The following is a 122324-nucleotide window of genomic DNA, read 5'->3' on the forward strand; positions in this document are numbered from 1 at the left end:
TATTATTAGTCAGTTGATTTTTATGTTGAGTCGAGCTCTCTATATGGCAAATTAACTTTCACTAAGTATTTCTCCAAGAATATACGATAATAAATGTATAGTGTATAGTAACTGACAGACTAATTATTGCTCCTTTTTAAACGGAACATAAATAATTCCTTAGTGATTTCAGGTGAAATTCTGACATTTATGTTGGTCAAGTGTCAAGTGACCAATTATTGATAGATTTAAGAGAGTTTGTAACTTCCTTGTTGCCCACAACGTTGATGAATACTTTTTGAGGTACCTGAAAAGAAAAATGGACTAGTGGTGGTCTTAGTGAGCAAGGTTCATAACCAAAGGACAACTGTTTGATTCTTGTACACACAACATTCATGTGAAAAGTATTTAATGTATCAGCACTAAAATTCTGAATGTATTAACTCCACAGATGGAAATCTGTGAAGTTAATATGGGGTATGATATTATCAAGGCCAACTTATTCTGATCCTTTCATTCCATTGTAATAAGGCAGCATTGTTGCAGATGCTGGCCTTTTCAAAAAAGCATATCAATTCTATCACATTTCAATATAGTCAGCAGCAGAAATGTGACCTCACACCATGAGTTTTCTGCTTTTAGTCTTACCGTTCTCCAACCAAATCAGTAGAAACGGTTGAACCTAAAGAAATAAATGCTTCGACTTATTCATTTTAACTTGGTCGTCAAGGTAACTAGGGCCGACTACAAGCACTGTCTCCGTATCGATCACACAGTATTTAATAGGCTACCTACCTTATAATTTGTCCCAATAGAAAGATAAAGATTTCCCTAATTCATTATTATTAAGAGAGTGAATGAACTGGCTAAATTTCAACAAGCAATAATATAGTATGAGTCATTTTTATTTATTAAATAATCATGATGTGTTTGTTATGGACGTTTTGTGTTTCACTAATTTAATGATTAACTTTGAGATAAATATATTGTACAATAAATTATCATAGAGTAACCACTCCTATACATTCTACTATCTATCTATATATAATTACTAGTAGTGAAAAAGGAAACAAAAATCAGTCAAGGTTATTTACTTATACCTGCAACCAATTAGTCATGTAATCTTAGATAATCATTGATACGAATGAAGTTAAGATTTTCCGCCCATTGTGGTATTATTTTATGCGTAACATACAAATTCTGATATGGATCTTATTATTCATAATAATAATAATAAAAAATTCGCAAATACTTGAAAGTATTTCAGGAATAATGAAGTTAATAAAGTATCCTATTACAATCGGGTCTCTTTTTATATCTTATTCGTTATGTAGTCAATTACTTGTATATATTTGTAAGTAATCCTTTCTTATTCTGAGTAATTGAAGTGATTTATTTCTAAACATTTGGATGCATTTTGAAGAGAATACACTGCATGGCAAAAGAACTCTAGGTGACATCTCCAATATTCTCATTTTTCAAATGGCTCATCAACTTTTATTAGCTAAGAATATAAGCCTAATTAGAGATGAAACAGAATATATCAGTTTACGTTTAAGATAGATCACAAACTGACTAGAGAAGACTTAGAGTTAGTTATCATATCTTATATCAGGATTATTACTAGTTTAGTTTTTGTATCCGGTTATTTGTGGACTTTTGAATAATGATGAAATATTCCTCTTTAGCTTAGGAAAATTCCCCAGCAAGTGTTAGTACAAAACTAAGGTAGTTCTGATCGATATACTTAAATATATATATACATATATATATATATATATATATATATATATATATAACTATTTCTAGGTATTGTTTTCTTAATCCACTTAAATAAGTAATAATCTGAAAAGGTAACAAAGATCTAAACGAACCTTTAATATCGTGTCAATTAGAATGTGTTTTATCTTTTTGTTCACCTTCAAGAGATACTGTTTAATAAAAACATTTTATCAAATAGATTAATTTTTTTTTCAATTAACTGTTTCTATGACAATACGCTACAATACTGTTTAGTTACTTAGATAGTTATTTACCAATTAAAGACGTTTAAGAATTATTTAGAGAAACAATAGAAAACAATTCACATAAGTTTTCATCGGAATTTAAGCGAATTAATTACAGAATACTTCCTTGAATTTGTTCATAAGGCAAATATTTTTTAAAAAAGTTGGAATTAATTGATTTAAATAGTCTTGGTTTTAACTAATAGAATTAAGATGTTGGGTTTTGTAAATATTTATTTGATTTGTGGGTGGTATTTATTATGGATTAATCTCAGTTGGGGTACAGGTGAAAACCAGGAAACACTTGAGAGCTGTTCAATTTCAGTATAGAACTCATGAACAGTACATAACTCAAAACAGCTAAAATCTAGAACATTGTGATTTCGCATACGGTACACTAACTTTAGACCAGTGAGTTCAGAGTCCACTGGTTTACATTTCCAATTTCAATCAATTAAGGATGTAGAACTAAGTTAATTACACCAGTTGCCTAAAGAATTTTGATACACCTTAATGATGAATGGAAACTAGTACAATGCCTAGGTCAAGAACTTCCTACCGATTATTTTTGACCATTTGAAACTGTCACTTTTCATTTTTGAATAAACATAATTATGTAAAAGTTGAACAAAATCACTCCTTTTTTTTCTATATTGTTTATTAATAAGACTGGTTGATTTGGACTATGTAAATACAACAAATGTTTCAAGTGAATTTTAAAGTATTCACAATTACTTAATTCATATTGATAAGAAAATGTATTAGTAAAAGTAGGTCAGACTAATGACTACATGGTTCTATTGTTGATTACTTTTCAATATGATCGATAGTTATTGATCGGAATCTCTTTATTAACTGATCTAACAGTTAATTTAGAATAATATTTATGTTATGCAATGTTGAAAGTGAAGTTCTTAGGAAGGTTAAATGGTTAAACTCTTTAATTCATTAGACTTAAGTACATGTAGATTCCTTTAGTATGTATATAATTTGTGTACAAATTTCTGATCCTTGGTTCATTTGAAAATAGAGTGAAGAAACTATTTTACTATTTACACCAAATGGAAAATCAAGGATTGACCTTTCTTTCTTGTTTTTTTTGTTATTATTATTATTAGCTTTATTCAATATCATATTTTAAGTACAATATAGAATTCTCAGCAGAAGGTATTTCAAAAAGTTTCCATTTCTTATTTCTTGATCGATCCTGGCAATAGGTATTGATTGCTCGCCAGTTAGATGTTAGTAGTTCAGGAATCGAAATCTGATTAATGTATATTCTTTTCGATTTATATTGTCAGCAACCATAATGTCTCTGATTGTGTTCTTTCCTAACTTGTTCAGCGAAAGGTCGTGAACTTTTCACAAACACACCTGTGCAATTAATTGACATAATGATCTGTTGAAACAAAACAAAAGATAGATAACTTGTTGAAATATCTAGATGGCAGGAACTGGTAGCCCAGATATTCAAGCAGTCCTTGCCTTTGATTCTATTGAGTAATAATTTCGTTTTAATCAAGTTTATTTTTTGAAACAATTTGTCTCTTATATAGATTTCGTCAGTACAATGAAGAAAACGCAGTTCACCTGTAAAATGTGATGTATTTAGACTATATATTTCACATAATCTGATCAAATATATACTTGTCAAGGCATACAGTATTCAAACTAATGAGTAAAGAAATCAATTTTCAGTGAACAGTCACGTTAATCAGGTTAATAGAAATTTATACCTCTAGTCTGTTGTGTTTCTTTCTTCCGGATAAAATATTCTATATGTTATATAGAATTTTTTTGATGACTGATTGATAACCAATATTATGCGTCAATTCTGATCTATTACTGAATCGTCTGTTATTCACGTATGAGCTGTTAGGTTTCCATTCAAAAGGTACATTTTCGATCACCCGATATTGTCAAACAAACTCTTGATCTGTTAGGAATACAACATTCACAACACATACCTTTTAATAGATTATATTCTAGCTATTCGAAATAGACGTACGAGATAAGATGACTAGGATTAATCATTTACTACCAAATTATGGATGAGTATCTTTTTGAAGGTTACCCTTACTAGTGTAAACTGAACTGATGTGGGGTGTGAAATGATATCACAAATGAACTTCAACTAGACTACAACTAAAAATCTGGGATACCTGGTCAGGTGTTTTATTTTAATATTAGTCTGAAGATAGCCCATTTTCCATGAAGTCTGAAGGTTACAGATCCTAACCGTGAACTATTAGTGGGTTCATAGTGAAAATGTGTCCAAAATAAAAACAGGCGAGACTCTAATTTAGCGACGACCTTTGAACGAATCTCAAATGACCTTGACAATTATTAGCCAATCAGAAGACAGTTAGTATAAAGTGAGAATATATTGTAAGTAATGAATTACAGTGGATATTCTTCTTTTACATGATTTAAAAACTTGTTGAGGTTTGATAAAGGTTCAGAGGCTCTGAATTCATAATGCATATGGTATAGAAACTCGTCCATAGGGTTAGTGGTTAGGGTTGTAGCCTGTCAATAAACACCTCTTCTCTAAAATCCGATGTAAACCGATCGCATGTTAGCACCCTAACCTCAACCTAACCCTAAACCCTAATCTAACCCTAACCTTAACCTAACTCTAAACCCTAATCTAACACTAACCTTAACCCCTAACCCTAACCCTATGGACGAGTTTCTATACCATATGCATTATGAATTCAGAACTTCTGAGTCTTTATCAAACCTCAACAAGTTTTTAAATCATGTAAAAGAAGAATATCCACTGTAATCCATTACTTTCTTGTAATATATTTTTACTTTACACTGTCTTCTGATTGGCTAATAATTGAAATAGCTCAAACGCTTCTCATTGGCTCGTCCCTAAATTAGAGTTTCGCCGTCCCATCTGTTTTAACCTCTCATTAATCACCTCTTCTCTAAAATCCGCTGTGAACCGACTGTATGTTAGCATCGCGTGTTGAACTTGGCTCCGTGACCTTGAAATTGCTCAAACGCTTCTGATTGGCTCGTCGCTAAATTAGAGTTTAGCCTAAAAACACTTTCATGCTAATTACTTTTCAACAGTCTTCAAGATAAATTCATAAAATATGAACTATCTTCCCAGTGGATAATTCTCACAATCCTTTCATCCTACGAATTGAGGGTAATTAATAAAGTAATTTAATTAGTGTTTTTGAATTCTGAAAGGGTCAGATTAAACGTTGAAACGTAGATTATATGGTATATGAAGTGACGTTAATTAGGTATTAGCTAATGAAAATAGAGTGACTGTTAATTTTATAGAAAAAACAGTTAAATCAGATCAATCTATACAAGGAAAATAAAAAAAATTGAGTATAAAATCTAAATGGATTGGACCGTTATGTAATGGGAATAATTTATGACTAACTAAACGTGAGTCCCATCTACGTGATAACACACACTGAGTTTGATTCCACTAGATTTAAAACCTGTTGGGGACGTTAGATCCCCAGAACTCACTTGGGAAAGGACCTAATTTTATAATTTATTTAGAAAATTTGAATTTCTTTGTTTTCGCGCCTTTGTCACCTTCATGTCGTATTTCCCAGTGGGAAATATCTTAAATGCTATTGGTCCGTTGAGTCTTTTAGTATGCTATTTGGTAACTCTCCCCAAAGACGGTTTTGCACTGTATATATACGTTTTGAATTGTGTTTGTTGTTATCGCTCATTTCTGGCTGGTTTGCAGAATATACTTCCCATTCCAAGCTTGGACTTCTCCCGGTAGTTAGCGGGGCTGGGGCGCATCAATAGCTAGCTTACTGGTCTTTGGTCACCGAGTCTTGTTCTCGTTTGCCGATTAAGTGAACTCGTGATAGCTTCAAACCTAGCAAAACCTCGTTGTTCTTATTTCAGACCTAAGTTGTTCTAGCATATTGCCCTTGAAATAATAGGTTGATAAAAAGGAGTTTAGCATATGACATACAACTCCTTTGAAGCTAGATGGACTTCAGATAACCACTGATAGCTTAAGCAATATCTACGCAAAATAGTGTTTTCGTGCACGGTAAAGATAAATCCTAGAATATCGGCTAAATTGTTCTAAATTACTTGATCCATGAATTTTAGAATACAGAAAGAGTTAGTTATCTCAAGTGATTTAACTTTCCATCTCAAAATCATTACCGAAAGCATTTAAAACATTAATTTTCTAGTCCCAAGAAATATCGAGAGCGTAACTCAACTACGACCTTTATTTCTTAATTGTAAGAGGAAGTGTATCAGTTCCTTATTTTCGGCTAGATTATGTTTGATTATGATTTTTGTGACAGTTTTTCCCCAGTTCAGCGTATGATCCTATTTCAATATTGACTATCATCCTCAATCAGTAATTTAAGTTGATAACAAGAGATCGTAGTAAGTATTTATGAAGAGAAATATTTTCTGCTTTAAAAATAGTAAGTTATTTTGTCATGGATTTCGTAAACAGTATAATGTTTTGATCTAATGATCAATGTATATTTGTAGATAAGCCTACTGTCTAAATACTTAGATTTCAATTATATATATCATTCTAAATATATTTTCATGATTCTTTCAATTAGATATACAGATTGGTTTCATGTTATTTCGTATTATATCAGTTCATTATGATATTGACTAGAAAACTATTCATGACAGATGATCATAAATTGGAGAAATAATAATAGCTAGGGAAAATATTAGGATAACATTTCATATGTTTACTGTTTACTTGATAGAATGAATGCTGACACATATTATGTAGATAAATTCTATACATTTTTTGAAGATTCAAACTTATATCACTTGAAAATTTTATTGAGGCTGTTATCTTCGTTATTATGTAACATTTAAGAAAAAAATATGAAGAAGGTCAATGGTGAGATAACTTAATCAATTCAGTTGATGACACCGGTGGTATTTAGAAGATATCTCATACCGTAATATGTCATGAGAGTGACTTGTTTGTTATATTCAGTTTTCATTTATTAGATAACAAGGTATCCAAAAATAGTTGACTACTGTACAGAAAGTTACTAAGAAAGATTTGTTTTCTTTACAAATATACTTGAGAAGAGAATGAATAATTAATCTGCGTGTTTCCATTGTCTTTAGCTCTGATAGAAGGAAATTATCATTGACTCGATGCTGTTATAATTAAATATTAGGATATGAGGAAAAATTTCATTCTGTTTAATTTTAAAATTGTCTATCACTATTTTTGGTTTGAAAGTATGTGCGATAATAACAAAGCCATCAATAATTATCATAAAAGGGTTTTGTGGAGATTGTAGTGATTTTATAGTCGAATTCATGAGTCGATTAAAGCTAGACCATCATGTAAAACCTGTAGGAGTCTCATACTAAGACGAAATGGCCGTCTAGTGCTTCCAGGTTTTCCATGATGGTCTAGTTTTAATCAACTCATGAATTCAAATATTAATAATTATGACCGAAATTCAGTTTGTACTTTGTATATAATTAGATGGAGAAATGTTTAGCGGACTTAAAAATGTGAATTAATAATTAAAGCATTTAACTTTTAACCGTTGAGCTTCAACTGTGTCCTATTCAATTCAATTCTGATAGGAAAGCAGATAGTATCATTTGTCCGCAGACTTAAACACATGAACGTGTACTTGATAAAAAAATTCAGCTTAACTTGAATCGCAGCTGAACGTTTCAAAGTTCTTCAGATATCATTCTAACTCAAAGTAGTATGTATCAAAATAAATATATTACCGAATACAATATAGAAAAGATAATGAATGAGTAGATTAGAAAATCAATGAACTCACATGGTTAAGTCCTAGTTGGTAGTGAGTAAAGATTCTGTTGTCAATCTCATATGCTGTTTAATAAAATATTGACGTCATGCAAACATGTATCTGGTTGAATTGGTGCTTAAATCAAGTGAGTAACTGAACAAATATACAGAGTTAAAACATAAAAAAATATACTTTTTCAAATGTATTCAGCATTGTATAGCACAGACGTATAGTACGCATTTAAAAATGTCATAATTGACTGCTTTTTCTTTCGTGTAATACTTTCTGCTTAGATCATATGACTTCATACCAACTTTCGACTTAACTGGCATACAGTAGTTTTTTTTTACAGAGAATGTTGCATTTAAGTAGTAAGAGCATATTTTACAAAAAAATATGGTTTGGAATTAACTGCTGGGTCAGACAATGAAAGTAATAAAATGTTAAAGGTAATGTTAAAATATCAAAGCTGTGTGGTGAGTGTTTAATAATTACAATATACTTTTCAAATAAGTAGTGTAGAAAAAAATGTTATGTTCCTTTCTATTAAAAAAATTATCGTGACCTATGTGCTACTGGTAACTTTCTCTAATCTGCATTAAACTAGGTGCACTATGAAAGTAACCGAAATAAATAAGACTAAATTTTCATTAAAATATAGTGAATCAAGAAATTTCTAGTTCTGTTCTAAGGTAATAGACATTCAGACAGAAAGAAATCACTGGAAGTCAAGTAGTATGATAAATTTCAATCTTAGGCATTCTATGAGTAACTGGAATTTAATGATATGTTCATTCCATTAATCAGAAAGCATGAAACTCACTACGAGAGATTTTCATTTATATGACGATAAATTTACAAAATATAGTTATTTTTTTGGACTTCATAACCATATGTTTACTCGGAATCATTTGATAAACCGATGATAAAGTGTATTTGAAATTCCAAGTGTATGAAAGACTGTTAAAAACACCACCGAAAATTCATTCACGTAAAGAAGAATGTAATCATTTCATCATTATTTAATGTATTTCAAGACCTTTGAAATGAATCGTACAATATTTGATTCTCTGAGCTGGATGATTTAACTGAAGAGATTTCATTGTCGTTTTGAGTGAAATTATCAGGGTCTACTTCACACCAAAGTGATCTTATAAACAATTATTTCACAAGTGCTTAATGAGTTCATTTTGATGACAGTTTCTTATGGTTGATTATTTTTCACTTGAAATTACATTAATCAAAATGACAGTGAAAGCTTCATGACCAAAGGTCTTCCACCTAAGGTACGAATTTTCGGCATCATTTCAAAAAGATACCATTGAATTTGATTGACTTTGTTTTGTTTCATTACTGAATATATTTTCTCTCAGCAAATCTCACTGCAAGACTCTGTACATTCCATGTATTTTGTTTTTTTCCAATACATTGAATTATTCTTTACTGTTATAATCAAAACATTCTGTTAATTTATGACAAAAAATTATCGAAGTTGTATCTAGACACGCTTACAATGAAAAGTGTATAATATTATTTTTTGCAAATGTTCGCGCAATTATCAGTATAGGGTTGTGGAAATAGTTAAGTTTTTTGATTGAGATCGTAAATCGATCGATGTTAAACCACCGTTAAAAACCTGGAAGCAGTTACTCACTAAAGATAATGGTGGAGGGTCGCGCAATATCGTGGATTGGTTGAAGTTAGAAATTAACGCCGTTAGTTAGATGCCGACTCAGTGGTCTAGATATTAAATGTTCACGTGCGAGAACGAAGTTCCTGGTTTTGAATCCGTCGTGCGAGATCATGGATTCGCACTGCTGAGTAGTCCCATACTAGGACGGTCTAGCTTTAATCGGCTCATAAATTCAACCATTAAATAAATATTTTTCAGTCACTTATTATGTGTGTATAGATTCATAAACTGTAAACCTGTACCATGGAAAAATAGAAGTAGTTTTGCACAAACTAAAATAAAATGTTATATAATAAAAATTAGAGATGGAAATACAATGTTCAGACTTGTTATGCCATCAAATATCTACTGGAGTCGACCAGTTATGCTCTGAGAGTTTGGACTACTACTGTATTTGATTTAAGCATTTTAGAGCATTATAGTCATCAGAATGACCATGATTATAAGTACTAAAGTTTGGATCAGATTGCCAGGCGAAAAGATTTTACAATTACATTCTTCCTCTTTAATGAATCATTTACACTGGTTAATATTTTTGGATGATATTTTTCAATAAAATTCCTGAAAGCATTTTAACTATATTTTTTTCTCCTTTTAAATAATGAATCTTCTAAATGAAAGCAGACGTAGCGGTAACTGCAAGGATACTACACATTCTCTTCAATAAGATTTGGGATGAGGAACAAGTACCAACAGACTGGAAAGAAGGACTTCTGATCAAAATACCAAAGAAAGGCGATCTCAGCAACTGTGATAACTACAGGAGCATCACTCTTCTCTCAATACCGGGTAAAGTCTTCAACAGGGTATTGTTAAACAGGATGAAGAACTGCGTAGACGCCCAACTTCGTGACCAACAGGCAGGATTCCGTAAGGATAGATCGTGTACGGACCAAATCGCAACTCTACGGATCATTGTGGAACAACTAATTGAATGGAATTCATCACTCTACATGAACTTCAACAACACCAAGGTCAGGATTTTCAATACAAATGTCAAGACAATTCTACTGTATGGGGCGGAAATATGGACAACTACAAAAGCCATCATCCAGAAAATACAGGTGTTTATTAACAATTGTCTACACAAAATACTTCAGATCCATTGGCCGGACACTATTAGCAACAACGAACTGTGGGAGAGAACAAACCAGATCCCAGTGGAGGAAGAAATCACGAAGAAGCGCTGGAAGTGGATAGGACACACATTGAGGAAAGCACCCAACTGCGTCACAAGACAAGCCCTCACATGGAATCCTGAAGGTCAAAGGAAAAGAGGAAGATCAAAGAACACATTACGCCGAGAAATGGAAATAGACATGAGAAAAATGAACAAGAATTGGATGGACGTAGAAAAGAAGGCCCAGGACAGAGTGGGTTGGAGAATGCTGGTCGGCGGCCTATGTTCCATTGGGAGTAACAGGCGTAAGTAAGTAAGTAAGTAAATAATGAATCTATCAATCAACATCATTTATTAATGAGTTGAATAAGACTTTTAACTTGAAATTTGTCTTTTCTCCTTTGATAATTATAGTTATAGGAAGATAAGTAGAATCTATATTTCTGTTATATTGATATGATCAGTTTCTACAGTTTTCTGAAACTAAGTAGATATTTATGCATTCTGTATGAAAAAAAAACGAAGTAAGCCGCATTATGCTATTAATGACAATTTTTCTAAGCTTAGGTAAGAATGATGATCAATGACAGGAAAAAACAACAATTCATACCTAGTTCATAATGTACTTAAAATAGTAACGGCAATTGTTTTTGGAGAAAAATATCTAAATAATTGTTATTTAGGTAAAATTAAACTAAACGGGAGGCATTGAGCTTTTTTAAGAATAACTTTGAAACTGTCCAATAAAATGTTACCAAATTATAATGCATATGTAAATGAATTGTATATTACAAAAAGAAAATAGGATAAAATTACAAAGAATATGAAGTTTTAGAATGTTAGGGCCTAATCTTAACATTCTAACATGAAATCCTAACACCTGGACCATTACACTTATACCGTCACAGTCATAATGCAAGTTGTGTAAATGATTGTAACAGTAGTTACCAATGTTCCAGTAATCTGTTCAATTACCATAACCGTTAGCTGTTATAATTTCAGCTTCGATGTTGCTACGAAGTGTTATTTTAAATAGAGATTTTTGTCCGACATATAGTGGATTTCCACAGATTGAAATCATGAGTCAGTTGAAGCTAGACCACCGTTGAAGACCTGGAAGCACTGGACGGCCGTTTCGTCCTAGTATGGGACTCCTCAGCAGTGCGCATTCACGAACCCGCACCACGCGGGGCTCGAACCCAGAACCTACTGGCTCCGCGCGCGAGCACTTAACCATTAGACCACTGAGGCGGCATCCAACGGTGTTAATGCGCACTGCTGAGGAGTCCCATACTAGGACGAAACGGCCGTCCAGTGCTTCCAGGTTTTCAATGGTGGTCTAGCTTCAACTGACTCATGATTTCAATCTGTGAAAATTTCTAAAAATCTCCACAAACCCCTTCTGATATAGTGGATTGTTAAAACCTTCTTTTTTGAACTGCACACAATCTTTGTACGTCATCTGGTACCAAAAATTATTTTGGATTAGTTCATAGTTCTGTAATTGATCAAGAATAATATCATAATCCATATTAGTTAAAATACGAAGTTTAATCAAAAATAAGTTTTTCAGTTTTTAGGCTTTCCCTAATTATTTGTCAAAAACCCAGGTTCAATTTATCAATCACTGTCTTTATGTTGATTGATTGTTCCAACTCGTTTCAAGATTGTCAGTATAATTTGATTCTAACGTTGTTTATGACTTACATTTTTAAAATTAAGGTATTAATGAAGCCAACAACTACTACAGAAGCAAAACCAAGAAGGAAAGCTATCTTTTTTGGAATTTAATTCAATATTTCTCGGAAACCGATTTTTTATTGTGAAATATGTTTATTATAGGTCTTGATATCCTTGTCGATCAATGGATCCTTTAAATTTTCAGAAATCTGTTGTCTTAAATCATAATTCCGTGGAATTAACACTTTTAAGCGCCTGGCACGAAACTGATAGGTCATGGGTTCGAATCCCGCGAGGCGGGGTCGTGGGCGCGCACTGCTGAGGAGTCCCACAATAGGACGAAACGGCCATCCGGTGCTTCCAGGTTTTCCATGGTGGTCTAGCTTCAACTGACTCATGATCTCAACTGTTGAAATTACTACAATCTCCACTAAATCCCTTCTGATGCTAATAAACATATGCTCACTAGTGACTGGCGTCAAGAGATATATCCTGGAGTTCTAGCGAGAAGCAGTGACCAGTGAAGTTCAACCGGGTCAGTTGTGAGGTAGTAACTCACTGACGACAATGGTGGATGTGTCGCTCAATTTCGTGGATTAGTTGAAGTTAGACAATAACACCATTGGATGTTGGCCGACTCAGTGGTCTAGTTGGTTAAGCGCCTGGCGCGATACTGATAGGTCATGGGTTCGAATCCCGCGAGGCGGGGTCGTCGATGAGCACTGTTAAGGAGTCCCACAATAGGACGAAACGGCTGTCCGGTGCTCCCAGGTTTTCCATGGTGGTCCAGCTTCAACTGACTCATGATCTCAACTGTTGAAAAATATATTAGTCAGATACTTTATCTAAATTGATTACTTTCACAAATTTCAACTAAGCATGAACCACAATGTTCACACGAAAACATTTTTTGTAACAAAATAAGAGTGTAGATTAACATATGAGTGTTTAAACATAAGACGACAATTATTGTATCGAAGAAATTTGAAAATTATTGCATATCAGGTCATAAACACTTGGAACATTAAGTAGATACATTTCCCTTTATTAGAATATGAAACTATACAATTTTTATGTATTATCAACTATAATTCTATAAGAATCACATGTAAACATACTCTGAAGATTGAAGGCAGTATGAATAAAAAGTTACGATATTTTAGGATAGGTGAGACAATATTGAACCAACTATTATCTCTATATGTTCCAGAAAGCTTAACGATTAAGCAATATATATATAGTTTTGAATCAGTAACTGTATATCTTCTAACACATACGGATTATTTTCCACAGAAATATGATAAATCCACACATTTCAATGAACATACGTAACTCCAACATTTCACACTTATATGAAGTTTATTAAGGATTTTAATGTAATATATGTAGGTTGATGATGTAATACAAAGTTGAAATGATTTTATGGTCGTTTTGTTAAATTCATTAAACTGATTTGAATTTCTTTATGAAAAAAACAGGTTTGTTACTTAAATTTATTATTAGGTAACAAATATTTTATAATGGTTAATAACTAGTTTCATCTTAATAAGTACTTTTATCAAATGCTTATAAAAGTAACAATATTCAAGTGCTCATAACATCGATTGGATAACTTCAAATAACTGGTGAGAACTGGATGGCTAGTTTGCTCTAATATGGCAGTACTTAGCTATTTCGTTACTTTATGAGACCGTCTGATTCAAATACAAATATAAAATCTCCCTATATGTTCACCCAACATACAACACTAGTAATAAGAATCAAAAAAATAGAAGGTTGCGATTGGCGAACCGGCTGAAGTGAACATAAGACGTTGGTATTTATGTACATGTATCCTCCAGATACATGGGCCATGACCTTAGTAAAGTTCATAGTTCCCTATTTATTGTCACTCACCTAGGGCTTGGTCATGAGATATCGTGTGAGCATAGCAGGTGAAATGTCTAGTTCCACATAGATTATCATGTTTTCTTACACCCACGGCCCCATCAGGCGTACCGATTACCAGTGTTGGGGATGGTTGAAGAAAGTTAGGGGCGGCCAAACCAAAACGTGTCATCAATGCTTGAAGTCACTAACCTCTGGTCTGAGCCATGTTGGGAGATGCAGACTACTTGGTTGGGGTCCGTGTGACTATCGTAACAAATGGTTAGAGACTCTTGGTGACATGGCTCAGAATCGATCACAATGGCGTCGGTGTATACACTCTCTATCTTCCTTTAAACTAAGAGATTAAAATCGCTTCATATCGTTCTTTCTACGTATTTAATCTTTCTTTCTGTACTATGTCCTTATATGCTATCTTTCTTTCATATATTACCACCACTGAATTAACTAGTCCTATGAATCCGGTGCTCATCTTGTTGTGCTAATGCGATATGGCAACTTGGACCGATGCATATATATGTCTGATCCTACGTTGCAGTTGACTGAATGACTGCATACATATTTTACCAACAAATGTTTTAAAGAAAAATCAAGTTAAGTAACTTTCTTTCTATCAGCCTTATATGTAGGACATCGAAACCCAGGTTCAGTCAACTCACTTATTGTAGCTTGATAAACAACTTTAACTATCACTACATCAGGTTGAAAGATTTACGGACTTCAGATCTCATTTACTAATCATTTTAAAAAAACTTGAGTAAAACCTTGCTTGCTTAATAAAACTTAGAAATCTGCAGTCATCAACTGTTGTGTTGTCCGTCTTATGGTTTTATTTTTAATTATCATTTCATCCTAGAGAATACATGGATAATATGCAACTCGTAGTATATTTCTATGATATACTGCATAAGAAGTGACTAAGCTATCAATCACAAATGTTCATCGTAACTGGCCAGCTTATAACTGATAATATCAAGATGAATATTTTATGTTACGAAAAGTTTCACTGATGATTTTCAATGACAATTAGCTAATCGACAAAGTAGTTTTTTGTGATACACTAAAGTTACAGACGTTATTTTCTGATTACCGCAAAAATAGAGCTAAATTTAACAAAGTGGTCGGTTTATTCATTTAGCATTATGGTATAAACTATCTTTCAGTTGATCGGAATGGTGATTAAAGTCACTTAATTATTGATCTTGTTAAGTTTTCCTCGTCAAGGAACACAGCTTTATTTTACTTTAAGAAAAAAACCGTTGAAAACCAAAGAATTCACAGACATCTTTTCATTTAACAACTTAAAATGAACAAGAATAAAATTTTAAAGACAATAACAAACAAGGAAATTATCTTATAATTAATGTACAAGTATTTAGTTTAATTACCCGACCGTGGGGAATTCAGATAGGTAGTCTATGCTCCTCCATGAGGGATAACAAAAGTAAGTAAGTACCCATCCGTTTAAGCATCACAATCGTCAGTAATGATTCCACTAGAGTTGAATAATTCTCATTGATAAAACTTCTAAAAGAAACAGACTGCAACTAACAGTGGAATAAAGAAATCTGTTGGGTTTCTTTTATTAAATATGCAAATGAGTGAATGAGTGAAAACTTATGTTAGTAGCAATTGATAAGAATAAGGTGATAATTGAAAAAAATACAACATTTTGTATACCATCAACAGACAAATTATTCAATGTTTGTAAAATTCTCAGCTTCCTAATGTTTAATATAACCAGAACTGTAAATAACCCAGTGTGAATAATAAATCGATTACATTGATGTAAAGAATAGTTCTTATCATTTGATAACTAACTTTATTTAAAGTCTAACAGAAAAAAAAACTTGTTTATCTCGACCGTTGTGTCAATTATACTTTGACAACTTAGAAAATCAGAAAATCCATTACCCCCCCCTTTAGTACTTCAGCAATGAATACACGTGAATTTAATGATTTTACATCGACTTTGTGGAAGTGTCGGTTTGAAGTTGTATGTTTCTAAACTGTATACATAAATAACATTGATGGCAACAATTACAATAATATCTAACATATCGAGAAATGAATTATTTCCGACAAAAAGATTGTTTAAGTAATATTCATTCTCAATTTTTAAACCGCATTTGTCATAAAATCAGAGATTATTAAAATAGGAATTTTGAATGGCTAATTCTCAAGTGCTATTTGAAAATTGCATAAATGCACACGTTATTTGCTTTTATTGTCGTCGACTGGGACGAAAATAAACTTTTTGGATAGTTGAAGTTCGGTCAAAAAAGCATTAGAGGTTACAGGACAAGTATGATTAAATAGTATTTACTTTACGCTCATTCTTTCCGTCAATCCTTTCGTTCAATCTACCTAGCTGGAGCCCATTTCAAAACAAAAAAACCACGGATCGATTAAAGTTAGACATTAACACCGGCTCATTGGTCTAAGGGTTAGGCGTTCGCTCACGAAACCGAATGTCCTGGTTTCGAGTCCTTTTGGTGAGGGATCGTGGATGCACACTGCTGGGTAGGCCCATACTAGGAAGAAACGGCTGTCCAATGCCTTCAGGTTTTCAACGGTGGTCTAGCTTATATAGACTCATGAATTCAACTATTGAAATTACTGTAATATTACTATAATACCATAATTAAATATTTGTAATCAAATATAAAGAGTAAGAGGATAAGGTTAGATGACATCCCACAAACTGACCGGAGTTAAATGTGCTGACCAAAGGATTCAAAACCACTGGTTTTAATGTATCATATACACTGCTGGAGTTTATCTCAGTGCTGTTTGGCTATAATCTCACTTTTTAAAGTCACAGTTGATACTGATAATGAATTTAAAACTAAAGCGAAATAGATTTTCAGTCTAAACTATATATTTTTTGATTCTTAAAGTGATATTAGTTTTACAATAGTTGAGATCATGAGTCAGTTAAAGCTAGACCACCATATGACACCTAAAAGCACTGGATAGCCGTTCCGTCTTGCTGTGGGACTCCTCAGCAGTGAGAATCCACGAGCTTGTCTCACGAGAAGTCCCACAATAGCAAGAAAAACGGCCGTTTAGTGCTTCTAGGTTTTCCATGGTGATCTAGCTTTAATTGACTCACGATCTCAACTATTGAAATTACTATAATATCTACAAAAACCTCTCCTGATATTAGTTTGTTGAGAAACATCCATTCAAGTGATAATATTATTACAGAATCTTTATTTATTCGATAGTTTGACTGATAGTTAATTCTCACGTAAACAATTTCAACAAATCATCTGATTTTCTTAGTAAACAACATTCATTTACATTGATATTTATCAGATAAAATTTTATCTCAAGCAAAAGTCTTGGAAATCAAATATGTAATCTGATAAATATACGATTGTACAGCTTGATAACAAATCTGTTGAAAAGAGATCCCTTCGCTGAACTTCGTGTTTTTAATCTGATATACGGCACAATATTTCAGTGATTAATAATGTTTTTGAATGACATTATAGAATGTCAATGGTGATAACATTCTAGTGAATAACTAACTTCCAGTTGGTTTAAATTCAAATTATTGCATTTTCACTTTGTAATGATTACCTCATTCATTGTAAGCGGTGGGTATGATTAAGTCAATTTATTCTGTTATCTACAGGATTTACAAAATGAAATTTGTTTAATTGAGGATTTTTTAAAAACCCGATTCCAGCTTTTTATGCTCTTTTATTTATAATCATAAATAAATAAGATTGATTCATTCATACATAACTTGTTCTTATATATGCAACCCTGTTAATTAGTGCATAACAGATTTAGTAATGAGTTTCCCTGATAGTTTACAACTAAATGACTTGCTACCTGGATAGTTGTCACCATTTATAAACTACTAACAAGTACAGCATGTTTTTGTCGCAAAACGTACGACTTCTATAACTTAGTTTTTTTCCATAGGTGAACAGCTTAAATATTTTGAGGTCAGGTTATGTCAACTTTCATGCTGAGTAAAAAGCTTACTTACTTACACTTGTCACCCCTCGTGGAGTAGCTCAGACTGCCCATCAGCACTCTCCATTCAACCCTATCTTGGGCAAACCTTTCCAGTTGTTTCCAATTGCTATCCATACTTCTTATGTTTCCTTCCGATTCCCGACGGAGTGTGTTCTTTGCTCTTCCGCTTTTTCGTTTCTCTTCAGGATTCTAACTTAGCACTTGCCTCATGTTGCATCTTGGTGATTTTCGAAATGTATTTCCTGTCTACTTCTAACGTCTTTTCCTAGTTTTCTTTTCACCTCGAAGCTGGTTTATTCTCTCCCACAGTAAGCTGTTGCTCATGGCATACAGTCAACAACGGACATTCAGTATCTTACGTAAACAATTGTTTACAAATACTTGTACCTTCCCGATGATGGTTGTAGTGGTTCTCCAAGTTACAGCTCCGTACAGTAGAACTATCTTGAGGTTCATATTGAAGATTCTGACTTTGATAATGGTTGAAAGTTGTCTTGAGTTCCATATGTTCTTCAATTGTAGGAATGCGGCCCTTGCTTTGTCCATCCATGAATTTATGTCTGCATCCGATTCTCCTTTTTCATCGATGATGCTGTCCAGGTATGTGAAAGATTCCACATCTTCCAGAGTTCCTCCATCAAGTGTGATTGGGTTGATGTTGTCTGTGTTGTATTTGATGATCCTGCTTTTTTCTTTGTGTATGTTGGGACCTACTGATGCAGAGGCTGTTGCTACACTAGTTGTCTTGACTTACATTTGTTCGTGTGCATGGGATAGAAGGACTAGGTCATTCACAAAGTCCAAATCTTATAATTTATTCTGAGCTGTCCATTGTATTTCTCATTTTCCCTCAGATGTCGAGGTCTTCATAACTCAGTCGACCTGGGGAAGTGAAAGTGGGAGAATAAGCAACCTTATCTGACCAGTAAAAATGCATCTACAGAATATTTTAAGTATTAATTATTAACAAAATAACATTTTATTTGGAAGAAAAATCAGATGTCTACTTGACAGACTTTAAAATATTACAAATATTTAATATAGAATATTAGTGTGTATACTTTTTTGGAATCTAAATCATATAAATTGACAAAACAATTCCACTGTATATGATTGACGATCCTTCATTATTTCATACTTATATTTTATGGATAATTATTCATAACTTACTTACTTACTTACGCCTGCTACTCTCAAAGAAGCATAGGCCGCCGACCAGAATTCTCCAACCCACTCTGTCCTGGGCCTTCCTTTCTAGTTCTATCCAACTTTTGTTCATTTTTCTCATGTCTGCTTCCATTTCTTGACGTAATGTGTTCTTTGATCTTCCTCTTTTTCTTTGGCCTTGAGGATTCCATGTGAGGGCTTGTTAATTATCCATAAGGTTTATATGAATTACAATGAACATCATCAACTCATACTGTATATCGATGTGAATACTCAAGATTAAATTAAAAGTTGGAATATTCAAAATTGTTGAAAATGAAATATAGAAATGAAAAATTATCAAATGAAAACAAAGTGATTAACACATTCATTCACATGTGAGTTTGTCCTGAATTAATTGGTCTCTTTTTTACTTTGATTTATTGAGTTAATATCTGTAGTAGTTTGTTGAATACAACACTAAATTGCTTCAAGAAGATATCATTAAAATTTGAAATAAGTTTTATTTTAACCCTTAATCTGATTCCAGTTAGATCGTGTAAATGATTGTTATTAAAATATTCATGTCGCCAATCCTTGTATATAATTATCGACTTAATCCGCGTTAGTGAATAATGGAATTAAAATAAATCAAATACGAGAATTGAGTTTTGATTATGTATATTTCATACAATCGTTGATTAAGACAAACGAGCGGAGAAACGAAGCAAAGTGACGCTTAGTGGAGGCGTGTGAGCCGACTCGATTTAATCAAGCGTGTATCGATATTTATAATCAGATAAAAATAAGCTACAGACATGTGATTAGTGAGATAAGCAATCAACACATATACGATCATATAACAAACAGTCAAGGTTGATAAGCGAATAATTAACAAAGTCAAATATGTGACTCAAGTAGAATGAATAAATTGACCTGCCCAGAAGCCAGAATATGTTATGTGGACTTAACATAGTAACCGACATTACAAACTGATATGCTTGAATGTTGTTACAAGTTCACCTTACTCGTTAACGGAACGAAGGTTAAAGATACAGCTACACGATAGGCTAATCTAATCCATTGTCCCCGGCCCTGATAACTATATAAAGAAGTCTTGATGAGGCCTGAAGAGTGTATTCTACAAGCACTCAGAAAATACGAGGTCACTAAGCTCACAAATCAAGCTTATTTATACAATTATAGAAACCCCCTTGGGAGAGCCAAAAAATAGCGTACTAAAAAATGTACGTCAACCAACGACAGTCAAGTATTTCCGAGTAGAAAATGTAAGATGTAGGTTAACTAAGCGTCTTTTGGCGCGAAAACACAAAAACCACATTTTCAGAATAAAATTACAAAATTAGGACATTGTCCAAGTGAGTTCTGGGGATCTGAAGTCCTCAACACAAACTAGATGTTTGTTTCATACATCTATATATTAATTTCTGTAAGTATTGATATAAACATATCAATCTTAATTAAATTAAATGAATATAATTATACTTAGACGTTAACACAGTTGGATGCCGGCTCATTGGTCTATAGCTTAAGCGCTCGCGCGCGAAACCAGTAGGTCCTGGGTTCGAATCTCGCAGGGGGTGAGGTCGTGGACGCTCAAAATCGTTTGCAATGGCGCAGGTGCATACACTCTTTGTGTTTTCCCAAATTCTAATCTCCTGATTCCTCCTTGTCTCTTTTTTTCTCTTCTCAAATTTATTTCACTGGATTATACTCTTCAAATAACATCTCCAAACCCTAATCTTCCCGACTACTGCTTATACTCTTACTACCTCTACCACTATGGGATTTGAATGGGCAACTGCATCTCTTTGCTAATTTGGTATGGTAACTCGAACTGATGTACGTACGTACGAAGTTCTACGTTGTTACTGACTGACTGACTGCTGAAGAGTCCCACAATAAGACGAAACGGCCGCCCAGTGCTTCCAGGTTTCCTACGGTGATCTAGCTTCAACTGATTCATGATCTTAACCATTGAAGTTACTATAATATCTACAAAACCCATCTGATATTAATAAAATATGAACATTTATTCTTTTCACTTATTTCTAGTAATTTACAATGAATTGACATTGAGAAAGGTATCATGTATTGAAAGGGATAAGAATGATTATATCATATCAGAATACTAATTACCATCATTAATAAAGTAAAATTGATTTACTCTGTGTAATTTATTCAAAATATTAAACTAAAACTAATTGTTTTCCATGTTTCATTATACATTTACAAGGACAAGTACTCATATATAAATGGTTGAATACAATATAGTCACATGAGGTAATCATATGATATAATGTATACAATTAATAGTATAATAGATGTATCCTTTGAAACATACCGCACTATGTGTATATATCAATAAAGAGTTGTAATGAATTAAAATTAAGAGTGAACATTGTATAGTTGACATAAAGACTGTTTATGTTACAAGAAAATAGTTTCATTTGAATAACTGTACACTTATTTATGTTTTTATAAAAGTATGTGTTTTGTTTTGGAGTTTTCTTCAATCTCTGTTTGGATATGGCTTGGATAATGGTTGATTTTAAATAGTTGATTGTTTTCGGTGGAAAAAAACACTTTTCTACTTTTCTAGCTTGGTTAATTGTATGCACTTGAGTGAATTCAGTTGCATACCGAGAAAGTAAAACTCTCACAAATAAAAGAAGAAATATCATATTGAAATCAATGTTTGTTATGATTTTGATGGATGAATTTCTGTTACCAGAAACATTTGAATTTCAGCGAAGACATCATTTGTAGGATATAGATACGATTAACTGAAATAACTAATTCTGATATCAGATTACGATTGTAAATATCATTGATGTATTCCTTACTCAGTTATCTGTTATCTTTTTGTTTATACCACACACCATGAATCTAATAATTCTGTTGTTCTATTTTACCATATGATTAGCAGGTCACGTGAAATACTCATATATTTAAAACCCCCGTCTTATGAATAGTTACGAGTATCTTCACCGCTTAGACCTGTAAATTATATGATTATATAACTAAAAGGCATGACGGTAATTCAACATTTATGATAACTTTAAATAGGCACATAATGAGGTCATTTCTTATATTATTTACCTACATACTTACGCCTGATACTCTCGATGGAGCATAGGACGCCAACCAGAATTCTCCAACCCACTCTGTCCTCCGCCTTGCTTCCTAATTTTATTCAATTGTTCTTCATTCTTCTCATTTCTGTTTCCATTTTTCGACGTAATGTGTCCTTTGATCTTCCTCTTTTCCTTTGATCTTGAGGAGTTCAAGTCAGAGTTTGTCTCGTGATGCACTTGGGTGCTTTCCTTAATGTGTATTCTACCCAATTCCAGTGTTTCTTCCTGATTTCTTTTTCCGTTGAGATCTGGTTTGTTCTCTCTCACAGAAGGTTGTTGCTGATAGTGTCTGGCCAACGGATCTGAAGTATTTTGTGTAAACAAGTGTTAATAAACATTTGTATCTACTGGATGATGGCTCACTGAAGATATATGAGATAATACTAAAAGAAATAACAACACGAGTTTTGTATTTTCTCCCTTTTCTATATTATTAGACATGAAAATTGTTTCGTTACTGTAGTATTAGTAGTAGTGATGTGACCAATATAATAATAGAAGTTCTAGTCGAATGTTCAACATAAAACGTAATTTAAACTGGGATAATTAGACTTCAAAATGAAAAAGAAAACAAATTCATATCTGGTCAAGGGGACGACAGACGTATCACAAATTTCTTCCGAACATACAAAGTAGGATTATTTTCTCGGATTTCTATAGCTTTGCCTATGTGCAGGAAACGGGATATAATCCCATTGGCAAACGTCGAAGGTATATGTCAGATCAATAGAAGGAGTTTGGTTTTATCTACCACATAAACGTTATCAGTTAGTAGTGTCAATATAAAGCTATTTATCGTCTACGTTCGGTTCTTTCTAAACCACAGAAATGACCACTCATTCGTTAGTTAAGTTGTCTGATAGTATACTCTACATAGCTATCTCCGCAGGAGCAGCTGAATTTGTAGATGCACATCGAAGAGCCAGACTCAGATAAATTATCCTTCGTTCAAGTAGATATAATTTATCTGTAAAACGTCAATGCAATATTAGCTGCTTAGAATGTCTTATTAACTGCTGTTACCAATCTATCATGTAGAACATCCCTAGTTATTCCCCCCTTGAATTGCAGTCTTAGGAATAGGAGTTTCTTACGAGTAGTCAATATCTCCAACTTACTTTTCCCCGAATACACATACTACTTTAATAATTGCTCGGGTAGCCTATCTCCGTCAGTTTGTTATAAAAATTCCAATTCCTTCCTTGTGATATTGTCTGAGCAGATCTTTTCACTCTGCTTGCGAAACATTGAACTAGATTTATAATGTAGCGGATGGGTATAAAACTACATAAGTGTGTGTATTGGCAAGCAGAGGAGCCCTTTCCACACACACACACACACACTTCTGTTTAACAAGTCTTCACCCTGTATACATGGTGAGATATCAATGTTAATTTTCAAACACTTCACGTATTGAACTATTGTCTGGAGCTTTTGTACTGTATTAGTCTCATCACTACTGGTGCACTTGTCTTCTTACCGTCAATTTATGCTGCTTACCTATTATAAGTAAATATTACCGAAACGTGAATGTGTTGTGACGTCCCATGTCTGAGACTGTGAGTGTTCCATGTTTTAAACAGGTTTATATTATTTTATGAAAAATTCCCAAAAATCGCATCAAGATTTCATATGCATGACTGAAAACCACTTATATTTTTTGGTACGAAATCGAGCCTTGAATACGGTTATGAACGATTTTAGATCATTTAAATTGTATTCCTATGCAGTCTTCCTTGAAAAGTGAATGCAACGGCAATAATGCTAGTACATAAATAAAATTACTGGAACTTGTAAGCCAATCGAACGACACAAAAATCCACATCATTTAATGAATCATTATTAAAATAATTTGGTTAAAGTATTACTTTGAACAAAAAAAAATAATGAATTCTCAATAGAGTATATTTCAGAGAGAATGGACATTGTGTGGTAGGGCTTTCTGTAATTTCACCATTATAAAATATTATTTTCACTATATCACAGCGTAATTTACTTTTTCTCATCAATCGTGAACTTGATAAGCATTAAGTACCCACACATTCTAAAAAGCTCTTTATGTGGAGACTATTAACAAATAATGTTTTGATTTTCTGGTAGTAAGTTGGTTAGTGATAATCACCATTTCATGCAACTTCAGGAGTAGAATATTAGTCACGAATTATATTGGATGAACGCAAAATTATTGAAAGCTGTTATTGCACTATACTTGACTGACCAAGTGATTTTAATGATTGAGCTTTGTCTCAAAACCTGAAGACCCTAGATGTAGTGCCTAACAAAGTAATTTGTAAGTTCTGTTGAAGAGTTCCATACCCTCATTGAAATTAACCGGTGACTAGTACATCTTACACACCAACCTAATCTTCACAACACACTTATAGCTAAATTATTCAACCATTTATTGTTTTGAATAAAAGTCATTTTAAGTTAACTTTGAGCCATTCGTTTCTAACTGAAAATCAGCTATAAACTCATGAAAACTATTCCTGTACTGAGATGATAAGTAATGAAATAATTATAGTTTTGTTTTTTTCTTTACAGAATGGGTTACTACTACAGTTACATAGAAATCCAATTAAGTCATGATAAAAGTTAGATTTTTTCTAAAAAAAAAAGTGAATTATCATAGAGATGTTGACATGTGACAAATTTGTAGTTAGTCAATGTAAATACTAAGTTATAATCATTATAGGTATATTCAGTTAATTGAATTACGCCTGTTACTCCTCGTGGAGAAGCATAGGCAGCCAACCAGCACTCACCATCCAACCCTGTCCTGGGCAATCCTTTTCAGCTCTTTCAAGTTCTTATTCATTCTTTTCATATTTGCTTCTATTTCCCGACGTAATGTGCTCTTTGGCCTTCTTTTTTTCCGTTTCCCTTCACGATTACAAGTTAGCGCTTGCCTTGTGATGCAGTTTGGTGATTACTGTAATGTATGTCCTATTCACTTCCAACGTCTTTTCCTAATTTTCTCTTCAACTAGAAGCTGGATTGTTCTTTTCCACAGAAGGCTGTTGCTGATCATATGTGTTCAACGGGTATTCAATATCTTATGTAAACAATTGTTTATAGGTACTTGTACCTTTTCAACATTCCTTAAATTATCAATAATTCTAAACCTGTCTTCAAATAAATACGAACTTGAAATCCAAATTATTTATAAAATTTGTCGTACGGATGTATTTTGAAAAGATTTTAAGAGAAAAAGCTCAAACTTACATTTAAGAAGATTAATTATTCACTTACTTACGCCTGTCAAATATCGTGGAGGAGCATAGGCTGCTCACAAGCAGTTTCCTTTGAACTCTGTCCTGGACAATTCTTTCCAGTTGTTTCCACTTGCTGTTCATCCTTCTCATTTCTGCTTCCCATTCCCGGTGAAGTGTGTTCTTCGTCATTCCTCTTTTTCGTTTCCCTTCAGGATTGCAAGTTAGGGCTTGCCTCGTGATGCCGTTTGATGATTTCCTCAATGTGTCCTATCCACCTTCAGTGATTTTTCCTAGTCTCTTCTTCATTTGGAATCTGATTTGTTCTCTCTCACAGAAGGCTGTTACTGATGATATCCGTCCAATGGATGTTGAATATCTTTCCTAGACGACTGTTTATAAATACTTGTACTTTCTTGATGATAGTTGTAACTCGCTAAAAAACGCTAACCAGAAAAAATATATTCAGTTAGATTGAATATAAATATTAAAGTATTGTTTCTTTTTTCCTTAATTAAACTAACTTTTAAGAATAAAACAAATAAAGTAAGTGGCTATCAGCATTCAGTAGCTGAGTGGATAACGCGATGGCGTTTGAAGCGAATGGTGCTGGGTTCGAGTCCCAGAGTGAACATCAACTCGGAGATGCATGTACATCCGGCTGACGAGTCCCAAATAGGACGAAACGCGCGTCCTGGATTCCGCTGCTAGCCACTATCCATCATTGCTTACAAAAAGCTTGTGAATTAAGACAATATCGAGGCATACGCACAGTATGCACATATGCCAATAACAGACTGATCAACTGTAGTCTTAAAGAAAAACTCAGTGGGAAGATACATGTCGAACATTACCAAGCGAATATTATACATAGTTTATGAAATTATTATAATTTACAATATGAGTATGTTTTGTATTTTCTATTATTAAATATGAGTAAACTAATGTTACTTGTTACATATTAAATCCTTTCTATGATCAAGGTCATATATTCAAATAAGCCAATCAGTAAACAGGCAGTTAATTCAACATTAAGTCGATGTAAATTGATAATGAATATTTAACCAATAATAATAAAATTACCTTGAAAAAAGAAATAATAATAATAATATGCATTACATTCTCTATTGAATATTATGTATATCTTCTTTTGGAGTTTAAAAGGATAAATGAATATAGTAATATTGATAATGATCATAATGATAAATGTTTCTATGAAATAAACTATGCGGTTATATAAATATTCATAGTAAATACCTTTACATACCTACTAATACCCACTAACTATATGGATCATTACTTTACATTGACTTCTAAATTTAATTTATAACAAACAAACAAACAAAAAAGAAACGATGGCTAATTTGGATTTTACAGAATTAGATAAATGGATGACAGATTTGAATAAGTTGCAATCAGTAAGTAATAATTATTTTGTTTTTTAAATAAAATAATATTCAATTCATTTGTTTAATGATTGTTTTATTTGGATCATTGTAATGAAATTTAAAGTGATTCATTATTTAATAGTTGAATTCATGAGTCAATTAAACCTGGAAGTATTAGATGACTGTTTCGTCCTAGTAAGGGACTACTCAGTAGCGGGTATTTATGATTACGCCCATGGGATTAGAACTGAGGACCTATCGGTGTCACGCGTGAACTCTTAACTTCTAGACCACTGAGTCAGTATCCAACGGTGTTATTGTCTAACTTCAACCAATTCCACGAATACGTAATACGATTCATTATTAGCTTAGAAAATGATAGTTTGTATCCTTTAAATATTCTTTTTGATTGAACGAATCATTAGTTTGAAAGTTTTGATGTATTTTGTTATGCAAACTTGCAGAGTAATTTATTTAAGGATTGTATTCAGTTGTTTTCAGTAGAACAGTTATTATCATACACAAACTTTGGGGATACAGTGAACAAAAATCTCTCAGATATGTACGTCGAACAATCTAAAATTATTACGAACTAACTATCTTGTGTAACTGTGCCATTTTTACCACAGATATTTCTAGGCTTGTTGAAATGTCCTGAACAAGAACAAAACATTTACACAGTGATTTCATGATCTCAAAAGTTTCCTTCATACATTTATCCAACTTAATAGTACTTAAATGTGTTTATTAGCTGACTGTGGCAATTAATTTAGAATTTCAGTTTCAAGTTACTTTACTTATATTTTACAACTTTTAGGAAAAAAAGTTAAATTGATGAGTTTTTTTTAAAATAAGCTTTATGACCTGTCAAATTTTATTGCATCGTAATAAACAAGTGATTGATCAAGTAGGTTATTTATTAGCAAAATGGCTATTTTGTCTACTTATGGTCACGTTTGCAAACGTTTAGTCACCTTCCGGACTACATTTAACTACCTAACATCTGAAAATAGGACACGTGATGACGACTTAGTTAAACTAGTTACAACATTACAACTTGATCTATAGAATTCGATTAGCACGAAGGAATGACACAAATATCAAACTGACAACCATGTAGCGACTAATCAAACCTACTGGTCGTTAATCTTTATTCGAATGGCTCAGAGACTATTTCTTAGACAATAAAGTTGCGTACCATACAACTGAATCCATTAATGAACAGTTTTTTCAAGAATATGAATACACCATCATGAAGAGTTCTGCTTTTGATCCATGTTAAGCTATCAGATACATATTCCTAAGGAGTTTTCAGTGACAATAACAAATATTCAATAATCTCATTTTAATGCAAATCATTTTATCTTTCAAAATCATCTATATAATGTAAGAAAACGTTCTAACATTTCTAATTGTACACAGGTTTACAAACAATTATTAACTATATCAAATAATAATGAAGTCTACTTTTCAAATATACTTGATTCTAACACTTTATTAATCATCTTAAATTATAGTCAATTATTTGATAAATAGGTTAATATACTAAAAACACTAATTTTCTAAAAGGATACACATTCTATTTATTATTTATTATCAGAAATCATTTATCAATCTCATAAATATCCACCTATTCCTTAAACTAACAAACATTATTTGTATTCTCATTGAATAAAATCTAACAGGCATCAGTTGATTCTTTAATGGATTATCGTCCAAACCCCTTTCATTCAATCATCAATTTGTTTAATCCGTTATTAGAACTTGAGGCTTCAGATTATTAGTATTTTTATTGATCATTATTATTTATAAATATCAGCATGTAAATTAGCAGTTCAGTTTTTAAATGAGCAACAATCTGAAGTTGTTACAAAGTGAAACAATTTATAAAGGTTGTAATAATATTAGATTATACATAGATATTGATAGATTATGTTTTGGAAATTTTAAGTCACTAAAAACTGGTCTCAATATACACAAAAAGAAAAGCAGGATTCTCCGATACAACACAGCATGCACCAATCCAATCACAATTGACGGAGAAGATTTGGAAGATGTAAAAACCTTTACGTATTTGGGCAGCATCATTGATGAACAGGGTGGATCTGATGCAGATGTGAAGGCGCGGATCGGAAAAGCAAGAGCAGCATATTTACAACTGAGGAGCATCTGGAACTCAAAGCAACTGTCAACCAACACCAAGGTCAGGATTTTCAATACAAATGTCAAGACAGTTCTACTATATGGAGCAGAAACCTGGAGAACTACGAAAGCCATCATCCAGAAAATACAGGTGTTTATCAACAATTGTCTACGCAAAATACTTCAGATCCATTGGCCGGACACTATTAGCAACAACGAACTGTGGGAGAGAACAAACCAGATCCCAGTGGAGGAAGAAATCACGAAGAAGCGCTGGAAGTGGATAGGACACACATTGAGGAAAGCACCCAACTGCGTCACAAGACAAGCCCTCACATGGAATCCTGAAGGTCAAAGGAAAAGAGGAAGATCAAAGAACACATTACGCCGAGAAATGGAAATAGACATGAGAAAAATGAACAAGAATTGGATGGACGTAGAAAAGAAGGCCCAGGACAGAGTGGGTTGGAGAATGCTGGTCGGCGGCCTATGTTCCATTGGGAGTAACAGGCGTAAGTAAGTAAGAAGAAGAAGTAAGTAAGTAAGAAGGCAAGAAGGCAAGGCAAGCAAGGCAAGAAGAAGAAGCAAGCAAGCGCGCAAGGCGAGCGGCAAGGGAGCGCGCAAGGCAGCAAGCGCGCAGGAGGGCGCGCGGCAAGCGCGGCAAGAGCAAGGGAGCAAGCAAGGGCGCGGGGGCGGCGCAGCGGCAAGCGCAAGGGCAAGAAGCGCGCGCGCGCAAGCGCAAGCGGCAAGCGCAGCAAGCAAGCAAGCGCGCGCGGCGCGCGCAAGCGCAAGCGCAAGCGCGCGCAAGGAGCGCAAGCAAGGCAAGCAAGCAAGGCAAGGCAAGAAGGCAAGCAAGCAAGCAAGGCAAGGCAAGCAAGCGGCAAGGCGCGAAGCAAGGCAAGGCAAGGGCAAGGGCAAGAAGCAAGGCAAGAAGTAAGTAAGTAAAAACTGGTATTTTCTTCTTAATTTTACCCAGTAACAGTGTCAAGTTTGGGTGATTTGAATCATAGCAACTATCTTACCACCGATTTCGACTATGGTTAATTTTGGTTAAGCTCTTTTATTAACTTAACAGATAGTGTTACCGTCATGATCACAAGATCACATGACAGACTCTAGTTAAATTATTGATTGCTTAAATATCACTCGATGATTCATCCTCCTCCTCACGTATGTATGTGTACACAGATCATATTATTAGCTATTACTTTGCCATGGTGCGCCCTTACACAATTTGACCATAAATTTGCCTATGTAATTGTTCGTGTAAACGTATTCACCTCTCTGCTTCAAATCCGCTCGTTGTGCTCATAGTTTCGTGATCTACGCTATCCGTAAATTAACTGTAATTGCCGCCCCTCATTGCCTTCTGATTTTAATAATATAATAAGGGTTACGAGGGTGACTGATTAACGAAGCGAAATCACTAGAGATTAAAAACCGACCTATTCACGTTGGTCAAACATTATATTCACTTATACTCTTATGTAATTTAACCATTAATTTGTTAACATAATAGAAACTATAGTGTTTACATCTATTTATTTATAAATATACTTTAAAATCATTAAAATATCAATTATAAGTCGTACTATTCATATTGGGTATGTTCACGATGAAAGAGTAGATTAACTATCGCATCTTTTTAAAAAAAAACAAACTGAATAAACACTTATTTCTTTACTTAGGTCATATTCTATTGTGTTGGTTCCCATCTTAGTAGTTAACTGGATTATGTGGATAGAATGAGTTCTTGTATTGATGTCATTATTTAATTTTGTCCACTTATTGATTAGTGTTTGTTTGTATTTATTTTTATTGACAATGATTGAGTAAACTGAAAGATTTTCCCTAGAGTTTCTCTTAAGCAAAAAATACTTTCTTCACTTCTATCAAGGTTAGTGAACCTACTTTGAGTGAAAAGTAAATGTTATACATATTTATACTAAAAAGAATACAATGTGATATGAATATAATCATGATATTTGAAACTATTTTGATAGATATACAAGGCAATAAAACGCCCTATTCTATAAGTGGAATAATACAGGGTTATTTGAAATTAATGTTTTAAAATAAGAAAGATTAGAAATTCAAAACATATCAACATAGTTGAGAGATTTTTATCATGATGAGTGTGGGTTTTCTTATATTAAGCACAAGTTAAGAGAACAACAATTTAACTGGACCGTGACTACTGAAAGACGTGAAGTTTATCTGTGACATTTTCATGAGTGTGTACCACTAGGAAGTTTATGTGATGAAATAAGTGCCCAGTATTTCCTAATTTACATTAGTATCCTAAATAACGTTAATTCGTAACGATTGCTAACAGCAACTTAAACAAACATGTGAAACAACACTGTGACAATTTTAATATTCTGTAGGTGGTTACATCATGATTTGACATCTGTTATACAATCAGTAAGAAAAGTAGAAAGCATTGGACAACTGGTTTTATCCTAGCGTGAAACTTCTCAGTAGAAGGCATAAGATAAATTGTTGTGAATCGAACTCTACACATTTTGTTAAGCTTCCTGACTTTACTTAATTAGCAATATTGCGCGAAAATCTGGTGTTATTGATGGCTAACTACTCATATACGATATCATTGAGTCCTAATTGTCATGGTGTCCCATCGGAACTAAGATTTTTTACTACAGTATCCAATGCTTGTCCAACTAAGACTAATCTACGGTAATAAACTATGGGATTTGGCGATCTCCACAAACCCTGCTTGCTAATTTTAATGTTTGCCGAGAAATGAAAATATCAACAATAGAAACTCATTCAAAGTGCTTAAAAGAGCATGATCAAAACAGTTAATTTTTTCTGTTTTTAGTAGGATTATTACTTGAACAATAGTACACTACAAAATTTTCTGTTTGAAAATGGTGGTTTTCTTTATGTGATATGATGCTCTCTGTATAACATATTCTAAGTATTTATGTTTACTGTGAAACAGTAATTAAGTATCTCTTTCAAATAGTATGGATTGTAATGACTGTAGGATTAAGAGCAAGATTCTTATCAAACATTATCATCTGCTGAAAAATACACCAAAAATTGAGATCAGGATGAAATAACTTTTCAACATTCTTTAAATTATCAATTAATTCTAAACCTGTCTTTAATTAAATACGTACTTAAAATCCAAATTATTTATAAAATTTGTCGTACGGATGTATTTTGAAAAGATTTTAAGAGAAAAAGCTCAAACTTACATTTAAGAAGATTAATTATTCACTTACTTACGCCTGTCAAATATCGTGGAGGAGCGTAGGTTGCTCACAAGCAATCTCCATCGAACTCCGTCCTGGACAGTCCTTTCCAGTTGCTTCCACTTCCTGTTCATCCTTTCCCTTTTCCCTTCAGGATTGCAAGTTTGAGCTTGCCTCGTGATGCAGTTTGATGATTTCCTCAATGTGTCCTATCCGCCTTCAGTGATTTTTTTCCTAATTTCCTCTTCATTTGGAAGCTGGTTTGTTTTTTCCCACAGTAGGCTGCTGCTGATAGTATGCGATCAACGGGTATTCAATATCTTCCGCAAAAAATTGTTGTCTAATGGTTGTCTAACTTCAATTAACTCATGATCTCAGCTATTGAAATTACTACAATCTCCACAAAACCCCTTCTGTTATATAAAAATTTGTCAGCTTTTAAATAGTCGGACATCACATCCATGTTAGTATAAGTTATTAATTCACACAATCTCAACTAGGATCTCCTTGAAATGATCAAATATTATTCACTGAGAAAAATATTAGTATTTAATCAATTTCTAAACTGAACCAGATGAAATAAGTATTTTTCTCTTTTATTCTAGTCATTTAAAGACTAGAAAAATGTAATCACTTCCCTATTAAAATCATTATTTGCATAACTTCATGATTGAGATTAATTCTTCTTTGTTTCACATGGAAAAATCACATTAAAAAATACCTAGTAATTATTGAGTCAGTCCAAAAACAAACAAAAACTACTGCTTATAACATTCCTATTATTAATTCAATTAACAATAAAAACAATAACAGTATGTCCAGTTTATTCAAAAGAATGTTAGTCACGTACCATAACAATTGTTTAGCATAAAAGTATTACAAGTGAATAGAAATTCCGAAAAACAAAAGATTCAAATTAAAGCATTGACAAATGTGAATTATAGATTAATAAAAATGTTACATAAAATGAGCATTTTTTTCTTATCAGTATAGGGTTGCGGAGATTACTAAGTTTTTGATTGAGATCATGAACCGAATGATGTCAGGCCACCATTGAAAACCTGGAAGTAATGGATGGCCGTTTCCTCTTATTATGGGACTCGTTAGTAGTGCGCATCCATGATTACGCTCACGGGATACGAAACCACAGATTTCGGTCTTACGAGAGAACGTTTAACCTGTAGACTACTGAACCGGCACCTAACGGTGTTAATGTCTTACCTCAACCAATCCACAAAATTGCTCGACCATCTTCGATTGTACTGAAGTAGATACCTGTCTCGAGCCGACAAGGATTGGCTCCACTGGTCACAACTTCTCAGTAGATTAAGCGTTCGCGCGCGAGACTGAAGGCCCTGGTTTTGAATCCCGTGAGTGTAATCGTGGGTGCGCACTGCTGAAGAGTCCCACAATAGGACGAAACGGTCATCCAGTGCTTTCAGATTTTTAATGGCGGTCTAACATCAATCAGTTCATGATCTCAATCACTTTGTTTTTGTTTGTTTAAATTCGAAATATTTTATCGATTTCAATGTCATATTTTTGTCTTATAATATATATGTATACTGAAACTCTGATCGTTGCTAACAAAATCCTAATTTAGTTATTTATATAATTGTAAAATAATTTAATTTATTTCCAATTAATAATTAAGAATAAACAAGTTGACTATCAGAAAAGTTCATGATATCTTGTTTGAATGATCAACATCTTGGTTAAGGTTGCTTAAGAGAAATTAATTGATTGTCATTTATATGATTGTCGATTTGATTGAGTAGTTGTCAAAGCACTGGATTATTTATTTATTTGAATACATAAATATTGGTGCAAAGTGGGAATAAATACATAAGCACCACACAAGTTACTTGATTTGTGTATGGGCTGTGATACTGCCCAGGTGACCAGACCGAAACAAGTGGTTTTTTAGGGGGCTAAACCTAGAGCCTTCGACCTAAGGGTTTGATCCACAAGGCACTGGAGCAACGCTAACAGATGCAGTCCCGTGGTAGCCGGTGATCAACAATTGGTTCATACGCCATTTGTCCCCTCAGGATACTGCAGCACATGTCCTTCATTTGTTTGGAATGAGGGTTTTCCGAATTCCCTAGGTAGACCCTCCGTGTCCATCAACTCGGTTGGAGTGGTGGACATTCGCTTTTCGTCCTCTCAATTTTATAAACTACAGTAATACCACGAGAAGACAGTGAGTAGGACTTCCCTGTTAATGGCTGTATACGCGTGGCCATGTGAGAGCATTTCGAGGTAGAGAGCTAACTCTCCTCACCCTCTGTTGTACCAGGGCATTTGGGAGCAGCGAGAAATAGTCTCATTATTGGTGTAACAAAAAAGTAGTGTATGTTTTCCAGCTGTTTCGTTTTATATTCATTATTTTTAACATAGAGAATAAGGAACGAAGCGTGCATAACTATAGTAACTAGACAAGTAATTAATTACTGCTGCGTATGTGTTTGCTTGTTTAACGAATCTAAAGCATTGCTAAATGAATAGAGGCTATTTTATTGAAATGGTGGAGACGATTTGTAGCTCACGTACAGTCTTGTTCATGGTCATAGAGCTTTCATCGTTATTCTGAACGACATCAATAGAATAAACTTTAGATAGAAGTCGACAAAATGTTGTACGCATAGAATAAGTCTTATATGATATGAGAATTATAAAATTGTAGTTTTAAAATGTTAAGCGATTTTATTTCACAAATGATTATATAATATAATGCCGAGATTACTTATAAATAACTCGTTTCACTATGCTCTATCACTATGACAGATATTGTGTAAAATTGTTTTTTGATAACTTGGAATTAGAAAAAAATCTTCATTTAGACTTAATTTACAACAGTAATTCGATTTTTAGAAATGATTTACCGGTGCATACCTATTTTCTTACATATTTAAGATACGACTAACCATATGAACGCTTAGTATCCTATAGTCTAATCTAAAAATACTTACTGTTATATCCCAGTGAAGATTAAATAACAGGTAACTTTCGAGGACTACTAATGAACTAATATTCTATAAATATTCTTATTGTATAATTATTCAGTAATTAGATTATGTGTATTTATATTCATCTTATTATAAGCTTCATTTTGACCTATAATTTATTATTATACGATTTACTGTCCCTAAATTATGCTCAGTTTATTAACTATTGCCTCCCATGTTCACAGCCACTTTTTGGCTTTATTGGGTACAAATGTTATTCCCTATTTTATGGTGCGTTGCGGTCTGTTTGGTTGATGTATAAACCCAGTATGTCTGAAATAAATGATTCGATTCGACTCACATATTGGAAGGTAGCATTTTTATTCTGGACTCAAGTGGACGGGCTAAGCGGACATAGGACTAAATAAGGACGCTAGGCTACTCATACCGGTCGAAAGTCATTGGTTTGGTACAGTGCTAAGATTGCATGAGTCATATTTTGATTGGTGGATAAATCACGTGATAAAAAGTCGGACATAAAGTCATAAAACTTACTTAAAATGTGACAAAACGTTCTTATCATTATCTTATACTCACAATGGTATGAACAGAAGAAGAATTTAAAATTCCAGATTAAGATGTATAACTCTATCAGTTTTGCATTATAGATAAATTAGAGTTTTATCTGACCTAATATTAACAATTATAAATCTTTAGAAAAGCCATACATTATCAGTGGTTATGTAATAGGTAACTGACAATCAGTATTTTGTAAAATTACAGAGTTAACAACATATAATAAAACTACGAGTTATTTATAATATTGTACTAAAACTTCAGGAAGCCAAACCAGATTGAGTAATCCATAATTATTATTTGTTTACTAATGACTAACGTCGAAAGGAAATTCCTGGTGTTCTAGAAAGAACTTGTGAACAGTAGAGTTCAGATGTGTTTGACATGAAGAAATCATTCATCGAAAATAACAGAAGATGAGTGCGCAATATTGTGGATTAGGTGGATTTAGAATTTTACACCATCGGATCTCTGTTCACTGGTCTAGTGGTTTAACATTCATGAGTCTAATCCCTAGGTGTATAATACTGAGGCATTTTATTTCAGAACGAAATAGTCATCCAATACTTCTAATTTTTAAGTAACTGCTTAACTTAGATATATCTGTTATCTCAATAAAAAGATTTCGCCGTTATCATGGATCATTTTGTAAGATGAATTCGATGGAGTTTTTTTTTCAAAAGTAATGATTCTCCATTTTCTATAAAGATGTCTAACTATTGTGTACATTTTTTGAATAATAATTTGTAGTTTTATAACCTTTTATAAAACACTAGAACTATTCCACATGTTACAGATGTGTTCTTGCATGAATCATTTTTATGATGAAGCCAAATTTTATGTATTCATAGTTTAACAAAAGTTTTTTTCTCTTGAACATAATGTAGATTTCGGAGAAACAAAAAAAATTCAATTTCCCAAAACATTGTTATATACAGAGCCATCATGAGTTCATATTTAAATAGTTAGAGACTTGAATTATACAATTTTGATTGTCGTGAAATGGGATATTTTATTTTGTTTCTAACATAACTTCATAGTTTCTTGTTGTATTTAACTCTTTAAAATAGGTCATTTAACTAACATAAAATGTTCTATAAGTAGTACAATTTGTTGAATACTTAAGAAATGTCTTATTACTTTATGAATTAACTAAAGTAAATTATGAATTTTTATAAACATCTGTTAATAATCTCATGAACAATTCAGTAGTTTATACACACTAGTAGTATTGATAATAATAATAATAATAATAATAATATTTAAACCATTAAGTTACATAAGTGACTTTGTCGTGTTGATAAACAATATTACAAATGATTATTTTGATAGAAACTTAAAGAAACACATTCAACTGTGAAATGAAAACTAATGAAAACGAATAGTTCGTCTATTGTTCTTCATCGTAGAAAGTAATTAAAATTTATTGAAAAGCGAAATAATTTCGCTAGAATCCAAATATGCAGTTAAATATATATATATATATATATATATATATATATATTTAAATACGTGCTTACTAGTGTAATTAGTTATTATACGTGAAAATTATAATTGAAATAATCTGAGTGATTGAAATTTGAATCATTCCAATGTTTTGTCCAACAAACATATCTGGACTTCTTCAGGGTTATAATCAAAATCAAGATTATTAAGAAAAATATGTGAATTGACTAGTCAATTAAAGCTAGACCAACGTTGATAATCTTAGACCATCAGACGGCCCTTCTGTACTAGTATGAGACTCCTTAGTAATGCGAACCCATGATCTCACACGCAGGATTCAAACACTGGACCTTCGGTCTCGTGAGCGAACGCCCAATCACTAGACCACCAAACCGGCATTCAACGGTGTCAATGTGTAACATTAACCAATCCACAAAATTGCACCACCGTCCACCATTATCTTCTGTGAGTTACTGTCTCACAACCGATCTAGTTGAACTGTAGTGTCGGTTATTATGTTAAGCCCATATACCTTATTCTAGGTTTCGGACAGACCATTTCATTCATTCTACTAGAGTCACATTTTAACCTTGTAATTTATTCGCTTATCAATCTTGACTGTTTTTATATGAGCGCGTAGGTGGGTGTACATTTCTTATCCCATTACTCATCACATGTGTGTAACTTACTTTTGTGTAACTATAAATATTGATTAACGCTTGGTTGAATGGGAGATGGCTTACCTGCCATCTCCACTCTGTGTCCTTTCTCTTCTCTCTATTCCATTCGCTTTATACACGAAATATATGTATTCACAAGTCCATTCTCGTTATTCGACTTATTTAATTCCGTTATTGACTAACGCGATTTGAATCGATGATTGTATTCGAGGATGAGCGATAACAAACATTCATACGATCTAATTGGAGTCAGATCCACGAGCCACTAAAGAACACCACTGGTCATGGCTTCTCACTAGAACTCTAGGAAACACCTCTTGGAGGCAGTCATCAGTGAGCGTATGATGATTATGATCAGAAAGGGGGTTTTCTGGAGATTATAGTAATCTAATAGTTGAATTTATGAGTCGATTAAAGCCAGACATTAAATTAGACATTGACACCGTTGGATGCCGGCTCAGTGGTCTACAAGTTAAGTGTTCACGTGCGAGACCGAAAGATTTGGGTTAGAATCCTACGTGCGGGATCGTGAATGCGCATTATTGAAGAGCCTCACAATGCTTTCAGGTTTTCAATAGTGGTCTAGTTTAGATAGACTCATGAATTCAACTATTAAATTATTATAATCTCCTAAAAACCCTCTTTCTGATAAAAAGAATATGTATTATTATTATTTACTTATCTATTATTATTATTATTATTATTATTTCAAATATAATTTTTACACATAATGTCTTCTTTATAATTGGCGCCCAACTTTTGTCCAACTATTACTTCTAATATTGACGTATATTCGTATAAATGTAATTAATTATATTTATCGATAAGAAAATAATGGTCACGTCAAAAACCGCTAGGAAACATTAATATGTAAATTCTTTTTTAAATCATTATCCAAAATGAATTACATCTTGGTAGTTTTACAAAAATGTTCAACTCCCAAAACTTTATGTTTGTTACGTAAATAGCTTTCAATGAATAAAAAGTAGAATTTACGTTAACGACATAATTTTTACTGGATTTATTCTTTTCAAGAATAATTCTTTCAATGGAAACATACAATTACATTTCAATATCATAATAACTAAATGTCAAACGGTTTGACTGTCATTCAACTTTTAAGTGTGTTGTAGCTCACCCCATTGACTTGGATATCGGTACACTTGATTACACTTATTCTTAAAAATGAAAACATAAGTAAAAGATAAACAACTGAATTATGAATAAGGTTTTGATATTCAAAGTAACTTACTATACAGTAAGGTGGATAAATACAACGTCTAGGAGCATGGAGTTGAAAAGATTGGTCTTCATATCAAATCAATGTTCTACCACATGGTGCAGGTTTCTACAGTTACTTGGGAAGTATAAAGGTATAACTATCCTAGAAGCTTGGAAGTTCTCTCGTGTTACAAATGATTTTGTGGCTTTGAAGACCATTTTCAGAAAATAAGGAGGAAGCTTGTATTGATTAAAAGTATTTCTCCATATAAATAATGAAACTTGTGAGATTTGGGAAGTTTTTGAGTTTCCCAAAACGGTAGAAATGTCACCACAAAATCGCATTTATTTAGAACTATTAAGTCATATTCCAGGGTTACTTCCATGATTGTAAACAATTAGGTAGAAAAATCTAAATGACCTACAGAACTTTTATTAATAATCCTGCAAGAAAATTGGTAAGATGGAATTTTAAGGCAACTGGGTAAGGAGGTCATTTGGAGAAATCGTGATCTGTAGCACTAGCTTATTTCATGGTCTTTTTTTAAAATTCATTTAATTAATTAAAAGGAGACCCAGTTGATGTTTACGATGAATAATAGATGTTAGAACAAACACTGATTGATCCGCTTATCATTTACAATTTTCAAAGCAACATATAAGTATTCACCATGTTTCAGATTGTCATATTAACTTTATGATCAGAAAATAGAACTCCTATCAATTGAAAACGTCTTGAACACTATGTACAAGTATTTCTATCAGTACATTTATTTGATATAGAATAAGAATCATTCAGTTGTGAATATTGTACTGAATAAAACGCCATTTCTTTTTTATCTTAATTAAATCAGTCCTGTAATGCAATGAAATTGTATAATATACGTTTTATTGGGTCATAAGTTATTGTCATTTTCAGTCAGTTAGTCAGTCAGTAACAACGTAGAACTTCGTACGTACGTACGTCAGTTCGAGTTGCCACACCACATTAGCACAGAGATGTAGTTGTCTTATTGTCAAAGATGATTATTGTCATTTTACATTTTCTAAAGGTGATTCACCCTATAAAACCATGTTATCTACCTAACTAAACTTCTGAAGGTTGTAAAATGACTGATGAATTTGAATTACAGATGAAATGAACAACACTTACCAAACAAATGGTTCTAATTTGCATACAACTTTATTTATACCCTATACACCTATTTTACGTTTATACATATATGTATATAACAGAAAAACTATGGAATACTGCAATATCAACAATTAAACAGAAAAATTTCATTTCATTCAAAATCCCTTTGACCTTATCTTAAGATTAAAAAAAAGAAACAGAATGTGTAAGGGCATTCAATGAACAAACACCTTCTTTCTAAAGAAAACACTTTAAATGTTTCTATTTCTCAAATTTGTTTGTTGTTCTTTATTTTTTTGTATAGAAAATCGTGCTTGTACTCGTTTGTGTGTGTGTGAGAGAGAGCGATAGTATGAGAGAAAGATGGAAGTTTAACATTCGGCTTCTTTTCTAACGTCAATCAGTCGGTGCTTCAATTGTTTTTTCTTTGCTTAAATTCATAGCATACTTTAAAAAACAATTCATTGTAGGTTATTGAGAGATATATTACATAGTTGAGCATATGGAATGTATATTTTCTCATGATAGGATTGATATTTGTATTTTGAAAATATATAAATATTTGTAATGAATATATAGACTGTTTAGTGAGATAACTGATATTCAGTGTCATCTACAGAACTCCAATAAATAAAATAATCTTCATATAACATGTAAAACTACTTGTTTTCAATAATTCCTAATCATAAATGGATTTTTGTGGATATTATAGTAATTTAATAGTTGGGATCATGAGTCAATTGAAGCTAGACAATCATGGAAAACCTGGAAGCATTATAGGACCGGCCCAGTGGTCTACAGGTTAAGTGTTCGTGCGAGAGATCGATAGGTCCTGGGTTCAAATCCTGGAGGGTGGGCCCGTGGATGCACACTACTGGGGAGTCCCACAATAGAACGAAACGGGTGTCCAGTGCTTCTAGGTTTTCTATGGTTGTCTAACTTCAATTGACTCGTGATCTCAACTACTAAATTACCAATCAGTTGAAATTCATAGAATATATATCATATGCGATATGGTTCTTAATAAATAATAATCGTTTATATATGAAGAAAATTATTTGCTTTGTTGTCAAGCTAAAAATAAACTTGACGGTCTCTTTTTCGAAACAAGAGTTGATTAGAACTTTTTTTATTATTGAATTGTTAGGTTTCGATCAGTTTTATCATTTCAATAAAAAATATATGAATAAGAATAATAGATGATCATTTATAGCCGATATATTCGATATACTAGCTTTTATTATCTAAACTTATAGAACTGGATGTATTCAGTTATTCTATGTAAATTACATAAAATGAATGAATTCCCACTAATACATTCATGAATACAATAATGACTATGATCTATGTGTTAACAACTTAACAGTTTTGATCTCATTACTTCTTGGAGTAATTCGTAGTGGTTCTGTTTTTAAATTATTTCCACCATGATATCTTTTGTTTCATGTTAGACGTGGAGTGGAAACTAACAAGTAGCATTGGATGTCAGTTTCGTTTGCGCAGACACTAGTTGTTAATATACATTTAACTTTTGATAGGAGTGATACTTACTGTTTAACTGAAATGCATGTTATCCAATCAAAATGGAAATTATGTTGCTACTACAAAACAACTGCTCTTTTTTAAGACTAAGATGCTTACTTTTATTATTTGTTTGATTGTAACCAATATCTAGTCTTTAGTATCGGACTAATTGATTTGTTGGTGCTTTGCTAAACTAATAGTCATGCACAACTTAATAAGGACCCTATGTTTTACATTCATGCAGTTATTAGCCGTCATGTATCCGATTCTATTATATGAACGTTTTACAATTAGTGTCATATCATATTTCTTCTATATAGGTTAAGTTGAACTGATTCACAAATAAAAATGAGTTATTTAATGCATTTCTGCTTTAGGTTCCGTAAATGGAAACCATTTATGTGATATTATGTCAGAAAAAATATAAAAAAACCCGTATAATATGCTTATATGATTTTACTCTCAACTCAATTAATCTCCTAATTCTTATTTCATCAATCTTTTCTCAAACTAACCGTTTTATGGGCATTTTTAACTTGGAAAAATAAATGAAACTTATCAAAATGAGATTTATCGAGTATGCTAAACTTGAAGACTGATATTACTAGAACAAATACCTGAAAGACAGGGTGTTTTAAACGGTTGTTTCTTTCCACCGTGAGACTTCTTAAATATGTGCTCGAACTAAAGCATATAGACCATTGGGAAATCACAAAACATTTATTACGGAAAGTTCATATTCAATGGTTTTTTCAGTACAATTGGATAGTGGTTAGCAAAAATTCAGGACGCATATTTTATTCTTTTTGGGACTCACTAGGTAGATACATATACACACCATCCAGATTTCCTTAAAAGAACATATGACTAAACGCCAATATTAATGCAATCTGCTCACGATGCATATATATCGAAAGGGACTGAACAGTTGCAGACCTTAATATCAACAACAGAAAAATACTATCCCTTAAATATTTAATTTCATGTATGGCATGATTTCAAATGAATAGAATGTGACTTAATAACTTATAGGAACAAATATTTATAAATACGTAAAAGAGGGATAGATAAATTTCATTAATATGATTAAATGTCGTTACATGAAAAGCTTAGTTTGGGTGTAGTCAACACACTTATTACTAGCCTAATCAGCCAAAAGTTTCGCTAAAATCGAAAATGTGTTATTCAGCTATTACAAACAAAATAAATGAATGTCTGCAATTGACATAATCTCTGTTAAGTGAAACTAAATTCTGTGTATTGGGCGGCAGTAAATTTCTTAATGTGTCAAATGTTATTTAGCACCACACAGCTTAACTTACCTGTATTTCAGTATTTAAATCATACAAGGACTCGAGCTCAGTATACACCTTTTAGAATAATATCTACTAAGATAGTAAAGCATGAAGGGTCTTAGTGGTTAAGCACAACTACTATAAAATGATAATAATAATATTAATAACAATAATAATACTATTCAACTATCAATACTAAGGGTTTAACATTATTCTATATTGTCATTATACTTATCATATACTTATTCTTATCGTGGTATTCACATGACTCTTGTATTGTTTGGTTGAGAGATGAATGAATTTTACGTTCTGTTTTGAAATATATTGAAATTTATTTTACTGAATATAATTAGATGAATTCATTGAATTGAAATGATCTTAATTATTCATGGAAAAAAATATAAAGAGACATTTGATCAATTCAAAATAATTATATACTTGCGTGCATAGAATAACGTTATAAGTGATAATGGTTTTTTTGACAGTGAAATTGTTAAATCAAACATTTAGAAGACCTTTGTAGTTATTTTCATATTTGTAGCTCAACTACATATAATATTTTTAATTGAGACCATGAACCGATTGATGTTAGACCACCACTGAAAACCTGGAAGTAATGGATGGTTGTTTCCTCTTATTATGGGACTCATCAGTAGTGCGCATCCACGAATATGCTCATGGGATTTGAATCCAGGGTATATTGGTCTCGCACGCGAACGCTTAACGTGTAGATCACTGAACCGGCATCCAATGGTGTTAATGTCTAACCTCAACCAATTCATGAAATTGCTCGACCATCTTCCACTGTACTGATGTAGATACCTGTCTCTACCTGACATGTGCTCAATAGTGAGTAGCTTCGTGAAAGAATTGTGATAGTTCTAGTGAGAAGCCGTGGCCAGTGAAGCTGGTCCATGTTGGGTAGAGACAGGTATCTACATCAGTACAGTGGAAGATGGTCGAGCAATTTCATGAATTGGTTGAGGTTAGACATTAACACCATTGGATGCCGGTTCAGTGATCTACACGTTAAGCGTTCGCGTGCGAGACCAATATACCCTGGATTCAAATCCTATGAGCATATTCGTGGATGAGCACTACTGATGAGTCCCATAATAAGAGGATACAACCATCCATTACTTCCAGGTTTCCAATGGTGGTCTAACATCAATCGGTTCATGATCTCAATCAAAAACATAATGAATCTCCACAACCCCATAATGATATTTTTGTAATATGATTGTCAAATGTATTTTTATTAAATGAAATCAACAAGATGATCATTTGATTTAATTAGGATTTCATAATAGCAGACAATTTTATGTGATCGTCAATATTTTCACCAGTTACTCAATTGTTTTATTCTAGTTATTTTATTCAGAATAAAAATGATGGAATATAGATGATTTATAGGCTTATTTATTTCCAAATATAATCTATATATATACATCACAATATGGAAATACACGTTGGTTTTACTTCATAATCATATAAAACTGTCTAAAATGCTTTACAATCAATGTTGTTAATGCAAAGTGCTAACAAATGTCATGATCAATAAAAATAGTAAATTATTGATTAATACAGTAATTGACAAGTTTATCAAATCAGTCTGTAGTATTTTTATCACTAAGCCTAATATGTGACGTACTACTAGTCGTTAATTGGCAAGTGATTATTTCTCATAAGTGAATTATCTTTTACCAAAAATAAAAACGCTTTTAAATCATTTTAAAATCTAGGACTTAGTACAGTAGAGAGCTGACCATGTGATTTGAACACAGGATAAGTCATTATAAGTATTAAATGATCATATACTACATAAATTAAACAGTGTTGGTTATAAATGAAAATATATTCGTATTCACCATTAAATTTGACTGACATAAACGGCAGTATTTAGTTTAAAATAAAAATATAACTACACTTAATGATAATACTAGAGAAATTTCAAGCTTCTCTGTTTATGAGAAAAAGATTAATAATGAGCCCTATAAATTATTAATATTGGCCAGTTTTCACAATTGATTGATCGTTGGGTGGTGATCAATTCTATTTGTGTCAGGTCCTTCTTAGTGCGCAGATTGAATGCTATTGACTATGTGGCCACCAGTCTAGGTGACTCGACATTGCGTGCACTATATTGAGGTAAGATGATGGTTGGAGATAGTCAACAAGAAACCCTGTACCCAGGTTTCGTGCTATTTGGCACTCGCCAGCAAGGTGTACCTGTAATCTTGGTAGCATTTGATCTGCACTAAGAAAGACCTGACATACATGACATTGATCACCATCCAGTGATCAGTCAATTATGAATACATCTCAGTCCTATAGGAGGACAGTCGCGGCCCCGATAGCCCAATGGTAACGTTATTGACTGTGAAGCTGGGTGATACGAGATTGAACCCGTCAGGGAGCATCAATTCCCTCAAGATTATAGGTATACCTTGCTGACGAGTGCCAAATAGCACGAAACACGGGTCCAGGGTTTCTTGATGACTACCTCCAACCACTATCTTATTGACCAGTTTATTTATTAAGTTTGACTTGATCACAATGACACAGGAATTATTGTCATACGTGACTTCCAAAACAAACAATTGTGTAAGAATTTTGACAGTTTGTATTACAAGTCTTTGTAAAATAATCACAATTCCCCTTACTAATTAATAGTAACGAAGATTTACAAAAAACTCATTGACTAACAACATTTCTATTATTAAAAGTTCAACAGTTATATTTCCCATAAATTTGATTTTAAAATGTTCAAACTGATAAAAATGTATCTGATTGATTTGATAAATGCCTCAGTCTCCCATATATAAGACAACAAGTTAGTATGTTTTTAATCATAACATTTATTATCAGAAAGGGTTTGTGGAGATTTTAGAAATTTCACAGATTGAAATCATGAGTCAATTGAAGCTAGACCAACACGGAAAACCTGGAAGCAATGGACGGCCGTTTCGTCCAAGTATGGGACTCCTCAGCAGTGCGCATCCACGATCCCGCACCCCGCGAGACTCGAACCCAGGACCTATCAGTCTCGCGCCAGGCTCCTAACGAACTAGACCACTGAACCAGCATCCAATGGTGTTAACGTCTAACTTCAACCAATCCACGAACGTGCGCCACCATACACCATTGTCTTCGGTGAGTTGATATCTCACAACCAACCTGGTTGAACTCCATGAGTAACGGCTTCTCACTAGAACTCCAGAAGTATCTCTTGAAGTCGGTCACTAGTGAGCAGATGATTATTATCAGAATGGGTTTTGTGGAAATTTTAGAAATTTCACTGGTTGAAATCATCATTCAATTGAAGCTAGACCACCACTGGAGCTCAACCAGGTCTAACTTCAATTGACTCATGATTTCAATCTGTGACACAACATTTATTGTCATCAAGAATTAATTGGATTTAGTGTACAGAATTTTATACAAATTTATCAGCCAAAAAAGTGAAAAAGCAAAAGTATAAATCATAAATTACCTACGATACATACTGCTTTACTCGAATAGCTTTCATCTGAGTGACTATTTAATCAAAAGTAATCTACTTTAGCTTAATTATTTACAGTATACATTGGTTTTGTGTGATTCAACATTCTATACCATACAATATTTTGATTATTAGTTAGCTATTAACTAAAATCCCTCAGTTGTTTTTCCACAAAAAAAAATTAAATTTCTTACAATGACTTCAAGCCTAACAGTTATTATGAAAACAAGGAACTAAATAGTGAGTTGTTATTGAAATAAAATGTTGCATAGATATGCTATAACTTGTGGCCTGCGTGCTCTGTTAGTGTATAACGTAATGATACCGCCAGTTAGAGAACAGTAATTTATCGACTGGACCAATGATGCATAAGACACATACGAGTAGACTAGAGTCCTTAACGATCCTGCTTCTCGCCTAGCCCAACCTGTTAAGTCCAGAACACCAATTTCAACCTCTGCGATATGAATCATTTATTTCAAACATACTGGGTTTATATACCAACCTGACAGACCACATCGTACCGTAAAATAGGAAACAACATTTGTACAAGAATTAGCCAAATGTGGCTGTGAATGTGAGGGGTAGTAATTGATAGACTGGGTATAACTCAAGAATGATATGTCATATAATAATAGTTTATAGGTCAAAATAAAGCTTATGATAAGAGGAACACGAATATGAATAGTTTAGACATTTAACAATTAAACGATAAAAATATACGTATGGTATTGATCCATAAATGGATCCTAAAAGTTACCATTCATTATTCTCATCGAGATATAACAAGGTACTATAAAGTAACATATTTCCCAGTGTATAACAGACACTAAAATAGATTGTAATTTGTGCTGTACTGAGTAGAAATTCAACCTGTAATTATTATATGTATATATGACACATGAAAAAATTGTTTGGTTTGTTTGTTGTTATTGTTGTTAATTACGATACATTACAATAGTTGAAATCATGAGTCAATTGAAGCTAGACCGCCATGGAAAACCTGGAAGCATTGGACGGCCGTTTCGTCCTAGTATGGGACTCCTCAGTACTGATGGGTAATGGGTTCGAATCTCAATGGGGAAGCGGGATCGTGGATGCGCACTGCTGAGGAGTCCCATACTAGGACGAAACGGCCGTCCAATGCTTCCAGATTTTTCATAATAGTCTAGCTTCAATTGACTCGTGATTTCAACAATTGAAATTTCTAAAAATCTCCACAAAACCCCTTCTGATAATGATACATTAATTGAATATTTAATTGTAACTGCTTTTTTCATTTGATTTCTCTATAGTCAGTTTTTTATTCAAAGTAATTCATTACCCATAAAATTCGTAATTGTATTTATCAAGTGAACTATTTGCTCATTAACACATCAATGATATAATGTAGATGATAGTTCTTCTGAAACTGAAATTACCCAATGAAAATAAAAGTGACATTTTTTTATAGTTCAATGAATGTTTCAATAAAATATTACAATGAATAGAAAATGTCATTAGTTATCATGTAGTTGAAGTGTGTTTTTTCTTCTTCTTTTGGTGAGCTTCATCAGTAAATTTTATTGTAACGACTAGTAATCAGTACGTTATAACATTTGACAAAGTAATTAATCTTGGTATTTACATAGAAGGCGATATAAAAACTAAACTTCATTTGGGTAAATTACTGTCTATAAAAATTTAGAAAAAAAGAAAAACATTTTATTGCAGAAAATACTAAACTTGTCAAGAGTCATATAAAAATCGTCAGTGTTCCGAAGAACGAAAGAGAAATAATTTCAAAATTCAATAGTGACAATCTTGACCAATTTTTTTTGAGAATAGTCTTTCAATGTAAATGGAACAAGTATCCTACAGCACCAAACTGGTAATATTTTCTTTTATCTGATTAACGATTCAATTCTGCTTAATGAATAAACTACTTCAGATGATTACTTAGATATCTATCTGGTTATTCACCTACTAATGTGAAACTAGATAAATAGATCATTCATCAAAGAACTTGATCGATAGCATTCGATCTGCACTAAGAAGGACTTGACACACATGAAATTGATCACCACCCACTGGTCAATCAACTGTGATTATATCTCAGTCCCACACGAGGTCGGTTGCAGCCCGGATAGTCCAGTCGTGACGTCTCTGACTGTGAAACTGGGCGACACGGGATCGAACCCGTTATGGAGCACCAGTTCACTCAAGATTACAGGTATACCTTGCTGACGAGTGTCAAGTAGCACGAAACCCGAGTCCAGAGTTTTCTGTTGACTACCTCCAACCACCATCTAATCAAAGAACATTTTACTACACTTAAGATAGTACCTCTTAGCATAGCTCAGTGAAATTAAACTGTAAAACTGTTAATTTCTTTATGTGCAGTTAACGATAATCATGTAACAACCAATGGATTATTGAATAGTATCTTTTTTAAAAATTGGACCTATTTCATCAAGCTCTATATACTTACATCTCCTTTGATTGAACAATGATTTGCGTATACTTAATATAAAATCAGATTCACCTATTCAGAAATAGTTTGCACGATTGCTTTCGTTGCAATTACCCTTGTTTCGTCTTCTATTTTTCTTTTCAGGACCATTTTCTGTTGTTTTTTTGTCCTTAAATATTATCATTAGTTTGTTAAATTTTGATATATATCTACTTCATTTATTCATATTGGTGTATAATCCAATCACGTTCACATTTACAATGACATTAGTCTACTTAAAAAAATTGGACCATAATTTTTCTCTACTTACTTCTTTATTTGATGTATGATTGACCATATTACTTCAATTACTTCAATCATATGATCCACTTAAAAATGTACAACACTTCAATAATTCCACTCATTATAAGCGTGAATTGTAATAAATGAACATGTCACCATATTATTAATTTTATTGAAATAAATTATTCTAAAGATTTTGGAAATAAAACTGTTCCGAAGGAAATTTGCTATATTGAAAAATGTTTTTATGTAATGATAGGAAATTATATTGTAGACTTGATTTAGACAGAAATTGAGTAAATGTCTTGACACTCGTATTGAACTTGATGTATAATGACGAGTTCTATTAGATTGATTGTTCAACTATGATCCATAGTGTCGCAACTTGGTCTGTGCAAGGCCGATCCTTATGGGATTCGACCTGTTGATGTCGAAGTTGGGCGTCTACTGAATCTTTCGTCCCGTTCAACAATACTCTGTTGAAAACTTTTTCTAATACTAACAGTAGTGTGATGTCTCTGTAGTCCTCACATTTTCTCAAATCTCCTTTCTTTAGTATCTTGATGAGACATCTTTCCTTCCGGTCCGTTTGCAGTTGTTCTTCCTCCCAAATCTTCCTGGATACAGTGTGAAACATGCTTGCAGTTACTTCTACGTCTGACGTTAGTGCTTCAGCTGGTATATTATCAAGTCCTGCTGCTTTCCCACTCTTGACTTGTCTGATGTCCATCCTATATATACATAGTTCAGTTTATTGGACTAAAAATTATTAATATCATAGAATAGTTATCGAAATGATCTAAATGAACTGATTAAAAGTTGAAAGTACTAAAAATGGACTATTTATTTTTATTAAAGTTTTGAGGATTGTTTACTTTCTTGGTTCCGATCTTTAGATATCTGTTCTCCTTATTCAACCCTCCACCTTTACTTAGGCTTGGAACCTGCTGTAATCCTAGAAGAGCTACATGCCGGACCTATTTAAGACAAACGTATTTCACTTTATACAAGGAATTGTCGGGATAATTATAACATAAGACAATGGTTTATATGATATATTTTCATCCTTTAATTAATAGAAAAATATTTGATTTTGTTATTTTTAGTCTCATTTGAATTCAGTACACTCTCATTACACTTTATATCTTGATAACTGTTTCTTCAAAATGAATATTAGAAAAAAAAATACAATTCAGATATTTCTGTTTATCACAAATCTGTTGAATTGAAAATAAAAAAAGAGATGGATGACTGATTTTGTACTGCTGAATGGTCTTGATTGACAGAATCCATATTATATTTTTTCAAATAACTGTCATAATAACAATCCAGTACGAACATTTGTAGTAAAAAATGTTGTGCATCAAATGTGAGTAATCAGGATTAATAAAATAAGTCAAAAATCTGATTCAGCATTTCGCTATTTATATAACCCTTTGAGTATTATCTGCTTGAAACTGTTTTAATGTATTGAATTATGATTTTCTTCCATATTAAAAATACAAAATTAATTAAGGTGAGTTAAAAAAGTAAAATACACAGTATATGTTATGGTAACTAAGTAATACAACACTTGGAACCTGGAATTTAACCAAAAATATATTACTCATACTTGAAATCACGTAGTATTGTTTACTTGAATATTCCCATCGACGTTTATGTGCATACTGTGCATATTGCCTCAATATTACCTTATTTCACAAGTATTAAAGTGAATTTGAACTTCACCTCATTGCACAAGCAAGAGGCTATCAGGACTCAGTAGCTAAGTGAATAACGTGATGGCGTTTGAAGTGAACGGTACTGGGTTCGAGTGCCACAATGAACATCAACTGTCAGATGCAGGTACATCCAGCTGACCATTGACAAATAGCACGAGTCGCACGTCCTGCATTCCACTGCTACCCACTACCCATCTTTGCTTATACACCTTGTGAATTCACACAATATCGAGGCAGTCCGCACATCATGCACATATGCCAACATGCGATTGATCAATTGCAGTCCTAAATAACAATGGGAAGATACAAGTAAAACAACACTCAGGGAATTTGAATATTAGTTGTTTTTAATTAAACATAAGTTTTCTCATAGACATTAATTGCTTTTGAATTATGATAATACTTTGGGAAGGTTACACGATGATACAAAGATTTCATACAATACAAATTTCCTATTCCATTAAAACCTTTCTTGACAAAGAAATACGCCAGTTTTGTTTATCATGCTGTTGGATCTAAGAAATTTGTTAGTTTACCTGTTATATATATATATATATATATATATATATATATATATTGTTATATCCAGACGAGAATAAATGAATAGTAACTGCTAGTAATTATTTGTGGGTAAATATTATACGAATATTCTTATTTTATGACTATTAAGTGACTAAATTATATGTGTGTTCATAATCCCTTCATTATAAGCTTTTATTTGACCTATTGACTATTATCATACGATTTACTATTCTTGAGATATTCGCGATGCATTAGTAGTAGTTTTGCACAATCACAGCAACTTTTGGCTTCATTTTGTACAAATGTTATTCTCTATTTTATGGTGTAATGTGATCTGGTTCGTTTGTATATTAACATAGTATCTTTCAAATATAGGATTCATATCGCGGAGTCTGAGATTGGCATTCTGAACTTAATAGGTAGAGCTAGGCAGAAAAAGGATCGATCGAGACTCTAGTCTGCTCGTACTGAAGTATTCGTCAATTAGTTTGTTCGTATAAGTTGGCTTATCTTAATTTGACAATCGTATTTCGAGATGACCGTATAAGTCAAGGGCATGATCGAATTTAACCATATCGAAAAGTTGTAGGTGGGATGCAGTGAAAATACCCATAATTTAAATATTGATTGTATTTTTATGCATGAACTAATGTTGAGATACAATTTCATAAAATCGAGCCAAATGATCAGCTACATGATACAAAAGAAATATTAGGAAAAATGATGATTTTCCAGTTAAAATACAATTATCACTTAAATCACATGTAAATGTAATTCATCTGATATATTTGATTTAATTAACCTACAAATAAGATCAGTTAAAATAATTACCTTTTACAAAAAATACAAAATCATAACATTTAGCCATAGAAAGCTAAAAAAAAGGCTTCAGTTATCAAAGATAGTAATCAGTAGTTTCCAAGCGCGTAATTTTGAGACCCAAATCTTAATCTGTAACATTCTCATCTACGTTTTACTCTATCTTCAAGTTTTCTTACTATATAACAGATGAATTGGCTTGATACTTTCCGTCAAATCTTGAGTATCTTTCGTAGTTTCTCTTTTTTTTCTCGAATTTATCAGCTTTTTAAAGAAAAAAAAAGAATTGTCTCTATATAGTTTATTTAAATAGACCTAGGCTTTTGAAAACACTATAAACTGATGAGTGAAAATACATTACAAGTACTCAAATAAAATAAAGTCACATGAATATGATTTCATTTGTGTTTGGTAATCATCGAAATAGTATCCATGTAGATTTATTTATTAACAATTTCTGCTATTCACAAATCAATTTCTAGGCAGTTTTGTATTATAATAGTGCTGAGTTCAATCCAGTAATGATAAATCATTTCAGATCTATTCTATTAAAATCACATGGTTGATTTTGATTAATAAAAGAATATTGTAAATTTATAAAGAATGTAACTTGAATGTAATGTGAATGATTTATATGGTACAGTATGTGAATTAGTTAATAAATGTAAAGTATTTCAACACTAATTAATCATCTGAAGAAGAAAACAAGACAAACAAAAAATGAAATAAGTGTTTTACCATACCCCTGTCTTTTCTTTGTTTGAAATGAACATTTAAGTAAAAGATGCCGATAAAACCTTTATTAAATAAAACAAAGTATGGTAATGTTCAGTAGAATAAGAAATCTCTTATATCCGAGCGAAGATTAAATCACGAGTGACTTCTGAGACATATTAATTGACAAATATTATCTATACATTCTTATGGTATTACTATTCAATGATTAGATTATGTATATTTATATTCCTCTTATTATAAGCTCTATTTTGACCTATAATTTATTATTGTACGATTTACGGTTCTTAAGCTATGTTCAGTTTATTAATTACTGCCTCCCATGTTCACAGCCACTTTTTGGCTTTATTGGGTACAAATGTTATTCCCTATTTTATGGTGCGTTGTGGTCTGTTTGGTTGATGTATAAACCCAGTATGTCCGAAATAAATGATTCGATTCTGTTCGATTCGCATATTGGAAGGTAGCATTTTTATTCTGGACTCAAGTGGACGGGCTAAGCGGACATAGGACTAAATAAGGACGCTAGGCTACTCATACCGGTCGAAAGTCATTGGTTTGGTACAGTGCTAAGGTTGCATGAGTCGTATTTTGATTTGTGGATAAATCACGTGATAAAAAGCTGGACATAAAGTCATAACAAAATCTTTTTGTATAAATTAACTATCCAAATTTATTGTAAGAAGTCGCCTATCACAAAGGCTGATTTCATTCATATACCCATAGTTCATAGTTGTAAAACACAATAAAATGATTACAAGTTGACTTGTTATTAAGCTCACTTCAAAAATTTTAACTTTTATAACAATGAAAGAATTAGAGTTAGACGTTTTTTATATGCTGGTTAAACTGTTCATTTTGATGAGTATAGTCGTTGTATTCCAATTACACGCTTGAATCATGTGGTATATGACAATCTTACACCTGACCAAATTTACATTTAAGACATTGTGTAGTGTGAAAACTACAAATACAGTATTACGTTATTTGTTTTTTCTTCATGTACTAGTAAGTGATAACAGCCTATAAAACAATAATTATTAGACTGAAAACAAAACTCTCGAATGAAAATTTCACCATATTAATTACGTTTGTTCAGCTCTACTTGTTAAGTAAATCTATCACAAACAAACAAAATTAGTACCGTAAACTCCAACCTGATGTAGTAAATGAAAGACATGGACTCGAAAATTACTTATTTAGTTAGTTGAAACATTTATTTGCATCCCTTTTGTCATTGAAATGATATAGATATTAATTCTTATGAGTGATTTTAAATATATACGTAATACTGTGGTGAATATTACTTATCTTGACAAATATAAATAGTATATAACACTAATCAATAGTAAAATGCCTTGGAGCAGAGGATTGAGAAGATTGAATTGAAGAAAACAGGAATGTAATCAGAGAGTAATAGTAACAATAACAGTAATGAAGGAACGATGAAACATGTTAGAGACAACTGATGGAAGATGTGGAAATGATGTATTTAAAATATGGTTTTCATATTTAGCAAAGACACTCTGTAATCTTGCATCCAACAATAAGTTGGTTTTTCCCACTTGACGTCTTCGGTCACTACATTTGACGTCTCATCCAAAAGAGTTGAGGAGGGGGTGACATTCTGCGGACGCCGTTGCTGGTCCGAGGGAGAAAGTGATAGATGGGCGGTCTGTCGCATGAATGTGACGTCGTGAGGGACACCCTATTAAGGTGGCGTTGGCTGTAGTAGTCTCTGTCAACGGAGAGCGGAGTAGGATTTCCCGGGTTCTGGGTTAACATCGGATTTAGATAGACCGTCAGGTCGTCATTGCTACAGAGGTCAAGGCGCCGTCGGACTCGACAGTTCGGCGAGAGACATGACACAAACCTAGACAAAGAAGAAGGCGGGAAGGCGAGCAAAAGTGATTTTCATTTGAAGCGGGAAGATTGAGAAGATTCAATTGAAGAGAACAGAAAGGGAAACAGAAAGTAATACTAATAACAACAGAATTGAATGAATGATGAAGCACGTAAAGGACAACTGATGGAAGATTTGCAAAGTATGTATTTAGTGTGTGATTTCTATATTTTAAGAAATTACTCTGTAATATCTCATTAAACAATTACCTGGTTTTTCCCACTAAGTTTCCTTCACTACAATACCAGCAGAAAACGTTTCATGACATAATAGGTTACCGTATATTAAGCTACTTGTAAGTAGACAAATAAAACATTTAGAAAATAATCGGATCGTAAAGACATTTTGAAAGCTGAAATACGAATTATTTATGAAGAGGTTGCATAAAACGCTTTGGAAATAGCTGATTATGTATATTAAAGTAGTACACAATCGAAAATTGATACGAAAGCTATCAAGACTTGACTATTTTGCTCATACACCAATAATTGCTTAATTATTTGTGTTTACTGTTTATAAAACTTCAAATAAAATCGGAACGTAAAATTTTTAAGATGCCAATAAAAACTTTTCACTACAGGGTTGAGGAGATCCTTAATTTTTGGATAAGACCATGAATCGATAAATCTTGAACCACCATTGAAAACCTGGAAGTATTGAATGGCCATTACGTACCAGTATGGGACTACTCAGAAGTGTGCATCCGTGATCCTGCACCAAAGGGACTCGAACCTAAGACCTTCGGCCTCGCGCGCAAGGGCTTAACCACTGGACCACTGATCTATTTTCCATTGTCTACGGTAGGCAACTACCTCACATTGGACACGGATTAGTTCCAATGGTTACAGCTTCTTACCAGAACACCTAGAATTACCTTTCGAAGTCAGTCACCAGTGAGCACATGATGATTATCAGTATATGTTTGCGGAACTTGTTAAGACATTGACACCGTTGAATGCCGGCTCAGTTGTCTAGAGGTTTAGACTTCACACACAAGACTGAAAGTCGTGGGTTTGAGTCCTATGTGAGGGATCGTTGGTGCACAATTCTGAGACATCCCAAACTAGAACAAAATGTCCGGCCAGTGCTGCCAGGTTTTCGATGATGTTCTTACACTGATCAGTTCATGATCTCATTATATACTTCTCATATTTACTCATAAAGAATCAGAATAAAACTTTGATCTATTCAGAGTTTATAACTTATTGTACATCATGAAATAAAGGTCTACTATCAGAGGTATTGTGACCACTACTTTGGTATTCATTTTAAATACTTCATCTTGGTATATCGATGGGATGTGGTAACCTGAGATTGTAATTTACTTACTATTTCATCAGTTTAACCTTACTAACATTTACCTCGTTGTTCAACCTTACAGTTATTAAAAGACAACTGTTGTGAAAAAGTTAACAGTTTAAATAATCTTAATATAGTTAAAATGAATAATCTGATAAGACGGAATAACTCAGCGGAATCGCATTCTATTACAATAAGTTTCTTATTAATTTGAATAAATGAATTCAACATTTACAAGTCTATATGTATAGACTAAATTAAAGTACTGTTTCCAATCTAATCACTTTGGTAACCTTTGAATGTAGAAAATCACCTAATATTTCTATGAAGAAGTAAAAATAAGTGCTATCTTAAGTTCTTATACATTGTTTGTCAATTAAAATTATAAACAGAACAATTTTATTCATCACGAAAATATGATATAATGAATAGTGACCAGGGTAAAATCACTATGAAGCAAAAAAATAATAAAATCAATATCATAATATTAGTTTCAAGTTATTTACAATTTAATGGTTGAATTTATGTGTCGATTTAAACTAGACCACCATTAAAAACCTGATAGCACTGAACAGCCATTTCGTCCTAGTACGGAACTACTCATCTGTGCGTATCCACGATCCCAAACCAAAAGGACTTGAAACAGCCGTGCAATGCTTCCAGGTTTTTAATGGCGGTCTAGCATAAATCGACTCATGAATTCAACTATTAAATTAATATAATCTCCATAAATTCCCATTCCGATTATTTTTGCAATTCTTCATAATAAATAAAGTTATTAGAAATAAAATGTTCGTATTTCGTTCGTTTTCTTTATGTATTCAGTTATTGAGTTGTTTACACAATTCAACCGTTAACAATGTTCAATTTATTACCGTATTATTTAAGTGAGTTTTCAATAATAACTCCTCATGTCTACTGAAATCAATGATGGCTTATAGTTCCCAAGGCATGATGTGACTGAAATAGAACATTCTGTTTAATAAGAGATATGTTCATAGTGATTTAAGTAGTGTTTTTTCTATTTCCAGTATCTTGATTTTGCTTATGAATTTATAAAATTTATTTAAGACAATTACGATAGAAAGTATAATGAATGTATAAACAATCCCAATTTGCATTGATAATGTTTAGTTATTCTTATAATGATGACATTTTCAGTCAATATGATCTGTCAATTTACTCTCGTTATGTCAAGTTGACCGATATTAATACTACAATATATGATGTTGAATGATCTTCAATCCAATGAATTGTAAAGTATCATTATTTTCTTTCTTTCATTATATATTTAACCTTAACACATTTACACTATTTATTGATTAATCCAAACTACATATGATGACAGATAAACTAAGTTATTTTAATCACAAGAGTTTATGTCAATAATTCCTGTTGTTGACTATCAATCTTTCGTTTTTTTATCCAAATGATATACACTGTTTGTTTTACCTTTAAGTTCAAATCATTTTTTGTGTGCAAAATAACGAAATCTACGACTTATCTATTTTCAGTTTAGGTGTTGTGGAGATTGTTAAGTTTTTGATTGAAATCATGAGTCAATTGAAGCTAGACCAACATGAAAAACCTGGAAGCACTGGACGGCCGTTTCATCTTATTGTGGGAATCCTCGGCAGTGTGCACCTACGACCCCTCCTCGCGAGATTCGAACTCAGGACCTATCGGTCTCGCGCCAGGCGCTTAACTAACTAGACCACTGAGTCGGCCGGCGTCCAATGTTGTTAATGTCTAACTTCAACCATCTCCCATTGTACTGAGGTAGTCATCTGTTTCTGCCCGACACGGATTAGCACCACTGGTCACGGTTTCTCACCAGAACTCAGAGAATTTTCTCACGAAGCTAGTTACTAGTGAGCACATGGTAATTATCAGTTTTTAAGGGTCGTGGAGATCGCCATTTTTTGATTGAAACCATCAGTCAATTGAAGCTAGACCACCATGGACTTGTCTATTTTGTTTTCTTTAATATAAATAATTATATTCTCATATTAAACTACTGATTTGTAAGATCCGAAAAATAAAACAGTTTATTTGATCATAACAGATTCACTTTTATCATTGAGAAGAGCAAGTATCACCAGTACTATTCATTGTTAGAAAAATTTCATAAAGAAGAAATATCATCTGAAAATTGCAATAGATATTCCTTTTTTATTGATTATTTATTTTTAAACAATTGTATCTATGAGCTTATTTACAGAAGAAGAAGAGGGGACTTAAATTAAGCCGAGAAATGTTAGAAACTCAATTTTTTTTACTCATTTGACGATGGTTATTCTTATTCGAATAGGTTCATTATCTGAAACAAGGATTGATAAATGTGTATTACAAATACTCATTTGATACAATACAGTTATTACACAACAATGACAGTTTAAAACGAATGAAACTATGACAGAAAACTTGTTAATATATATTAAAAAGATAATTTGTTCAGTTTATTATTCTATTGCTATTGTGATGTGCTACTGACGTCGATAGATATAAACAGTATGTATCATCAATCAAAAGTGAAATGCCTGGAAGCAAAAGGTTAAGAAGATCAAAGAAAAGAGAACGAGAACAAAGATTGATTGGTGTGGAAACGAAAGAAAAATGAAGCCTGAGATGATTGATAGATATTTGCAAAAGGAACGGTGAAGTTTGAGACAATTGATTGACATTTTGCAGATAACGTATTTACTGTATGGTTCTCAGATTTTACTAAGACGTTCTGTAATTTTGTGTTCAAATACATTTGATTGTTCCCACTTGGATTCTCGTTCACTGCAGTATGGTTGTACAAAATCATTTCTGAATAAGAAAATAAAATGAATATGTAGAAATATGATTATTTTCACTTGTATTATATCAAGGATCAAACACTACAGAGGAATAAACACAACATTTTCCGCTTCATCGTACGAACTCTCTTTAATATATTATTACAAAAATATGTGAGAGATTATAATTATTTGATAATTCTATTTTAAAGATAAATATTCATCTAGAAATATAGCACATTTTTCATATTCGCATAACAAATAAAATCTTTTTTATAGTTGAATTCATGAGCCAACTGAAGCTGGACCACCATGGAAAACCTGAAATCTCGTAGGGCGGGATCGTGAGTGCACACTGCTGACGAGTCCCATAACAGGACGAAACGCCCATCCAGTTCTTTCAGGTTTACCATGTTGGTCTAACTTTAAATGACTCAAGAATTCAGCTATAAAATTACTAAAATCTCCCTAATACCGCCTTCTGAAATTTTTTTTCTCCATTTTTATACATAAATGTATTTATCAAATATTCATTTTGACATTGATCTCGTTGGACGTAGATAATGAATACTTTCGACGGGTATTTGTATTTTTTTTCTTTCATCCAAAATTTTTTTAAATAAGAAATTGTATATGTGATTTACTTTGTTAACAAATTGACATATTAAAAATTAAAAACACGAAGTTCAGCGAAGGGATCTCTTCAACGAATTTATTAACAAGCTGTTTAATCGTACATATATGAAAACCTTTTTTGTTAAAGTACTAGTTCCGTGAGGAAATGTGGACACAAATAACCAAGATGATGTAATAGAAAGATTATAATACTAGATTACGTAATACAAATCATAACAATAGACTTAGCAAGTTAGAATTGTATTATAACGAGAATGTAGCAAGATAACTAAAACATTATTACAACAATTAAAGGTCATTAAAGGTCATAGGGGTGTAAAAAAGTTAAAATGATGATGAGTACTTATGAATAAAATAATGAGAATATGAGACATAAGTAAAAGGGGTATGCAGTCGTAATAACAATATTAATAATAATAATAATAATAATTAAGGCCAAGGTAGCGATAACGACAGGACGTACTTCTTTTGTACCTATAGTTATGGCTTGAGCTCATGGATCTTAAGAGATTCGGTTATTTTTAGGGGTTGGATACAAAGAAATCTAGGTAGACTTGAACTAATCGTTAATACAACCTTAAAATCAAACTGTAGATCCGTAGAATGATTACAGTCGATTAGGTGTTCAAGTATATATATACTATTGTACAGCTTGATAAGAAATTCGTTGAAAATAGATCCATTTTCTGAACTTTGTGCTTTTAATTTTTAATGTTTAAGTGGGAATTATCTGTCATATTATTTGACATATTACCTATCTATCAATGAAATACTGATATAATTTGTTTATAAAACATTTATTAAGAAATATGATAATAAGTGATAACATTCATCTTGAATGTACTTTTGCTTTAATAAATAAAAATAAAATGGGCGTTTTTAAAATGCATCTTATAAGCAAACAAAAAACAAAAATAAGAAAATGAAAGAGAAAGGAACAATTGAAATATTAAAGGTGAACTTTAAACATCACATAATATACCCGAATCGATTGTTTCAGTTGTTTACAGAGAAGGTCAATATTGAAATCTTTTTTTTGTGCTTTTTCTTCCAAATAAGCTAAATAATGTTATTATTTTTGGTTACCATAATTATCATACTATTTAAGTTTCTTTAAGAAACTGATAAATTTTCTTAAATATTCTAGACTGTTTTACTCAACCTCTTAGTTAAGTGTTTTATTAATTTCAACAGTTAAGACCATGAGTCAATTGAAGCTAGACCACCATAGAAAACCTGGAAGCACTGGACGGCCGTTTCGTCCTATTGTGGGAATCCTCGGCAGTGCGTATCCAAGACTCCGCCTCTCGAGATTCGAACCTAGGACCTATCAGTCTCGCGCGCTTAGTCAACTAGACCACTGAGTCGGCCGGCATCCAACAGTGTTAACGTCTAATTTCAACTAATCCACGAAATTGAGCGACACATCCACCACTGTCATCAGTTTTATTAATATCTTATTTAAAACAAGAAAAAAAATTATTTTTTTTATTTTTTAAAAAATCTACTTGAGGTAAACTAAAAACTACCTGGCTAAAAAACAATCTCTCACTCTAATGGGTAACATTTTAAAAAAAATGCTTATCAGGCACGACCAAACCATCCAGCTCAGAGAACAAAACTCCATCAATATCAGCTAAACACTTTTTGTGGAATTCCAATGCTCTCTTCATGACACTATGTGATAAAACTTACATATGAGAATCAATTAAAAGGTTATAGGCAAAGTTTAAAAATACAGCTGATAAATAGTTCAATTTATGTTGATTAAAATATGAAACATATTTCCTTCCTTTTATATTATTTGTTTAAAACTTTCAATTGATGTTTAGGACTAAAATTGATCTGTCTTTTATTGGTATATGTGCATTCTGTGTGAATTGCTTTGATATTGCCTATAGTCACAAATACTAAAAGATATCAGGACTCAGTAACTAAATGGATAACGTGGTGGTACTTGAAGCGAACGGCACCGGGTTCGAATCTTGGAGTGAACATCAACTCTGCGATACGGGTACATCCAGCTGACGAGTTCCAAATAGGATGAATTGCACTTCCTGAATTTCACTGATAACCACCATCTATCTTTGCTTATATTTTCTCCTTCTTTAATACAAATAGGTATGAAATTGCATAAGTAAGCACTCGCATGGTTAGTGCAATTTTTTAAGATAGGGAAAATACATTATTTTGTTAAAAGCTATTGATAACTTTTTTACTGACAGAAATCTGGTCAGTAAGATTGAATTTATGATTAAATAGATAAGACTTCATTGATTGGAACAATCCAGTCATATCTATATACAATCACTAAATATTCATTACTCACATAGTTTATTACAGATGTGCTTATCACAATATATTCGGAAAAAGAAATAACTTCTGTTATGAAATAAAGTGATTATGTTATTTACTATTCTACTTAAATAATTATTATAGAAAATATTTCTTAAATTCTTTAAATTAATACGATTCGTCTACACATTATAAAGGGGAAAATCATAGAATTGAAGAACAAATATGAATGAAGTAATAAACCTGTATATGTGAGCAGGTAAAAAAACACACTACCGGTCATGTAATTTAAGCTCATGACAAATACGGGATTAGAGTTATTTTATTCCAAATTTGTTTATGTGTACTGTTTTTGTGCAAATTGCATTGAAGTGAGCCTATATCATTATAACTAACGTGGTTTCTATTACTTATTATAAAAATGGTGATTTTTAGCTATTAACCTTTTGCGTTTGTCAGTTTATTGTTTAAACTGGAGCTTTAGTTTTCTATATACGGTCCTTACAGTTCAATTTTGGATGCATAGTATAAAAATATATTGTTTTCACGTTTTGACGGCTAGTTTCAACCAATAGGATAAATAGTTCTTGGCTTCGTAATAATCAAAATGTAGTACTCAAGAAGTCTAGACCATAATGCAACTTCATCAATGTAATTTGATTTTTACTAAACATGAAAACATGAAAATCACTCAGTGTTCGGTGAGAACAAAAGTCTCATTAAAACAGCCAGTTGTGACACGTTTGAATCAGATTCAAACAACACGAGTGGCGAAACTTCCTTTAAAACTAGAGATTTACTTGATAGCTGAGTATTGGCTAGGATGAATGTTAAGCTCAGAGATACCTGCTTAATGTGTTCACCAGACTAATATCAATTATTTCCTAAATTTACTTCACTTATGGTTTTCTGTAATTATAATACTTACTTATACCTGTTGCCCCTCTTGGTGGAGCATAGTTTGCACACCAACATTCTCCATAGAACTCTATCCTGGGCAATTCTTTACAGTCTTCTCCAGTTGCTATTTATTTTTTTCATGTCTGCTTCCGATTTTCGACGCAGTGTTTTCTTTAGTCTTCCATTTTTTCGTTCCTCTTTTCCCTTCCGAGTTAAGGCTTGCCTGGTGATGCAGTTTGGAGATTTCCATAATGTACATCCTACCCACCTCCAACGTCTTTTCTTAATTTCCTCTTCATATGAAAGCTAGTTGTTTGTCTCCCCCAGTAGGCTGTTGCTGATGGTATCCGGTCAAAGTACATAAAGTATCTTGAGCAGACAATTGCTTATAAATAATTGTACCTTCTCAATGAAAGGTGATCACCTCAAAAGAATCAAATTACTTCCAATATTATTCATCAAAAACATATGTGTCTGTGTTATTTTATCTTTAAAAGAATCCAGACGGAATTTCGACATTTGCCATTTACTAATCTTATGCCTGGTCTGCAATAATATTATATGTAAAAACTACTAATTTTCCAACGAATCTTAACTATTCATTAACTCTACATTGGAAGAACATTAATTTCATTGTGATTCACTCGCACAATAATGATAATAATAACCATAATAATAATTATGATTATTATTATAGTGATTAATTATTACCTTAGTAGACGAAATGATAATAGAAATCCTAAATTATTATTTACACTACATTATTCCAAAATATAAATATGTAGATTCAATTCGATAAATACAAAAATGCAGACAATAACATGAAAGAAATTGATGAAAACAGTACGTAGTTTACATTTTTCACCTTTTCGCCAAGTATTCTGATTAGGCAACACTTGTATATGCCATATAGCTTACTAGTTAAGTAAACCAATTAATTATTGAGGTGGTAAAATATCATATACAATTTATTAATCATTTTCGTTTATTGGCATTCAAGGCTAAGAATTAATTGATAACACAATTGAATGGAAAATGGAAGTGATAAATGTTAATAGTTTAAAATGCTGGAAGACTGAATTATAACTAAATCCGTCATAATGGTCACGTGGATAAAAGTTGGCCACTTCACACACTCCTTGAACTCGATTTTTAATCTCTACACACTTGTAAATCAGTATATGGGTAAAAGATATAATTTATTCAGTTAGATCTCCAATTCTGAAAAATTATTATTATGTTTGAGTTCTACAGGAGATTATTTTTGTTCCAAATTGTTTGGGTTGAGTGTATCTAACTGTGTGACGAGGATTCAACGCAAAAGGGTAAGCGTTTACTACCTTGATATTTTAGACATGCATTTACGATCACTCCCAACAAACAAAAAACGTTATTCCAGTAACTTTCATTTCTCGCCTAAAAACGCCCATCACACAAGAGTTGTAAGTAAAATATGCATGCTGGAAGTCGAATAAAGTTAGACATGAACACCGTTGGTCGCCAGATCAGCGGTCCGGAGGTTAAGCGTTCTCATGCAAGACCGAAGGTCCTGGGTTCGAGTCCCTCTGGTGTGGGATCATGGAAGAGCACTACTGAGTAATAGCATACTAGAACGAAACGGCCGTCCAATGCTTCCAGGTTTTCAGTGGTGGTCTAGCTTAGATTGACTCATGAATTCAACTAATAATACCACTACAATCTCCACAAACCCTATTCTGATTAGAAATCCACTGTTTTAACTTTCCATGCTTATTTTAATGATCCTAATAACTTTCTGTCGTTATGTTCATTTGTTTTGTTTGAAAGTGTTTCGCAGCATTATATAGATTTAAGCCATAGAAATCAAATGGTATGTTTTGACTTAATGAATAGTATCAGTCTATTCAAATGGATGTAAAACTACTGTTTTCTTCCAGTCATTCACAACTATACAAATATTTAACTGGTAGTTCACGAAGAATTATTATTACTCAATAAATAAACATTAATTTTTATGTTAACTGGAGTATCTTAATAAGGATTATAGACTTGATAATAAGCCATTATATGTGCCTTCGTTTTAAAGAAATAAATGTTGAAATATATTACCAGTATTATATAATGAAGAACATTAAAACAACAAATCTAAAAGAATTCAGAAGAATTTCAGACAGTTGAGTTCACATCAGTTAACAATATTTATTTGTAATTCACCTGAGATATTTTTGCTTATAATTATCATCTGACTTATCAGTGCAGTTTGAACAAAATCATCCGATAAGAGTTTTTGTTCTGCTATGTTCTGAGTATACTAAAAAAGGCCAGAAACTAATAAATATCATAAATTCACATTACTTGGGAACCAGTGATAATTAAAAGACATTAAAGGGCTGTTCCGTTTTAGTTGGGGACGTTAAACAGCAAAATTTTAATCAGATGTCATTTATGCTGAACATAATATATAGTATATACTTAAATACTCAAGACAAAAATTTATCTCTTCAGCTTCAATTGTCTTCAGTAAGCCTTTCAACAAAGCGGACAAATTATTCTATTGTTGTTGGGATTTAAGTAGTGGCATTGAAGGATAATGAATAATTAACCAATCAAATCAAAGCAGATTTTTGATTGGCTAAATCAGATTATTGTATTCAACAGGTCTGCTACTATGTGGCATTTTTACTTATCACCACAATGATTTCAAAAAATGTGAAAATAAAAAAGCAGGACTTAGTAGAAATATGAAAGAAACCATGTTTTATTTTCATGAGAATGATCTAATTACTACTATACACATTTCTTTTTTCAATGATCAAGGATTTACATCAAACTCGTGTCAGTGACGACAAGACCTATCAACACGCTGTCAATAATAACAACAGTCAGCCAAATAACAAAACTTCAGTACAATACAGGCATTCAGCAGAGTTAGTAAATGCAATACACCAAAACACAAGGACGGGTTATTTAACAAACAGGGTAAATGACACTATACAACGAAATTGTTATTTACCTAGGACAAATTTATCTCACATACAACAATCTCAACATGATTCCCATCTGAGCAAACCTCAGAGAACAATAAATTTTCTCAACTCAACTGGATCACATGATATTAATAATTCTGAAACTATCACAGATATTCGGAATACAAAATATCAGAAACATGAGTATGGTATTCAGTCAAGTAAAGATAATAGAAGCTTTTATACGATGTCGTGTAATAATGGATCATGTATTGGTCGAAATATTTTGGAGAATTCAGTAACTAACAGTAATGACATTAACAATTTTAATCATGGATTAAAAAATTTTAAAAATAAAGCAGATTACCAGACACGGACAACTCCAGGAAAAGAGCAAAAATCTGTCCATTGGTCTGAAGATTTAGGTAAATTGAAAGTAACGATAGATTTTTATAGATGAAATATTAGTCAATAAATGTTTTTGATTGCTTAAAATATTAATAGTGTTGATTTTGTTGTCGATGACAACTTTAAAGGTTGTTCTTTCTACATAAAGAAATACTGATTCCTTCGGTGTATAAGGCTGAAGATGAGGTGATTGACTAAAATTTGATATATCATTTCCAAGACAACACATTATCAGGTTTATCTGCTTATGATATATAATTCATTTTGATATGATCAGAAATGAGATCTTTGTTCTTTCTCTGTTCAAAGCAATAAAGGGGATTATATGCACAGAAATCTTTTTTTAAAAAGTGTATGTCATTGATTTGTAATTGTTATTGATTTAAGGGGAACGCTATCTTATGCACATACAATTTAAATTATTCAAAAATATAATTCATATTATCGATTGACTGAATATTTCATATTACCTCAGTAAAACATAAAAACCATTTCAAGGTTCAATGTTCAATAATTCAATATAATATCAGTTTTATTAAATACAACCTAGTAATCAAGGTAGAATTGTAATGTACGTGTTTTAAAGATCTTTTCGTTTCATTTGCGGGGTATTAATCATAAATATTTGCATTAAGTAAATTAAAAATTCAATACTTTTCAATTGAATTATAGTATTTCAATATAAAGGACTTCCTAATAGTACATAAGTAATCTATCATTAATTTATACATAGATTTTTATGTGGTATATGTTGCTTTCCATTGATTTTCTCAATGATTAATAAACTTGAAAGAGCCATCAAAATGTTTTAGATAAACAATGTTAGCATGAGTAAAGTATATAATTTTTAAGTAAACAAAAGCTGTATATAACCATTATGTTTTTGTTATCCTAGTACTCTTTCATCTTGTGTTACCTTGACCTTGAAACAAGTAGTTGTAAACAATAAGATTACGCTTATTGACAAGTATGTAAATTTTTATAACACAGTAGTTAAATCAAGTAAATAATAGCTATCTTTTACTTATAAATAGAGTACAAAATTAACGAGATATAATAATCATACTGACTATAGCTAAACTATTCTGATATACAGTTGATGATAGCATACACTAGAAAGAAAATTTTATTCACTGTTTAAAGTTATTCTGCATTTAACTTGTCTATTTATTTATTTATTTGAACACATAAATATGGGTAAAAAGGGGCGTCGATTATATATGCGCCACACAAGTCACTTGATTTTTGTGTGGGCTGTGATACCTCCCGAGTGCTCAAGCCGAAGCAGGTGGTTTTCTTTGGGAGCCATACCCGGAGCCTTCGACCAGAGGGTCTGATCCACAAGGCAGTAGAGCAATGTCAGAAGATGCAATCCCATGGTAACCGGTGACCAACGACTGGTTCATACGCCATTTGTTCCTTCAGGATACTGCAGCACATGTGGATCATTGGTTTGGAATGAGGGTTTTCTAACTTCCCTAGAAGGACTCTCCGTGTCCATCAACCCGGTTAAAGCGGTGGACATTCGTCCTCTAAATTTCGTACACAATACCCGTGCCACGAGAAGGCAGTATGTAGAACTTTCCTGTTAGTGGTTGTACACACGTAGCCATGTGGGAGCATTTCGAGATGGAAAGCTGACTCTTCCTACCCTCTGCCGTATCAGGGCATTTGAGGGCATTTAAGTTGTACTGTGCAGTAACCATGTATGTGTTAAATTCAGCTTGATAATAGTTGGAGAATATTTTCCAACTTTGGTCAATTCGAACAATTCAATCTGTGAAAACATAACGAATCAAGTGCTAATTACTTAGCAAAAGTGAATACACAAAGTAATTTAATTCATACTAAATACAAATCTATCTAATTAGGCTATGAAAATAAACAATGACTGAATTCTACAAAATGACCATCAACACTTCAATTTCAGCATTAAATCCTGTTGAAGTGTGTTAAAACTAAAGTTAACTGATATTTAAAGAAATAGTGTCAAATTTTAATTTAATAAAAAGCATGATTTCACTAACTCAAAACAATATTAGTTCCCCATTCATACGTTTATAAATGTGGATTTCCCTTGACATTGGTTATCATGTTATTTGTTGACTGTTTGCCATCAGTTGAAATGAACTATTTTAAGATGATTAGATCCGAAGTGTGAGATGGTTTTGGAGAAACTAATTTATGATCAACCTTTGAGAGACGCTAGAGTGGCCCTGACAAAATTAACCTACTTACTAAGGTGATAAAAGGTTAAGAATTAGTATGAGAAGTATTAACTAGTAATTCGAGTTAGAAGTTAGGGTTAGGATTTTCATTACAAACTGATATCAAATATAATGCCGAAATGCTATTTAACCATATAGATAAGTATTGACATAAGCATTTTCTAGCGATATCTCTAAGACAAGTAAATCAGTGCATTTATCCAAGAATATATCAAAAGCTTGTCACTCTTATTGAAGAGATTACTTTCAGACAGAATAATTTGACGATAAAGTCTGTGGATGTGAAATTTGGTGATGTAAGTTTGAAGCTCGCATGGGCCGTCATTTTTTTCAAGATCGTAGATACACCATGCTAATGAAAACTACAAAACCCTATTGATTATCTTAAACCATCTAGCATCCAAATATAGTACAAACACGATCAACTCACTTAGACTGGTGGTTGCTACTCAACTTGATACATAAAACTTTTATCACTATGGGCTGGACATACAGTACACAGATTACTACTTGATGATTACTCACTGAGAGTAATAATATTCATTATGAAATATAATTAGCTTTCAGAGTATCATGAAAAAACATTTACCTGATAACTAAAAATAATTAAATCAAAATTAAAGTTTTCTCTGACAGTTCTTCATTCTCAGAAAATCCGTACCTTAAATTAATTCCTAAAATATATAAATAATTATTTCATCAGTTCACTTTCAACCAAGTTCTTAAATACCCTCAGTGATAAATAATTCATCAATATTTATTTGTCTGGACCACTATGGAAAACCTGGAAGCACTGGACGACTATTCCGTCCTATTGTGGGACTCTTGTGGGTCTGTTGTGAGATAGTAACTCACTGATGATAATGGTAGATGTGTCACTCAATTTCGTGGATTAGTTGAAGTTAGACATTAACATCCTTAGATACAGGCTTAGTGGTCTAGTGGTTAAGCGATCGCGCGCGAGACTGATAGGCCCTGGGTTCGAATCTCGAGAGGCGAGGTCGTTGGTGCTCATTGTTGAGGAGTCCCATACTAAGACGAAACGGTCGTCCGGTGCTTCCAGGTTTTCCATGGTTGCCTAACTTCAATTGACTCATGATCTCAACTATTGAAATTACTACAATCTCTAAAAAACCCCTTCTGATATTCTTTTTGTTTATTCTTCAGTTTATTCAGAATGAATCCATGTGTAACGAGATCATTTTCATTCAAAATACCATTTTTGCATTTATTTCTTTTAATTTAAGATTCTTATTTTATTTGTAGTAAACATTTTTATTATCTACCCTATCGACTCATGTCAATGAGAATAAATAGAATATTATTGGAAATCTATTGGATCAATCAATTTTATTGATTAAAAGAAGTACAGTTGTTGTTTGTTTTTTTCTTCATTTTGTAAAGTGAACAGCTTGTTTATTTATTTATAATAAACGAATATGAGTATTCAATGATTAATTATTGTATGAAAAGTCTTTTATTCTGATTTAACTTACCACCTAAAAGTGTTCAATAATGTTTTAAATCATGTTTAGATTAAAGTTAAGAAAATTGAATAGATTGTTTTTTTTGTAGATATTTGCTGAGTTTGGATGTTATTTTTTCATCTTGAAATGATAACTGTTGGAAGAGTCATTGGAAATTACAAAACACTAGACAACTAGTTTGTTTTAATTTCAAACTTTTAAGCAATACACATTTAATATTTTATTTGAAATCAGATTCTGAATTCTTAGATTTCAAAGAAAAAGAAATGTTCGATCAAGATCCAGTACCGCATATATATTAACTTTGGATTTCAATTGTAATTATATTTCTTCAATTCAGTTCAATATGGTATCGGGTTGTACAGGTATTAAAAGTACAAAGTATTGGATCGGTGAGAAGCCGTTACCAGTGGAGTTCAATCAGGTCTGTTGTGAGACATCAGCTCACTGAAGACAATGGTGTACAGTGGCGCAACTTCGTGGATTGGTTGAAGTTAGACTTTAACACCGTTGGATGCCGGCTCAGTGATCTAATGGTTAAGTGCTCGCGCGCGAAACCAGTAGGTCCTGGGTTCGAATCCCGTGGGGTGCGGGATCGTGGATGCGCGCTGCTGAGGAGTCCCATACTACGACGAAACGGCCGTCCAGTGCTTCCGGGTTTTCCCTGGTGGTCTAGCTTTAATTGACTCATGATTTCAACTTGTGAAATGTTCAAGCTTTAAAAGTCTGTTTACAGTTCTTCACTGAATATAAGGAGATAAGATTAAATCTGTTTAAATTCACCGTTAAAGCATATTTCCTAAACGAAAATTAAATATCCCATTTATATGTTTTGGAAATATGTACGTTTGGCTTAAAATAGTAAACTAAATTTTCTTCAGTATAGATTGATATATAATAAATGAGTCAAATGTTGGCTCAATAAAACTTGTGTTCATTACTGCCTATTGGTTAGTATTTTGATTGTTATTAATATCATTAACTTCTATGTGAAATAAACAGATACTTTGCTGGTAATTTCATCAACAAGCTTATTTTCTTAAAATTACTTTACAATATTTGTTTAACTGATAGTCATTAAATGAGGTCAAATGATTTGGTTTGTTTTTAAAAAGTGCTAGAGAACTGGTTTACATTTATCTGGGATATATTATTACATCATACACACATTCAACTACATCAGGTGTGGAAATTGTAAAGTGACAACTAATTGGCTTTTTTCAACTCAGCATGAATAAAACCATAGAATTTAGGGACTTAACTTTTTCAAGCATAAAATGTATGTCTATGTCCGCTTAATTATTGGTATATAATGAATCAGATGATTATCGATAGGACTGATTCCTTGTAATACCGCCAAATTCTGACTCCAGATTAGATGTCTAACTAATTTATAAGGTAAAGTACTTTATAAAACAAACAAAGTCTGATGAATACTCCATCAATTTTAACGTGTTTTGTCAGCTGTCGTAATTTTACTAGTTGACACTTGGAATCATTTTTTATGATAAATAACTTACAACATTATCTGTCATATAAGGTAATCTGTTTAAAATGACCTCATCAATATTACTATTTCTTGAAAGATATGTTGTTTTGATATCACCTTACAGATGTGCTGCACAAACCAACTTGAATGACGGTTCAACAGACCATCACTTTCTTCTAATTTGTATATGTACCTTTTAGAGTTTGACAGTACCACCTTGAATATCAATTAGAATATTTGAATGAACCAGATAAAAAAACTTTCTTTAATGTGATGAAAAATCCATTACATTACAGTCATAAGTCTGACCGAACTAACATTAGTTCGTCCAAATTTGGGACGTATGTGTATAAGAGTGTCTTGAAGGCTGAGCGTTAGTTACCATTTATCTTAGATATAATATTCATTATTCACCTATAGGGACGCTAATTAATACAAAAAATGATCTTAAACTATAGTAGCATAATTAAATAATGAAAAATAATGATAAAGATCATGCGATTCTTGTAAACAAATCAATGTGATGTAAACCGTATTCATCATGCGAATATTTTGTGTATTTATTACACTGCATCCTAATTTATCAAATTAGGATCGGTTGTAAGTAGACACATAAACATTTGTGATTATTCAAAGAGAAATAAGCGATTTATCATTCCATCTGTTATTTAATTATTCCTCTCCTTGTTGAACAAACAAAGAGAAAATCCTATCGAAATGGTTAACGCCTATTATTCTCACAAACGATGATATGCAAATTGATCTTACTTCCCTTTCGACCATTAAATAGTTGGTATAAATATTTTTTAAATGATAAAAATATAAATATGTTTGTCTAGCTCTTATCACACACAATATGATGGACGTTCCACTAGGATCAATGAAAGCTTTTATCAGTGAGTAGTATTTCAAGCATCAAAACCGTTTGTTCAGTTTTTTTTTAATATTTGACTATTTAAGTAGTATTGTGATTTGTTCATCCTGTCTTTTTAAAACACTTTCATCGATCTCATCAAGTCATTAAATAATGTTTACTAAATGAATACTTTCTTTAAATTTACCCGTTCTAGAACTATAGATTTCGAAAAATGTGACTACAGATGAAGTTACAAATAATGATCGAATATTCATTGATTGCTTTTAATCAGCTTGAAATGTTGAAAAATAAAAAAAGGTTGGTAATTTCGAATATTATGATATACACAACATAATCCAACCAAACCAAAGACGTTCCGAATTCCATTGATCCACATTTGAACAGCTTTCCAGAAAGTAATCCAAAATTCGAAGTCTGAACATGAAATCGTTTTGAACTATTCATGTACTGCATTAAGAACCTTTAAAATGGAGACTATTTTATGTAGGGGCAAAACTGTCTGATTTCAGACAGCTATCTTCTGACAAATTTGAGTAAGGGTTGGATTATAACATACGTAAACTTGAGAAATATGAGATCATCAGATCACGAGTTAGTGGTTTAAAGGCAGAGTGCTCACCACATTGCTAAGCTGTCATGGTTTCAGTCTTGTTTTTTTTTTTGTAATTTTCTAACAATTTTCCAATTAATTTCATCTGATGACACAAACTTTTTTTCTAATATCGCAAAAGATTTATTCACTCATTTCTGTCTTATCAGGACTAAAACTAAACGCTTTATTAAGAAAATAAATACATTATTGATAACAAGTCCTGTGGTGTTAAGAAACCTCCCATCTTGTTTTCCATCTACAATCAATAACATTGTAATCAATGAGTAGAAAATTTTCGTCGTACAAGTAAAATGTCTTTTTCTATTTATTATACCACTAACTAAAGTTGAACAATGTTTTCTTATTGACTTCTAGATGTTAACAAGAAAGTGGATGTTTATTGCTTTCATTATGAATGGTAAATTTAGCATTATTGATTAAACTAATATGACTTCAGAAATTTTTTTGAGTTTTAGCTAAACAACTAAGAATTACATGTAAAACTAGCTAGTCTGTATATGAACACAAACACATACCGTTTTTAAACTTTGTTTCTATTCAGTAAAAAAAGAAACATAACAAAATATTTCACCAACAGATCAAAACAAATATTTTTTTGGTTGAGATCATGAACTGATTGATGTTAGACCATCATAGAAAACCTGGAAGCACTGGACGGCCGTTTCGTCCTAGTGTAAGACTCTTCAGCAGTGAGCATTCACGATTACACACTAGAGGGACTCGAACCTAGGGCTTTCAGTCTCGCGAGCGAACGCTTAACCTACTGGACCACTGAGCCGGCATCCAATAGTGTTAATGCCTAACCTCAACCAATCCACGAAATTGCGCGACCATCCTCCATTATACTGAGGTAGACACCTTTTTATGTCCGACACGGATTAGCTCCATTGGTCACGGCTCCACACCAGAACTCCGAGAGTTTTCTCACGAAGCTAGTACTAGTGAGCACATTGTAATTATCAGTTTAGGTGTTGTGGAGATTTTTAAGTTTTTGATTGAACTCATGAACCGATTGATGTTAGACCACCATTGAAAACCTGAAAGCACTGGACAACCGTTTCGTCTTATTGTGTGACTCTTCGGCAGTGCGGGTCCACCATCCTGTTCGCGGAATTCGAAGCCAGGGCCTTCAGTCTCACGCCCGAAAAAAACAAATATATTCACTGAGTATCTTATAAGCAGATATATAATATTCATTTAAATGTCATATTGTGGCAGATTTTTAAAGTAGTATATACATCCATGAAATAAAAAAGTAAGGACCATGATTTCTTATAAAATGTTACTACTCTACAACTTTGCCTTTATTAAAAATCTTCTTTTTGTCAGTGTAAATGAAACAGCAATCAGAGAAGTTATAGGAAAAAAATATTTTCCTGCGATCAATTTTTTTCTAACCTACTGTTTACATTCTTTTATACCAGTGAAAAAATATACGCGCTCGTGGGCGAAACTGATAGGTCCTGGGTTCGAATCTCGCGGGGTGTGAAATCGTGGATGCTCACTTCTGAGGAGTCCCATACTAGGACGAAACGGCCATCCAGTGCTTCCAGGTTTTTCATGATGGTCTAGCTTCAAGTGACTCATGATTTCAATCAGTGAAATTTTTTAAATCTCCACAAAATCCCTTCTGATTTCTATATTTATTTTGGAATATACTTGTTTTTCTAGCGGTACGTAGATCTAAAGTATTATTCAGAAGTGTAATTGATGAAAATTTTCTCCTTGTGATCAAACTTAATAACTTACTCCGCTTCATTGTATTCGGTTGGAACTGGACTTATAGTAAATATAATGCAAGCATTTAAAGGCAGTTCTCGTATCTTATCATTTCTCTTCAAACTAGAAATTAAGTTTGTCTTTCATACATAGCATGAACACTAAGGTTTGAATCCTGGAGTTCATACTTTTATGTTTAAAATACATCCCTTTTGACTTTATTTCTTTCATTAACAAGGAATTCTTAACCAATTAATCGATTTTTTTTTAACCAACATTAAAACCTTTTCCATATCATTCCTCCAATTAGTTTTCTACATACATCGTGGTCCAAAGTGGTTTCGATGTTTACAGCACAACTGAGATCTGATAACTCAATTGTTTCTTTCGTTGGCTAATCTGTCGATCAATAATCCACATTGTTCAAACATTTATTTGAATAAACAATGTTAAATAATGTCAATAAGGGGGTTAGTCCAAAACATGTTTACCTAATCTTTGTTGTTCTACAACTCTTGTAATAACACTTGGTAAACTAAAGGAAATTCAAGCAAGACAAGTATGAAATGCCTTTTTGACTGAATTTCAATACTTAAGGAGAGTGGATAGTAGAATAGAGAAGGATTATATATATCAGTTCCGTTGGTAGTTGTTTTCAGTTTGGAAAATGTTAATCATTCATGAGGCCGGAAGACACAGTTCGATGTACTGAAAATAAGTTTATTTTCAAGTCTCCTTTTTCAGATTTATTTACACTGTCTAGTTAATGTTCAGAGGAAATGTTTTATGTTGAAAACTAAAAAACGTTCACTATAGTGTAATTTAAATCAGACTAATGACACTTTGAACAATCATAATACTGATTTCTAGTTAATTGAGCTATACTTTTTCTTACAATCTGTAACAATTGAGGTTTATTCTTCCATGTAATATATATTCCGATCACCCAATAACTAATACATTTTGTTTATTGACAGATTTAGAAGTAGTTGTTTCATTAAGCTTAAGTGAATTTCGTTGCGTCCGAGAAAGATTAAATTATGGATAGTTTCTGAGAACTATTTATAGACTGTTATTACACCTATATATTCTTGTTGTATAACTATTAAGTAACTAGATAATATATATTTATATTTCTTGAGACGGTGGAGAAGATTTGTAGCTCAGGTGGATGATTTTGGTGGAGTTTTGTTCTCTGAGCTGGATGGTTTGGTCGACCAAACCATCCAGCTCAGAGAACAAAACTCCACCAAAATTTATATTTCTTGTATTATAACTTTTCATTTGATCTATTGGCTACTATTATACGACTTGCTATTCTTAAGTTATCCCCGGTCTATTAGTTACAGTATCTCACACACATAGCCACTTTTGGTCTGATCTTGTATAATTATTATTTTTCATTTTATGGTGTGATATGGTTTTTTCTGCTTGTATATCAACCAAGAATGTCTAAAATATACGATTCATACAGTGAAATTTCGAGATTGTGTTATGAACTCAAACGGACAGGGCAAGGTAAGAGAGACCAATAAGGACTCAGAGTTGACTCTAGGCTACTTGTACTATTTAACGCATCATTGGTTTGGCACAGTGCCAAGTTCATATAAGTTGGTGTTTCTGATTGATGATTTAGTCACATGATATTTGACGGGACTTAGGACATAACACGTTTCATGATATATCGATCAACACATAATTCTGAGATTTTAGCTAAGCATGGATTACCATTTACTCTTAACTTTTATTAATGATATCAAATATTTTTCATAAACATGTCCAACTTCTTCTAAACATCATTCACAAGTAAAATGACCCATCAATTTAAACATTCGACAATATTTCTTATTAGTTACCACAGCAAATAATATACTAACTTAGGTACTGATGTTGTGTAAAATCAAATTATCAAAATAGTACATACTCTTCTATACTAAAAACATTGGATAATATTGTTTCGAATCTAAAATTTATGCTACATTGTCCTTGAATGAAGAAAAAATACAATCCAGTTAGTGTTAATTTCCAATCAAACATTTAATAGTCCAGTAGATTAATCTACAAATTAGAATAATCCATGACATATCATATTTCATTCCACAAATATATAGAAATGTTTATATGTTTTGTGTTTTTCATTAGTTTTTTTTTAAAATAGGATACTAAGAGATGAAATAGAAAACCTAAAGAAAATACAAATTAATTGTGAATAAATCACTAATTATATTTTTATAAATGAAAATTATGGAATTTGTAATAATACTGTGGTGTAGGTTACTTATATCCACATAAGTAGTATATAACGGTGATCAGGCGTAGAATGTATTTCAGTAGAAGGTCGATGAGAAAAGAACGGGAACGGAACGTAAGTGGTATGAAAACGTATGAACAATGAAATTAGAGACAATGGATTGATGTTTGCAACAGGAACAGTCAAGTTTGAAATGATGGATTGGTATTTTGCAAATTAACGATTTACTATATGGTTCTCAGATTTTATTCAGACGCTCTGTAATTTTATGCTCAAATACATTCGATTGTCCCCACTTGTGTTCTGTTCACTACAATACTACTGATTGCGTCACATTTAATTTTGGTATAGAGATTAACTGTTATCAGTTGAAGTACAAATAGAATTAAAGAAATATTTGTAAATTATCGATGATTGTTTTGTATAATGTGTTTGAATTTAGTTAAGTTTTGTTAGATATCTCAGATATCCGGTTTTCTTTTCGTGATGTTGACAGTAATTGTCTACGGTATTATAATATATATACAAGAATTGAGTTAAATATAACTGAAAATAAGATGAAATTCATCGTTTAAACAATTCAATTTGTATTATTATTAATAAAGTAGTTATTATTAGATACTTGACAATACGAAAGAAATGTTCATCTCTGATCAATGTCAATTACATAATCAAAGAACAGTGGGTGGCGGGTAATCTTACTTTCTGACTTCATACTGACATCATTAGCTGGTTTCTAACCTAGGATCCTGTGGCCCTTTGAAAACCACCATGGATTTGAACGGTTGAATCAAACGTTCATGATTTCTATCCCTAACTATGATTAAAATATGATGTAGAACAATCCCCACTCTATACTACTGGTGTCATTTTGACAAGGTAGCTCTAAATTTTATTGCTTTCAATAGGATATTGAAACGAATCCTCACAGAATGAGTCAATATTATTTATAATATTCATTTACTAGACAATTTGGGATCGTGGACGCGCACTGCTGAGGAGTTCCACAATAGGACGAAACGACCGTCCAGTGCTTCCAGGTTTCCAAAGGTGGTCTGACATCAATCAGTTCATGATCTCAATCAAAAACTTAATAATCTCCACAACTCTATACTGAAAATAACTGTTTGCTAGTCTTACACTTGATTATAAAAACATTTCAGTAGTTAGCAAAAAACTTAATAAAATGTTTGTCTAGTTTCATATATGATATTCATGAGTAGTATTTTATGTAAATAATTTCACTGTGATCATTCTGTGAATTGTCTTCTCAAATTCAGAATCAAGTCATTACCAAATAATGTAATGAAGTTAACTTAATTTTTTATTCAAGTATTGGGTTGAAATTCTAAAGTTATTTATTTCTCCTTCATATCTCACTAACGAATACATGAAATTTCTTGTAGCATGAATAGTATCTCATACACTTAAAGTTAATTTAGTTGTGTTGGGCACAGATCTGACACAGAGAATAATTTATAATTGAATTAGAAAGTATGACATAAGTAGTAATGATTTTCACAATTTTTGTTTACAAATAGACTTAGATTTCTATATCTAACTACTTTTGATTTGTAAACATTATCAATATGTAATATGGGAAACAATCTACTTTAGAAATGTTTCATAAGCATGTTGAGTTAAATATAAATTTCTAACCAACTAAGCATATAGAAACATTATTTCCGCGATCGTTTTAAAAAGTAATCATGGGCTTATAGCCTAAGGGTTCAGTGGTATTAACAATATCTGTAAATCATTGAATTGGAATTTCCCGTAAGCTCATGAGGAAATCTACTCAGAACAAACCATATCAACGAATCTACTTTAGTTAATAATAGTCATAGATCTAATAGTGAACAAAGTCATAATGAATTTTCTAATCTTCTGACAGAAAAACCTAACCTTCATAGCTTTGATTTTGAATGAGTTTTGTTACAATTTAATCAGTTCTATAAATTGTTTGAGTTATCAGAATATTAAATGTTCGATTTTAGCCCAGCTCATTAGATGATTTGTGGTTGTTGTAAAGATCATTAGATCAATAGTATCATAAATTATTTGGTCAAGAATAATTAAATGCTTCTTACCTATTCAGTAGTTATCATTAAGTTGATTTTACATTGTATAAAGATTCACCACAGTTTCTCTTTATTTAGAAATTATTATTATTGAATTTATTATGAATATCATGGATACATATTGTTAACCATTGAGAGTTTTGAACTCAAGTAGATCTACATGATACGGTGACACAAACTATGTTATCAAATTTTCATTATAATTGTATTCTGTATCTTTTCTAAAACTAATAAATATATAGCTCCATACGTGAGACTACAAATGTTATAAACATGGTTGACCATTTGTTTAATGATTCAAAATGAACAATGAAATATTCTCAGAATGGGTTTTGTGGAGATTTTTTTAAAAAGTTCATAGGTTGAAATCATGAGTCGATTGAAAGTAGACCACCATGAAAAACCTGGAAGCACTGGACGGCCGTTTCGTCCTAGTATGGGACTCCTCAGCAGTGCGCATCCACGATCCCGCACCCCGCGAGATTCGAACCCAGGACCTACTGGTTTCGGGCGCGAGCACTTAGTCGCTAGACCACTGAGCCGGCATTCATTTAATAATAAAAGAAACAGGTCAAATTGAACTGTAGTCAAAACATTCCAATGATAATTTTACATTGCATCAGTCATAACATTATCTATTTTACTCAAACTTATATAAAGTTTAGTATCAACGTAATAGGCTATGAATAAACAGGATAAACTAATTTCATCATGGTGACAGAATTGGTAAACTATTCATGTACATTTACATAGGTACATGAGAAGAATTAAAATACGGATTAAATCATTTATTCATATTAGTTTCAGATTCCAAAATGAAATCAATAAACATATGTTTAATAAATAAGAAATTATCATGAGCTAACATCCATATGTGAATACAAATAAAGCGGTAAGAGCTTTAACAAAATGGATAGAATTCTATGATGTTTACATCAGATTAGTAGTAAGTGTATTTACATTATTGTAAGTCTCATCTTCGTCATATATTATTGTCTAAGTACTTACTTACGCCTGTTACTATTCATAGAGGAACAATGGCCGCTCACCAGCATTCTCCATCCAAATCTGTGTTGCTCAATCTATTACACTTCTTTCCACTTACTATTCATTCTTATCATATCTGCTTCCAATTCCCGACACAGTATGTTCTTTAGTTTTCCTCTTTTTTGTCTCCCTTCAAAATTCCAAGTTATGGCTTGACATGTGATGCAGTTTGATGATTTCCTCAATGTGCGTCCTATCCACTTCCAACGTTTTTTCCTAATTTCCTCTTCAACCGGAAGTTGGTTTGTTCTCTTCCACAGTAGGTTGTTGTTGATGGTATCCGGCCAACGGACACTCAGTATCTCGCGTAGACAATTGTTTATAAATACTACTTACTACTATTACTTTAATCTATATTTATATAGTATGAAATTGTTTAATTCCTATTAAATACAATTTACCTGTATGTTTATATTCTTAATGATTGTCAAATTTTCCATTTTATATTTCGTGGTTTCATATAATGTTGTTGTATATACTACTTAAACTACTGTTTTCACTAGAAGAATAATTTACAATCCTTAAACAACATCAAATTGAATGACTAATTCCACTGTTTAGACAATCAGAATTATTTAATATTCTCCAAAGTAATTTTTAATAAAAGATTAAAACTCTGAGAAAAATGTCTATCATATATCATAATTACAAGAAATGGATTCACATTGAATTAAGTGAACACCTAGAAAAATGTTCTTTTTTTTCATTTTACCACTACAGATACTTCAAATTCAAATAGAAAACAATTGGCCAGTGGTATTACTACATTGAATAACAATAATAAAATTATTCCAACAATTGTTGATAATGTCAGTACTACAATTATTACTACAGCTAATAATAATACTGATAATGTAACAAGTAATATCAGTAATAATCATGTTAATAGTTATGAAAGTTGTTATTCTCAACCTAAAAGACAAGTAAGTTTATAAATGAATAAGAATTCATTATTGTTTCTATGATAACTTTATCAGATATTAAACATACAGAATAATTTGTTTACCTTTTCAATAAATCACTTTAATTATACAATTTACCTTAAGATTTTATATAATTTGGCGTACATTATTTGTATCCTATGATTCAATATTATAAGTTGGAGCCTTACTTGTTTCTATGCTGCATTATTTGTACAATTGAATAAAAGAAATTATAAGTGACCTAGAATAAGAGGGCCGCATTCCTACAATTCAAGAACATATGGAACTCAAAACAACTTTCAACCAATATCAAAGTCAGAATCTTCAATACAAACGTCAAGGCAGTTCTACTGTACGGAGCTGAAACTTGGAGAACTACAACAACCATCGTCAAAAAGGTACAAGTATTTATAAATAGCTGTCTACGCAAGATACTCAACATCCATTGGCCGGATACCATCAGCAACAGCTTACTGTGGGAAAGAACATACTACCTTCCAGATGAAGAAGAAATTAGGAAAAAACGATGGAAATGGATAGGACATACATTACGCAAATCATCAAACTGCATCACGAGGCAAGCCCTACCTTGGAATCATGAAGGAAAGCGGAAAATAGGAAGGCTAAAGAACACATTACGTCGGGAAATAGTAGCAGATATGAAAAGGATGAATAACAGCTGGAAAGAGCTGGAAAGGATTACCCAGGACAGGGTTGTATGGAGAATGTTGGTGGATGGCCTATGCTCCTTCACGAGGAGTAACAGGCGTGAGTAAGTAAGTAAGAATAAGAGGATTTTGAATATATATATATATATATATATATATACAGTTAATTTGATTACTTATTCCAATACGATGTTAAACAGGATAATATGCAATAGATATTTTTTTAATAACAATCGAAATATGAGAAATATGACTCATCTCAACATTTAAATAATATCGTAAGAAAACAATATGAAGAATCTATTGCCTTCTATTGCTTCTTCAACGATTCAATGTCAAATATCAAATGATAAATTGTTGGCATGACATAAGTTGATGATTTTATGGATACTGAAATCTAGAGTTTAAATGTTATTACAAAAGAAAGTAATGTCAGTTAAGGAAATAGTGAAAATCAGCCTTCACTAGACATCTGTTTTTGTTTCAGTTTATTACATTTTTGCATTGTGTGCTCATAGCGACACAATGATACGAGTCTGGATTAAACGTGGAGTTTCCTAAAGTTTTAGTTATGCACCATGGGTAGAGGCTCAAATATGTATAATCGATAACACTGATTAGAAAGTAAGCGAGATTACGAATTGACTTGATCTAAGAGATGTAGCATACCCTTCAAGAAATCAAAATGTCTTGAGTTCCACTTTTTGTCAAGTTGTAAGTGAACAAAAGAGCAGTTCGGTGTTTTCTTCTTAATAATCAGTCGTAATTTATAAGTGTGTAAAGCGACCGCTAAGTTGTTCAGGAATCCACATTTCGATCAGTTTGTCACATGTTAAAAAACACCATTTGACTCCTTCCATTTCAGCAGCTACTAACTTTGACTATTCCTAACACAAACGCTGTACCCTAAAGTAGAGCTTACAGGTCAGCACTTTTTAAATGAGTTACATAAGTTTAAAATGCTAGAAAGAGTGCTGAAGCAAAATACCATTAGAAAGACAATTTCGGAAATATGAGTCATCGATTTTTAAACCAGTGGTTTAAAGGTTAATTTCTCGTTGCGAAACCTAGAGATCTTGATATATGTCATTGACGAGATAAAAACAATCAACTAGTGCCCTCTACTTTTTAACCATGTTTTAGCTGTCACCATTTGATGGCCAAAATCATCTACAATATTAAATAGTCTTTATAAAACCTCCCATACAGACGATAAATTTAACTATTTAGAGAAGGTGAAGTGCAACATCTTAAGACACTGATTTAATTTCATAAACGTAAAAGAACATTTCCAAATGAAAAAAACTTTGTTGAAATATAGTAAGTTTAGCTATACAGGTCTTTTCATAGGTGAAAATTTAATTACCAATCGCTAAAACCTGGCTTTATCTTATCGTCACCTGAACACATTATTTGTATTATAGATAAACATAAACTAGTTTGAATATTAGCTCAACAAAATGTTCTGTATATAACTTTTTCGATTTACATTTACAAGCAATCATCAGAACGTGATGTGTCCAACTCTAATGTTACAAAAGCTTATTCATGTTCAAAAAATATCGAAGAATTTCTTAGGAGAAGATCATTATCCTCTAATCCAGCAAATGCATCCAATCAGATGGTCAGAAGTCAGAGTTTATATGCTTACCTTTCTATGCGTAATGAATCAGCAAATAATGTGGTTAAAACTAGTGCAAACACATTGGCTAATGCGACATTTTCAGTAAAACCAGACGACAGTCATAATATAGTTGACGTACAAGCAAAGCTACCTCTAAAACACCTGGCTGTTACTACTTCTACTACTCTCAATAATAATAGTAACCACAGACAAAGTGATAATTATTCCGAATATTCTATCGCTCAAAGATCAGTTTGTTCCTCTGTGTATGGAGCGGAGAGTGCAAATTCTCCAAATTTTTCAACAGAGCTTCATCTGCCTTCTTATAGAAGAAGTATGTCACCAAGCTTTCAAAGATCTTCAAATCAATTGGAAACTAACGGAGTTGTAGATAAACATCAGTCCAACAAAGTAAATGTAAGTAATGGTGCTTTTTTAAAGCAGTGTCAGTAAAATCATATGAATGTTTCAAAGATAAGCAAAATATGTTAGGCTACACTAGGAGATAACAGGATCAAAGCGTATATGCTAGTTTAAAAAAAAACATTTTTAAACTTGATGCGATTTGGCCTACTTTTTTCTCACTTTCCAGTCTATCCACATCTAGATTCATGTATTTTTTTCATTTTGTTTGTAACTGACTAGGCGGCCATTTTTCCCATTTAGCGCTGTAGTTGTTAGTTTTAGCATCACAAATCAAAGAAACAGTTAACAATATAAATAAAATCTAAGTCTGAAATTCTGTGTTTGCGTATGAAAAAAAGTTAAGAAGACTTTTTACATATAATTAGGTATAACCTTTTTGTATGTACATAGTTCATTACTAAAACTACCAGTTTTACCAAAGGTATTCTACAAATCAGTTTATAAATCCTGTGACTTATTTAGTCTATCTTATAAACATGCGCATTTAGACATCTAAAACAAAATTTGGGCTAATTAGATCTTATTCTTTCCCTTATAATCATTTAAGACAGTGTATTTGTTCAGTCGTAGCATCTACTGTCCTCAAAAGTCATAGGTTTTAATCACTTTGTGGTTTGTACGTCCTGTTGTGTCTACATTGTTCCAGTGCCAGCTTCATGTTTAGTTTGAATTTACTTTCATCAGTTAATAAATCTATTGTATATCACGGACGAAGATATGGGAGGAGAGTAATCACTAATATAACAAATGTATAATCTGTTAAACTCACTTAGGTGTGAAATGTATAAACCTATATAACATACCTTTGAACATGTTACATGAATGATTTATTCACATTTGAGAAAATAGTAATACTTATGGAAATGAGCACTGAGTCTTCACAAAGTGTCATTAAGATTGATCAAGTTCAAAGTATCTGGAATCATCTGACTTTGATCTTGGAGTAGACGAAGGAGAGATATTATGAAAAACAAACTGACTTCAAAGATATAATTATACATTAACTAAAGAATATTTTTATGGTTAGAGACAGTATTTGGTTTTCAAAGTTTTGAAATCGATGCCAAAATTAATTTATCCTGTCGTTTAATAAGATAAAAGAAAATCACAGACACGTTGCGTAGATTAACATTTCAAACTTATTTCAGACTTTGAATGTGTAAACGACTTTAAGTCCCCTTTAAGTTCCAAATGAGAGTCAATGGATAATTATTGAGAAATTTTTTTCAAAAAATAAATTATTAATCATAGACGTGAATACCACTGACGACTTGTAGATCTTTTTGTAAGTTCCATGCTGAACTGTTGTCAAATAATAAACCGTCAGAAATCTCTCTTGAAAATTCCTTTTATTCATATTCATAAGGTTAGAATAATGTGCAGTTTAATATGATACTCATAGAATAGGCTCAACAGTCAGGTTCTAATTAATTGAATAATGATTGATCTACAAGCTAATTTCCATTAATCACCTATGATATTAGGGCATGTTTATTTTGTCTTCATATTTTGTATTTAAACAAGTTATTTTCTACATGAAATGACCTATTCACATTAGGTTAATATTCTTATTTCTAATTTCTTATCATTCAGATGCTTAAGTCAAAAAGGCATCACTCAGTCACATCATACTATTGTGTTTCATCTATAGCTAAGTATTTTATTCACTAGTTTTTTCTTAACAGTAGAAAATTTCATCTCATTAAATCATCCCCAAAATCTCATTCATAACAGTTCACAGTCACGCAATGCTGGAAAATTTATATTTTAAGAAAATTGAACTCAAATTTGTAAGAATAGTCTAAACTAATCATTGGTTTTGGTGGAGTTTTGTTCTCTGAGCTGGATGGTTTGGTCGTGGAGCTTTAATCGTTCTTCTGAACGACATCATCAGCACAAACTTCAGATAGAAGTGAAGTGTTCGAATTTCTCCATATGTGTTTCACAGCTTGTTCTGTGCATCTCGATGTTGATTGGTTCTTGTTGACCTTAAATTTATCATTGTTTACTTCTTTGTTTTGGTTATGTCTCCCATTGGTTTGATTTTTGTTCCTATATTTATGCATGATTTTCCTGATTGGTTGATAAATTGGATTGATTTCAATATGTTTGTTGATTGCTGATTGACCTGAGTGCCAAGCTTCTAAAAATTCTCTGGTGTTTTTAGAGTTTCCTCTGTCTAAGATTTCTACATTTTCCCAATCGAATGAATGTCCGTAGTTATCCACGTGTATTGATATAAGTGAAGAGATATCATGGCGTTTGACTGCTAATTGATGTTCATGTAGGCGTAGGTGGAGGGGGCGTCCGCTTTGTCCGATGTAGTGTTTGTCGCAGTTGGTACAATTTATTTTGTAGATGATGTTTGATTTGTTTTCCTTTGTTATTTCATCTTTTGGTTTGCATAGGATTGATTGTAATGATTTTGTTGGTTTGTGTGCCACACCTATCCCGAAGGTTTTCAGCAGTCTCGTTGCGGTTTCTGATATTCCTTGTATGTACGGTAGGGTGATCCTTTTGTTGATTTTGTGCTTGATTTGGGTTCTGATGCTGTGTGCCGTTGGTGCTTTTTGATGAAGTTGATTGGGTAGCCGTTCTTTTGAAATATGTCCTTCAGGTATTTCTCTTCATCTTTTCGTGCTGCCAGTGTGCTGCAGTGTGTCCTCGCCCTCTTGAACAATGTGTGTACGCAGTTGATTTTGTGAGCTCTTGGGTTGTTGCTGTTGTAATTGAGGATTTGATCTGTATGGGTCGGTTTCCTATATACTTGAGTTTCCAGTTTTCCTGTATCGGTTCTAGTGATCAATATATCCAAGAATGCTAGTTGGTTGTTTGACTCCTGTTCCATTGTAAACTTGATGTCGTTGAAAACGTTGTTGATCAGTTTGTATGTGTTTTCCAGTTCATCCTTTTTGACGATGACAAAGGTGTCGTCTACGTAGCGAATCCAAACTTTTGGCTTGATCACTGGTAATATCGTGGCTTCTAGTCTTTGCATCACTGCTTCTGCAATCAGTCCTGATATTGGTGATCCCATTGGTGACCCTTTTGTTTGTTCGTAGATTTTGTTGTTGAATTGAAAATATGTTGTTAGGCATAAATCGATGAGTTCCAGTAGACTTTTAATTTGAAGTGTCGTGTATTTGGTGAGATTTGTGTCGTTGTTGAGTAGCAGGGATATAGTTTCTTTTGCTAGCTGTGGTTCAATTGAGGTGAACAGTGCTGTTACGTCGTAGGATATCAACAACGACGAACTCATGATATCCTTCGACGTAACAGCACTGTTCACCTCAATTGAACCACAGCTAGCAAAAGAAACTATATCCCTGCTACTCAACAACGACACAAATCTCACCAAATACACGACACTTCAAATTAAAAGTCTACTGGAACTCATCGATTTATGCCTAACAACATATTTTCAATTCAACAACAAAATCTACGAACAAACAAAAGGGTCACCAATGGGATCACCAATATCAGGACTGATTGCAGAAGCAGTGATGCAAAGACTAGAAGCCACGATATTACCAGTGATCAAGCCAAAAGTTTGGATTCGCTACGTAGACGACACCTTTGTCATCGTCAAAAAGGATGAACTGGAAAACACATACAAACTGATCAACAACGTTTTCAACGACATCAAGTTTACAATGGAACAGGAGTCAAACAACCAACTAGCATTCTTGGATATATTGATCACTAGAACCGATACAGGAAAACTGGAAACTCAAGTATATAGGAAACCGACCCATACAGATCAAATCCTCAATTACAACAGCAACAACCCAAGAGCTCACAAAATCAACTGCGTACACACATTGTTCAAGAGGGCGAGGACACACTGCAGCACACTGGCAGCACGAAAAGATGAAGAGAAATACCTGAAGGACATATTTCAAAAGAACGGCTACCCAATCAACTTCATCAAAAAGCACCAACGGCACACAGCATCAGAACCCAAATCAAGCACAAAAATCAACAAAAGGATCACCCTACCGTACATACAAGGAATATCAGAAACCGCAACGAGACTGCTGAAAACCTTCGGGATAGGTGTGGCACACAAACCAACAAAATCATTACAATCAATCCTATGCAAACCAAAAGATGAAATAACAAAGGAAAACAAATCAAACATCATCTACAAAATAAATTGTACCAACTGCGACAAACACTACATCGGACAAAGCGGACGCCCCCTCCACCTACGCCTACATGAACATCAATTAGCAGTCAAACGCCATGATATCTCTTCACTTATATCAATACACGTGGATAACTACGGACATTCATTCGATTGGGAAAATGTAGAAATCTTAGACAGAGGAAACTCTAAAAACACCAGAGAATTTTTAGAAGCTTGGCACTCAGGTCAATCAGCAATCAACAAACATATTGAAATCAATCCAATTTATCAACCAATCAGGAAAATCATGCATAAATATAGGAACAAAAATCAAACCAATGGGAGACATAACCAAAACAAAGAAGTAAACAATGATAAATTTAAGGTCAACAAGAACCAATCAACATCGAGATGCACAGAACAAGCTGTGAAACACATATGGAGAAATTCGAACACTTCACTTCTATCTGAAGTTTGTGCTGATGATGTCGTTCAGAAGAACGATTAAAGCTCCACGACCAAACCATCCAGCTCAGAGAACAAAACACCACCAAAATCATCCACCTGAGCTACAAATCTTTTCCACCATCTCACTAATCATTGGTTTTCTACAAAATCTAGTTACATTAAGAAATGTTATTTTTTATAAGGAAAAGCTACTGATTTTGAAAGGGAAAACAACTGATGACAATGAATCAACAAAGAACTGTTCTGTCCTTCTTTTGAACAATTTAAAATAGTGCACTTACAGCCGTCTGTAGGATTCGCAGCCTGATGGAATTAGGTAGACTGCTGTTAACACGATAGATTATTGCAAAAGATTGCTCCATGTTGGCTGTATGTCCTGTTTGAATTAAATGGTCTAAGATTGAGCTGTTAACTCTTTTGACTACACCTTTGCTTAACCACACGGGGAGGTGCTCACGAGCCCGAATGTACAATTTCCTAGAACATCTGCCAATATAACTTGCTCCACAGGAGCAGTTGAATTGATAGATACAGAGAGAGGTGGCTAGTCTAGGTAACTTATCTTTCAACCTTGGAGTGATTATTGGTCGTGTGGAGAATATTAGTTGTAGTTTACTCGCATTAAAAGTGTTTTGAATTAATCTGCTTAACTTAAGTCTTAGCATTTCACTCGGTGCATCGCCTCTGAATTGTAAGCTCATATACAGAGGTTTTTTATTTACAGTTGGGCATTCTGTATGGTGTCTTTTATTGGCTATGTTTTTATTTATAAATTTCTCGGGATATCCATTTTCCTTCGTGGTTATGTATAATGACTTTGTTTCATGTTCAATCGTATCCACAGAGCATATAGTCTTGATTCTATGATGCAGTGTCTTAATTAGGTTCCTTTTGTATTGTAGAGGGACAAAAGATACTACCGTGAAGTTATTAAATCTAGTTCAATGGTTTTCTAACGATACTCATGTAGGATCCATACATTTGACATTAAATTCTACATCTTCGTCCAAACGCTCATATTTAATGTTTTATTCTAAAGTTCATGTTTGAATTCTGTATAATAAACAATTATTAATTTATGATATTTACTCTTTCACGTGATCCTTATATGAATAACTTCTAACTCTTAATTTACATGAAACTAAGAATGCTTATTAAATACTCTGTATACATTTGAAAATATCATGAAAGTATACATATATTACTAATGGGAACAAATAAACTAATAAACATTCCAAGCATTGTATAGTAACAATTCAAAACAATCATAGTTTTACACGTTCGTGTTTGGCGTCATTACGTTACTTAGTTTTTATCGTCAATTGATAAAATTATTTTTCTACGTAAATACATTTAATAGTAATGATAATATTAATAATAATAATTATTATTATTATTGTTATTATTGTCATTATTATTATCACTATCATTGTTATTATCACTACGTTGGTTGAGAGCAGTGTATGTTAATTTCAAATTTACTAAAGTGTATTGAAAATCTCATGTAGGCTGAATAAAAGTACAAATAAAATTTCAATTTTCAGCATAGAAATGAAATATTACTGTGGTCAACTAGTTTTCTATCGTAGATTTATTTCAATTCCGTTTCAACTACTTATTGCTAAAAATATTTTTTCATAAATCAGCTTGTGCAGTATAAGGGATTTGACAAGATGACACTATTAGTTAATGAGTTTAATAGTCTTTTGACAGGTATACCGTACTTAAGTGACAGATGTATGAAGGTGTATTATATATAAATATATATATATATATATATATATATATATATCCACTGTAGTTATATATATATGTCTTAGAGTTATAAAACGAACACCACGTGAGCTAGGCATCTGTATAATACTAGTATAATACTCTCATTATCCAAACAACTACACTGGTTTTCTGTGATTGATATTAGTTATAGTACTTCGAGATGACAGGAAATCCTCAATAGATTACGAAGAATATTTCAGTAGTATACTACATTTTAGATGAAATAGATATATAATATCCTAAGTGAATAGTTCATTTAAAGGCAAAAATCTAGAATTTAAAACTAAAAAAATTACATTTTTACCGGAACCGTAAAGAATAAAAAAACTCTTGGTCAAATGATATTTTAGAGTATTCATTAAATGTTATTCATGAAAATCTTGTTATCTATCTTTGATACATGATTTTTTAGAAGACTAGTTTTGACTATAACAATATCAACACTATTCTGCACCGTTGAATTCTGTCTAACTTAGATAGAGATATCTATGTTTATATAAGGAGTTTGATAGTTTTTAGTATACAGATAAAAGATCTAGTCTGGGTTTTATGCTATTTGACATCACTGAAAAGTATATTTGAGATTTTGGGAGAATCAGTGATGCCTGTTAGATTTGAAGTGCTTTACTAAGCATCACAATTTAATATGCTGCCAACCAGCCATTCTGAACGCATATGTATCCTATAAACTAAACCTAACCTATTAGGTCTATAATGCAAACTACAATCTGATCGCCATTAAAACCCTGTACTAGATTAGAATCAGACTGGAAATGAACTGTACCAAAGTTTACAGGCTCTTTAATAATTTCTTGTGAAACATAACAAGGTTACAAACATTCCTTGAGGGAGTCAGTCAGTAATTATAACCTGTATTATATCAATATATCAGTTTGTTTGAACACAGTCAAAGCTTTATTTTCTCTCATTTTCTCTTTTTAATATAAAGCTCACTGTACAAATCTTCCTACCAGATAGAACTAGTATACATATCCCAGTTCACAGTACGACTACTGCATTACAAGCTTTGCAAATGTTAACAAGTACCAATCAAAAAATTCTTACAATGAAACATGCTTTGGTTGAAAGAATTCCTGTTTTACACTTGGGTAAGTTTATTAATTAATTCTTATATACAGCGGCTCTCAACTAAATAGCTAGTATTCATTGCTGATTGGCTGTTTTGCTTGTTATATTCAAATGTCAGATTAGGTAACTTAGTTATGATTCAATGTAAATGGTTTTTAGTGGTTAAAATTGATACTAAGGTATCAGTTGAACGAGATTCCTGTGATGAGTGCCTTTTCTGAGCATAAAATTTATGCATTCTTAGGAAAAATTTATTATTAGTCATAATAACAATAATAATATATTCTGAAAATAATAATTACAGAATTCATGCCAGTTTACAGGCATGATCAGCTTGATATAAGAAGTAACATTAAATGTAGAGAACAACCATGTGATATAAGATTGTTTTAAGTTTACTAGCTCAAAAACTGTTTAGGTAGTACATGTTCCACATGTATTACAGCGATGAAAGGCATCATCCAGGAACTTCTCATCTTTTTTAAGTTGACGTTCTGTTGATGTATGAACGGTGAATTTAAGATCATTTCCTGCTCCATAACAAATGGATTATAACCATCTATAACTACTTAAACTTTAAGTTCTTTCATGTTTAATCAAACACATCGAGATTATTTCCACATTTGCAATCACCAATGAAGTCAAAATTCACATAATGAACGAAAGAAATGATTGACAAAACGTAACAAATAAATTAACCTTGTATAAGGTAAACATCTTAAAGATTACAAATAGTTTTTCAAGGGCTAGTTATAACTTACACACTAGCCAAATCGTTCAAAACCTAATTGTATAAATAGGTAAATGGTAGTGACTAGAAAGTATGAAATTAAGGATGTTTCATTATTAAATTATACTATAAATTAAACCTTAAATATTGATTGTTACTCCATGATCGATTAATCAGAAAAAGTATTGATTTCAAATGAACTAATCATGTTAATCATAAAATTGGTCTCAATAAAATATTAAGAAGATTTTCTGTGATGAATAGGAGTATTTGAATTATAGTATGAACTAAGAATCCCAGAAATAACGTAATCGGATCAAGAAGTACTAGATAACCACAAACGAATGTACTGTATTTGGAATTCGAAATCAAGCATTCAACAAGAACAAAGGAATCATCAGTTCATTCAAACACCACACTTTCTTTTATTTCACTTTGATAAAAAAAATTTTACAAACATATAATCTTAAAAATGTTAGTTTTTTAATCACTAAATGTGTTTAGTTAATATGTATTTGCTCCTAGCATTTGGAAGATCCTATTGTTTTATAACTTTCCAGGAACTTAGACAAAACTGATGGTTTTCCAAGTTAATTTATTCTTATGAAGAAGAAAGGAAAATATTTTGATTCATTACTCCAAGAAATATAGTTGCTAATTTGCACTTTAAAAAATATTTTACAGTATTCAGTAATGTATATGATTATCGAATTTTAACAATTAATTGAAATATCTATGTCGGTTGCCTCAAGTACACTTACTTATAGAGCTGTAAATCAAGCACGAATTCCATAATCGGTTACACTCATTCTAATTTATTATTTATTGAATTTTCCTATGTCTGCCTAGACTTTAATCGAAATTTATTTAGGTATTCATCACGTCAGAGTTTCATGAACTTTAAACGATAACTTAATTGACAATCTCATGTTCTTTTATCCACTATTGTTGCGGATCAATCAATTCAGATGTTTACAATACTAATGTAACCTCTTTTAATCCTGCCTAATTAAATTATGTTTGTTCAAATAAGAGGAAATTTAATCTATAATGAATATTTGAGACTATAATTTATAGACGAACCAATCAGGTTTAGGCGCGAAATTCATTCATCCATTTGGCGAAATAGCGTTTTGGCATTTTAGCTGACATCAGTTCGTGATGAAAAACCGTAGACGTAATTCCTAATCTTAACCGTCAACTGTGAATCATAATCCTTATTCTCTAAACTGCTTTATAACCCTCATATAAACCTAGTAAGTAGGTAGATACTCTCAAGGTCACTATTGCGTCGCTCAAAGATTGTCCATAAATTATAGTCTCACCTTTTTTCCTACATTCAAAGAATTATCGACTTACTTGTAAAGAATAATATAAACTTCTAATCGGATGGCAAATCCCTCAGAAAAAATCTTTAATAATGTAACTTTTATTTAAAACAATCAAAGAAAACATACATCAGTGTAACTGAATATCCTTACAGAAACATCGTAGTAAATGACATCCATGTAATTTATAATAACTAGCTCTTGAGTGCATTTCTCAAAGTTTTTATGAAAAGCTGTAAGTTGTAAAATTAAGAAAATTGAGAATCAGACAACAACTTATCGATTAAATTAAGTGGAAATCATATTCTGTTACAAATATATGGAAATAGAAGAACTATAACAATCAATACCAGTATGGTATGATTACAAAATTAAGAACTCGATTAAATGTGATGTGGATGTAAATTACTGAGGACTCTAAAACTAAGATGGAATAGATGTCAAGTGCTATATGTTTTTTAATGGCTTTTTTGGCAATATCAATTTCTAATGAAAAATTAACCTGGAAACTATACGTTTACTGTAAATTATTATAAAATACAATTTGTAACTCGTCGGTTGAATTCATTGAAAGAAGGAATACAGTGAAATATACTGTAAATAGACGACTTTTATGAACTCTCGTCTAAATGAAAGCTCATTTTCTGTCAATATTTCGCTTCAATACTACGTTACACAAATAAATTAAGAATGTCGTACCACTAAATAGATGTTCAAAGGCTAACTGGAAAAACAAGTTACATCATACTTTAAACATAACCTCACTATGGAAAACATTTGACATTATACATTATAAGAAGCAGTAAACTAAATTATACAAACTGGTCAAGATGTTTCATTCAGATAAATAGTTTAATAAAATACTTTATAAAGGTTGTTATTAACTACATATTTTGTAGCTCTTTGATTGAAAATTTAAATTCATTTTTGATCTACTACAAGAGACCAACAAACACTTTCCTTATTTTTGATTTCAGGGATTTGTGGAGATTGTAGTATTATTCCAGTTGAATTCGCGAATCAATTTAAACTAAACCACCAGTGAATCCAGATCTCCACTGGTAGTCTAGCTTAGATTGGCGTTCCTTATTACTTATCACAATTTAAATTGGTTACATTTCTCTAGGTAAATATTAGTAGGAAGAAAAATTCAATGGGGTAACAGAATTCTAAACTAAGTTTTCATTTAAAAAATAATGAAAGCATTTGTTATTTACTTAAGTTTAATGATCAATTGAGAAAAAGTTCATGCCAATCATACCTGTCTTTATTATTTGTTGTAATGATTATGAAACTGTTGAATTTTATCAAACACAAATTATGAAAGTAAATATTTTAAAAGTTATTTAAATTTCTTTATTATATCTCATGACAATCACGCTTAATTTATTTGCAACTGTCGGGAAGGCTTACGAAAGTCATGACGGAGCCTCCAGAGACCCTCAAAGAGATGAAGAATTTTCATCCAATCAGAACCTGATGAACCTCCCTAGAATATTGACGCGGCATGCTACGTTTGGACGGTAGTATACCTTGCCTCCTTGTGCATTAACTGAATCATAGCAATGTTATGGTCATCGCTGATAACTATAAATACACAAGTTTTTTTCTGGATACATATTGGTTCTTATCCAACAATCACTTCCCTGCTTCTTTTGTCTTCTGATTTGCGACTGTGGGGTTCTATACGTTTGAATGCCGTTGGTTAGATATGGTGTTCTGCGTTAATCAAGTAGAGGATATAATAGTAACATTTGAATTTCAGCGAATTTTACATATTTTTGTTGAAGTATAAATATTCAGAAATATCTGTCATACTAATGTAACACTTACTTAACTCTAATTACAATTTATTCATTCTTTTCTTATATACATAGACTGTTCTAGTTATTTATACGAATATTCGTCAAGATTAGAACCAATAGTTTGACAGTAATTGAGCGCCGAGTATAGAGAAGTCAGTATATATGAAAATTATATTTGAAATATTCTCAGCAATTGAAATTTAACTAATTCCAACGTTTCGTCCAGCTAACTTGTCTGAGCTACCCTGAAGAAGTCTAGACAAGTTAGCTGGACAAACGTTGGAATTAGTTAAATTTCAATCGCTGAGAATAGTTCTAATATAAATTTCACATATAATAACGGTTCTAGTTATTTATTTGTGTTAATTTGAGTCCTCACATATTCTGCACATAACCTTGATTTTATGGTTGATTTTTTTCACTTTACGCCTAGAAATAAAACGATTATCTCTGAGTTATCTCAAAATGTGATATAACATGTAATGATATGTGCGGTGAGATAATATAGATTTTATTGATTTGTTGAATGATCATATTATGTAACAATTTATAATTATCATCTGTTTATAATGAATATTTCCCTTTGTTTGACATTTTTATGAATAATTTCCTTTAGAACGTTGTCTAGAAGATGATGAATATTTATTGAATTATTTATCAAGTTGGAAAATAGGAAATGAAAATTTAATCTTTCTTGAAGAACGACATGATTTATATGGTTTATTCGAAAGTCCAAAGGTAAATAAACATTACAAACTTGATTAAAATACTACACTTGATTAATTAACTCATGTAAATATTCCAATTTTACATTGATATAACATTCAATTATGACAGAGCATTAAAAAATATTCCAGTTAATTCATTTTGTATTGTTTGTTTAAATCTTCTCATTGATGTTTAAGACTGCAATTTAAACTTCACCCCATTGTATAAACTAATAACCATTAGGACTTGGTAACTAAGGGAATAATCCTTGAAAATCAACTGTATTGAATCGTTTGACACTGATAATGCAAACGATTGTTTAATGTTTCCTATTCACTGGTAGTTTAATAACATAATGGAGAATCCTTTAATTCAACATTTTATGTAACTCACGGGGATTTTATTCATTTCACTACTTGTTCATGTTATACCATTTAGTCGGAAATTATAAATAACTAGAAAATTTGACTGACAACAGTTGTATTAATTAATAATGAATAGAATGAAAATTCACTGCATTTCTCTTTTTTTTACAAGAGTGTTAAAATAATTCACACTTTCGTTTTTTCCAATTGAAAATGTTTTCAATCAAAGATGGATAGTAACTAGCAGTAAAATCCAAGACTTGCATATCGTGCTGTCTGGGACTCATCAGTTGGATTTGCCTACATCCCAGTACAGTTGGCTTCAAATATGGGATACAGGTACATGCAGTTGACGAATCCCAAATAGAACGAGACATGGATCCTAGATTTCACTGCTAACCATTATCCATCTTTTCCCATAATGCTTGTGATTTAAGGCAATATCAAGACAGTCCGCACAGTATGCACATATGTCAATAAGAGATTGATTAATCGCAGTTCCAAACAACAAGTGGAAAATACAAGCAAACAATACCAAGCGAATGAAAATGTTTTCTATTGAGCAACTATAAAATCATCTATCATTTAAATATGAAATGATTTCTAGTATTCTGTCAAAACGATTTTAATAATTGTTTATTGATTCAACACTTTATGCTACTTGATCCTTATTGTACAAACAATTTTTATAATTTATCTACTTAGAACGATTATCAATAGTTTAAAATCATTATAGCATTGAAACTGATTTTTACAATAACTAATAAGACCGATACATTCCATTTATTAGTCTTGTTAACAAAACCAAACGCCACACACATAACAATAAAAACAATCACTAGTCCATACAAAAAAATCTTTAGCCAAACTAGTATGACTATGAGTTAATTTTTCATGGACAAATGGTTAGTCAGGGATGAAAAAATGAAGGTTAGAAGTAAAATATAATCAATTAAAAATTAATTTAACCATCCATAATATTTTTTTTAAAAATTTGAAAGAGAAAAATATTTTCACAAAAGGTAAATATCAGTAGAATTAATCATGGAAAATCAATTACTAACAGTTAAGTTTATGAGTCAATTGAAGCTAGACCACCATGAAAAACCTGGAAGCACTGGACGGCCGTTTCGTCCTATTGTGGGACCCCTCAGCAGTGCGCACCCACGACCCCACTCCGCGGAATTCGAACCCAGGACCTATCAGTCTCGCGCCAGGCGCTTAACCAACTAGACCACTGAGCCGGTATCTAACGGTGTTAATGTCTAACTTCAACTAATCCACGAAATTGAGCGACACATCTACCATTGTCATCAGTGAAATGCTATCTTACATCAGACCCGGTTGAACTCCACTGGATATATATATATATATGTATATATATATATCCATGTTAATTATTTTGAAATTATTTAATAATGTTTAAGGATCTTTATTTCAAAGAATTACATAATCAAAAGAGTTTTGTGGATATTATAGTAACTTTAATTGACTCATGATCACAATCATTGAAATTACCTAATCATTGAGTTACTAATAGTTAACGATTTTAAATTTTATTAACAAATGAGGTACTATGGCTTAGTTAACTTCAATTATTAACGTTTTAAATCAACTGGAAAATTATGTCCACAGTATTTAAAAAACCCAGCAGACTGACAAGGATCAGACTTAGATATATTTAATTTTATATCAAGAATTATACCATTAAAAATTAATGAATTGGTTTTTGTGTCCAACTTTTGTTTTATTTCATTGAAAAATATCATTGTTAAATCGTTATTATGTTATGAATTGAGTATGCTTTGTACTTTCTATTTGGATTTTCCGTTAAAAATTTACATAATGAGTGGTTTTAATAATATGATAAGGTTCCCTTTTAGAATATTTTGAATAAATCTTAATGGGACTTTACATTGTTGTTATCTTTCATGATAATGCTTTATTTTATTGGAAAATCTGGTTGAAAATAATAATAAATATAAATATTTCCACAGTTGAATTAACGAGTCGATCTAAGCTAGACTACCATTAAGAACCTAAAAGTACTGGGTGGCTGTTCATCCCTAGTATGAAACTCCTCAGCACCGCGCATCCATGACCCTGCACATGGGGCTTGAATACAGAATCTTAGGTCTGGCCTTCGAACAATTAACTTCAGACCACTGATCTGGCTTCCATCGGTGTCAATGTTTAACTTAAATCGATCCATAATCTTGTGCAGCCCTTCATACATTGTCTGGAGTGGATAACTGTCTCACACCTGACATAGATTGGACTCTACTAGTAACGGCTTTCCATTAGAACTCCAGGAGTTCTGTCTTGAAGCCATTCACTTTTGAGTACATGATTATTATCAGTATGGAGATTGTAGTATTTTCACAGTTGAATTCACGAGTTTTCATAAGCTGAAGAATCTATGAAACCCATAGATTTTTCTCAAAATACTTAGTCAACCATCAATACCAAAACCCCTAAATTTTTGCGACTTCCGATTCCCTGCTTTAAACTCTAGCCATTGATAATGTCCATCTACCAAAAAACCGAAATCCAAGGATATTTGTACACTTTCTTTAACCATGTATCATCAAACTGAAAAGTTTGATCCTATTAGACAAGTAGTTAATGAATAGGCGATAAAGAATGATGCTGGAAACATATCTCCTGATAGTACTTCAGTTGAGGCCACAAATTATTCGTGAGATCATCATCTCTACATAGCGATTATATTTCATTTTACAAACATTTATCGTATCCAGTAACGTTAAATTATGATTTTATAGCTCACTAAACATTGTTTTACATATAGGATAGAAGGAATATGGCTAATAACGGAAACTAGGATCCATGTTTTATCCTTTTAAATTAAACGCTCAATATGTTCGAGTTCCAGTGTAAATAGCAACATTGAAATGAATGTGCATATAGCTCACAAGTCCGCAAATAAGATAAAATGTCGACCATAGATTTCACTACTAGACACAATCCTTCTATTCTATGTATAGTGTGAAAATCGTTTTTCAAAATAAGTATATTTTAACTGAATACACTCATTTTTATTTTGTCCTTTAAATAGAATGAAAATAAAATAAAATTTTAGTCAAATTTAAACAACTTCAACAAAGTAATATTAGACTTCATCTACTTGATGTACAAATTTCGAACAAATAGACGTACATTATTGACGTCATGTTAATTTCTTTGCATAATTCAATAGATTGAAAATGTTCAAAAATGACAACACAATAGTTGGTTTGTAAATTATAAAACAATTTACAATAGAACCTTTCAAAAAGATCACATCATGTTCCATGTTCACAATATACTTTATAATGTTCAGATATTTTAAACATCAGTTTTGTTTTTAAAAATTAAAAAAAACAAAATTTTGTTACTACTGAAATAAATAAAGAACCTAATAATTAAAGTCTATTAAAGTCACTAGAGTGAATAAGATTATAATTATTGATAATAATACATCAATCAAATCTAAACTATTCATTGACACTTTCAGTCTTACATGTCAAAAGTGTCCAGTCTCTACTCCCTCTTCAATTTATACTGTCTTACATATATATATGGTTCACGAATAAATGAGACTTAATGTAGTACTGATAATAACTTGTCTTATTTGTGTAGTCGGTTCATGAGTATGATCCCAACTATTTGTAAATGTATAGATGTAAACAACATGTTTACCAAATATAAGATTAATTATTGAAATCTCATATTTATTTATCTTTTTTACAGAGCTGGTTAGGTGAACATAATTCTATATTCAATATCAATTCAAACAAAGTAAGTTATTAATTAATCTTTTTGAATGTGTGCTTCCCTATATGACTTAAATTCCCTTTTATGCCTACACGAATATTTTAACGGTGTGCTTTAGTTTCTTGGATGTCTTTTAGGGAATATCAACAAAAACTCATTATATGGAAACACACTCTGTTAATTATGAATTTTGTCCAACTAGGTTTCTAGAGATGTATTCAAGTTGTTAATTGGTTTTTCTCTCAGAACTGACATCATGTACATGGTCATTGAAAATCAGAATTCATTGAATAGCTCCTTTGTCATAGCTTGATATTTATGTTAATGAAAAGTCATAACTTAATGGTTTCAAAGGTGTTAGAACTGAAATCGTTTCCATTGATGGCATTAAATGATCCTTTTTGTATATTGTGAACCGAATGAAACTGGATATGAAGTTTGCCAGTTGTCAACAATGCATGAATTTACAGTTTTAAAGATAAAAAGTAGTTCACATGTTATATGATAAATTAGGTTCATAATGACAGATTGAAACAATATTCAGTGATTAAACCAATTAGAAAGGAACTCTATTAGGTATACGGAGGTTTGTATAGATTGTGAAATATTGACAGTTTAAATAATAAAAAAATTCTAACAAGACTATAATCGGAAACCAGGGAGAAATGGACAGTTTTTTAATCTTAGTATGGTATTAATCAGAATTGTGCACTCATAACTCTTCTACCTAGGATCGGACACAAGACCCTAGGTTTCGCGCGCAAACGTTTAGCCTCTAGACCATCCAGCCGATATCCAGTGAAGAATACTTCTAACTCTAATCGATTTGTGATATTCCGTGCTTATGAGGTGAATAACTGTCCCACACTCAATATAGTCGAGCTCCATTAGTAACAGCTTTGCATTAAAACTCCAGGAATTACATCTTAAAAATAGCCTCTAAAGAGCATATGATTAAGGATGAACATGTATATTATTGTATCCCAGTTCAGTGGTCTAGAGATTAATCGTTCGTATGAGAGACCGAATGTTCTAGGTTTAATTCCCTGTCTCTGAATCGTGGATGTTCACTGCTGATTAGTCGCATAGTAGGACGGGATAGTTCTTCAACGTTCCCTGCTTTCCGATCATGTTTTAGTTCAAATCAGCTCGTGAATTAAATTGTGATGAAATTATATGATACAATAGTAATTTCCAAAATACTATTGCGTCATAAAATCTGCAAACATATAAATCGTTTCATAATTTCGTTATATAATATATATATATATATATATATAACTGTTTTCACTGTAATCTACCACATAGATACTTAGAATAATATTGTTTTACCTCTTAAATAAATCCCTCCTTTTTTTAAAATTTCTAACATGTGCTTATTTGTTCAATTCAACTGTCAACATGAATCATAATTTATATTTTATTAAATGAATAAATGAAATCATCCATTTAATTTTATTATCTTTATGTAGAATATTTTTCATCGAAATGAAAATATCCCAATACCAGTTTATACAGATCAATTATTTTTACGTATTGGACAAACAAAATGGAAGAGAAGATATTGTCATTTGAATTCAAATGGTTTCTATGTTAGTAAACAAAAAATAATAAATGTAAGTCTTTTAAAAGTATATATATATATATATATATATATATATATATATATATATATATGGATTATGTAATGATTGAAAGTATAGATGTCATTTAACATTTCAATTTATGAGTTGGTTGTTTTGTTTTTCCTTTTTGTTTTAATAGAATAAAAACTTCCGGTATACAATTGACAAGAATGATGTGTTCTTTTTATTTAAATCAATTTTCTAGAGTCATTTAGATTTAGTTTGTTTATTTCTATACGGGAATATATAGTTGATAAGTATATACATATTTGGATATAAAAAGAGATACTCACAAGAAGTTATCTTAGATTCTCTTTTCTACTGTGAATTAAGATTTCAGATTGAATGTCGTTTCTCACATATAACAAATGTGTTTATCAGGTAACATATTTTTATTATTTTAAAAAAGTATGTAAAATATATAAGCTTTATAAGCAAAGATGGATGGTGGCTAGCAGTGGAATCCAGGACGCGCGTTTCATCCATCTTTGCTTATAATGCTTGTAAATTAAGGCAATATCGAGGCTTATACACAGTATGCACATATGCCAATAATAAGAGACTGATCAATTTCGGTCCAAAAACATCAATGAGAAGATTCAAGTAAAACAATACCAAGTGAATTATATAAGCTTTATTGAACATTATATTTTTGGTACAATATAGAATTATCAGTATAAAGTATTTCAACAAGTTCACTTCTCTTATATCTTGATCGGTTCTGACGATAAATATTGAATGATGGCCAGTTAGATGTTTGGAGTTCGGTAATCCACACCTGAATAATGTTCATTCGTTTCAATGCATACTGTCGCTGATTGTACCTTTTTGTAACCCGCACAGCGAAAGGTTGTAAACTTTTCATAAATGCGCCTGAATAGGTTGTGAGCTCAATAGACATAATGATGTGCTAAAACAAACAAAACAGATAACTTGACGAAATATCTAGATGGGAGGAACAGGTAGCCCAGATATTCAAGCAGGTCGCCGATTGTTAACGAGAAGTCGTAAACGATGAATTTGTACAATTTCAGGTATAAGATAACTATTATATTGATATAAATGGATTATGGTTGTATAATATGGAGAATTAAATGAAATTGGAAATGAAAAACTACTGGTTATCAACTCAATAGTTTAAAAGAAATGTACTTGTCACAAAACTGAGGAGTCTAGGTTTGACACTAAAAATGTATGTCAATCAGCAAATTAGTCGTAATCAACCTCGATTTTGGCACATATGTGTATTTGTTCAAATTGTCATACCATATTAGCAGGACGAGGTGAAATTGATGAGATGAATAGAAAAGGGGTTAGAATAAATTTAAGACCATTGATAGTAGAAAAACGAATGTATGAATGAAAGGTTACTTGAACAAATGAATTAGGACAATATAAAGAAAGAATCTATTTATGACACGATGACCAATTCTGGACTTTATTCTCCCGGGTCATCAACTATTGTTTGCAGTTGCCTTGCATACTCCAGACAGGTAGTCTAATTCTGTCAACACGGCTCAGACCAACAGTTAATAGATTATTTATATTATTCTTGGACTTGGTTTGATCACTTTTAGCTACTTTTGTTCAGTGGAAAAGTATCAAACAGACTCCACTTACATCAGACCTAATATTGTATTTATAGGTGAACAGTTCTAATGAAATTTTCGCGAAATCTCTATAGTTTCGATACTCAACTTTAAAGTATGTTCATTGATAAGCAGTTAGTTGATTTACAAGACATAATATTTCGTTTACAATGTTATGGCCAACATTCAGTCAAGTTCTGTGAAATTACCTTAAGACAACAGTAAAATCCGATATATTTTTCTGATTACCCTGGCACTGGCTTTGAGAGTGATTTTTCTAAAAGACAAACAACTGTTGAAACTTAAAAAAACTGAACAAATAAGGAGCAGATCGAGAATGTTTAAAAATTAGTGTAAGTTATTTATCAAATGCAGAGTTATGTACTCTCGTTTGAGACACATCTTAAGAAGTGTGTTAGCAGTACCCAATCCCTAAATTTAAGTACTACAAATGATGTTCAAACCTGACACATTGGTTAAACTCCAAGTCATCGAATCTACTAAATATACTACTTCATATTCACAAATAGTCAATACTATTTTCATTCTCATTCGCTAAAGTTAAAGACCAAATGTCACGGAGAATTAAAGAAAACTAGTATATTTTAAATCAGTTGAACTCTTGATTATTGTTTCCGTTACTTGTTACAATATACAATAAACAAATTGGAATTAATTTTACGTTCAGAAGGGATTCTCGATGCAATTTATAATGTATTTAATGCAATCAGATGATTGATAGTAGTATGTTATTGATGTTTTCTCGTTCTTTGAGTTGGATTTAACCTAGATTTTGATCAGTCGGAAGAATACGCTGTTAATTAAACGTTAAGAAATTTAGATAGCTCACTTCCATCTGAACTCTACGAAAATAATGTTGTCAATTCCAAAATCACCTTTCTGAGCTAAAAATCTTGATCATCTCAAGAGAATAGTCTTGCAGAAGTGAACTTATATTAACTTTTAAGTAACAGGTCATCTGTATTTTTACTTATTCTAATTTGTTAGCGTTTTTTTCTCTTTCTTTTCTATGTTCACAATGATCGTCTTTACATCAATTGAATGACGATAATACAGAAATCATCCTTAACACGTTTGAATATATTTCAACCAAATTTGTATTTATATATTACTATGAGTGATCAGAATAAAACTGAATATCCTACACCATTTGGTATGGTAGTCAGAGTAAGTATATCATTTTTATAATGGATAATTTTTTCTTCATCAAAACTGATCTATATTCAAGAGAATAAGGATAAAGATTGGGTTTCAAAAGAAAAATAAAAGTGATGACATTCAGTTATGATAGTGGAGGAATATTGTAAACTAATGTAAATTGTTGTAACAAAGTTTTCCGAATTTCAAGTTAATGTTCAATAAGAACTGACTTCAGGTGGAGGGCTCTTGAGAAGCTAGGAAAAATGGATTATCAAGTTTTTCCTGATTCAGGGCTTATTAGCTGTGTACACCCGTCATAGGGTAGAATACAAGACAGTCAGAAGTTGATGTTAACTGGAAAAAAATGAGCCAGTAGGGAATAGTTCACAATTTTAACTTCAATTAGTTAGTGGAACAGAACGAAAAATGGTTTATTATCACCAATGTTACCTATATCACCTTAAAATTAATGTGATCCGTAATCAAGTAAATATATATCATGTCATCATCTAACTTATTCAAAGCCTTCAAATGTATTCTTATTAGAGAACAGAGAAAAAAATGGAGACTAACACCACTCTAGTAAAATATCAAACACGAAAAGATACAAGATTAAAAAATAGCCTTTTATGTGATTAGAAAGTACTGATTCTCTAGGTCAGTTAACTTGGCCATTAAGTTTAATTTTTGCCTACAATAGCACCGACTTTAAATCACGACTTATAGTTTGTTGCAAGACTGTAGATATTCATTTTTATTATAGTCTAAACTGTATTATACACAAACAATGAATATAGATCACTATAATTGTAATTCTTCCTAAGCTTACATTACATAATTGCTAGTAATACACCCACGTAGAGTTTTCTCTGTACCTGTTTTATTATTATTTGTTGAAAACACTCAACCTAGGTATTGTTTTATGTACCGACGGACTTCAAAGATCTATTACAGAAACGAAAACGTATAACCATATTATCTCCCTTTGTTTAAATAGGAAGACTCCACTTAATGAAAAATAAACTTTGATTAGCTGTCAATGTACTATTGTGTTTACAATATATATTGTAGTCTGTTTGGTTGTATTAGATGGGCATATGTAGCTTCATGAAAACATGATCGCATGAAATATGTCGGCTTTTTTCAAAAAATGTATTTTATTAATTCTGTAAAACCTTGAACGGAATTCTCAAAGGATTAAATTTATTTAATCACAGTTCATTTTGTCTAATTATGTTAAGATGTTTACTTAGGATCTTTTCAAAGCATTTCCTACAGACACATCGGAAAAGTTTGCATTTATTCCTCCAAGTTTACAAAGAATTAACTGCTCTTAACGTTGTGTTCTTACGTTATTTTCAGCCTCATTCAACTCAGCAGGCAGATTCTCGTTTAATCATTGAAATGTGTGCTATCAATGAAGAATCATGGAAGAAATGGTATTCCCTACTTCGTATTGCTTTGGTAAGTTTCATATGTGTGACAGCTTCCTAAATTCTATTCTATAAACCAAACAACCTGATAGCATGATTACAAATTTAATTAGTTTTACGCCATTCAACCTTTCTGCAGTAGACACTGATGATGTTTCGTGAAACAACAATCAATCCATTTTAATTGGAATTAACTAGTTTGAAATAAATCTTTTTCATCACTTTGACTGTATGAATTTCAAATTAACAAAATCTTTTAAACATAACGACTCAGCAGTTACCATTACCTAACTGTAGATTAAGCGCTTTTTTTTATTTATGGTATTCTTCAGGTTAAAATAGATTTATTGAGTTAGAATAAACAATCAATCACCTTGATATCGAATTTCAAAGTCAATCACCAGATTCCAATTGTATGAAAGTTTAATTCTAGAAAAGTGTATGTTTATGTCAGAGTTCATGAAAACATTTTATATTTGCTAATCAAGGAAACACTCAACAAAGTGATAACAGTATGATATATATATATATATATATATATATATATATATATATATATAACTTCATCAGTAGTACTTCTCACAATATGGGAAGGTAATTCATGAATGTGATTGATTTACATCCAATTTTTATTAAGAGGAAACACCGATTTAAGAAAACCACCAGAAACAGTGTACCAATATACAACCAAGTTATTTAAATTAAATGTTCCAAGGTAGGCATACAACACAGTGATTGTAATGGAACAGTGGAGTTCAAAATTTTGACCAATGTGGTACAATTCAACACGATTGATATAAATGAAAGTTAAAAATAATTAGCAGTCCCAGAGCTAATTAATATTTATCAGTGTTTACAGGCATAAAAGACTTTTATAGATTTCCTGAGAAAAATATTCTGTCATTATAGATTATCACCAGTTAGGAAGCTATCGTAAACCAATAAGTTTATTTATTTACTTGAACACATAAACATCGGCACAAAAGAGCACCAAATACATATGCGCCATACACTAACAATGAGGCCAGTAGTAGTTATCATTGATTTGTGTGAGGGCTGGGATACTGTCCGGTCGCTCAGACCGAAGCAGATGGTTTTCTTAGGGGCAACTTCCTGAGCCTTTGACCTGAAGGTCTAGTCCACAAGACAGTGGAGCAACTTTAGAAGATGCAGTCCCATGGTAGCCAATGACCAACGATAGGTTCATACGCCATTTGTTCCCTCAGAATCCTGTGATCTATATGTACCATTTGTTTGGAATCAGGGTTTTCTAACTCCCCTAGGTGAATCCCCCATATCCACCAATCCGGTTAAAGCCATGAATATTCGCTTTTCAAAATGTTAATTTCGTGAACATCAGTAATGCAGCGAGAAGCCAGTGACTAGGATTTCCTTGTAAGTATCTGTATACATATAGTCATGTGAGAGCATTTTAAGAGGGCGAGTGATCTCTCCCCACCCTCAACCGTTCCAGGATGGCAAAACAATGGATACTAAGTGATTTCTTTTAATTCGTATCTCATCTGATAGAAACAGTGATAATATCACAGAAGATTTAAATCAAAACATTCAAATCTCTTTTTAATTACAATATCATTAAATTACTGAATGGTCATTCGATAATCACATTTTCCAACTATCTTTAATTCAAATACAATTTACATCACATTAATTATATTCTATAGGATAAATGATCAAATCTATCCAATTTCATTATTCTAAAAAAAGGGTATTTATTTCAGAGAAATAAATGAAGTGAGATATTACTATAGTTTTTTTTCAATAAATATTATATCTATATGCTACTGTAATATTATTATCCTATTAAATCATACTCACGCCCAATGAATTTGTTTGTTTCTAATTCAAATAAACGTAAAACTGAAAAGATAATGTAGGTGAGAGAAGAAAAAAAGAATTCAGTGACTAAATATGATTCAATTAGAATGAGAATAGAGAAATAATCATAAAACTAATTCATTTACTATAGAAATAATGATAATAATAATAGTAGTTATTTCAGTAGTATTTAAGTGTATATGATTAGTATTATGTCTCAGAACAAATAAAGCATTAAGTTAATATATTGAAATTAGAGATAATATATATATTGATTATTTTTTATTATGATTACTTTTAGTATTATGTTGTTGATATATAAATAAATTATTAAATTGCCTACTGTCAATATTTACTGAAGCATAATATATTCTATTATTCTATAATGGCAAAAACAAAACAAACCTTACAATTAATTGTTTGAAATAATGAGTTTGAGAAATAGAAAAGTATCAGGTCACATTTTCGAGGTAATCGTAAATAAGCAATTAAGACTGAACTCTCTCTCTCTCTTATATATATATATATATATATATATATACATATCAGTATTAAGGGTATGTGTTATAACTTGTGAATCTGTGTGCCCTGTATATTGGATAACGCAACGATACCGCCAATCAGAGAGCAGCGACTTGTCGATCGAACCAGTGACGCGTAAAGCACGTGCGAGCAACCTAGAGTTCCTGATTGGCCCCGCTTCCTGTCTAGCCCAGCCAGTCAAGTCCAGAACACCAATATCAGTCTCTGCAATATGAATCACTTACTTCAAACATACGCGGTTTATATTACCAATCAAACAGACCACAACGTACCATAAAACAGAAAATAACATTTGTACAATATTTGGCCAAAAGTGGCTGTGAATGAGGGAGATAGTAAGTAATAGACAGACCATAACACAAGAATGGTAAATCATATAATAATGGTTCATAGGTCAAAATAAAACTCATAATGAGAGGAACATGAATATGAACAGTTTAGTTACATGACAATTATACGATAAAAATATACTCATAATATTGGTCCATAAATGAATCCCCAAAATTACCATTCATTATTCTTATCGGGATATAACAATATGGTTGGAAAACTATTGGTAACCAGGTAGCATTGGAAATCCTTCTTGCCCTAATATAGTATTCCTTGGTAGTGTGCACCAATAACCTTACCGGTGGTCAAATCAAGGACCTTCGGGTCTGACAGTGAGCTATCAGTGATGAAAACATTCTTTGGGTTGAGAAACTTCTGCTATTCACTTAAGTAAAACGTTTGATCAATGTTAACTATGATTAGTAAAAAAAATCTAAGATATTAAAAATAATAATTACATCATACAAGAAACGAAAAGGCTGATACAAGCAAACATTATTGTATTAATTCCGCTTTTATACGTGTTTTTATAGCATTCGAAAATATAGAAAACTTTCATCAGTTTGGAACACGTTAACTATGTAATCAAACTATCTATTAATCTGATGAATAAGACATTATTATGTGTGAGCTAATAAAACATTAGTAATCAATCACTCATTCTTAATCAGCTGTTATTGTGTTCATGAAAAACATAGTAAGCATAAAAATAAAATAAACCAAGTAATCTTTGAATTCCTCTTGTATTGTTTGTTTGAATCCTGCCATTGATGTTTAGGACTGCAATTGACCAACCTCTTATTGGCATATGTGCATGCCGTGCGGATTGCCTCGATATTGTCTTACGTCACAAGCACTATAAGCAAATATGGGTAGTGGTTAGCAGTGAAATCCACGACGCGCACTTCGTCAGTTGAATGTACTTGCGTTCCAGAGTTGATATTCACTCCGGGACCCTAGGATGCAGGCACATCCGGCTAATGAGTCTAAAATAAGACGAAACATGCGTCCTGGATTCCACTGGTAGCCACCATTCATCTTTGCTCATAAGTAATCTTTGAATTCAATGTTTAATCCTGAATAAGTTTGGTGTCCTTGGAATTGATGTCTAAATGATTGATTAATCACAGTTGAAAATGTAAACTGTTAAATCATTTGATACCAGAACAGTTTGCATTTATAATTTCGAAAATGATTTGTACACTTCTACTGATCTATTATTAATTTGTTTCATTGGATAATCAAACTTTATTTTGCTTTACAGATTGGAAAACGATTGTACACAAATTATGTAGTTAGGAAAGATACTGTAAAAATTCACCGTGAGAATTTTTCTCATTTAGATTATTCAATAAGAAATTCTTCCTGTTTTAACTCACTCAATGATAGACCTATATCTTCAACAGTATCGGAATTAGACAGTGATCATATATTAAATGATCTGCATTCAATTGGTCCTAATTATAAAACTAATTCAACTGAAATTGAATTCCCGCCAAAATCAGGTAGTTATAGTGTAACTGATTTAACTAAACCAATACAACTTGATAATCATATGGGTAATGGATGTCATCAACAATCGAATGGAGCATCAAGTTTAACAAGTCTTACACTTTATCCAATTCAAACACCATCACAAAAATCAATAAATCGTCAAAGTCGATTAGATAAACAAAATATTAAATCAGTTAAAAAACGTATTTTCGGTAATGGACCATCTGCACGTCGATGTACACGATCTATTAGTCAAATTAGTTCACCATTTAATATCAGTTTACCATATTGGATACGTGCAAGTTATGAAGATAAAGTGAATGAAACATTTAATGAAACAGTATTATAATAATAATAGTAATAAATAGTATTATTCATATAAAAAGAGAAAAACAAAAACCTGAAAGTGAATATTGTTTGCATAAATTTTAACATTATGAAATACTATCCATTTTTCATATAAATATGAATGCCCCATTTAACTCTAATTCAACTCGTATACATGTCGACTACACGTCGACTACGATACATTTTCTGATAAATCTATGCATATAAACAAATTATACAAGTTTATAATCAGAAACATTGACTAGAAGTATTTTGGAATATCATTATTTTCTTTCTTTTTTCTCTCCATAAATGTACTGAAATACTTTAATTTCTAATGTAAATGTCATTTTTGTACTGTCGTTATCACGTGAAATAGATTTCTCTAAGATTGACTAAAACCTATCAAAAACTATTATTATTATTATTACCATTACTATTATTATTAATCTGTCTGTAAATATTCAGATGTATGTGCAAATATGTGATTTAACAGAGTAATTTCTATATAAAGATTTCTTTTTCTTTTTCTATCGAAACATCAAAGATTTTTAACACTAACATGAATATATTGCTTAATAAAATTACTTAAAATGTAACGTCAATAATTATCATTATATATATATATATATATATATATATATATACCTCCCTTCCAGTGCGGATAGATACTCGCACATACATTTACACAAACACACATACATATATTTACCAAATTTTATTAACTATTTTCGAAAGATATTTTTCCCCTTTCTTTTTGTGGTTTTCATATACTATAAATTCATACTTATTAGAGTTTAATTATACGAAAGAAAAATGATTTTTTTTAAAATATAAATAATAATGTAATTATGAGAAATTGTTCAAGAAGATACTATGTACACATATAAAAGAAGAAGAAAATGATTTCCTTTTTCTTTCAAAACAACACATGAACTTATTTTCAGTTGTAATTGTCCCTCATTTAATACTACCACTACAATTACTTCTTCCAATTCATATAGACTTGAAATGGATTTTTATAGTTTGTAAATATAAACAAAAATAATAACAATGATAATTGATCAATAAATTGAATTATTATTATTATTATTATCACTTTTAGTTTTTGAAGTATATTAAATGAATAAAGTGAGTATTAGTTATATGGAACTAGAATTCGGGCATATGCAACTGAGAATTTCTATTAGAATGGGACAAGTGTCCTGAATTTCATCAAGTGACTCACAAAAGAGTGGATCTGTGTGCATAAACTTGACTTCTATGGAAAATCGAATATTATAAACGTAAAATGGTGAGGTGTCCGATATCAATGACAGAAATAAAAGACCGATTGTGAGTTAAATAAATAAATAGGAATAAACTTACAGTAAGCGCTTTAGATTAGAAAACAACAAAAAATGTAAGGAAGGGGCTTGGATTAGGAAGCAAATCAGTTGTTAAAGACTGACTCCAGAAGATAGCTCACTATAAGAGACAAAGAGAGGATGGATATTATGACAAGCAGAATAAATAACTGGAACATAAGGAATATATGTGATAAGTGTTCCAGTGCAACAGTGACATCAGTTATTAAAAAGGAAAAATTTAGAGATGAATTATCATAGCATGAATCCCATACTATTAGTAAGTAGTATAGAGTAATATACTAAAATATCATGAGACGATGTTAGGGCATAGAAAAATAGTAGACCGATTCAGTAGTGATAATTCGTTAACGGATGGAAAAGTTAGCAAATTTGAATTATTTAAAGCTAATATACTTCAGTTGTTAAAAACTCAAACGTTTTATCTTAATAATTACTTACTTACTTACTTACGCCTGTTACTCCCAATGGAGCATAGGCCGCTGACCAGCATTCTCCAACCCACTCTGTCCTGGGCCTTCTTTTCTAATTCCACCCAATTCTTGTTCATTTTTCTCATGTCTATTTCCATTTCTCGGCGTGATGTGTTCTTTGGTCTTCCTCTCTTCCTTTGGCCTTGAGGATTCCATGTGAGGGCTTGTCTTGTGACGCAGTTGGGTGCTTTCCTCAATGTGTGTCCTATCCACTTCCAGCGCTTCTTCGTGATTTCTTCCTCCACTGGGATCTGGTTTGTTCTCTCCCACAGTTCGTTGTTGCTAATAGTGTCCGGCCAATGGATCTGAAGTATTTTGCGTAGACAATTGTTGATAAACACCTGTATTTTCTGGATGATGGCTTTTGTAGTTCTCCAAGTTTCTGCTCCATACAGTAGAACTGTCTTGACATTTGTATTGAAAATCCTGACCTTGGTGTTGGTTGACAGTTGCTTTGAGTTCCAGATGCTCCTCAGTTGTAAATATGCTGCTCTTGCTTTTCCGATCCGCGCCTTCACATCCGCATCGGATCCATCGTGTTCATCAATGTGCTGCCCAGATATGTAAACGTTTTTACATCTTCCAAATCTTCTCCGTCAATTGTGATTGGATTGGTGCATGCTATATTGTGTCGGAGAACCTTGCTTTTCCCTTTGTGTATATTGAGACCTATTGCTGCTGAGGCTGCTGCCACACTGTTCGTCTTCTCCTGCATCTGTTGTTGCGTTTGGGATAGAAGGGCCAGATCGTCTGCGAAGTCTAGATCATCCAACTGCATCTTAGATGTCCATTGTATCCCGCGCTTTCCTTCAGACGTTGACGTCTTCATGATCCAGTCGACCACCAGGAGAAAGAGAAAGGGTGAGAGTAAGCAACCTTGCCTAACACCGGTCTTCACTTTGAACGACTTTGTCAACTGTCCTCCATGCACGATTTTGCAGTGTAATCCATCATATGAGTTCTGTATGATATTGACTATCTTCTGAGGCACGCCGTAGTGTCGAAGAAGTTTCCATAGTGTTGTTCTGTCCACGCTATCAAATGCCTTTTCGTAGTCAATGAAGTTGATGTAGAGTGACGAATTCCATTCAATTGATTGTTCCACAATGATCCGTAGAGTTGCGATTTGGTCTGTACACGATCTATCCTTACGGAATCCTGCCTGTTGGTCACGAAGTTGGGCGTCTACGCAGTCCTTCATCCTGTTTAACAATACCCTGTTGGAGACTTTTCCCGGTATTGAGAGAAGAGTGATGCCCCTGTAGTTATCACACTTGCTGAGATCGCCTTTCTTCGGTATTTTGATCAGAAGTCCTTCTTTCCAGTCTGTTGGTACTTGTTCCTCATCCCAAATCTTATTGAAGAGAATGTGGAGTATCCTTGCAGTTGCCGCTACGTCTGCTTTTAGTGCCTCTGCTGGGATGTTGTCCGGTCCTGCTGCTTTGCCACTCTTGATTTGTCTGATGGCCATGCTGATTTCTTCAATTGTTGGTGGGCCAACATTGATTGGGGGGTCCGTGGGTGCTGCTTCGATGTTGGGTGGGTTCAGTGGGGCTGGTCGATTCAAGAGTTCTTTGAAGTGTTCTACCCACCTGTTTTGTTGCTCTTCAATGTTGGTGATCACCTCGCCTTCCTTGCTTTTCACTGGTCGTTCTGGTTTGCGGCGATTTCCAGAGAGTTTCTTTGTCGTGTCATACAGTTTTCTCATGTTTCCTTCTCTCGCAGCCTTTTCCGCCGTCGTTGCTAAATCTTCCACATATTTACGTTTGTCGGTTCTGATGCTCCTCTTCACTTGTTTGTTTATTTCCGTGTATTCAGCTTGTGCCTTGGCTTTTTCTGCTCTTATTCGGCTGGTATTGATCGCTGCCTTCTTGTTCCTCCTTTCTTGAATCTTATCCAGTGTACCAACAGTGATCCATTCCTTGTGGTGGTGCTTCTTGTGACCCAGAACCTCATGACATGTTGAAGTGATTGCCTCTTTGATCCCCTTCCAGTTGCTCTCCACAGTAGTTCCTTCTCCATTGAGTAGATCATGAAAGGCCTGGAACTTATTGCTGAGGACTATCTTGAATTCGTTGAGTTTGTTAGTATCCTGGAGAAAGGCCGTATTGAACTTTTGTGATACTGTCTGCCCCGTTTTCCAGTGCTTCTTGAGTGTCAATTCCATCTTGGCGACCAGTAAGTGATGATCTGATGCTATATCAGCTCCTCTCTTGGTTCTCACGTCCTCTATAGTCCTCCTGAACGTTTTGTTGATGCAAATATGGTCGATTTGGTTTTGTGTAGAGTGATCCGGTGAAGTCCATGTGGTTTTGTGTATGCGTTTATGTGGGAATATGGTGCCGCCTATGACCAGCTTATTGAAGGCACATAGATTTGCAAATCTCTCACCATTTTCGTTTCTTTCTCCCAGTCCGTGTCGTCCCATGATGTCTTCATATCCAGTGTTGTCCGTTCCAACCTTGGCGTTGAAATCTCCCATCAGAATGGTCAGGTCCTTTGTTGGGCACTTCTCGACTATTGACTGCAGCCTATTATAGAATTGATCTTTAGCGTCTTCATTGTAGTCGTTGGTAGGCGCATAGCATTGGATGATGTTCATTGAAATGCCCTCTTTCTTTGTTTTAAACGAGGCTTTGATGATCCTTGGTCCATGAGATTCCCATCCTATAAGCGCACTTTGCGCTTGTTTAGACAGCATCAATGCAACTCCTTGTGTATGTGGTGCATTTTCTTCTTCATGGCCGGAGTATAACAGGAACTCTTCTGTAGTTAGTCGTTGTTGTCCAACTTGTGTCCAATGTGTTTCACTGATCCCAAGTACCTCTAGGTTGTATCTTCTCATTTCTGCAGCAATCTGGAAGGATCTTCCGGTGTCCCACATTGTACGAACATTCCATGTACCTAAATAAATGGTCGCTCTGGTTGTCAGAAGGGGCATCGGCCTCGTAACTTCCGAAGGGATTCGGCTTCCATCATGAGGCGTCATAATTCTTCTAAATGAAGATCTTCTGACTCCCAGGGCAGAGTTTAAAAGGTTTGAATAATTTTTTCTGGTTAGCGTTTTTTTAGCGAGTTAGTTTTCTACGGGTTGGGGACGCTAACCCCATGCCCAACCCTCCTCCTTTATCCGGGCTTGGGACCGGCAGTAGCCCCCGGAGGGACTCCAGGCGGATCAGTATTAACGTTACTATCTTGACTTCTTGTAGAATACCAAAGATACATGAATGATAACCGAAACCATAAAAAACATCAATTATAAACCTGTTAAAATTGGATTGATTGTAAACTTGTAAAATAACTTTTTTAAATCTTACTTCAGATTGACGTAGGAGCTGATAATGATAATGGAGATTATGATGTAGTACATACCGATAATGAAATATTTCCAATTTAGTTATTCAGTTTAAGTAACACAACATTATAAAAGGCATCAATACTCATTGGATAAGTTAATCGCAATTTGGACGTCAATGTTTGAAGTGAAGGTACTGGATTAGAGTTGCAATGCGAACATCAACATCGATATGAGTAAATTCGAAATACGATCACTGAATTTCATTATTTGCTAAAATCTATTTATTCTTAAGATTATCCAATAGTTGAAAGAGTTAATTTTCTTTCTACGAGTTTTACTAACTGAGAATGAAGAAAATAAAACAGTTACTCCATTGTAACTCCATAATATGAATATTTCTTGAGGTATTTACTTAGTATGAGATAGAATTAGAACAAAATCACAATAACTTATTTTATTATACTGAAAGAGTATTTTGAAACTGTTACTTCTTTCCCTTGTGTATGTTGAAGCCTACTGATATAAAAGCTGCTGCTACACTGTTTGTCTTAACCTGCATTTGTTGATGTGTATGTGACAGAATAGCTAGGTCATCTGTGAAGTCCAAATCTTCTAGTTGAATTTAAGCTGTCCATTGTATTCAATGCTTCTTTTCAGATGTGAAGGTTTTTATAATCCAGTCAACCATCAGACAAAATAGTTGTCCAGTACCCCTAGCTTTATAGTGATAGACTAACTAAAAGCAGCTGATGATTTAAAGTTTGAAAATCCAACAGTATCTACAAATCCCATATACTAATATTCTCTATTAGTTAAATAAAAGAATAAACAACCCTATTTAATTACTGACTACATCTACATTGAAATGTAGAGTCACTGAGACTCAAAAAAATTGCCTAGGCAATTCAAATATTCTAGGTCAATAAAAAGCGGAAAACAGAGCTGCAAAATCATAAAATATACCTTAAAAATACACAAAACGAAAAAAATTAGTCCGATCAATTAAATATCGAATGAATGAGATCACACTAATACATTGACCTAGAATTATTTGTTCTTATTCAATCATTTTCGAAAAGCGTTTTGATTCATGACACTTGTATAGGTTGACCAAATACATGACTTTTCATGAAGCTTTATTATGATAACGTATGAACTGTATAACTAAATACACATGTTCAGTTGAATATGAAACCTACAATTATGAATAACAAATAGGTTTGATTAATCGACAAATGTTAATATATATTTATATAGGTATATTATTAATACCACCACATTTTATTTAATAATAGGTAACAATACAATCGACGATACATCTTTCATCTAATATATGATCAAACAAGTGTAGTGTCAACTGCCATGTTGAGCCCACAACGCTTATTCTAGCTTCCGGACAGGCCAATCTTTTTCATGCTTCTTGAGTCACATTTTGACCTTGGTAATTATTCGCTTATCAACCTTGACTGTTTTATACGAGCGAATGTGTGTGCATATCTTATCCTACTCATCACATGTCTGTAGCTTATTTTTATCTGACTCTAAATATCGATTCACGCTTGATTAAATGGAGTTAGCTCACATGCCTTCTCCACCGCGCATCATTTCGTTTTGCTTCGCTTTCCGACCAACGATTGTACGAAATATACATAGTCAAAAATCCATTCTCATTTTTGGCTTATTTAATTCCATTCTTCGCCAAGATGAGGTAAGTCAATGATTATATGCAAAGATTGATGATATGTGTATTTCAATAAAAATCAGCATGCAATCCGACTGGAGTCAGATTAAAGGCCACTAAAAGGAAAAATGTGTGTCATGTAATAGAAACACGAACACCTATTGGTATGCAGGTAAGTTTACCAGCCGAATTCAATCGTTACAAAATGCACTTTAAGAGTAGGATCAAAGCTGTTATTCAATTCACATGAACATAAATGTACAACGTAAAAAGTAAGTCACTTAACTCAGAATTCCATTCAGTCTCATAATATGTCAAGTATATCTTCAACGACCAAACAGTTTAACGCAACCATTTAAAACCTCAACGATCAGAGTTCAAATATTTAACACTGGAAATGTTTACCACATTATCCTTTTATTGGATCAAAATTTTTATAATAAATATTTCTGTGCAAGAATATTGACTGTCCTGGTCACTAGGATTAGATAAGCTGCGTTCATAAGCCAATGTGTTCTTTGATTGTCATTTCAGAATTTAACTGTTAAAACAGTGGAATCGAACACACTATCATCATAAGCGATTAAGAATCCCTGCTACTGATGATTTTCAGCTGACGGATATCAATTGAGGTACAGTCCACTACTAGCTACGTTTTAAAGGAATATATATATATATTCCAAAAGAATTTAGTGCAAATATATAAACTACTTAAATAAATACTAAGTAACATAACTATAGATACTATAGCAACAGATATTTAAATGCTTTAAATGAATCTATATACAATAAAGTTTTATTTGCCGCATAGGTATGGTTTCAACGAATAATTTAGACTTTTAAATATAGGACATGATGAGAATTTATTGAAAAGAGTATTTTGCGTCTTGATACAATAGAGATTATTTACTGTAAATACCATAGAAATGTAGGCAAATAAATAAAGAAGGCTAACTGATTCATGAAAAGTAGAATGGTCGACATAGATAAATCACCGAAAAGCCGTCTCTTCACGCTGAACCACTATTTTATTCTCAAAAACCGGATAAGTGGGATATAAAGGATCATCACTTGTCCGTGGCAATCAAACTTAAACAATATCAAAACAACGTGGAAATATTCATATTGTCGCCTAAAGAACCAATAATCTATATAAATTTAAAAAAGATCATGGAACCCTAGTGAAAATTGTAAACAGGCTGTGGTGTCTAGTACCATGTAAAGCTTAAATGAGTCATCTTAGCTTCTAGACAGTCCAATATACTTATTCTTCTTGAGTCACATTTTGACCTAGTCAATTATTCGCCTATCAACCTTGACTGTTTCTAAATGAGTGTATGCATGTGTGTCACTTACCTTATTCATCACACATCTTCACCTTATGTTTGTCTGGCTATAAATATTGAGTCACACTTTACCAAATACATTTGCTGCACTTGCGTTCTCCCATTTGCTTCCTCGTTTTGTTTCAACGGTTGTCTGTCTGGGTCAACACTTGCATGAAATATACGTATCCAAAACTCTTCCCGTATTTGACTTATTTTATTTCGTTGTTCTCTAACATGATAATTATATATGAGGGTAGGGTGCATGTATATTTCGTTAACATTATCATACTATCGAACCCGAGTCAGATCAAAGGGCCCAAAAAGGTATCGAAAACAACTAGCAGCCCCCCCCCCTCTATTCATTGTTGACCAAGTGTCAATAAGTAATTTTAATGAACTGTCATATATGAATCTAGTCTCGCTTCCTCTAAAAGAGGTACTTGATCATTACTCACAACAATATGATGATTAAGTTAAGGTTATCAGCCAATTTTTCTTGACTTCCATATGGATTCTCCGAGTAATACGTGAGAAGCTCTAATCAGCATAGTCATCCAAAATATGACAGCCGCAGCTACGACACACTGAATAGAGCTGGAAATATGGACCAGAATATTTGACTCTATAATATCCTACTCCAATAATGATCTCCACATCACGAGTTCGGTTTCGTAAAGTCTCACAACGCACAATTACGAAGGGATCTGACCCTGCGCGAAACGTTTTTTCCAGTACTCTACAATTTTCAATATTTATCCATTGTATGTCACTTCATGATTTAAAAAATACCGTAATAAGAAAGATTGGTTCAGTGAAGAGTTCTCTTTTCGGCGAATTAGTTTTCACAGCCGTACGATAGCAAATATATACTTGTTTTTCAAAACGGTGATGTTAAAAATAATAGTGGTAACAACAACGTAATTTACAGATAAAAGGACCGTATAACAATAGGATCACCTCTTAGTCCACTACTAGCATATTGTTATATGGCCGATTTGAAAAACATGCAACTAAAAACTTACGCCTGGATTATTTTTGATAATTAACATGATTTGTGCTGACTTCTTTAGACATTTAATAACTGCCACCTGCCAACAAATTTCACAATTGAAGTTGAAAATAGTTTTAAATTTTATGATATCGAATTACAAGAAAACATGATGGAACTCTAGGAAAATCAATCTATATGAAACCCTTGTGGAGTAGCCAGTTATCAAGCTTTCACAGCCGGGTCTCCGTCAGTCGAATGAGAAAGTTACATGGATACGAAGAATTTGTAGTCCGAAAGACACAGATAATAAATTAAATCAACTGAAGAAAATGCTTATTGAAAACGGGTATTCACGAGTATTTATTTAAGAACATAAAACTCAAACTACCTAAAGCATAAATAGTTTCCGTACCAAAGGAAATTCTCTACGTGACTGTTGACTTCAAAGACGATATAGCTACAAACATCCTGAAGATGAGGATTTCTAACTCCCTCAGAAAAACGTTCTTCGCAGCGACCCTGTGAGTAGTGTTCGCCAGACGACCAATGTTCGGTAACAGTCTAAAGGATAAACTCCCTCATTTGACCGATTGCATACGCATTTATCGATCTGCCTGTTCATGTGGAGCTAGGTATATAGGTTGTTTGATATGTATTTTATTCAACAGAGTTCAAAAACACTACTCGGCTTGGTTGTGAAGAAGCAGAAATGGTTCAATAAGACGCTCTAAAGTCGAACGGCATGTGAACATAGGTCATCCGATTAAAACGAACTCTATGTTCAAAGTCATCTGCGAAGGTAGTAAGCTTTCATCTTCTTAGGGCTTGCTAAGCATTTGGAAAATCCAGGATTATATTCACAAAATAAGCTTATACAACCATGGTCTTAATCTCTCCTAACTCTTTTTCTTCTTTCTTTCCTCACAGACATCTCCTTCCTGACCATCTTCTTTACTATAGAACTTTAGCCCCCCCCCAACTTACTTGTTTCTATGATGCTCCTGACTGCGATCCATCTCAATTTCAACATTTTATCTTATCGCCCTGAGCCTTCTTCCAAATAAGATTTTTTGTTATCTTCATGATGCATATACAAGTTTTCAACAATAGCAATATTATTATTTTCATTAATAGAAAAAAAACGTCTTCATGCCTTTATTTATTTCACCTCAGTCTTGTCATGTTTGGAAAACCTTTTATTATCGCTATCATTATCTTAAAAAATAAGCATTTATGTTTGAGGTCGTACAGCTTTGGAAAAGAATTCTTCAAAAAGACAACTCTTCAATGAACCTATCTTTTTTGTCTGAATGGGTTTATTCCGTTTTTTGAGATAAAAAAAAACTTACATCTCGTTGAGAAACATTCTTCATGAAGACCCCAACTTATTCATCTTTTGGTCCCTACTATATCACATTTTTCATTGATACAGCAGTTGTTACACAGTTTTCTGATAAGATTCTTTATAATCTGTTACGTGGTCAGAATTTCGCTCTAGACACTAGCACTTGCACCAAACCATTGGCATACATTAACTGTGCTATCCGTACAAGTTATTAACAACCGTCTTTTTACCGGAAAAAATTGTAAACACCAGCTGTGTTTGTGGGTATCAGTGCCAATGTTGAACTTAATAGTTTCAAATGAATTGGGTATTGGGTTATGTATTTACTCTGAAGAAGTGGCTTATACTCAGTTACGAAACGTCAGTAGGACAATTTGTTACCAGATATGCTTCTTTGAGGTGGAATACCGAACAACAACCTTTATTTTACTAATCCTAACTGCTTACTCTTTGAACCGTATAGATTTTCTGGTAACAAATCTTTTCCTTATACAAAATGCATAGGACAACTGGTTAGGAATAATTGCGCCAGCTGACATCCGGTAGTTAGTGAATAAGTTTTTCTCTCAAGAATTTGGGCGACGTATTTTTCCAACTTTTAGTGAATATAATTCTTGTAGTCCTAAAGGAATGACTTTCATTAGAAGAAATCTCCTGAATTTTCATCATTGCTTTACAGATTAAACCATAATTTCAAATAAATCTACTACTTTTTCAATATTGCTTTTACCAATGTGAATTAATTCAATATGGACACAAACATCCTCAAAGCGATCATTGAATCGCTTATTAGGACTCGTCAATATATGATATTTTTTATAATAAAAACTGTTCGGCTTGCTTTATTTGTTTTCGGATATTAAAGATTCCCATTGTGAAAATTAGAACAACATATATAAGCGAACAATTGTTTTCAATCAGATCGTCATCAGGCTTTACTCTAATATACATGAATATTTATACGGAAATGTTAAACCAATCAAGGCAATTTGGGTCAATAATCACAATGAAATAGAATAGGTCATTCTTAACATTCAGTTTGGCCATTATCTGTGAAGTTTACCAGAATTTCAGTAGTTAATGAATGTATAAATGAAAGCGCAAGATCACTTGTTTGACTTTGGTGGCCTGCTTGAATATCTGGGCTACCTGTTCCTGCCATCTAAATATTTCAACAAGTCATCTCATTTTTTGCTTTAAAACATCTTTACGTCTAATAATCGCATAACCTATTCAGGTGGTGGATGGCAGTATGCATTGAAAAGAATGAATATTATTCAAATGTTGATTTCTGAACTACTAACATGTAACTTGCGACGACTTAATATTCATCGTCAGGATCGATCAAGAAATAATAATAATAATAATAATAATAATAATAATAATAATAATAGTAATAATAAATATTAAGCTAGAAAGGTATTCACTTTTTGTTTCAGTTTCGTGTTAAGCTAACAAAAGAAGTTAAA

The 122324-nt window shown here is 32.4% G+C and overlaps 2 protein-coding genes across 2 annotated transcripts; one reads left to right on the top strand and one right to left on the bottom strand.

The window, feature by feature from the left end:
- Positions 1–21419: 21419 nt before the first annotated feature.
- MS3_00000109 (uncharacterized protein) lies at positions 21420–25299 on the bottom strand. The gene is made up of 2 exons (XM_051208011.1): positions 25202–25299; positions 21420–22819 (listed from the first exon to the last, which is right to left on the bottom strand). Exon 2 carries the CDS (start codon positions 21981–21983, stop codon positions 21648–21650), a length of 336 nt encoding a protein of 111 aa, XP_051069642.1. The 5' UTR covers positions 21984–22819; positions 25202–25299; the 3' UTR covers positions 21420–21647.
- A 1475-nt stretch (positions 25300–26774) lies between these two features.
- On the top strand, positions 26775–111447 carry RAPH1 (Ras-associated and pleckstrin y domains-containing protein 1). Its single transcript, XM_035730372.2, has 11 exons — positions 26775–27066; positions 65870–66443; positions 80939–81141; positions 83308–83850; positions 91182–91341; positions 95801–95922; positions 100008–100055; positions 101504–101647; positions 104323–104433; positions 105769–105870; positions 109816–111447. Exons 1-11 carry the CDS (start codon positions 27004–27006, stop codon positions 110392–110394), a joined length of 2649 nt encoding a protein of 882 aa, XP_035585667.2. The 5' UTR covers positions 26775–27003; the 3' UTR covers positions 110395–111447.
- Positions 111448–122324: the final 10877 nt, after the last annotated feature.

The sequence above is a fragment of the Schistosoma haematobium genome, chromosome 3 (assembly GCF_000699445.3).
Source record: "Schistosoma haematobium chromosome 3, whole genome shotgun sequence".
Lineage (NCBI taxonomy): Eukaryota > Metazoa > Platyhelminthes > Trematoda > Strigeidida > Schistosomatidae > Schistosoma > Schistosoma haematobium.

Coding starts and splice junctions, on each gene's coding strand:
- MS3_00000109 (XM_051208011.1), bottom strand. CDS start 21,983: ATGATATTTCTTCTTTTATTTGTGAGAGTTTTACTTTCTCGGTATGCA.
- RAPH1 (XM_035730372.2), top strand. CDS start 27,004: ATGGCTAATTTGGATTTTACAGAATTAGATAAATGGATGACAGATTTG. Junction 91,342..95,800: donor AATTCCTGTTTTACACTTGG/GTAAGTTTATTA, acceptor AATTTCCTTTAG/AACGTTGTCTAGAAGATGAT. Junction 101,648..104,322: donor GTAAACAAAAAATAATAAAT/GTAAGTCTTTTA, acceptor ACGATAATACAG/AAATCATCCTTAACACGTTT.